This window comes from Uloborus diversus, chromosome 4 (genome assembly GCF_026930045.1).
Source record: "Uloborus diversus isolate 005 chromosome 4, Udiv.v.3.1, whole genome shotgun sequence".
Classification (NCBI taxonomy): domain Eukaryota; kingdom Metazoa; phylum Arthropoda; class Arachnida; order Araneae; family Uloboridae; genus Uloborus; species Uloborus diversus.
Genome location: NC_072734.1, coordinates 167,726,546 through 167,834,879, shown reverse-complemented (window position 1 = coordinate 167,834,879; position 108,334 = coordinate 167,726,546). Strand labels below are relative to the sequence as shown.

General features: G+C 33.6%; 2 protein-coding genes across 2 annotated transcripts; both read right to left on the bottom strand.

The window, feature by feature from the left end:
* Positions 1 to 8,788: 8,788 nt before the first annotated feature.
* On the bottom strand, positions 8,789 to 41,636 carry LOC129221121 (uncharacterized). The gene is made up of 3 exons (XM_054855565.1): positions 41,491 to 41,636; positions 11,472 to 11,603; positions 8,789 to 9,798 (listed from the first exon to the last, which is right to left on the bottom strand). Exons 1-3 carry the CDS (start codon positions 41,597 to 41,599, stop codon positions 9,428 to 9,430), a joined length of 612 nt encoding a protein of 203 aa, XP_054711540.1. The 5' UTR covers positions 41,600 to 41,636; the 3' UTR covers positions 8,789 to 9,427.
* A 12,055-nt stretch (positions 41,637 to 53,691) lies between these two features.
* On the bottom strand, positions 53,692 to 93,793 carry LOC129221276 (uncharacterized). The gene is made up of 6 exons (XM_054855732.1): positions 93,708 to 93,793; positions 85,366 to 85,429; positions 60,511 to 60,696; positions 58,195 to 58,354; positions 55,149 to 55,293; positions 53,692 to 54,078 (listed from the first exon to the last, which is right to left on the bottom strand). Exons 1-6 carry the CDS (start codon positions 93,708 to 93,710, stop codon positions 53,833 to 53,835), a joined length of 804 nt encoding a protein of 267 aa, XP_054711707.1. The 5' UTR covers positions 93,711 to 93,793; the 3' UTR covers positions 53,692 to 53,832.
* Between the last annotated feature and the right edge of the window lie 14,541 nt (positions 93,794 to 108,334).

The window sequence follows — 108,334 nt, the reverse complement described above, 5'->3', positions numbered from 1 at the left end:
TTAAAATTAAGCATTACAAAATTTAGTATTTTTCCCCTTCCTTTTTAAAATGCTTAAATGAATACTTCTTTTTTTTTTTTTTTTTTTTTTGCGATTAGTTTTAATGTTCATTTATTTGAAATCCAGCAAGTTTCTACAGTCAATGAGAAATTAACCTGTTCTTGATATTTTTAACACTAGAATTACGGCGGTCTTTGTATACCTAGAAATACTGTTGGGGGTCATTTCGACCCTTGCAAAACAAACTAAAACAGTTTTCTACATAATGTCATATATTTTTAAAAATAAAGTTAAAATAAACTAATTTATAAAATTACTCTTTATTTTAAAGGATAGAGAAGCTTTAATTTTTTTAAATTGAAGTATTTAAAAAACATTATATTTTTTAAAATTGAGATCGAAATATCTAGCGTTGTTTCAGTTTCATTAAATTAGATTTTAGAAATCTACAATAAAATAAATATTTTCTGGAAGTTGCAGTTTTTGAACACAAATATTTAAATATATTAATGATAACTTTTGTTTACTAAGAATGAAAGTAAAAAATAAATGTACTTACAAGATTATTTATTTGCACAACCAATTTTTGCACTAGATAATCTTTCTAATTTTTCTGTGCACAAAACAGATTCAGATATTTTAGTGTGCGAGCATTAAGTTTTTTTACTGTTTCATTCCTTTAATTGACATTCTTTCTTTTTTTTTTCATTCCTTTAATTGACATTCATTTTTTTTTTTTTTTGGAGAACAAGTTTGTTATTACTCTATATGTATTCCTCTCTGAGTTCAGCTAAACGTTATTGAAAATCCCTTCTGCTAATACTTTCTTTATTAACTTGTTTGAACAAAATTCAGGCATTTATAGTTGCTGAATCCAAAATATTGTAGAAGTTAAATATTGGCCAGTGGCCTGAGGGAATTTCATGGAGTATTTCCTTCCTATTTGATCTAGAGCCTCTAATTCTTGCTTCAATTTTACAATTTCATCTTAACTTAGCCCTCCTTTGTGAGCCATTAATATGCTTTTGCAAAAAATTCGCGTAAATAAACGAAACTGTTGTAGCAATTCATCTAGCAAAAACCTGTATTCATCAGTTATGCTTAATATGTTTTTACTGTTCTCTTTCCTTTAGAAAAATATATTACAAGCATTACAAATCACGTGACAGGCAAGTGTGATATTATGCAGGGCAACCTTGTATTATAATTTTGTCCTCTCTTTAGTTGGCACAAACATAGTTAACAGAAGGAATATATATCACGATGAAACACATTAACATTTCTTTTTCTCAAAGGGGTGAAAATGACACCTCCCGTAATTCTAGGTATAACCTTTCAATTTGGGTTCAAAAAACGTTTTTTTTTTTTTTTTTTGTCTTCAAAACTATACATTATCACACTGCACAATGGTTTAGGAAAAGTCAAGAGAGGATTGAGATATTGATAAAAGAAGTATGCTTGGGTTCAAAATGACCCCTTCCGTAATTCTAGCGTTAATATAAAGCTATCTTTAATTGAAAAAGTAAAATTAATTTGAGCTCATTCTTGTGATTTGACTTGGAACTGTCTTGTACAAAGAGAAGTACTTCTTGATGTTTTAATGCAATGCATCTCTTACTAATATTTCAGTGCTAATTTTCGTTATTTTTATTTGATCAGCTTCTGTTACTTGAAATTTTAAAACTACTAATGATAAACCTTTTTTACTTAATTCAGAAATATTTGAGAGAAGAAAGATTTTATAAGTGCCAAGTCCAAAACTGTTAGATTGATCTTTCTGAGACAATTATGCTCTTTTTAGAGTTTTGACTGAGTGCTAAAGCACTGGTATTTAACATCTGCAAATGAATGTCAACTATTTAATTAAAACATTTGGCTATATTGGGGCAGCCATATATGAACTCAAGGCATTACAATGTCCTGATAATGCTGCACTCATATAACCCTGCTGTTTTGGTATTTTTCTAAAGAAAAAGACAGTTTAATGGCACTGTATTTGAAGAAATTCATTAAATCTTTTTTAGCAAAAGTTTTTTTTTCATCAGCTATAAGTATTCATTAAGAGTATATAAAAAAGTCTCAAGTCATTTGTGTATGAAATTTTTGAAAGTAAGAATTTGAAACTAAGTTTGTAAGTTCAATTGTTTAAAAACTAATCTATAACTTGATGATACACACTAAAAACAGAGTAGGTTAGAGACATCTCAACACCTTAGTATATTAGGATTTAATTTCACTATGTACAATAGTGTGACTACCATTAAATTCTGAAATAAAACATTTCATCCTTAACATGTGCATGCCTTTTGGTTTCAAATAATATTAGTAAACTTAGGTCCAAGTCAAAATTCCCTATTGAAAATATTCAATGATTGTTTGAACATGAAATAAATGGGGTAGTAAGTACATAAATAATATTTGCATGCAATTACAATTAATTTTTACGTATTGAGGTTAAGTTCAACTCATTAAAAACACTTTCAGCTTTTACATTGTATAATGCAATTTTTGACTTTCTTTTTCAGCTGAATAATTTTGGAAGTCGTCTTTGTCACCTAGGCCCCACCCCCTTTTGTTTATGTATAACATATGAAAAATACCTGTTTTTGCTAAGAGCCCTGTTCAAATGTTTTAAATTCCAGACTTTTATAAATATCACCTGCATAAAAAGAAGCCCGTCTTAAGATTAGCAAAAGAACAATCACCTCAAGTGCTTACATTTCCTATCCATTTTTATGTACACTCTAATTTTGATCATTATTTTCCCATTACCTACTATGTAATATTTATGTATTACCCCTTCCCCCTCCTTCAAAAAAAAAAAAAAAAAAGCACCCTCTGTAAACACATTGAAATAATACCCTAAATGTGAAATTTCAATCAAATTCTTAAGTGGTGTCCATTGGCATTATTATGATACTGTTTTTCATACACGAAAAAGGATTAGAATTGTAGGTATCTAGACAAACACGGTGGTTTCATTAACGGCATGCAAAGAAAATGAATTATTGAAAAAATATTTGTGTAAATCAAAGTAATAAGTTCTCAAAAATAAAAATTGAGAGTTGGTAAAATATAAATTCTACTTTCTATCATTCTGCCATGAAAATTCCATCTGAAAATGGATTTTTATACTTGCAAAATCTACCTATTTTTTGATTAACCTGATTTTTTGAGTTCACATTATTCTTATGTTTGCCATTATTTTTGTTCTCCAAAACATGTTTATTTCTGTGGGTTAAGTTTTTCAGGAACTATTGTAATTTGCCTATTCCTTGAAAAGCAAACCTTAAAATTAAAACAATATTGGAAATGACATGTGAATGTGAAAGCTAATTTAAATTTTGAGCTCAGTGCTAAGGAATCTTGTTTTTGTTTTGAATTTTATGTATGTTTGGAACATTTTCTGCTTCATTTGCTAAATGTTAAAATTTTTTTGCATAAAGACAATAAGTAGTGGGAATGCCATTCCCATAAATATTTTAGTTGATATAATTAATTAAAAGAAATTAGGACATTTTTGGCTAAACAGTTCATTACTATAAAACCATTTAATGTCTTTTTGAAGTAAAAGCTTGACTACGTAGAATGTGTGTAGAGTCTCGATGAGTCGCAAATTATGTACAGTGAAACCTGTGTAAGTTGACCACTTGCGGTGCACTTCTTTAGTGGTCAACTTACAAAGGTTAATTTATACTAGCTGCGTCGCCCGGCTTTGCACGGTCCACCTCGAAAATAAAAGTTATGTCAAGTGACTTGAGTTAAACACTGAAGCTTAAACCAAAAAAAAAAAAAAAGTCGGTGAAATTTTGCGGCAGATTGCGGAAAACCCATAAAAAGTAAACATTTTAAATCCTCTGATTACAGGAAAAGCCTCAACAAAAACAAGAATTTTACCTGTTCATATTCGAGAAAAAAAAATTGCAACAGATCTTTCATCTCAATGATTTTCTTCACCGCTATACATTTTAATAAAAGCGTTGTTGCGGAAAGTTGAGATGAAGCACTGAATAATAATTTGAATGGAGGAAAGCCTTCGAAAAATAGGGATTTTATATCAAAATCCAAGCTTCATAATTAATAGTTTTTAATTGATATCTCCGCTAATTATTATTGGAGGATTATGTTAAATAGCCAAACATGAAGACGGGAAGATTACAAATCCATCGATACCTGGTTCGATGGTCAGTTCACTGTCGTTTGGGAGAAGAAGCTTGGACATACATAGATACGCTCAGTTTTTAATTATATAAGAGATAAGGACTAATTTCGTGCCTAAAAAAAGTGGTTAACTTAGACAGGTGATCAGCTTACAAGGATGGTCAACTTCACAGGTTTTACTGTATTTGCTAATTTTCTGGATAGTTGGAGGTCCTGAACAAGCTAAATTAAGGTTATTGAGTATGAAAAATCTCAGAATTTAAGGTTGTTGCTGAGAAATAGGAGCAACAATAACAAAAATTGTTATAGGGGGGAAAAAGTAAAAATCCTAATTGCCATAATGGATCATTCTCATGTACAAGCAGAAAAATCATACAGTTCCTATTTAAATAAGGTTATTACATTTTCTTTTAATTCTTTTCAAAATGTGCATTATCAGATCATGCATTATAATTGCCTTCTATAATGTGATTTTTTTTCTTCTCCCTCTTGTTTGCCTTTTCTGATTCAAAAGATAAATATGTGAAGGGAGAGAAAAACTACAGCTGGGTGTTTATGGGGGGGTGGGGGAAATTATGCTGCCTTTTTCTTTCTTTTTGAAGGAATGTGAAATTTAGAGTTTGAGGGGGGAGGTAGAAATTCTGGTTATTGAGCTTTCTGGTTATTTGAGTGCTGGATATACTGGCTTATAACTTGAACTTGAAATTTATTCACATTCACAAATGTATACATTATTGAAATTAACATAGTGTAACCTTTCCACCTGCAGCTAAATCATTGGTGCTATGATGCCAAGTGCTGTCCTACTTTTAAGTCACTAAAACCCTAAAACATGTGAACGCCTTTATTAGTTTTCATAGGACCATACAAAATATGCAAGCAAACAAGTGGAAATATGCAAAACTTTTGATCATAGATGCCTTTCCAAAAATATTTTCCCCCAGGTCATTGTGTGAAAGCAAATATTAATAAAAGGTAAACTGTTTAGGACCCTTATTTAATTTAATTATTTTAAACTCTAAAATTTACAGAAGTCTGTTACATTTGTGCTTCTATTCTAGTTGAAATAAGTGAATTTTTCAACAAAAACCGCATCCTTTTTACCTTAAAATATCTGATCTGAAATTATGTTGACACTTCTACTGGATTTTAACTGCTACACAAACGTTAGCTTCATACTTTTTGTTATGTTTTTTTCTTCCTTCAAAAGGTCAACCTTGTGCAATTAAACTTTGAAATAATTCACTTTTCTCAAAAAATTGACAAAATTAGATGCGTGAAGTATTGGGGGAAGGGAGGGGGGGCAGAGGCTGCTATTAAACAAATTTTACTGTTTTTATGCATTTAACTGCATTTTTTTATTTAACTTTTAAGATTTTTGTATAATTTATTTATTTATTTCAATTAGCACCTAAGAGTATTGTTAGTGTGCTTCAGTGGAAGTATGTTTTCTTGATTTTTTATTCAAGTTTCATCATAGAATCTGTAAAAAGAAAATATATTTTAGTCAAAGATGTTTTATTATTTCTCAAATATAACTCATGTATTTTGAATAGGATAAAAGTTCAAGTAAAATTGCTCTTTAATTTTTTTCACCTTTTATTGTCATTATTCTTGTTTTCATGAACCAGAGTTTTGCATTTAATCGGAAATGTTGATTAAGATATTTTATGCACTTTAATTAAATGACTATTTAATTATGAAGCACACCTGATCATTTTGTTACGTGTATGGGTTGTTTATATTGATAAGTCTTGTTGACCATTTGAAATATATTAATTTTTTCTTTTCTGAAATAATATTTTTTTATCAGGAGATGATTTTTGACCCCTTTTCAGGGTAGTTAACAAAGTGTTCTAGTACAAATTTTAAGAAAGATTGTTATTGATTATTACCTCCAATACCTTCTAGTCTTTTCAGTTATTTTCCCAGTGTGTATATTCATAATTATAAAACACAATGTTTAAAGTATTGTAAGCTTTCTGTTTTATTCTTTTTTTAATTTAAGAAAACCATTTTTGTATATTAACAACTTCATAAAATTTAGGACAATATGTTATGACTTATTAATGTTGTTGTAGTGTTTGGCTTGCCGCATGTCTGAGAAGTTGCTCATAGATAATTTTCACACGATTGGCAATTAAATATTTTCGTAAATGTGTTTCCCTCCCATTTGAATCAGATGAATTTCTTACATGTGTTCTATAAGTAAGAGCACTCCCCATAATAGTATTAGAGTATATTTTTAATTATAGAAACTTGTTGCTCTATTTTGTGCATTGTGCACAAGTTTTTCATTTTTCTTGCAAAAGCAACTTTTAAAAATGATCTGAATCTGAAATTTAACCACCGTTCTATGAAAATGATGTTGCTACAAATGTTAAAAATTTTATGAATTACATAGCAATAATCATAAACACTATTGTATACAATTTAACCTCTATATCCATACTCTGGGACAACTTAATTTTACAATTGAACTTTTTTGACATTAACACATTTACATTGACCTACTACGAAGTTTTTGTTCTTTGTTTTTTTTTTTTTTTTGTTCTATATAATTTTTTCATCCTCGTATTTAAATGATAAAAAAAGGAGAGTGGGAGAGAATTATAATTTGAAGTAAGAACTGTGTACGAAGAACCCACTGATGATTTTAAGTTTTTAAATTCTGCCATAATTTAGTTTTATTATTTTACATTTTATAAGCAACAGTTAGTTGTGTTTATTCTATTGAGCATTTTGAGGAATTCAATGCTATAACTTTTTTTTCTTTTGACACGAAGATATGTGTAGTGAGAAAATATATTTTTATTCATAGAATTTAAAGATAATTGATTTTAATGGTTTCTTTTAAAATCCAATAGTGCATTTTTAAAAACTTTTAATTTCACAAATTTTGTACTGTTTGGAGGAAGAAAAGTTACTGAAACATAATTTTGTTCATTTTCTCTATCTTGAGAATGAGCTGAACAATTAAGGCGGTCAGAAACAAATGGTTGTAAAACCTCTTGTCTGTTTTTGAACAAGAGGGTGTAATTGTAGCCTTGGTAGGGTGCTGTTATACAGTATCACTTAGGAAAAAAATTTAATGAAACTTTAAAAGTGTTTTACTCAAAACGTTAAAATGTCCACTTACATACCTTTGCTTCTCAATGATTGATTAGTAAAGAAACAACACATTTGTTATCCAATACATTTTTTAAACAGTTTCAAACATGTCTCAAAAATATTGCTACTGGATTGAATTCATACTTAAAATTTGTGGGTTTTATTCCCAGTAGTCAGTGTTGTAGTGCAAATTTTTTTCTCAACGGAATGCAAAAATGGAGGGGGGGGGGGCAGAAAATTCGAGATTCTCTAGAAAAATAATTGAATCATTATGCAATTTAATGAAACTTCCTATGTATCAACAATACTGTAAAAATTTTTTAAAAAAATGCATTTCATTGGTTACTAAAGGGTACTGAAATAAAAAAAGCCAATTACCGAACAGATTTTAAAAAGTTGCTAAATGTGGCATCTTTTCTTTCTCAATGCACTAATTTTGGCATACGCATTTTAAAACAACATTAACTAATTTTACGGTAAAAATATGGCTTGATTTGAGAAAAAAAATAAAAACGTCCATTTGAAGTAGATTTTATATTTGAACAGAGTCACTATTATTTTTGAAGAAAAAAAATGAATAAATGTGACTTGGAATAAGTATGTTGGAACGGCGTTCTGGCCACTGCTTGTAATGCATCTGTGCTTTTTATGTGACAAAACTAAGTCGGAGCACACATCACAGTAAACTAGTGATCCTTTTTTTTTCTTTTCACTTAATCATTTGTCCTTTAATGTAAATAAAGCAATAAGCAGAAATTCCATTGCAAGCTTTCTAGAAAAACACATACCTTCAAATTAATGTTAGGGAGATGGCACTATGTATTGAGAATGTTAATATTCAAGTTTTTCTTTCAAATTGAAAGTTATGATGAAAAACAAGTTTAAGGGAGACAGGTTAAACTTAGTTAGTGGCAGGGGAAAAAAACCCTGCTAATAATTATTATTACATCTCTATAGCATCCTTTAAAAAAAAAATCCATATAACTTTCCGGTAATTACGTTGTCTCAAAGTATGGAGTACATGATCTTTTGAAGTTTAAAAATTTTAACGGAAGTGTTCGAGTTATAAAATAAATTTGATGGGTTGTTAAAATGATTTTTACTAAAGACTATTTCGTTCAACTAGCGTTGTTACTGATAAACTATGCTTGAAATAAAACTATGAAAGCTTGTTTTTATATGAAACATTTAGCACCCCCTTTATGTTAAAAAATAAAAACTCTTGTTGAAGTGTTTCATACTTTGTACAATGCATCTATGTATAAATTTATTGCTCATTCTTTATATAGTTCTTGTAAAGTCATGGATATAATTATTTATGCATATGTGTTTGTGCTTTTCGTTAAGAATTTAAATTTTAATAAAAGTATAAAGATATTGTAGCTTTGTGTTTTGTAGACTGAGCCAACGAACCAGCACACACACACACACACACACACACACAAAAGAATGAAATCAAACAACAGGGTATGTGAGGCAGCCTGTTGGACCGTTAAACACCAAACAAACACTAACATGGATGAAACCACATGGTTTATTTAACAGATGTTAATACATTTTATGAGTGAAAATAAGTTCAAAAATGTTGCTGATTCTCAAAATTTTAGACATGTATACAGGAGAATTTTCATTTTCTAAATTTGTTGATGAAGGAAATGTGTGTCAAATGGTAATGGATGAATTGTCTTTCAGTTAACGGGTAACAGCGGGTCGTTTTCAAAATATGTTATCCTGTATCCACGTGCCATTTATAAGATTGTTACATTGTAACTGTGTTTAAAAACCCATGGTAATGCGTTAAACTTTAAAAATTCTAAAGTGTTCATTTAAAAATTGATAATTTAGAAGTAATGTAATAAGGAATGGATCTCGAAACATGACAGGAATACAGATTGAACTTTTGTTTGCAAATATACAGGATGTAGTCACACGATCGAGGGGTTTTGCAACATGAGGTGCAAAACATTATTTTCCTACTCTGTAGGGGACAAGTCAAGCATCTGATTACCCTTTACTTCATAAGTCGCTGAAAGCTTAACGTTTCTAAAAATATCTTTAATATGTTGTCAGAAGTGTGTGATAAGTTATTAGAATGTCACACAAACAACTCTAAACCTTTAGTAATTAGCTCGGAAATAATAAGTTCAGAATCAGCTCATACACCTATGAAATTATGATCCACTTGCAAATGTTTCGCCAACTTGATCCTTTTCATCTTCATTTCGTACCTCTTCCTTTGTATGCTGTCAAAATGCGGTTTGTTCCTTCGATCTATGGCAGAGAGGTGGCAACATTTATGGAATACGATCCTCCTGGTGGCAACACATTGTTCGAATGTTCGCATCAACTTGGTACCGTAGTACGGACTGCTGTACCTTCCGTGGAAGCCAAGCTTTGTGTTGTGTGCCCTGTTTTGGTTTCTGAGTAGAATTCGAGCTGCGTAGAACTTGGCGAAACAGTGGTATCCTTTATCGCCTGCTAACTGCCCCAGAGAACAGCATGTGACGTCTTTGCTTTGCTTCAGACCTGTTTGTAAAAGAAATTGATTACAGGCATTCTATTTTAATTATCTTTAATTCTGAACGTTTCTGGGAGCTAATATTAGATGGAACAAGATATACCTTGATTATGCCTACTTGATTTGAAAGACAGTTGCTAGAATTTCATTTCGCAGAAGGTTGACTAATGTTTCCTTCTTTGTAATTTTCTGCAAACAAGTTGGCATGTGATCCTTTCTCAACACTTAATAAATTAAACCGCATGCTGCGCATATGCTTAGCTATAGCTACAGCCATGCTAATCCTGATTGGTTTCCAGTCTCTAAGTATTTAAAACTTCACTCTCGCAATACAGTAAACTTACGATTATCCGCGGAATTGGGTGGCACAAGTGCCGCGGATCTACCGCAAAAAGCTAAAATGAGGGACAAATAAGGTAAAAATTGACCTTCTCCAAAAACTTAGCTAAACAGTGAAAATATGTACAGTACAGTAAAAATGTTTGTATTTTTGTTCAACAGTACTTAACATCAATGAAGAACAAGTGTATGTGCCAAGAAAAAAGCACACAAAAAAATAAATGAATAAATAAATAAAAATAATAAAATAAAATAAAGCAAAAACAACTGATTTGTAATTTACAAACTTTCTACAAAAAAAAAAAAGCCATTGCTATTTGATTTTTACTGTGAAAATGCATGTTCCAGATTGTTAATGAACTCGCGTATAATCGGGAGTTACTGTCGTTGTAGGTACTGATGGAGGGAGCGATTGCTATTGAAAACGGTCTGCCCGTTCATAATATTTTAGCAAATATTTCCTGTTTTTGCAAAATTTACCAGTGCAGTCGTCTGATATTCAGAAATGACAAAACATTAGATTGTTTTATTGTTATGTATTTAATTTTCCTTTAACCATCCATCAAATGCCACATAAATTTAAAATAATAGATTTAGTGCAAAAATAAAATGCAGCAGCCAGAAATCAGTTTTTCCCCCTTTTAATTAAATATTATGTTTCGCGCTTGCGTAGTTTGCGGTTCTCATTTCTTAGGCCCTTTTCCCATCAAATAACTCTTTTTCAATGGATATATTTTGCCTTTTGAAACAAATAATTGTTAAATTTTAACTTTCAAACAGTCTTTAGAACTAAAAAAAATTTGTACGTTCTATCGGAGAAAATAATATGCTTCTATGGAAGAGCAAACGGGCTTTCAATGCATCTGTCCAGTGGTAGATACAAGGGAAGGACCATGACCCCCCCCCCCCCCCCCTAAGCCGTCCTTATTGTGTTCAAACACTGTATGAATAAAATAAACGATTTCAGTAGTATTTTCAATTCATTAACTATTTTTGAAAGTAAATGTTCGAAAAACTACTTTTTTCATTGCTTATGAAATTTGTAACGTTTATGCCAATAAAGAACCTTATTCTTGGCCAATTTAGTACTGTTTATTCACACCCAAGCAATTTCAGAAATTTTTCATACTCAAAGCAGTAGGTTTGTTTATGGGGCATTCTTTAGCATGCCCCCCCCCCCAAACCGGTAGTCTGTATCCGCCCCTACATCGTTCTCTTGAACGGAATGTCGAACTTGAATTAATGGGTGGTCGTTCTCAAGAATGTTCACTGCGGAGTGTTAATTCTTTGAAATAAGCTGAAGATCGCCAGGTCGAATAAATTAAACTTTGATGTCACTTACCAGTTCTAATCGGCATCGTGAACCTAGTCACTTCAGGTGGTTCTGCCTCATCCTCGCCTCCACTTCCTTCTATGATTCTAGATTCTCTGGTAAAAGCTGCTTGCTGGTCTTCGTCTAGGCTGCTTAGATAATCTGCAGGAAAGAAATGATTGCTTTAGCACATCAGGGCTGCATTTAGACTTAACGAGGCCCTAAGCACAGCTATTTCTGGTATGAGGGCCCTTTTTGAAATTTGGACTATTGTCCGTTTTCCACGAGAAGGCACTTGACTCCGCCTTCGTCACGTAGTATCCGATGATTCTATTTCGCTGTTTTCGGCAGAAAGTATATTCGGATCAATACATTTTATTGTAAAAGCAGCAGTTTTTAAAATGTAAAAATGACCAAAATAGCAACAGACAAGTGAAGCAAGTGATGTAAAGAACACTAAGACTTTTTTTGCTCATTAAAATGCACGCCCAAGTTAAGGCTGTCTGGTTGCTTCATTTATAGTACAGTAAAAATAAGGGTCGGACCCAAACATCCAAAAAAAAAAAAAAAGCTAAACCTGGTGCAAATTGTTTATTACCCTCCCAATAAGAACAGGTAAAGAGTCCCACCCCATAGTGCGTCGGGTTTTGGAATAGGGGGCATCTAAAAATTGCCGTTTTGGGTATTCCAGAATTTTTAGAGTAAATTTAAAGTGAGAATATTATGTTATACTAAATTTAAAAGCATGAAATTAAAGGTGTTTGACCCCCAAGAGGGATGACATAACTCGCCAATGCTACAGAGCCCCCCTATCTTCGTAAAACGAAGCAGTACCCCCCCGAAACCCCCTCCATAAATTTCATATGGAAACATTTTATGCTAAGTTAAAGTTAGAAATCGAGTGTGTCCATTCTCCAAGATCGATGGTGCACCTCCTCTCAAAGCTACAGCATCTCCCCTCCGCCAAATAAAATAAATCCTCACCCCCCCCCCCTTTATTTCAAGTAGAAGTCATGCAAATCTAAAATGCATTAAATCAGGACTGTCCACCCCATAAGAACAGTAGTTCACCTCCCAAAACGAAATTATATACTAAAATATTATCCTCCCCCCCCCCCACCCTCTCTGATGGTGCACATTTGATTAAATGGCCAGAAAAATTACGCCGAACTGTGTTTTGCTTTCAAATGATTTCTTCTAAGCTTGTAACAAAAAGTTTTCGTTATCAAGATGTTTTTTGGAATCTAGATCCTCAGCAAAATCGTTATTGTTGCAGATATGTCTAACACAGTTTGTGCGTCTAATTGAGCATTTCAGTCCACTTTCAGACTTTTCAAACATTCACTATATCCAATGAACCCCTCAGAGCAAGCACAAGATTTGAGACGCAGAAAGTCTTTTAGAGCAGAAGGCTTGGCTGTTGTAATAGGACGCACATTATATTTCTGTGATGCTTTCTTTGCACCATCAAAAATGACACTAGCTTTCCCATACTTACAAGTTACTTAACCCGGCACTGCTGGCATATTTCCTTGAAGCTTACAGATCATTACCAAAAATATGATCAAGCAGGTATCTTCCATCTATTACATATGAGGCAGTGAGAATCAAAGGGATGTAAGTGGCAAAATTAAAAATTTGGAGATAACCAGTACAAATGGTTGGTGAACCTCTCCTCTATCTTGGGGCCAGAGATGGTACTAGTAGACCTGGTAGTTGCTTCTATACAGCAGGATTTAGAAAGGAAAATCAATGAAAGCCTACCTAGGGTTTTATCTTTAAACGCGTTTTATTCAAAACTTGAAAATGACCACTTACATCCCTTTGCTTCTCGCTGCCTCATATATGACACCAACTGCTCGTTCTGTGATGGTGGATGAACCTTTTGCTTCAGATAATAGCACTTTAACGATACAAGATTTCTTTCCTTCTGAAACCAGATTCATCAAATACTGGTGGAGGTGCATAACTCGCACCAGAAGTTTTTAGCAATTTGTTATTCCGTCTTTACTGTTCATACCATTCGGTGTAAAAGATGGTTTGGGCTTACACATCTTTACAGATAGTAACTACTCTCGTAACAGAAGCTAAAGACATAACTGCTTACCTCCTTTACAAAGAGATGCCACAAAATTGTTTGCCTTCAATATCATTTGATGTTACTACCTGAACGTTAAAGTTCTCATCGCAACTCACCTTATCATCAGCGAGCAATACCACTACCAACTTGAGAGGTAGGAAAGTTCTGGGGGCTTTAGAAACGGATTGTGATTTCCAAACTGAGAGACAAAAAGGTGTAAATATTTAGCATTCTATTGTTGTATTGCTCATTGCTCTCATCAAGACTTGTTCTATCGTTGAATCACTACAGGTTCTAGACCACCTGAATTTGTCACTGCGTTATATCGTTGGATAGCTGATGTTTGATGTGATCAATTTTTTTTTATCGCATAATGTACTCAAAAGTTTGAGATAGTGTTGCAAGTATGTCCGCATATTTAGCATAATTCACATTACCAGCTGCGTAAAAGGGAGGTAGCTCGGTGTTTGCAAATGAGAACCCCCACCGACTTAGAGGATGCAGAATTGCAGCATTGCCCGTCTCACTGTTGGCAATTTCGGTTTGTCCCCCCCTTACGATGATGGCAAAAGATTTTAGAAAAGTTGAAGTAAGTTAATCAAGAAGAAGTAGGGAAACTTTGGTCAGTTTGGACTTTTTTTATGCTGCACAGGAATTTTGTTTTCCAGCGCTCTGAACAGTTTAATAACTCCAATCACAAATAATTTGGTTACTGAGCTCGCTTAGATCTTTTTGAATTATCATTCTGACATTACCATATCATTGTGTGGCATTTTGTACTTCGGAAAAGTTTAAATCAGAGAAATTTTTTTCGTGAACTTCACTGAAATAGTTGATTTTAGAATGTAAATTCAGGGTCCCCCCCCCCGAAAAGCGATGACGCACCCTTAAGTGTGACAAAGTATCCATCCAGAATAAAAACCCTCAAAAAAGAAATAAATACCCCTTGAAAAAACTGCCTTAAAAATTCCAATGACGCAAAGCTGCTCCATAACCCCCCACTCCCCCCCCACCGCCTGTGCACCCCTGTTAATTGGAATTTTTTTTCTGTGAGAGTTTATTATTTTACTATTATAGAGTGGTTTCTGCGAGGTTGGAGAATTTTTTTTTAAGTAATAGAAATTATTTTTATTTAAATAGCGGATTATTTCGTCTCCCCCTTTCCCCCAAAACCCGACGCGCAAAGTGCTGGGACTTTTTACCCCTTCTTGCTGGAAGGGTAAGAAGTAATTTGCAACAGGTTTCACCTTTTTTTTTTGGATGTTTAGGTTTGGTCATTTTTTGGCCTAATTTTACTGTACTATTAGAAGCGCGTGGATTGCTTACCGATCACTCCCACGCCTTCTCCTGAAGTGTCTTCTCCTGCGAAACGGACAATACTTTTTGTCAGTGGCAAAACAGGTCGTTTGAAAAGTTTTTTTCCCTAGAGTGTGTCTTTACACTCAGAGAGATGAGTTTTTTTTAAAAATAAATATATTTTTAATGCATGCTATTTTTTTTTTTTTTTTTATAAATTGACCTTGGAGGTGGAGGGATATCAGGAGGGTAATGCAGGGACCCATTTTAAATTCTATATTTTGAGGCCTTATAAGAGATAATTGGAAGTTTAAAAATACCAGGAAAAATATGTGCAACCAAAGATGTTTAAAAGTTATACTCTTTTGCAAATCGAGACAAATTTGTTTAAATGAAAAACGTTTTTGGTTCGACAAATCGTTGATGTATATCGACAGAGGAAAGAAGCTAACGCATCGTCACTTTTCTCACCTCAGCTTTCGGCTAATTATTTTTTGTTCATCCCCCCCAACCCAGTGGTGAATCCAGGAGGGTGACTATGAGGCTGCAGCCTCTCCCAGACCAGAACTTAATTCCTTCTTTCGGATTTTTTAAAAAATGTCTGTGTATCTTTATGTTAAAAAAGTGATATAATTTTAATCTTTTAATTTGTTTTCGTTCTTCTTAAGGTTGATACACAAATCTACAATTGTCACTGAAGTGTTACTTTTCCGAAATTTCTTTTGAAATTTCGGAAATTTTGCCCTACCTTTCCAAAGATTTATTCATTTACTCTCTTTAAGAAGGAAGGAAGAAACAAAGTGAAGATATCATAGCTACTTTTTGTTTTTCTAACTCTCTCTCTCTCTTTAATTATGGCGCTTAGTATCAATCAAGTTTACCTTCTTTTTTGCTGTTTTTAACTATTAGTTTACGATCTATCAGCTTTTATTTCGTTTACATCACCTTGCCATGCATAATTGTTTTTGCATCTTAAACAAGAATTGAAAATTTTGCCTTAAAATTGTTTAGCAATGGTGTTTAAAATGCGTGAATTATTTTAAAATATGCATATACATTTAAATTTAAAAAATTTAACACTGAATACCAAATTTTAGATAGTTTCTAATGTAAATATGAAAGTTTCATTAGTCATTAATACCCCCTTACATAGCAGATTTTGATACAGAATGTTATCGTTTACATCATTGAACTTTGGTGATGACAAGGAGACATAAAATTTAATGACCTCAGCCGCCCAAAAAAAAAAATCCTCGATTCGCCACTGCCGCAATACCACCGGCAAATGCCTTTTTTGAACATTTCTCACCCTCCCCCCCCCCCCCCTTCTTCTTCACCTGTGGTCCTTGGAAGTTCGTTGTTACCGGATTTCAATGCATTTCTTAAATTCTAAAAAAATTCTTCAATATATTTTGAATTATATTCAATCATGGCTCCACTAAATTCCGCTACGGTTCTATCAAACTTTGATATGCGTTTAATACATTTGTCTTTCAGTGTAAATCAGATAACTTAAACTTTCGCTGCACAACATCAATAACAAGAAGTTGTTTCTGAAAATTGTACGACCTTCACGTTTACATGCAATATTAAAAGTTTTTTTCGATAGCAAGGGGGTGACACTGCAAAGTATCATCCCTGGTGGCACAACACTGCATAAAAATATTGTGATTTAAAAAAATATTTATTTCAACCAAAATGTGTGATATCACACTTCCTGTTCCCCCTCCCTCCACTTTGTCACAATTTTCAAGACGAACTCTCACCTCAAAGCGCGACATCGTTAATGTACGAAAACCATTGTAAAAAAAAAATGGACTCGATAGGACGTGAAGCAATTATTCTTGCTTACAAGGTTATGCAAAGCAAACAATTGAATACTAGAAAATAGCTACTGCGAATACGAGCTAATTGACCCTGGGGTCCTTCTTTGGCCCAAACGGAGAAAGAAAAAAAAAAGGGGGGGGGGGGGGAGGAACCAACGTTCTGTGATAACCTCCAGGAAGCAGTTTTTAAATTAATTTTTAGTTTCGCACGGGAGCAGCATCAAGCACGCAGTTATAGTTTTTACCAAGCAGTTTGATTGTTCTCCACAAGGAGCAACACTACTGGTTTTTTGTAGTAAGTTACCGCCCTAAAGAAGGGCTAAGGCAGAAATACATGAAATACACCGCCAGTTCAGTTATTCCATCCGAGGACTGCAGTTTCGTGCTTTCTAGCACTCATCAACCCGGAATAGGAATCACGTGAGCTGGAGGCGAAAAATCTCTTACTACAAAATACCTTGGCTTTACCATCAATCTTTGAGTTGAACCGCACCATTGCTGCGGCTGCTCATCTGTTTGCTGATTCTACATTAGCTACCAGTTTGTTTGGCTCTCTTGGCTCCCTTAAGAGATTTTTCGCCTCCAGCTCATGTGATTCCTATTCCGGGCTGATGAGTGCTAAAAAGCACGAAACTGCAGTCCTCGGATGGAATAACTGAGCTGGCGGTGTATTTTAAGTACTACTGGTTTTGTTTACTTTGTGCTAACAATTGTCTTTATAACCTCCTAAACTTTTACATGTAGGAATAGTTCTACATCTGCTAAGAGTTTGTTAAGTACCTATTTATGAACAATATTTGATACTTTATGTTGTGTAGATGACTATTTATCGTTTCCTTTAGGAATTTTATTTTAAAATTTCACAATGACAACACATCTTCTAACCTAAGAATCACGGCCTACTTTAGCTCAGCAAAAAAGCTTCAAAAAATTCGTCAGAGGGATTTGAAAAAGAAAAGAAAAACTAAAAGTAACATTCTGAACATCAGAAATACAAGAAAAACTCGGAACCCTCATGAACGGATAAAGAGAGTGATCACAGCCTCAATGCATCAAGCCACAGTGACATGGTTTTTACTTCGGAAGATGAAGATGAACTGGAAGATATATGAGATTCGGAAAAAGTTGACCCAGTTGAAAATTTTGGGAAATTAGTAGGAAAGTTTAGGCAGGGTTCGCCGGTGTACATCAGTCGATATACAGGGTGTCTCAAAAGGTCGTTTACAAACTTAACATGCTGGTCTGTCATATCATGATGAACAAGATTTACATAGGAACATGTGTTCGCAAACGCAAAGCTGGTGCACTCCATGCACACAAAGTCAGACACTAACGGATGGACAACATGTCACATATCTATTATACAAAGACGGTTTTATACAACATTTTAGTCTTTTAGGAAAGCTTAAAGCAGTTGCTAAAATTTGAGTCCTGCCAGCTTTCATAATCACGTTGCAACGACAACGCAGCGATCAGAGAAATCTTGTCAGAATGGATCGTTATTACGACGGTCGGTACTTCGTTCGTTGCGACGGTGTCTGACAGTTAAAGGCAGCAAATTTCAACAACAGCTATAAGCCTTCCTTGAAAACTAAAATGTTGTGTAAAATCGTCTTTGTGTAATAAATATGCGACATGTTCTGCATCCGTTAGTGCCTGACTTGGTGTGCGTAGTGCGCCAGCATTGGGCTTGCGAACGTATGTTACTATGTAAATCTTGTTCATCATGATATGGCAGACCAGCATGTTAAGTTTGTAAACGACCTTTTGGGACACCCTGTATATCACGATATGTATCCAATATTTATTTTAAAAATATCATGATATTTTGATATTTCCGAATTATTTTTATTATTTATTTTTTCAACTACCGTATGTTCAACACAAAAATTATTAATCATAGTAATTTTCTTTATTTTTTATTAAAAATATAAACAAAAAGTTATATATATTTTTATGATGTATTAATACATGATGAATATAACAAAGTAATATAATCCTTTTTATTTTATGTTCATAAATATATTAGCAATGTAACAATTGTAATTCATATTAAAAGTGCCTAATTAAATGTTAAACATTGGTCAGAAAAAAAAAAAGAAAATGTCTTATGACTGTGCACCGAATAATGAATACTTTTTATTTCTGAACCATACAACTGTGTAAAGAAGAAAAATGAATAAAACAGCTAATGCTAAATCAACTCCACTTAAAAATTGGTGAAAATTTAAAATGAAATATTAGATATAAGTAATGAAAGAAAGCTCAATTTTAAGTCTACATATTATAATAATAATATAAGAAAATAAAGAGTAATTTGAGGATGCGATTACTTTTTTGAAGACTAGTGTGTGCCGATTGAAAATATCGGATATAAATCAAAATATCGGATATTTTCGAATATCATGATATTTTTCCCAATCCTGAGTTTAGGCAATTTTGTTGTTGTAGAATGGAATGGGCTCAGGTTTCCAGGGATCTTGATGTGAGATAGGAAGGAGATATTGTTGAGTGCATGGAACGCACCCAAAAGTTTTGGAATTTTCCAACAATTAAGGATCCTTTGTTTTACAAATGAGGCAGTTGGAAGCAAAGGGATGTAAATGGACAGTTTAAAGTTTTGAGTAAAACGCGTTTAAAGATAAGGTCCTCGGTAGGCTTTCATCGAAAATTTTTTCTAAATCATGCTGTATAACAGAAATTACCAGGTCTACTAGTACTGTCTCTTGGCCCAAGACAGAGGAGAGGTTCACCTACCATTTACTCTGGTTTTCTCAAAATTTTTAATTTTGCCACTTACATCCCTTTGCTTCTCATTGCCTCAAAACATGTCCAATTAATAAATTTATCCCTCCTCCAAAACTAATGAAAAGATGAGACTGTTCGCTGTCGGCGATTTGTAACAGTAACTATGCCTACACAAACATTAAAAAAAAAGATAAAATGAATAAATTTTCTAAAACATATATGTGTAACCCAAACTTCATATAAAATGCATTTTTTTCTTTCAAAAAAAAAAAAAAAGATTTTCGTGCGAACACAAGTCCTTTTTTGACAAAAAAAAGCTCTCAAACAAAGAACAATTAAAAAGGGTATTTACACTTTGAAACGAAATGATAATTATTCAAAAATTAATTTAAGAGTATACTCTAGACGTGTAAAAAAGGTTACCATAACTTAGAAATAGAAATGAAAAGAAAATTAAAAAAATTAATTTGAATTTTGACACCAATTATTCTTTTCGCAATCACGAGTGTGTGTTTGGAGACGCATGTGTGTATATGTAGGCGCGTATGTATATGTAGATATACGTGTGTGTGTGTGTGTGCAGGCATGTGTATTTCAAGAATATTCGGCGTTTAGCTTAACTCAATGAAAAATAATGCATAATGAATTTCTCGCCAATTTGTCATGTTAATTTGCTCATCCATGTAACGGTAATTTGCCGGTCCATGTTATGGTAATTTGCTCGGTATTGCTGCGGAGGAAGCCGGTCCAAAACTAAAATTAAAGGACATTAAAGCAGTCAAATGAGAACAATAAGCAATTCGTGATGGCTAAAAAACAAAATTATTTTAAAAAGACGAAAAAAATTCCAAAATGTGTTCCGCCAGCAAATCAGTCAAACGAACTCTTTACATCTATTGATAACAATGACTGAATTTTCGGAGCTTTAAAAGAATCCAAAAAGGTCTGAATTTTAATTTTGAGTCATGAAATTGCTCTTTTCTACACGTTTAGGGGAAATTTTACACTATTTTCTTTTTCTATATTTAGCCCTGATTGTTGAACATGCGTCGCTTGGCACAACTTTTATTTTCGAGGTAGACCGTGCAACGTCGGACAACGCAGCTAGTTATTTAAAAAAAAAAAAAAAAAGCGAAAAATTCTTTTCTGAGGTTGCTTTGAGCCTGTGACGAACCTTTCATCTTTCAGCAGTGCACCTTACCAGAGAAATAGCCATTTATATAAAAACTACTGTTTGATAGAACACGAAATGTGTTCACGTGTTTCGAGGTTACAAGGAGCCCCCTTTGCACTGAAAAAGATTTCTTTGACCCCTAAATATACCTTTATATCTATGAAATATATTTTGTAATTTGTTTGTCAAAACGTACATTCAGGAGTCTTGGAATTATTTTACATTTTCACGACAAGGTTTCTAAACACAGATTTTTTCTACATTAAAACTAAATAAGCAAGTTACCCATCTTCTGTATCTGCTCCGTAACATAAACATAAACGTCATGGCACTGGCAGAATTTATCCTCATGCATTTTTCTGCGCATTGAAATAGTTTCCAACTATCGGAGGAAGAAATTTGAAGGAATAGCTGATTGATTTAATGACGCTATCTGTTTTGATGAAGAAGAGAACAAAATCCAGCAAAAACCGGTTTTCTTTTGCGATTTTCTTTACTTGGAATGATGAACTATAGATCTTGATCGGTTCTAGTTTTTTTAAATAAAAAAAGAAAACATTTTCGTAATATGAAAAATACTGATCACGTTTCAAGCTTAGAATAAACAACGGAATGTTTTATTTCATTCTTTAAAAAAAAAAAGATTATTTTGTTTTTTTTAAAATGAAAACCTACTCCGAAGATACTCAAACTTAGCGACTTTATATTCGAAATAGAAAGATGAACTGAACTGAAGAAATTTTGTAAGTATAAGCAAATGGTCAGTAATGGAAATTCGCAACTCCAATAAAATATAGGGGGAGCTGCAGCCACTGTCCAATGGCGGACGAAAAAGGTAAAACAAACGCACGCCGTAACTTATAACTTGCTTTGCCGCTTAGTGAACGACAGTAATTTTTCATCGTGTTTGTGGGAAGTTTTTTTTCTCTTCTTCTGAAATTACATTACACCATAAACTGTCTGAAGCCTGTAATTTACACAAAAGAAAACACGTGGAATGGAATGTTTTACCTTTTTCTTTAGTATTGTTAATCACCGCAAGGTAGCGTATTCGAGCTTTGGAGTTGCGAATATTGACTAAAATATAATGTATTTAATGACATTCGATTGACTGAGGAGAGCAAGTTTTAAATGTTTAGTTAAATTTCAGTACTGAATGAATGTTTGGTTTCAGATATGAATAAAAATAAATAAACTAATGAAGCAAAAAACAAACGAATAGTTAAAAAAAAAACGCTTTGCAGCAATAGCAACTAAAAAGTACAAAATAATTTTTCAATGTAAAATACGTTCAACAGTGAGAGGATGTCCCACAACCACAACTAAGAATAACTTGATGTTTTGAATAAGCTTGCAATATAGGAATAAAATAACACTGGTAAACAAAGGTTTTGTTGCAGAAAATATTTATAGCGTTTCTAAGGTAATTTTTGGCGCTGATTTCAAATATCCAATTGAAAGTTTTCCATCACCTACAGTTTTTGTGTAATCATAGGTTTTGAGTGATTGATTTTTCCTGCGTTTTCCTATATCACGTAATGTCAAAAACTCATAATTACCAATTAAAATCTTGTCATAAAAACAAGAAATGTGGAGATAGAAAGTCAAGTTTCTTGGTACTGCAATGGTAAGATGGTGGTCAGTCTTAATAGAACCTATTTTCGTGATATATGCTACCTGAATTGAACCATTTTCTGTGTTTGTATATTTTAATGCAAACATAAAGAATTTTAGATTTTTTTGCTCGAAAGAAAAATGCTTTAGTATACTATAATATAGTATTGTCTCTGTAATGGATAGTTTGTATTTTAATATCAAACAAATGATACTTGGTATTAACTCTTTCGAAACTAGTTTAAAAGCTATAACTATTGCATGATTGAAAACCGTTGCCTTCCGCATCTTCAGTATCACTAGCACATTCAGTCAAAATGAAGGAAACATATGGAGATTTGTACGTTTTTTTAGATAAAATTTAGTACCTCAAATAACATGGGACAATTATTTCTGGCCTAAAACTAAATTAAACAAATTTTATCAACTGCTTGGGTTTTACATAAAGCTGTTTTCTCCTCTGCGAATAGGATAGCAATAGCAAGAAAAATTTTTGGAAAAAAAAAAAGAAAAGACTAGACTTGTTAGTCTACTGGTCTTTCCTACTTAATTAGGACTTTTCAGAAACTTTGTAAAGACTTTGTAACACTGGTGCTGAATTTGAATACTTAAAATCAGAATTTCTACGTATTATTGATGCTAAAAAATCGCATTTTTGCAGGGTCCCTCATTGTCCAGGTGAATAAACTCTTGCTGACTAATGCTAGACACTTAAGAGGGATGTTCTTAATGATAAATACAGAAAGAAATGAAAATTAGCTATGTTTTTTGTATTTATTTTTGAACTAATTATGCATGGGGATATGCGCATTTCTTTCTAACTGTAGTCTAGTGTTACAAAAAATCTGTGGGTGATGGAGGAAAACAGTTTACATATTTGAAATCAGGGCATCATTTTACACGAAGATCAGGTATTTTAGTCCATGTAACAGAAAAAAAAGTTTTGTTTTTTGTAGACTATGGTAATTCAGCAAACAATTAGCTTTAATGTAAAAAACAGCGTGGAGTGCTCACTATTTACATTTTTGCAAAAATTCTGCATTAACGATTAGCTAGCGATTTGAAATTTAAAGATAACTGATACTAAGCCCTCCCCTCCCCCGTTGCTTTTTTTTTTTGCAATAACGCCATTTGAGGCTGTTAGAAGCAAAGGGATGTAAGTGGCAAAATTAAAAATTTGGAGAAAACCAATACAAATAGTAGGGGTACCTCTCCTCTGTCTTAGGGCAAGAGCTAGTACTAGTAGCCCTGATAGCTGTTGCTGTACAGCATGATTTAGAAAAAAAAAAAATGAAAGGCTACCTAGGACGTTATCTTTAAACGTGTTTTACTCAAAACTTGAAAATATCCTCTCGAAATGGATATCATTTTGGAAGGGTTTCAATATTTTGTCTTCTCAAATTCGAGTTTTCTACAACTAGTAAAATTATGTGGGAAAAAAACAAATATTTTCAGTTTTGAATTTTAATACATTTTGGGGAGGATTCAAGCCTCCTTTTGGCAACACCACTACATAGCTGCCAACATTGAAAAATGGAAATTGGGGAGACTTATGCGTGAAATTAGGGATACTTCGCGAATAAATTGAGTGACAAAAAATTTGAGAGCAAAAAGGATTTTTTAAAATATAAGTAGGGGATTTCTTAAGTTGAGTAGGGTCTGGTGGGGTAAAGTGGTCATAAAATCGTAGTTTTTCAACTTAGGTGGATAATAAATACAATAAATTTTTTAAACACTTCAACTTTTTCTATTGTTATTTTACATTGCAATAGTAAAGAACACGGTCGATTGAATTTTTGGAAGAAAAATATTAATTTTAGTAGTTTTATAGAACTTTCTTTTCCGTATGTTTTTATGACCACTTTACCCCATGGGGTGGGGGAAAGTGGTCATAGCATGGGGTAAAGTGGTCATAGTTAAAAATAGATGCAAAACCATTATAAATAACCCTAATACTTGTATATTTTGGTTGTTTTTGTAGTTACATGTGTATTCACGAGTAAATACGTGCATACACGAAGATATACGTGTTGTGTTATACACGAGTAAGCACGTTCCTATATGAGTAGATACATGTGTACATCAGATACATGCATGCACGTGCCCACTCAAGTATATACGTGTATATACGAGTATATAAGCATGTATACGTAATTACCTACAGGAGTGTATACGTGTCTACACGAGTACATACGTGTCACATGTATATACGTGTCACGTGTATATACGAGTATATACGCGTATAAACGAAAATCTTATGCGCGTATGCACTTTGTATCACGAGACAATATGTGCATGCCTGGGTATATACGTGTATAGTCGACGTATATACGCATATATGAGTGTACATACATACATATACGAGTATACACAAGTTAATTCGTAGATACATCCAGTGAGTCTTTGTGTCTTTGTACGTGCCTACTCTCGCATATATAATAAGGAAGGACGAGCGTATACGCATGTATACGTGTGAACACGATTATATACCTGTATAGACGTATATACGTACATTTACGTGTATACACCAGTATGTATACACGAGAATATAAGCTTATATACATGTTGGCCTACAGAGTGAATCTAAGCTCTTGGGAAAAAATCAGAGGAGTGTGAAAAGGGAGGATAAGAAGCAAAGATTCATAAGGAAGTTATAATCATTGACGCGCTACATGCACACAAAGCCAGAAACTGATGGATGCAAAACAGGGCACAAATTTGTTGCACAAAGATGATTTTACCCAACATTTTAGTTTTGAGGAACTATCTAGAGCAGTTGTTAAAAGTTACGGCCTGTAGTAGCTCTAATACACGCATCGCAACAAAGGAGCAGCGGCTGATGAAAGTTTTTCAAAAGTCTCGTTATTGCAACAGAGAGTGATCTGTGAATGCGACGCATATATTACAGCTGCAGGCCGTAAATTTCATCAATCGCTTCAAAACTTACTTAAGACCTAAAATGTTGTGTATAATTGTCTTCGAGTAATGAATTTGTGACCTTATTTGCATCCATCAGTTTCTGGCATTGCGTGTATGTAGTGCGTCAGCATTGTGTTTGTTACCGTATGTTCCTTATGATTTTTGCTTTTTTATCCTCCCCTCGAACACCTTTTAATAATTTGCTCAAGAGTTTAAACTCGCCCTGTAGACCTGCATTTCTTATGCTTGTATGTATTGTTTACTCGAGTACGTACGCGTATATACGTGTCTACCTGAGTATATAATTGTGTGTTTATATAAGTATAAGCAAGTATATACGTATATAGTAAAATGCATAGCTGTATGGATAAAAATTACTTGCAGATACCCATATACGTATTTATTGGTGCATTTATGTGAATACGTCTACGTAAATGCCGACACAAGTATATATGCGTATAAATACGCATACACTCGTTTATTTAACCCCGTTTACTGTAAAAACAATACATATTAAGTAAAATTAATATTTAATGTGTATCTGCCTTATACGTAAAGATTAAGTAACATTATAAGAACAAGATTTGTTAAGCCTAATATTATGACCACTTTACCCCATCTTACTTAAATTGTTCTAAAAAATTATCTAAAATAGATTCAGCTAACTGCTAATGAGTAAGAGTTCTTGAGACATGTAGGAAGCTTCCTGTGTAGTCAATCTATTCATAATTCTAACAAACAAAATTTCCCAAGGAAGTTAAAGGAGGTGTTTAGATTTTAAAGTTTTTCATATTCACGCAAAATATTTTTTTTACTAAATAAAATTTTGCCAGTTGTAAAATTTTGTATTCAAAATGTAGTTTCTAACTGTCCTACTCTAAAATAAAATGTTCACATTCATTCCAAAATATATTTTTCCAAACCATAGCCATTTATTTGAAGTATGACCACTTTACCCCATTGACCACTTTCCCCCACCAGACCCTATATATGAGATTTGAAATTCAGAAAATAAAATTACTGTTTTTACTTTTTGAAGTTAAAAAAAATTGCTTCAACTTTTAGGTTGGAAAAAAAATATTTCGTTTATTTTTTCCAAAAGTGATAATAAACGTTCCCTGCAGCAGTTAAAAATTTAGGAAGATAAAAACAAAAGAGAAAAAAAAGGTTATATTACACTGCATTTTTTTTTTCAGAAATAAAAGTTTTGAAAAGAAGGAAAATTAAACAAACAGATCTCAAAACTAATCAGACACATATAATTTTCATACTCGTGTATGAAAAGGATTATTTTTTGCGACAGCAATCAATTTACCGTAGATATTTTTCTTCAAATTCTTTTCACTCAAACATCACTTCTTTGGTGAATATTTCGTTGTTTTGGTGAAAATTCGGGAGATATGACTTCACATTGGGGAGTTCGGGAGAAGGCCTCAAAATTCGGGAATCTCCAGAACGAATCCGGAGAGTTGGCAGCTATATGGCTGAAGGACTCGGCCAATATTAGAACTGAGATCTCTTCAAATCTAGAAAGAAGAATTTTACCCCTTGAGGTTTAACAGTGAAACTCTATGAGAAAAACGTGCAACTGCGTGGATAAACCGCCTGGCGAGCATTTATTGCCAAAATCCAGTTGAAGCTTGTTGTAGGCCCCTTGTTATTCAGGAAAGAATGTAAAATGATAGTTAGATGCTACCTTGCAAACGCTAAAGAAATTATTTATTTCTTAAGCGGATCTTTTAATTTAGTAGCATTATTTCAATCTTTACCAACTGCCCAAAATGATGCACGCACCATCCATTTGCTCGACGATTTTTTTGCTTCGCCTTCTTTTCACAGTACATTTTCTCTGAAACTTTTTTTCTTTTTCAGCTAAAGATAACTTGCTAATTGCTACTACATATCAGAGATCTTCAGGTAAGATTTTGCAGCAGAAAGATCAATCTCACACATGAAATGATGAAGTTGTGAGTCGGAAAAGTTTATCGTTCAAACTGCAGAAAATTAAGTACATGTTTTAATTGAAAAAAGAAAAAAAAAAAAAACTTGTCATGGAATTGGTTAAATCAATATTTATTTCTTTTTTTTCGATTTCGTTCACAAGTTGTACATGTTCAGCAGAATGTTCGTTTTTCGTCCTGAAAAGACAGCTAACTTACGCTGAGGTTGTCACTTTCGCAATGTTACTGTGAGGGGATTGACCTCATGTTATTTTATATTCACATTGGAGTCGCTATAGGGGCCTTAACTCACATGTTACACAAAATCAAGTGAGACTTTAAAATTTTTCTTTTTATACACTCTTAAAATTTGACCCTCGCCCCCTAAATGGCTTGCCTCCTAGGTTGAGAATCGCTGTATTAGACCTTGGCTGTATAAGCACAAGTTAAAAAAAATATTTTTTCCTTATACATTAACGCGCTTTTGTAACATTAAAAAAAAGCAAAGAACATACAAAAAATCCTCTTCGAAATTTTTTAAAGCAGACAAAGAATAAAAAAGAAAAACGCAATAAAACATAAGTAAGTTATTTGCTAGTTAAATACGTTTTGTTTTAGAAATTCTTAAATTAAACATGATTTAAAGAATGAGCCTTCATAATTAGCCTATCTATCGCATCTAAGGACCGTAGGTAAGGAACACGATACGACATCGTACATAGCTAAGGTCAACTCGCCGCAAGAAGCAACGAATCATGCGACTCGCTATCTACCTATCACAAAGCAAACGATGTATCAGGTGACTCAATACTTACTAATCACAAAGGGATAAAAAACATTTAGCCGCAGCAAAGTAAAAGCGATAAACATTTTTGATTGCTCAAAAAAAAAAAAAAAAAAAAAAAAAAAAAAAAAAAAAAAAAAATCTAGATTTTTAGCTTGTGAATAAAATCGGAGAAAAATTAAATGGGGTCTGTTCCAAAATTTTAAAAGTATTTTTTTCTAAAAGAGCATGCTTAAAAACATAGAATCTGACCATTTTTTAAGTAATTTGTTTGAGTTTAATATTAAAAAAAAAAAAAAAAAAATACTTAAATCGGAGCGCTTTCATTGTTTACGGCTTCTGCCGATGACATCACAAATGATGAAATGCCATTCTGTGTTGCCATTCACAGTGCAAAATACTTAATTCGCATCTTTACTCACGTGTATTGGCAACGATAGGGTTGATAGCAAGCGTAGAGCGCTACATTTAATTCGCTGCTTGATTATCATAACGTGGCAAAGTGCATCATTTGTGACGTCAAGATCACGCCTTGTTTGAAAAATCGGACATTTAAAAAAAATTAATTAAAAAAAAAAAAAAAAAAAAAACTGTTGAGAAAATGAAAGTATTTTCTGGGTCCATGTTATTTTTTTTTTTTTTTTTTGCTCATTCTATCCATTTCAGTGACTAAAAGTAGTACTTTTGACTGCAGGAAACCACCCCATTGTCGGATTTGTTGATCTCAAATCTATTATCAAAGTATGTCCTTATGAATAGCTTTAGACTTTCACGAACATTTTTTTAAGTTTATCTTGTTGCGATAGTCGTTTCGCGATTAGAGATTGTAACACATTCAGTTCAAGCTTTGGTGTATGCATTCCAAATATTGATTGACCTTGATTAGAAAAAAAAAAAGAAAAAAGGAAAGCACCAGAAATGAGCATGAAGTGATTTGTTGAATGATACATTAGGGTAAAAGATTGTTTTCTTCAATTCCACGTGAACATAAGACGTTTTTTCCCCCCTTTTATAAGTCAAAAAAATGTTGAAATATAAACATTATACTTTTCTGATTTTTTTCCCCTGCCTGAAAAATGTGAAAACTGGGTTTAAAACGCGAAGGAGCTCCGCTTCCATGCAAATTAAAACGCCTATGTACATGAATTGTACACAGGAGTGTGCACAAAAATGTTAGGGCTCGTCACAAATGACTTTTACGGGCCTCCCTCCATGTTGTTTACCACTACGTCCCTACATAAATTTCACCCCTCATTTTAAAAATCTCGGATGCCCTTCAGGCTCGGACTCGGACCAACAGATGAACCTTCTCTCCCCCCCCCCCGTGCACGCTCCTGATTGTATGCATTCGCAAATGTACCCAAGAGGACATTTATAAATTGTGACCATTAAAAGCACTAATTTTATCGAGCAGTAAATTTAGCGAAAAGAAAGATATCAGTGATTTTGCTAGCTGAAAATTTCGCAAATGTTTTATGAACAGGACCGAAAGTTAAAAAATACCCCAGGGAAAAAAAATCTTTTGTGCGAGGCTTAAATTTCGCAATTAGGACGGGTTCGCGAAAATCACGAAAATTCAAGTCTCTCGAATCAGAGTGCTTTTAAAGTATTTTAATGCAAATAATGAAATTCCCCACAAGTTACAATTTTTTTTCAAACATTTTCTGCAAAGGTAGTAAGGAAACAGACAGGGTCTGATTCCTGAATAGGCCAACTAGGCCATGGCCTATGGCCCCCGCTCTTTAGGGGCCCCGAATTGCTAAAATTGAATTTATGCAATAGCTAAAATTGCAAGGTTTAACTACATTCACCCTTCCCCCCCCCCACACACAAGAAAAAAACCGTTTGGCCCAGGGCCCCCTGACATACTAACCGAGCCCTAGAAGCAGAGTAATAAAATCCAAGCTTCTGCTCCGATGGCGACAATGACATCGCAATCTGCAATGCCCATAGTGCAGCTTGAATTTCATGCTTTTTTGTATAAAAAGTGTCTTATTTTCTCAGAAATCGACTTCGTTCTTCCTATCATAGGACAGGACGCATGAATTGTCAAAACATAGAGGAAAATAGGTACAATGGCTCCCAAAAGTGTTGGTACACCTACGACTTTCAATGAAATAGGCCCTTATGCATTGGTTAGAATTAATATTTCGGAATAGGTATTTAATTATAAGATTTATGATCTACTAGCTTACTACCCGGCGTTGCCCGGGTGCTTCTCAATGCAACATATTTTTTGGATAGTTAAATGGATGAAATCTATCTAAATGACAGTAAAAAACTGCATTCACGCCAGGATCAAATCTTCAAAAGACTGTAAATAGCACAAAGTCGAGCATTTGCAGAAAAAATAGCATCAAGTAAAAACGAAAAAGCATGAGGCATGTTATCGGGGTTCTGTCAACGATATTCTTTGGTTCTGTCGTGTCCACTGGCACGTTGACTGCGGTTGAATCAGACGGGCGGTACATCCAATGTCTTAATACAGAGACAAATGATTGTCTTGCACATCTTTTGGTAGAACCTTTTACGTGATGCTTCGAATGCGAAAATCACTGTACAGCCTTTGAAGGTTTTGTTTACCGCAAGACATCAAAGCATGCTATAGTACTCTTCACATACATTTTATTCTGGAAAAAAAATCATGGAAAGTCTTCCTTGAAAGAGTCGTGAGTAAAATTCAATGACTTTTATTAGTTACAAATATATGCAAAATATGACACCGTTACAATATTTTCAGATATGAAAATCATCCTCAATGGTCCAAAAGCAAAACAGATAGTCCACTGTACAGAAAATAAGAAATTCAGTCATTGTTATTAATTGGCATTAACATTCCGTTTTACTGATTTTCTGGTGGTGTTTTTACTTTCAAGGTTTCACTTGTTAGGTAGACTCATTTTATAAGTTTTTGTAAGTGTTCAGGTATGCAAGCACATTCCGTAAAAAACGTTCACTTAATATAAATAACTTCACAAAATGTGTCTGTTTGCCCCTTCCATGGCGATTTAGTGGCATGCCATGGAGTAAAATTAGATAAGTGTAAGTTGCATAAAAAGACATACCGCAGCCACATTTTATTTTCTTATATTTATGTCAAATTTCTATTTTCGTAGGTAAAATTGACAGTTAGACATTAATATTGGTGTCTTGCGACGATTTAAAATTTGTCTAGATTAAAATTTTATTTAAAATTTTTAAAACCTCACCCTTGCCGTAAATATTGTACATGATAACTCAAAGTGATGCAGGTAGTAAGAGCACTTATTTACGTTTGCTGCTGTAGAGTATTCCTTTGAGAATATCGAAATTTTAATTTACAGAGGCACAGTCGTCATGAGGGGTAGGAATGATTCCACTGAATAATAGTTACCTTAGATATAGTTACAGTTATTATTTTAAGTTACATAAAGCATTAAAAATGGAGTACGTGGACGCGAACTTATGTAACGAACTATATAAGACCCGTCAATCGAACTGAGAAAGAATTAGGCGTGCACATTTTGATCACTATCCGCGTCATTTTTTTTTTTAATTATTTGCACGCCATGAAATTAAAAGAAAGAAGAAAAAAAACCGTCTTGTTTCTACTTACAACTGTATAATAAACAATTATTTTGTTTATGTTTTACAAATGCTTGTTGCACATTATATTCCTCTTATCCGCAGCTTCAAAACGAAGGAAATGTATTTCCACGTTTAGAAACGTAATCCAAGTACTAAAAAGTTAAATTGTTCAACATTTTCTGAATTTTTTTAAATTTAACTCAAATCTTGCTTCTAAATACAATTTTTAGTCCCCCTTCCAGCAGCAAAATGAAATACAATTTTGAGTGAACCCAACCCTTAGCAAGAAACCTAAAGCTATCTATATGGGAAATAGGTAAATTTCACGTGCATTTAAACACTTAATTGCCTGCCCTTCTGACTAATTGATAGTAATACATAACTTAAGTCTCACTGGAGATTTTAATTTCTTGAAGTTTAAAGAATGATGTATTGCGATTAGTGGTTGATTAGTGGTTATACGTGAGATACAAATTGTTCCACCTTATCCCTCCACTTTGAACAGAGTTGCTTCTATTACACTGATACATAGGGTAGGTGAGGGTAAAGCCCCGCGATTTTCAGTTTTTATACCACCATGGTCAATAAAGGGCATATTTTCTCATTTTTTCAAATTAGAGTCATTGCGTGGGTTGTTACCTATAATCCTTCCAAATTATAGCTACATCTGATTAGTAATAATTGAGAAAATTACAATTTAGCGGGAAAGCAAAATTGCGGGGTTTTGCCCCACAAAATGGGGTAAAACCCCGCAATGCGGATCTTTACCCCACTCAAGATGAATGTGATTAAAAAGGGTGACTGCTTGGTAAAAACACTTGAAAAACCTCCTTGAACCATCGGTTTACTGTTATTCAGCAGTACCGAACTTAAATATATCTCACACTTTAAAAGTTTAATCTTTTTTTTTTTTTTTAACTCTGTCACAAAAATAATATTTTCTTCTCCACAAAAGGAGGATTAATTACCCGGGAAAAATGGCAGCCGCATTATAAAAATTAGTTTAATTGACTGAGGCTATAATTTAATCGACTATGTAGTACCCAGTGCTTTAAGTAAACAGTACAATAAGTTGAGTTTTCTAAAAATGTTATTGCGTCGTGAATGGGACCGTGTCCTGCTGAGGTTACGACAATTAATTAATAACGTCTTCATTTCCAATGACTCTTCTTGTGTCTCGGTACGTTTGCAGGCTTGTAGATGTTTTATGTAAAAAAAATCCCTCTACATACCCTCCCTCTTCTTGTCATATTAAAGTTATCTGGGCCACATTGTGCAGGGATAAGCTTCGAGTTATTCTCTTCAGTTTAACTCGAAATGATAGGAAAATCTGTTTCTTCTTTGAAGTCCCACGCTTTTGTTCCATTTTTCAGAGATGTCTTCAATCGATATTTTTGAACCTAACATTAATGTCTACCATACAGAACGAAGAGATGCCTGCAATTAAGTTACGTGCTTCATTAAGCTCGACATTTATCATGGTTCTGAATTGTTTTTCTTCTGAAGGTACTAGAACAAAAAATTAAACGTACGTAAATGTTCAAAAAAAAAAAAAAAAAATTAAAAAAAAAAATAAGAGAAAAAATTATTACATAATGAGAGCACATTTTAATTGAAATGAATAAGATTTTTCCTAACAAATCTTATCAAAATTAAAACTTTATGAGTAAATGTCCACCAACAATTATTTTTTTAAGTTGAATAAGTTGTACAAAACACATGCTAAATAAAAATATACTAATAACATTTCAAAAAAGAGACAATTTTCAGCCGAGTGGAGAGAATCCTTGACCTTTTGGAGATGCGGGGTTTTGCCTCAAAACAACTGCGGGGATTTTCCCCATTTTGTCACTTTCTGAAAAACGCGCCATGTTGCTTTTAAGCAGCCATTAGAATAACTGTTTTCACGCGAAAGTGAAGCTTTAATGTACCAGTATTAACGTGTAATTTATTGATTTTTCTTTTCAAATTCTACATTTTACAATGTTCAAATAATGTATTAGAAAAGTTAGATCAAAGTAGTAAAAAACAGACTTGTCCCCCTTTCTCGTCTCTGGAGTGCCTAGTCAGGACAAAATTTCATTGATCAATGGGTTTCCATATGACAAACCCAGCACCTAGAGGTAAATTTCTTACTCCAAGGAAATCAAGTTAAAATGTCGGTGCGGATTTTTACCCCACTCAGGGCGTTACCCCCACCTACCCTATCCATTTTTATCTTACATCATTTTTTCAATGACAGTTGAATTACTTTGTGGTATTAACGAACTTCCACTTTTTTTTGATTGTTTACAATAAAAGTTATCGAACTGAGAATCTTGTAACTGGAAATGGAGCCTTGCTCAACTAATTTCATGATGAAGACTAAAAAGAAAAAACTTTATAATGTGGCGTAATATTTCATCATGCCCTTTTTTCAGTAGCAATCTCTTCGTGTCAAAAGTTGCCTCATACCCACCAACTGGTTTAAAATTATTTCTAGTCAGCGAATATGCTCCATCAGGTGTACTATTGCTTCGAGCGTTAAAGTAATATAAAATTTTAAACGATTAAGAAATTTGTTTACATAAAAAATGGAGACATTTTATGCATTTTAAAAGCTTAAATTTAAGTTAATATTTCTTTGCATTTTTTTCAAACTTTAAACTTTTACCCTTCGAAAACTATATGAATTCCACCGTATTAAATTTTCGTGTGGTTTTGCGGGTCTAAAGGTGCACATCCTTTTCTTTTACCACACATTACCAATCCTAGTATGGTAGTTTATGTATATGTAATGAACCCCGTGACTATCCCCCCCCCCCTAGAAAGATAAATTCAATCTACGATACCATGCACAAAAATGATTATTCTGCAATTCATTAGCCATATTAGTATTTTTACCCCTGATTCTTTGATAATCTGGAGCGATTTCTGTTAAACGTAGGTGAACCGAATTAGGTAAATCGTGGAATAGTATAAATAACATACACATATTGATTTTTTTAAGGATAATACAATATTAAATTAAATTTCTGTTGCAAGGATGTCGTTTTAATTAAGTTTAGTATTCAAATGTTAGAACTGTTGAAAATTGTACTTCAATAATGATTGCATTTTTAATACCTATCTCATTTTGGTATTTTCTGTGCTGGTTATATAGAAAATATAGATCAAATTTTCGTTGATTGTTACGGTATTATTACTTGAAAACTTATTAGCGAAATGCGAAAGCAAACTGAAGAAGAACTGACGGTGATTTCAATGCATCTTTGCAGAGCACAACTTAAGAACTATTGAAAGACAGCATTTCTTTTTCGTTCGGCTTTCTTGTCAAACATGCCCTACATTTGTCGCTAAACGACATTGTAAGCCATTGTTGAGGATACTTATTGTTTTGATTGCATCTAAAATACCTCCTGGTGATTATATGTTGCTAAGCATTTTCATTTGCTTTGAACCAAGGTTCACAAATTTAACGATTACAGTTTAATCTTTGAAGAGACTTCATTTCAGGCATTTTTTACAGGCTTTTCCTTCATACCAAATTAATAACTATACGATAATTCGTTCGTGTCGAAAAGAGCAATTTTATGATTAAAAATATAAACTTGAACCTCTTTGGATCTTTTTTAAATTCCAAAAACCAGCCTATATGAATTCCTGAGCAACAATTTAACTCTGTGCCAAATTCGGAAGAAATCCGACTAAAACTGTAGATTTGTATAAGGAACATACACAAACACACACACCCACAAACATATACATCCATTTTTATATATGTAGATACATGTACGGAAAGCCTCGACCACATCCCTCCCCTTTGAAAGATAAATTCCGAATGCGCTATTATGCATTACTATGATTATTTTGCAATTTATTTGCTTTATTAGTACTTTTATCCCTGTTCTTTGACAGCCTGGAGCGGCTTCTATTAAACCGAATTAGGTTATCGGTTATAGTTGAACCGAATTACTTAAAGATTCGGCCTAAATCAAGGAATAGCATAAAGAAAATTTATATATTGCAAATTGGTTTCATAAGGATCATAGAACATTAAATGAAATTTCTGTTGCAGGGATGAAATAGATGTGGTTTTAATAAAAGTAGTCTAATGCTGAAACAGTCGAAGATTGTACGTCAATATTGAATGCAATACTATTACCTTACTCATGTTTGTATTTTCTCTGCAATTAACGGGAAAAATACTGATCAAAAATTACACGCAACAACTTACTGTGGTGGATTTTATAATTTACCAATATTTAAAAATTATAATTTAACAGTAGCATTCAAATTAAGTAGAACCATGAGTTGTATCAATGGACCCCTTGGCTTCATAGGTCGCAATTCAAGAAACGATGCTCAACATCATATCTTATATCTATACGGCTATCTCGCCAAACATGCTTTAACGCTCATCGCTAAACAGCATTGACGGCCATCGTTCAGGATACGTTTTGTGTTGATTGAATTTTAAAAAGCTCCTGGTGGTTATATGTTGAGAACAGTTTGCATTTGCTTTGTACCAGGTTCACAAATTTAACGATTAGTTAATCTTTGAAGAAACTTCATCTAGGGTTGTTTTTTACGGGCTTTTCATTTAGACTAAATTCATAACTATACAAAAAATCGTCCGTGCAGAAAAGAGCAATTTTATTACTCAAAATATGAAATTAGACCTCTTTGGGTCTTTTTAAAAATTCCAAAAACCCGCCTATAAGAATTCCTTAGCAACAATTTACCTTTGTGCCAAATTTGAAAGAAATCCGACGAAAACTGTGGATTTGTGTAAGGAATATACACACATACCCACACACCCACAAACATACATCCATTTTTATATATATAGATTTTTAACAAAACTACGCGAAAATTTTTAATAAAACATTAAAACTTAATTTTTTAAAAATCAAAAACCAAAAAGTGCCGGAAATTTTATCTCACAAAAGTCTTTGTACACTTTGAAAGAATGTCAAAAAATTAGTAAATAATCTAACTTTTTACAAAATTATTATTTAGTAGAATATCATGCAGTATCAACAACAGCTTTTAAACGTCTGGGAATAGATTTCATTGTTTTTTTTTTCTTTTTTTATGCAATTTCTGAGTAAGTGTTCAGCCGCACTTCGAGTCTTACTGTTTCTAGTTCGCTTTTCGTTTCAATGGTGTATTTTCGTAATCTAGCCGCCAGATATCTTCAAATATGTTCCATTAAGTTTAAATCAGGCGATTGAGGAGATATTTCTCAGTTTAAGGACAATTTTTGCGGCACCAAACGCAAAAGTGTACTTTTTATCGTTATTTTGATAAAAAAAAACAAAGCTGTTTCCGATTGCCAAATTTTGGGCTAATAGTTTAAAATTGTTTTTTGAAATATTTAAATTAACAGCATGATTCATTATTTCATCAAAAAATTCCAAATTTCCAAGTCCTGGTGCTGTTATGCACCCTCACACAAGAACACTTTCACCGTCCCGATTAACTGATCCAGCTAAGTTCATAAGATTAAATTCCTCCTTTTTTCTTCTATTGACAATTATACAACAATTTAACCCAAAATATTGAATTTATTTTCATCTATAAGTAAGACGTTGTTCTAAAACGTTTTGAGCTTATTTATCATTGATTTTACGACGGAAAGCGTAAGCTTACTGTTTTTCGCACGAACAAGAAAATTTCTCCGGGAAGAGGTCCATTTTAATCCAGCTAATCAGAGAACTTGGCGAACAATTTTAGGTGAAAATTAAACGTAAAATGTTTCATTCAATTCTGCAGAAACTTTTTCAGCGCTCAAATGTGTATTTTTCTTAATTTTTTTAACTGTAATCCTCCGATCACGCTTTGTTAACTTTGCCAGTTGACCTTTTCTTTCCTTGTTTTCGATTCGATTCTTGTCTTTAAAGCATTTTATCAAGCACTTCACTATAGAATGTATAAATTAACTAATTTAGAAACATTTCAAACCAATTTATGGCTACAGTGAGGGAAAAAATTCAAATTTCGAATCGTGTTTGTGGTTTTTTACGCATACCAGCCATTTTAAAATAATAAGCAGAATATTAGGGAATAAATAAACAAAAAAAAATAAATAAATAAATAAAAAAAAAATAAAAAAAATAAAGGCAAATGACTTTACAGTGTCATTACAATGCAAAAATAATAAAAAACCACATATAATATTTTTATTCATGAATTAATTCGAAAATATTCGAGTGTACGATGACTTTTGTGGCGCATTTTTTCTGTCTCTTCGTTTTTTGACAAATTTCAAAAATAAAATCTGGCAATATTTTGAAAAAAAAAAAAAAAAAAAAAAACTACTGGGTTTTATTCAGAATGGCATAGGATTGGTGTGGAAAAAAAAATGGATTTCATACTTGAATTCAATTTTGCGTTATTTTGCGTTTTACTACAAAATTTCAAGGTGTATGAACACTTTTGGGAGCCACTGTTGGTTTGATCTGTAGGAGACTTGACCCATGGGGACTTTTTCCATGAAAACGATAATGGAGAAAAATGTTGTTAAATTATTGGTTGACCCATCACACAACAGTATTTTGCAGGGACAAGCCATTTCAGAACTATCAGTGGTTTTCAACAAATTCAATGTAAAATGATACAGCACATTTTAAGTATATTTTGCGGATTTTGGAATTTGTTAAGTTTTAATCTCTAGTTCAGAGGAAAATGAATTTTAAAAATATACATGTTTTAGTCACTTTTCTAGCCATGCCGTAATTTTATATAACTTTAATCTAAGTTGCTAAGATATTAAGGTAAACAAAGGAGTGCTGCCTAGGGAGCTTTGACCCAAGCTAGCTAGGCAGAATTGACCCAAAGACTAAACAATAAAGACAGAGATGAGGGTAAAAATAATAATTTTTGGGCACCTTTTAGCTCCTGAAAACCCGAAAAAAGTAGACAATAAAGTTCAGCGTTTCATATACAACTTTTACTCTTTATTTATGTTAACAATTTTTGGAAACTTGATGAGTGTAAATTACTTACTTTTGGGCACTTTGAAGCCCCTGGCAATCCTGTTTAGGGACCGCAAAAATGTAGACAACCTAGCTTTAGCGTTTTATTTTCAACTTTTACTCTTCATTTAAGATAACATTTTTTGGAAACTGGAGGAAGGTAAATTAGTCATTTTTTGGGCACTTTTTAGCCCTTATGCAGAGCCCTAGCCCCAGCCCCTGCTCTGATTAGGAACCGGGAAAAGGTAGACAACCTTACTTGAGCGTTATTCCACATTTATGAAAACAATTGCTGGAAACTCGATGAGAGAGGATAAATTACTCATTTTTGGGCACCTTTATCCCTGACAACCCTGATTAGTTCACTCGAAAAAGGTGAAGACTCTTACTTTAGCTCTCTATTTACAACTTTTATAGTCTTAACTTATGATGAACAATTTTTGGAAATTCGATGAGGGTAGGTCAAACTTAGAGGGATCTTGCTCTATTAACTGCATGGTTGTTCAATCTGTTCTGAAACAGCAACTATTTCTTGACGTTCTGTAGAACATCTTCTATCCGAAAGCTGCTGAACGAGGTGAAATAGATATACCGCAAATAAATTTCATTTTGCATAGTTTGCCTTGAGAAGGTAAAGCGCAGCATCTCGCAGAAAGGATATTTTGAGATATTTGAAGAAACGCGTTTTGGAATCTCTACAATCGGTAGAGAAATGCAACCTGACGCTGTTTTAGTGCTTCGTTTTCATGCGAAACCAAATAAGTAAGCTTGTACAACAAAGCGGAAGTACAATAGATGACAAAAATAAAAAAATTTAAAAGTGAAAGCAAAAGAGAGACTTTTTTAAAATTTAAAACTTTCTCTTAATTGCACATTATGCACATCACGCCCGAGGGCCCCCTGTTCCTACCACTCCCCATTATGCATATTAGTACGATACTGTACTGCATGTTTATTGATATAATTTTTACCTACTGTAATACTGTTTACATACTCTATGTTTACTATTGATTGAATAACCAATATTTTACGCTGCGAAGCACTTCTCGCTTTTCCGTTCATGAGCCATTTTACCCACTTTCTAGCTGTTGTTAAGTAAGGGAGACCGGGGAACAGTGGGACACGTGGCACAGTGGGAAAAATGATATTTTACTACTATACAGGGTGTCCCAAAACGATCACATACACTCTGCAGAGCTAGATTCCTCGTTGGGAGTACATAAAACATTCCCAAAGAAGCGTTCCTGCACGATCCATAGTTTACAAGAAAAATACGACAAAGTATGACGTCACTGCCGGTGCAAGGAAAAAACACTTTGTTGGACATATCAACAGCAGTATTTGCATATCTTTCCAGACGATAATGTTTAAAATGTCATTACTCGCATTTGTTGTTGTTCATGATGTACGTATACTGCTGTTGATACGTTCAATAAAATGTTTTTTTTTGCACCGGCAGTGACGCCATACTTTGTTTTTCGCATTTTTCTCGTAAAGTATGGATCGTACAGGAACGCTTCGTTAGGCACATTTTATATACTGCACTCCCAACGAGGGATCTAGCTGTGCAGAGTTTATGCGGTCGTTTTGGGACACCCTGTATACGAATTCTTACAATTCTGAAAAAAATCCACAATTTAGTTAACTTGTATAGCAACACTGTGGAAACCGGCCAATCGACATTTCATTGTTTACGGAAGCTTCTGCCATCTTTACTTCTATCAGTGCCGTGCAAATCAGGTAAGTTTTACTTTTTGAATTTCAGTTGTAAATTGTTGTTCAGTGTTTAATATCAATGCATTAACTTAAAGCTACAAGTTTCTTAATTATATTATGTTATTTTTTTTTCCTAGAAATAAAATTTGTTCAGATTTTTGAGTCTTGTTTTAAAAATACTGCATTGTGGGTAGTGTGCCATATCGATGGAGGTACAGTGGGACATCGTTCCACTGTTTTCCCGTCAATATAATTCATTGTAAACATGATTTAAGGTAATGCAAAGTAAATACATTTTTCAACATCTAGATCCAACATTAATTGAATTATGGTCATTAGCTTTAATGAGGAATCGTACAAACAGTAGCTTTAATGACATTTAAGCATCTTTTTGAAAATTGCTTCTTACAACCTATACTTTTTGGTACTATTATATTGATATTGTTACGTGTTCCTGTAAACTTTATTGATGCTTTTTTTTTGCGTGTTCGAACGTGTACTAATATTGTACTTATCGAGCATGTAATAATATTGCAATTAATATTTTTATTATCCTGTATATACTACCCTTCCAATTTTCTTTTCTTTTTATATTTTGTTTAATGTTCCATCGGAATTTTCATAGCCTCAGACATTATTTTGGAAGAATATTTCAAATGAGGCTGGGAGAAGCAAAGGGATGTAAGTAGCAAAACTAAAAATTTGGAGTAACCAATACACATGGTAGGTGAACCTCTCATCTGTCTTGGGGCAAGAGATAGTACTAGTAGCCTTGGTAGGTGCAGCTATACAGCATGATTTAGAAAAAAATTTCAATGAAAGCCAAACTAGGATCTGATCTTTAAACGCGTTTTGCTCAAAACTTGAATATGTCCACTTACATCCCTGTACTTCTCACTGCCTCAAAATGAGGTTTATAATTACAACTTATTTAAAATCTGTCGCTTAAAAACAATTTTAATATCTTATGTTTACTGTATTTTCAATCTGAATTTAGTAGTAATAAACATTGTCGGAAAATAGCCGATTCTAAATGTGCATTTTTCGATGTCCCACTGTGCCCCTCTATGCGACACAGTGGGGCACTTTGATACTTTGACAGCCTTTCGAAATTTTATTTTTTTTTAAATACGAAAGAATGAGGATAAATTATGAAACAAATCAGTGATAGCTAAAGAGTTTTGCAATCATATCTAGCATCAAAAATTTATTTAAAACTAGAATTAAAGAAATTACAACAAATCAAAAGAAAACTGCCCGCTGTACCCCGCTCTTTCCTGCTGGGCATGAGAAAAGCATAATATGTTCTGAAATCCGAACGATTTGATAGACACCTCCTGGTTCCAATTAGAACGGATTAAAGAGGTTCTACGTACTGTACTTAAAAAGTGAAAAACATCCGATAAAATCTATGATTTGAACTTACCGTCAAAATAACTATATTTGATTTCTGATGTTGTAGTTGCACTCGCTGAACAAATGGCCCCGATTAAAGCGAATGCTATAGCCCAGGACTTCACACTAGAGATGAACATTTCAGTTATTGCTACCGTCCCTGCCAGCAGAAATGGGAAGAAAGAAGGAAGAAAAAAAGGATCTCAAAGTTTTTAAGCGTCCGGTCAGAGGGCGTTGTGAGTTTCGAAACGATCTAACATTCCATTTCTATCTATCACTAATACACTTGCAGCTGTTTACGACAGATCGAGTTGATTTCTCAAATGGATTTTTGGGGCTTTTTTTTTCCTCCAACGAGATATTCTGTGTGTATTTATCCTATTAAAATCAACATTGACGAATTTTCTCTTCAGTGCGTATTAGAGTTTTAAAGCAAAATAATCTGTACACAGGCACGCGCCAAACTGTAATTTTTGGGTGGAAATTTCTCAATTGTCCGAATGGACCGGAAATTTTGCAGAGTGATAAAATACGGGTATGCACACAATAATGATAAAGGGCTTTCGGACATTTTAATATTGCAATTATGTCATCAAATTTGCTGAACCGTCAGACAAATTTGCCAAATGAGGACTTTTTTGGGAGGTCATAGAGACGTCCCGCGACCCCCTGTTCCGGTTTCCCTGTATAAGTGCTGACGGCCTTGTCAGCTCGGAAACTAAATTGCTCGGCCTTACGGAGGGGGGGGGGGGGCGCTTGAAATTGAAGTAGTATAAGTTTTATGGGAAGAGGAGGGCATGACAATCAAGGTGACAAATGGTCCTCCTTTTGGCGGACTGCCTTGAATGTACAAAATAAACATGATAAAGTGTTTCTCCGCTCGATCTTTAAAAGTTAACTTTTTACGTATGTTAACAATAAAATCTCCCCCCCCCTCCCACACTGATGGCTTTGTAGAAGCTGCGGAGTCCGCGGTGCAGGAGACCTATTTATTGATTGGATGGTAGGTTGGTTGGTTCAATTGACTTCAATAGCGCAAGGACCTTAATTGGGTTTTCTACACCAAACGAATGTTTTGAGAAAATTAAAGAGCAGGAAAATGGTACCTAAAGTGAACGTTATAATAAAAAGAATATAACTTCCAGAATTTTACCGAAATAAAAATATATATATATACGACAGTTTTTATTTTTTAATAACTGGCCAAACGAATTAACCGTAGGAAAATTTTGACTAACAATGAACCATTACACCATTACAAAGCAAAAGAAGGAAAACGAAACACTCACACACTAAATTAGTAACACAAAGTCTATGTCCTGAAGGAAAGGGGTCAATTTGGGACGGGCCTATTTTTTAAAGATTGTCTTCTTCAAATATTCAGTGAAGGGACCTCCAAGCTTTTACCGCGACCATTGTCGTTCCCTCGATTTAAAATGAGTAAAGGGAAAGTAGGATAACGACGCTCAGTGAGCAGTCCCGTTCACTCAAATATATCTAAAAAAAATCTTATATATTAACAGTTGTTGTTCGGAACAATGTCATCGCTACTCCTGTGAAGGACAGTGAACTGATAATATAACTGGGTATCGGTTAGATTCGCAATTTTTTGGCTACGTGTTTGACTTGGTTGCACAAATATACGACTTTAATTAGCTGAAATATTAATTAAAAACGTTTTTTTCTTACTTAGGTTCTTCCTCTGAAATACCCCGGTGCTCAAGGGCGCCCATATAGAGGCAAGGGGGGCTCGACCCCCCCCTCTTAGAAATTAGAATTTCCTGGTTTTTAGTTTTTTTTTTGCAAAAATGTAAAAACATTTCTTCTCCAGCCATTAATGAATGAATGATTAAAAATGTCCAATTTTAATGACTCATATCTATTCTGAAATTGGTTTTCATGGGGAAAATAATTTGCTAAACCATGGTTAAAATATCTGACCGCCCCCCCCTTACAATTTTGCATATGGGCGCCCATGCCGATGCTTAGTTTTTCCTTTCTAAATTTCGCTTCTCCCATCATTTCTGTTACCGGCAAGTGGCCAAAGTGGAAGTGACTCGCAGACAGGAAGGTCACGCAGGGAAAACGAACGTTTTTCGAGAAGAGTAATAAGAAGCCCGTTTTTTGATGAGCAAGGAAAAATTATAATTCAAATGGCTAGACGCGCTTCGTAAAGAACGTTTTTTACTGCGATGATTATTTCTTCTTTTCATTTAAAGGAATGTAGTTCCGTCCCAAAAAGTCAATTTAAATTATTTCACTAGTTTAAGCTGTCTCAGGGGGCAAGTACAGAACGAAGCCCTAAAAGTACCCCTGGGGTTCTTCCAGGAAATGGGGCGCTGCACAAACCTGCTGCAGGCGGGTCGAGCGAGCCGCCGTAGGTGGCAAGTTCTATGCTGCGCAGCAGGTAGCTGCTGCAAGAAGGCGCGAAGCCCTCGAAGTACACTGTCGCAGGTGGTGCACACTAACATTTTGCAGGTGGTTTGCACGATCGCCGACTGCAGCGGCTAGTAGAATTAAAAACTCGCGCTTGGTACTACCATACAGCCAACATTATTGTAAATTTATAGTAAACATATAGTAATTGTCGGAAGGACCTCACTATATTATAACACGGAGCTGGTTTTTGCGACCTCACGTAATTAATTTCCGGGTGTTTTGTTATATAATATTACAACATCTGCGTTACTTGATTAGTTACAGGTATTAAATTTTACAGTTTTAGCTGTTCTTCTAATTTTTTTTTAAATTTAATTTTGTAGTATTTTGTTCCCGCGATGAAACTGTGTTCAAGTTCAACTTGGCAATGATGGGTAATGGGGCTCACGTTAGCTGGTGAATCTATGACACTTTTTACAGTGACTGAAACCAGCTCACATTGATGAGTCTCAGCCGTCTTATGATGATAATTTTCGTTTCCAACCGAATACGATACGAAGACAAAAATCTGCTGTTTTTGCGGAGAATTCGGAATAGATAACGAAACGTGATTTCGCTAAACACTGTATGCGGTTACAATTACAACATGTGGAAAGTGGTGGTACACAGTCTCATTTACTGGTCGAACACTTATGCTGTTCGCCTCTGAGAAGTTGAGCTGTGGCCTTGAGCAAGTCCATTTCTTTCAAGGGAGAGCAAACAGTAAGAAGAGGAATTTTCCGCTCAGAGTTGGGTTACCATCAAGCCTTTTAAACTTCAGCCGTTTTTCCTCACCCCTATTTCAGCAAATGGAATCGTTTAATCCGCTGGCCAACGGAGCTCAACTTGCCAGAGGCGGACAGTATAGGAGTGTGAACAGCCCTCACAACTAGATATGTGGCTTTTTTCGTACTTAAGTGTTGAATCCCAGTTTTGAATGCATGAATTGCCCAAAGATGTCGGACATTACCGCTCAATCAATGTTGTAGTTAAATAAACGATTTAAAAAAAAAAAAAAAAAACTGACATTTTAATGCAAATGAGCTGAATGTAAACTGTTCTTAAGGTTTTGCAGCTATATTTTGTTAAAGAAAAAAAAAATTGACTAGCTGTTTAAGTTGTCCCAAAAGTAAGCTGTATTCCTTACTTCCTGGTATGCAGGGCCGTCGACAGGCGACAGGATTCATGGGCCCCTATGCAACTTTCTTCAGGGCCCCTAACTTTTTACTTAATCTTTAACCTCCTCTTTCTAGTATCCGTTTTCACATAAGTATTTAAAATTGATTTAAGATTTCAGGTATGGGGGACCCTTTTTGTAGCTCGGACAACTTTATGTCGATAGCAAAACAGGCCATTTTATATTTTTTTCCCTCACAATGTGTCTTTTCCTACGCTCGCGCGCGCGCGTGTGTGTGTCTGTACTTAACAGAAATGAAAAAATAAATAAATAAAAAACATTTCTGCTGTCTGTCTTTTTTTACCTCCTTGGAGGAGGAGGGATATCAGGAGAGTGATGCAGGGATCTCCTTTGGGTTGAGGGTAGAATATCTCCAATTGTCCGGGGTATCTCCAATTTGTCCGGGGGTTTTTCAAAAACCCCCGGACAAAGAATTTTTTGGGAAATTTTTTGAAAAATACACTAAAAAATTCTGCATTTTGAGGCCTTATACGGGATAATAGGAAGTACACAAACATGAGGAAAGAAAAAAGGAAAACAAAAAATTTCTTAAACTTTACACTCTTCTGCAAACTAAAACAATACAAAATACAAACTGCTCGTGGTTCGACAAATCGTTGATATTAATCGACAGCGAGGAAGAGCAACGAGGGAGAAACGATGACGCATTGCCACTTGCTCATATCGACTCTCGGTATAATTATAGTGCCTAGAAAGAGTAGTGTGCCGATCGGCGCTTTTTTCCTCGCGATTCTTGAAGACAAATTGTATGAAAACCGCTAGATGGCAGTGCGGTCGAGGTTTACGTTCAATTTCGCGGTATTTACATTAGTAGACGCGGGATTTTGTTACAATTTAGTTCTGCGTTTCTCTTTTTTACCGTTATTTCGTGAATATTTCATGAAACAGCTTTTAAGGCTTTTAATGGAGGCATCAAAGTTGAACACTGGAAGAAATAAAGCTTCATTTTGTTTCGTACCAGAGTGCAAAAGTGGGTACAAAACATGCAAGGAAAAAGTTACGCTTTTTAAAGCTCCAGCAGATGAAGAAAAACTAAAGTGGAACTCGTTAATTCCCAGGTTAGATAAAGTTTTTGATAAATATTGCTCAATTTGTGCTCTGCATTTCGAAAAACATTTTATTGAAACGCATTTTAAGCATATTATAAATGGTGAGGAAGTTTTGATTCCTCGGGGGAAAAACTTTTTTGAAAGATGAGGCAATTCCGAAATTTTCCCAAATCTGCCCACATACTTTACTAAAAATTTACCAAAGAAAAGGTCCATCAGGAATTATGCAGTTAAGAAAAATGTTCCCTGTTTGAAAAAAATAAAACTTGATCTTTCCGCAGATGAAACTGAAATAACCACGTATAAATCTATTATGAATGAAATTGTTCATATTAATTTGCCTAACGAATATTGGGTATATTTGGAGATTTTAAAAAAATCTCCAAATATTGTAGTTTTTGTATATAATGAAAATTATGTGGAAAATAATATTGACGATAAAAAGATCATTATTGAAGTAGACACAAAGACAAGGATGTTTTCAAAACAAAATTTTACACAATTGACTCTGAAAATTTGATACTTATATTTTAAGGCAAATGTATTATCAATCGAGATGGCTTAAAGCGCAGTTTGTTGTTGTTTTTAATGCCACTTGGGAGACCCAAGCCCCATTCATGTAGCCAGCATGAGTTTAAAGCAGAAAGGAGCGACTCCTGAGTCAATGAGGCCCCTAAATGAGAAAGAGCCCGACTTGGGCACGGTATATGGTAGCACCACCTCTACAGTTTATAGGTCTGGAGAATAGGTTGGAAATCTCCAGCAACGCTACGGCTGGTAACTGTTAGCGACCGACCATAAGACTTTCGGACAAACGGAATCAACGAGCACGTAAGTTATATTAAATATATATATATATATATATATTGAATTTCAGCCTTTTAAAATCCTGTACGAAATTTATAATTAGTATTGTTATCGTCCCTCGTTATCGAGATAAAAGGTATTTAAGTCTCTCGAAAGTTTAAGAAAAGTGGCAAATTAAAACACTTGGCGAGGGATTGAAGGTACCAATTTCTCACAGACGATTTCCTCGTCCGCATGTGGCAGGACATCCATATCTACAGAGCGTGAGAAAGATGTCTGTCCCCATCGAAACTCGCTAAATTTGGAACAACGAGACTCGCTTTTCTTAAAATTCCCATATTCTTTAAAATCTCATATAGCGACAACGGGAAAATATTTTTTGCGTCCAAAAACATGTTCTTTTGATCGCTACTTATTTAGATTTTTTAATTGTAACACTGTCATGTTGTTTCCTGTTTAAGGGTAGGGAGATTCAGAAGCTGCACTTTCTTTTAAAAGAACATTTTAAAGCTATCATAAGCAATGTTAGACAAAGGAGAGGGACGAGAAGGTTCCTCATTTGTTTTTAGTTTTTAAGGATACATTTCTTTCGCTATTTTACACATGAGATAAAAGATAAAAATACATAAATACTTTTTTTTGACAATGATAACGTCAGATTCAAAAACACTTCTATTCGATAATTATCGACAACAAAACCGTTTGCTGACTGGTTCTAAAGAACGTTATAAAAATAAGCAAACTAGCAGTTTGCCGTTGATAAGTATTACCGAAAATTCAACAAATAATCAAGCCAGCTGTTTGCCAATTGCAGTTATTTGCAAATTAGTATGTAGTTATATATGTGATCGGAGCAGTGGCCCTAGTAATTTTTTTAATGTAAGGAAAGTCCTTGAAAATTTAAAAAAAAAAAAAAAACAGGTCGGAGTCGGTTGGTTTTCAAGCGACTCCTACTCTTCGACTGAGAAGTCCAGATAATTTTAATTAACTTAAGAATTTAGAAGCAGTTTTATTTTGAAACTAGCGGTACCCGCAGGACTTAGCCCGGAATAGAAAATTAAAAGGTCATTTGATTAACTTGTATATTTACAAATAATGGATGATGAATTTCTCGCCAATTGGCTATGTTCATTCGCTCTTCCCATGTTACGGTTCCACGTCATGATAATTTCGTAATTTACTCGTCCATCTTATGATAATTTTGCTCCGGAAACTGTTCTTAAAATTGAAATAAAAAAAGAACAAAATTGAATTTTCGAAAAATCGCTTCGAGGTGCACACCCCCATGCTACAAACTAACTTTGTATCAAATTTCATGAAAATCGGCCGAACGGTCTAGGCGCTGTCCGCGTCACAGAGATCCAGACAGAGAGACTTTCAGCTTTATTATTAGTAGAGAAATAATTGACGCGCAGTTATTGAATACTTAGGGGTCATTCATTAATTACGTAAGGATGATTTTGGCAATTTTTGATCCCCCTCGCCCCATGTAAGGGTACGTAAGATCCCCCCCTCCTATTCTTACGTAAGATTCCATTTCGTTTTTCAAAATGATAAAATAACAAATCTTGGAATCGTTACATCACTGGAATCGTTATTAAATTCACATTATTAAATTAAACCTTTTGCGTAAAGAAATAGTTACTGAAAAGTTAGAATCTAAACTGAATGTTTTTTCGACTTTTTTTTTGTTTTGATGTAATATTAATCAAAAATAAAACATGCCATACATAATGTGACTCTTTTATTATATTTTACACTATTCATTCTTTGTAAAACAAATAAAAAAACATCTTAATCTTAAAACACGTTTCTTACCTTCCAGACGCAAATGGAACATAATCTCTGCCAAATCACCTGTTGACCGCGCAATTTCTAATGTGAAATACCGACTTGGAAAATATTACGTAAGAATGAGTTTGACCCCCCCCCCCCAAGGTACGTAGAGGCTTTTCCAACCCCCCCCCTCCCCCTCGGGATCTTTACGTATTTAATGAATGGCCCCTTATAGTCTACTATTTTCATTGAAGTTAAATTAGCATAAGGTAATTTTATATTCTTCAAAAAATAAATGAACACCCATGTAACAAATAGCACTTATTACAGAATTTGTCTTTTGCGCATAAATAAGTTCAATCCGAAAAACGGGTCTTTTAAACTGCGAAATCAGCATGCAATCGCTGATTTAAAACGAGTCTGATTGAGGAGCATAACGTTCTCCTCGAGCGCAGCGCCATCTGGATTTTCCTCAGATCTGACCTCACTTTTCCCCCCTCGTCGGCACACTATTCTTTCTAGGCACTATAGTATAATTAGGTTTCTTTCTCTCTCTCTCTCTCTCTCTCATCCCTTATATCAACTCACCAACAAACGGAGCTCTGAATGAACTGAAAAACGATCAAGATTAAAATATGCCTTAAAAGAAATGGTGGAAATAACAGCCTAACCATTCGAACAAATCATACTTTAAACAACTGATAGGAAATGAAATTGAAGCACTTTTCAAGCAGTATCAGAAACTTTTTAAATTATTTTCAAGGCCTTTAGAACAATTAAAATTATTCAAAGCAGTTCATTTGTGCTTTCAAATCTCTGATATTTTAATACTTGATCGCATAGTTTTACATTCTAACTTAGTAAGAAACCCCTGTTATTCTGCACTACTTGTATTTTTAAATAACAAGTAGTGCAGAAAATGATAAGGAATAGAGGTAGTGTAGTAATTTTTCTTATGCGAAACAGATTGACAGTATTCACTAGAAGCAATATAAAAGCAGGCAATAACAAAATAACTTTCAAAATACGGAATTCAGGTTTAAATAAATAGCAAAATGTGAACATGCTCAGTCACGAAAATGTATCTCAAGCAAGCAGTATGTTGCAATAACGTCATAACCATACTTTTTTACATTTTTGATGCAGAATGTAGCGAGGAGCTGAATTTGGCACATTTTGGCATCACTTCCCCCCTCTTCGCATTTGAAGAAGTTTAAAATGTCCCAAGTTCTTTAGGTTTTTAAGCACGTGAAAGTGAAATTCATTTTTAAAAGTATTTTTCCTTTTTTTTTTAGATCGAATCATGCAATTTTTTCGAGAGTTGGGGGCCCCAAAAAAGCGGGGGACCTAAGTTATTATAGTTTGTTTAACTTATAGGTAAATCCAGCACTGATTCTAATTAATGGTGACATAACTGTGCCCTTTTTAGACATGTAAGGGCGTTTTATGCACTTTGATGAGGAAACATCTTTCAAAGTGCCCCCCAATCGCCCCCTCCCCGTTTTTACTCTAGAAACAACACTAGAACTAGTTTCAATTTGTATCACTGTACTCAAAACTAAATCAACTCATATTTTAAATCTTTTCATCGAACTGCGTCGCTTGCCTATGTTTTGAGTTTCAAACGCTGAAAATGCAAGCGCTTGTATATTTCTAAGTGCTTTTTTTTTTTTAAATTTCTTTGCCCCTTTTTTATTTTACTAAAATTCTTTTTAGCTTTCAAAAAGAAGCAAATTTTTTTTAGCCTTGGAATTCACGCAAAAAAAAAAAAAAAAAAAAGTCACATTTATTATTGGTTCAAGGCGTCGATAGTGGGCTATGAAGATAAGGACAAGTAGAATTTCTCATTTCGAGCCTGATCACTTTCACTGAATTCACTTCGATTGAAAACTAATAATCTTATTTATTAATCTTAACTATTAATCGTAACTCTAGGAGAAAGACTTCCTTCAAACTAAGAAGTTTTTTTTAAGGGGGGGGGGGGGTATCTTTATCTTAGGCCCGCTTCGCGGGCCCCTCAATCTCTTACGGGCCCCTGTGCAATGCATAGGCTTGCCCCCCTCTCTCAACGGCCCTGCTGGTATGTGTTATCATCTAAGTCAGGGGTTCCCAAACTCTCAAATATTGCTCGCCTCTATGTAGACTCAATCTAAAAGTATCCCTTTTATTCCAGGAGCATGAAGTTTTTGAGACATACTTGACTCGCTACTAGATGGAAATTTTTTTGTTTTTAAATTTTACATTCCTTTTAACTCTATAACAAACAGTTTCAGTGAAAAACTGATTATTCGTAGTTCGAAGACGCAAAAAATCTCATGAACTTGAGTGCGACTGCTTAACTACGCTTGTAAATGGGCATGAACAATCGAATTTGACATTTTTAATCATCTTCTCAACGGTTTGGTAATTTTTTTTATTTCAGTAACTTTGCAATGCAGTTTAGTTTGCTTTAAAAAAAACTAGGCCCCCTTGCCACTAACCAACCCCCGAAGATTGTTTCACAACCTTGTTTTCAATTTAAATCGTCCATTATAAAGAATCAGATTAAAAAAACGCTCTACGAATTCCATTTCGAACAAAACGAAAATCTCCCTCTCACTCCCGTAGGAAAAAAAATTTGTGTAAAGAGCTCATAATTAGAACACAATTCTGATCCCACCCGAAGATAAAAAGAATTTGATATAATTAGGCACAACAGAGATATTAGAAAAAAAAAATTAGTTCTTCGAAGACCACCCCTCTTGGGCATTGCATAACGGCAGTTTTTTATGTTTGAAAAGTCGTTTTCAAATTCGTACTCTTATCTTTAGATCCGAGCTTCAATTGAATTGAGCCTAACACTTATCGCTCTTATATCTGCTGTTCCGATTAATTGAGAAAATTGGAACAAGCTTTACTTGATGCAGAAAAAAAATCTCTTTCGAACGACATGAAATGTTAAGGGATGTAGGAAATCTTTCATGCCTTTAATAGACAATTTACGCAACACGTTTTTGCTTAAAAAATATTTACAAAAAAACCAATTCGAAATTTAAAACAAAAACTTTTAAAAATAATTATCCCTGGTGACAACTGTATCCTGAGGAGACGGTATTTCCTGAAACAGACTTAACCAAATCTTTTAAATTGGATTTAATTCACTCGTTCTTCCATAACTAGGGGGCTCCGCCCCTGTTCGCTTCGTTCGCCACTTGCAATGTCGCCTGCGGCGGGTGACAATTGATCATCTTAATATTTTTTATCTCTGGATGTCCGGCCCTTTAAGATTTAGAAGGGTGAGACCGGGTGGAATGTCTTCCTCTGGATGTCCTGCATCTAACAGTACCAGTACCGACGTGGTAAACATCAGGGGCGGATCTAGAGGGGGGGGCATGGGGGCCATGGCCCCTCCCAAAGCCTTCTGATTGTAGGAATTTTTTAAGGGGAAAAAAAGAAAAAATATTATGAGAAGAGAACAAAATTTAACACACATTTCTTGATTTCAACTACAGACACTTGGACGATCTCTAAATGCTGCGGTTCTCAGAGTCTTGTTCACAAGACAAAAGAGAGCCTAAATTTTCGTTTTTCTGGCTTTAATTTCGAAAGTAGGGGGGAGAATTCCCTTTTCCCATGCCCTTTCAGAAATGCCTTGAAATGTAGCAAAAAATTGCATTTTAAGTCTTTTATTTGGAAAAAATGTCAACGGAAACTAGCTTATCCAGCCCTTATCACTTAACTTGCTTAAAAGCAACTTAAATGAATTCTTTTGGGACTTCAATTACAAACGAGTTTTGATGGGATACCCTCCCTAGTTTATATCGTGATGATAGAATTAAAAGGAGGTTTTTTGAAGGAGCTCACGAATCTTCCATCCCTTTCTAAAATATGTATAAATATAGTTAAAAATCGAATTTTTAGAGCTTCAAAGGCAAAATATTTCCAAGAAGGAAGGATTCTAAGCACCTTCACACTTCCTTAAATGTAAGCAAACATTACCTAAAGGTGCATTTTTAGGCTGGACAGCTAAAGAGCTAGAAGAGCACCCCTCCCCCTCTTCTAACTTCTCAATGTATAATGACAGAATATTTTGTTTTCTAAGCTTTATTTTCAAAAAGTATATTGGGGTCAGCGCCCGAAACCTTACCTTTCACCGTACATCATCAAAAATAGACAAAATGTGTTTTTAATTTCCTAATTTTCAAAAATTACTCGGAAATTTAAATTTTGAAACATTTTCGAGGGAGATTCCTAAATTCACCCCCTCACCTAATGTCTCGATACCCCGGAAATTGAGTTTTTAAAACTTCATTTTGATAAAATTTCTGGGGAGTTATCAGGGCCCAATTTCCCATTAGGCAGAGTAGGTAGCTGCGTAGGGCGGCTACCTTTTCAGGGGCTGCAAATTTGCTATTATAATACACATTTTAGAATTAAATTGTTATTCTTGAAAGTAAAATATTAGCATTCTTTCATTTTCCACAGAGATAATTTTTTCTTGAAATTTAATAATGATTACTTTTACACATCTTATGAAAGTCAAATGTTTTTCAATCACGGTATTTGCCGAATCGTCCGCAAAATTTGTCGAATAAAATTTTTTTGGGAGATCACTGTGATCATTTCATCGGGGCGCCTCAGAATGTGAAACGCCATCATTTCTTCATAAGTTGGACAGTTTGAATCTGGGGAACACTTTTTTACGTTTTTTTGAGTCAAGGATATTTTGCTTCATTTAGGGGGGAGAGGGTGGCGGATTTCAAATTTGCCTAGGGGTGGCATGGAGCTAAATTCGGCCCCGGAGTGTTTGTTAAAAAAATTCGGATGGCCCCTCCCAAAACAATCGGCTGGATCCGTCACTGGTAGACATTGCCAGTCCGGAGTTATAGGCTCACATACTCACATACAGACTGACGCCCACGGAAATTAGTAATATAGATGATAATAACTCATAATGAAGATTAATGTTATTGTGATTTATAATAACACGTGAGCTTAGAAACAGCTTTTATTCGATATAACACTTTATAAAAGTAACAATATAGAAGTACAGTTTTGTACATTTTGTATCAACAGTCTTTTTTAAATAGCTCAGAATTATAATCTATCACCATAGTTGTAAACATCCTCAACATTCAAATCTCTTTCAGTCGCTAATATCCTGATCTGATGATTCAGATGTTTTTATCGTCTTGGAAGAAACGGAGGAGGTCTTCGTGGGACTCTGGTCACCTTCCTCCGACCCCAAATCTAAGTTGTCCATGACATTGCTGACCACTCTCGCGTGGACGCGATAGAACTCGTCTGTTTTGGGATCGAACCAGGAATCATTCTGCTGATGCAAACGATCGATCCAGGAAGGTCTTCTGTTGGACGTTCCTTCTAGCTCTTGCTGCAAAAGAAAGCAAATCATTCATTACAAGCATGTACATACATCCCTGTTATCCCATCCAGAGACCGCAGTTTTGTTATGGACTGGATTTATCAGTCTCGTATTTAATAATATTTAAATTAATTATTATTTAATAGCCAATAACCAGGGTTCGTTGATTTAAATAAACTGATTAAAAAAATCATTGATTTAAATCAATTGATTTGAATCAAGTGATTTTTTTTAACAAAATCATTCATTAAAATCAGTTGATTTTATTTTTATGAATTAATTTTGCATTATTAGACTGTATTGCTCTAAGTTTAACTACACTGCATTATACTATCTCAACTTCAACAGGCAAAACTACATAGGTAATTCACTCTTTCTGTGTACGTAACCGATTTTCACTCTTGCAATATTGCTTTTACTTCAAAATTATAGTTTAGGACAAAATAAAAATATGCGGTTTATCCCACACACCATGATTAATATAGTTAAGAAAAGTAATTGTTCAACATATTATTTCACACTCACAAGTCAGGTCGTGTAATTTATCAAAAGGGAACAGATTCACTTTTTAGAAAAATTCATTTTATGACATTTTCTAAACCTTTCTGATGACCTTTATCAAATCACTTACTCTCAAGAAGTCCAAACGTGGAAAATCCTATTTCATTTAAGGGTAAAGTGTAGCTTTTTGATCAAAAGGTAACAAATCCGTCCTCTGCACGTTTCATTTTGAACAAAAGGGGACACATCCTGAAAGAATCTGTAGTACGAAGACTTTTAGATTCAACGGAACACATGTCAAAATCCACACATTTTAATCCCCCACTTTTAGGTTCATGTACTTCGATAAGTGAATATGAGAAGGCGAAATATTAGAGTTTTGGTGAAATTAAAATTTTCAACCTTCAGGTTTTCGTTCAAAAGGGCACATATCCAAAATTAAGATGGCAATATCTCATTGTTTTTTTTACTCAAACATTGCTTACTTTGGGCCATGATTTACTGTGATTTTGTGCTCAATTCTGTACTCAGAGAAGTTGATAAAACTATTTTGTCCTTACTCTAACTCTCACGCTCACCTGCTCAATTTTTTTGGCTTGCAGTTCAAGGATCTGTTCCAACGAAGTTTGTCTCGATAAGGCAAGGCTCCTTTTTAACTTATTTTCTGCGTATTTTTCCAGTGCCATCTGCAACTCTGATTTCGGGTTCACTCCTCTTTTGCCACTAGAACAACATTCGAAAAAGCCATTAAGAAAAAGGAAGTAATAATTTCGGTCATTTGAAAAACGGGTAAATTACGAAGGCAGAAATTTGATTAAAATTTCTGTCTGTCAAATGTCTCAGCAGCAAACGACCTGTTTACTTTTAAATTTCTCATTAAATATCCATTGGTAGGTAAACGTTTTTCAAAACATGTAGAAGATGAAGTCGGAAGTAACAGCGTTCAAATACTGTTTGAACCTGTATTCAATCTTAGATGACATTACGAATTGCTTACATTTAATTTAAGTATAAAATTATGCATGAAATTGTTTAATGATGCGTGTGCTGTTTACTAATTAATTTTACTGACTTTTGAAAGTTATTTTGTTTTTTCAATCTATATTCATTTTACCCGTCACTGTACGATAAAATGGTCGTACTAACAAGAGTAAAAGTAGCAATTATTAAACATTTTTTCTGCACAAAAGAAACACATAAAAATCACAGCTAGTCTCAAATAATGTCATGTTAGATATCTGTCCCAAAAATGCAAGTATTTTAACTGGTTTTAGAAATGTGGCATGGCAAAATTGGGAAATAACTAAATTTACGGCCATTTTACCCTACCTGATCCAGCATTTCCCTCGAACTATGTCATTCTTTAAATGTCCATGAATCGCAATTTCACTTTAACTGATTTATGTGGTACTTATACTGTTAAAAATAAAATTCAATGCTTTTCCAAGAAATTGTTTAAATCTAGCAAAATTTAGTTGCAACCATCTTCTTGGTGGTAAGTTTTCCCAATGGTAATGCTGCTTTTATCAGGGTGCCCAACTAAGAGGAGGGGGTCATGACGCAGACTGTTCCATTGAAGTTTTTAGTCGGGTGTTTAAGGGGTCTTTTCTCTTTTCTTGAAGGGGCGGGGGTGCACCGTTGTTTCTGAGGGGGTTGAACACCTCTGCTTTCACAAACAGGATGTTTGTGAAAACACCACTACACTGGTAAGACTTATGACAAAAAGCTGTTCGCAGCTATATTTTGAAAGATTCAAACAATTTCTTAGTGAAACATTGAACTTTTTAACAGTGTTAGCTTTAAGGAAGCATGCTGACTATGAATACAAGTTCTTTAAATTTGGGTGACTACGCACGCCCCACAAGGTAGGGGATTAAAAACTCTTAGTTAAAGACCTAATGCGTAAAAATTTTAGTTAAAGACCTAATGCGTATATTTTTCAAACTAATCTTATTCTGAGAAATAAAACGGCCTTATTTAAGGTTCAGGAAGGGGTGTTTCAATGAGAAGCCACCGTAATCTCCCAAAAAAATTCCTTATTCGGCAAAGTTTTCCTGACGATTCGGCAGATTTGGAGACGTAATAACATGGGCATCCCTTGTATAACACGGTTAATTCGTTCCGTGTAGTATCGAAACCGTGCTAGACTTCTTTAAAAAAAAAAAAAAAAAAAAAAAACTTTTACACTAATTAATCATGTACATAGTAAAAATTATGTCAATGTGCATCGTGTTGTACCGAAACCGTGTTTTCTGAGACTTAGAAATAATGTGAATCAAAAAATGCGTACCGTGTTATATCAAAACCGAGTTTCATAAAAACAAAGTAAAAACTTTTTAGTGTTATTATCAAACATTAACAGAATGTATTAAACAAAAATGAAATTTCATTTTTTTTAAAGATATATCAAAACCATGAAGTATTAAATTCAAGTTTCGTACCGTGTAGTATCGAAACCATGTTATAATAATCGCAAATTTGGTACCGTGTAATATCGGAACTGCGTAGTACAAGTACCGTGTTATACGAGGGACGCCCGTATTGGATTTTTTAAATGTCAAATGATCCTTTTCCCATATTTTATCATTCGGATAAATTTGGAGTTCCATTCGGCAAATTAAGAATTTCTGCCCTCCCAGAAATTTACGTTCGGGGCGCCGCACAGTGGGGCGGAATCGCCAAAAAGCGCTTGAAAATGTATTCCTCCCCATATTCAACCAATTTAGGACTAATAAATTTGCACAGGCCTACCTCTTAGGCAATCAGAACAAGATTTTTCGAGCCCTTCGTCCACTACAAAGATAAAGGGAGCCTTTAGACGGTGAAGAACCATGAGTGTGGGAATTAAAAAAAAATTGCTTTTAAGCAGTCTATAATTTTTTTTTCTTATAAAAGGAGGGCATATTTAATTTTTCTCGTCTCCAACGATAGTAATAAGACGAAAAAAAAAAAAAAATCCAGTATTCAAACCGAAAACCGATTTTGAACATCACCGAAAACTAGGGAATTCAAAGTTACTTTTTTTCAAAACACTCTACCAAAAAAAAGGTACCCTTTGAAATTAATATTAATTAGTCATCAATGGTCTATATAAAGACCCCAAAATGGAATTTGCTGCTTAAACCTGCGAACTTTGGACCCTGGTTACAAACAAACCGAAAAAACTCGCTAATTACATGCCTGTGCAAACAAACAAATCCGAGTTAAAAAAAAAAAAAAAATTAAGCGCTTTTTGGCGTTTTCGCCCCACTGTGCGCCGCTAGGTTCAGGTAGGCAATGGCCACACGAAGTGACGGAATAACAAAGTGCAATTTTTGATTGATTTTAAAGCTACAATATCTTTGTGATCATAAATACATTTTTTGGTGTCTAAGTTGTGTTCTGCTTTACTAAAGGGACGGAAGAGTAAAAAGGAAAATACAATGAAATCCTTTCACAACGAATACCAATACAACGAAACATCAGTTTCAAGGAAATACATTTTCAGTACCGATTTAATAATCATTACATTGCTCGAATTTCATTACAACGAGATCCCCGTTACCGCGAACAAAATTTCGCTTTAGTGGTATTTCACTGTAGTAAACATTCAATTCAAGTAATAGTTTGAATGAACACACTTACTATTTTTGACTAAATTTGAGTTCTTTATGGAGTTTCAATCTTTCTGAGGATTCTAAATATGGATTGAAAGGCTTTTTGGGTTTGATGAGATCATCTTCTAAGGATGGTGATGACTTCTGCGGTCGGTGGAAGGAAGTAGAAGCTTTGTAGAGGTCTTCATCTAAAACAAACTCAAGTTAGGAAAAGGAATAAAATACTTTTCTTCGAGATTTTGCGAAGAATACGAAAAGCATTTTGTAATGCTTTGTTTCGTAAGCATTTCTTGCACTGTGTGTATAGAATAATAATTATTTTTTTGATCGAGCTTTTCTTTAATAAAATATAAGAAGTATGAATCTCATGGTTTTTCCCCCTTTCTAATGGGGTTACATTGGAGGAACAGCCTTTTTGCAGACTTAGTGCGATAACCGATATTTCATCAATTCTTTCATGTAGCATCATGTAGACGGATACCATTAGCACGATAATTTTGACGCACAGTTTTCCCACCAGATGGAGGTACCTGTGTTCTAATGCGAAAGTGCACTAGGATTTAAATTTTGCCGAGAACATTCAAAGCCAAACGAGTTCTCGAGGGATCTTCTACATGCCGCATAATCATACGACATGGAAGCTATCGATTTTCTACATCTTGAAAATCAACTGACTGGAGTCGGGTTCTAACCTGCGTCTTTGGAAGTAAGAGACGAGCGTCTAACCACTGCACCACTCTGGCGGCCTGTTTCTCATGTAGTAGCTGTAAAAAACACTTAAAATTTTGCGTCAGCTTTAAAGATTCAATAAACTGAAAACGATAAGCTTTGTGCTTGAACATGTTCCGAGATTCTCTTGCAAAAATTAGTAAATGAATAGAAGTACAGTGAAACCTGTGTACAACAAGACTGTCTGGAAAAAAAAAAACCTGTCTATAATGGTATTTTCCGTGGTCCCAGCAAAATGTTACCATAAATAATCAAACTGTCTGTAACGATAACCTGTCTATAACACTATTTTTTTAGGTCCTAACAGTATCGTTGTAGACAGGTTTCACTATATGTCAGGGTTGGCCGGATTGGACCAAAATGGGTTGGACCCAATGGTTTTTTTTTGTTGAAAAAACTCATTTTAAAAAACCCATTATTTAGCCCACTTTTGGGTTTTTTTACATTTTCGTAATAGTTTTTAAAAAGATTAATTAGTTTAAAGGCTTTCACAATATAAACTTCTTTTTTATTTGTTCTTACCACAGACAATGCACATAAAAAATGAATTTTGAACTTTAATAGTATTTCTTAACTCTTAATGACATTAAAAAAATATTTCAAAGATTTTAAATAAATATGTATTTAACTTTTTTCTTTAACTGGTCAATGAGTAACTCAAATTATCGTGACTAAGTCATGTCACGTCTGATTTTCTCAATATTTGTAGTTTGTACAGAGGAAACTACTCTAGCTAAAAGGCTTTCATGTGAATTATTTTCTGTAAACCAACACGTCACAAATCTCGAATAAACAAGGTATATTTTTTTAGAAATTAGCAGGTTTTACAAACCGCCGGACAGAAAACAGAATAGGATGTACAGTATTTTCATTATCTTACGAAAAAGTTTAATATTACTTACTCTGTGCACAGCAATAGAAAAACAGGCAACATAAAATTCAAAGAAATGTCTTGATTAAGCTGGAATTCAGTAAAAAGGGATTTAAACTACTTGAGGTTCTACAGCAGTTTTGCATGACAAAATGAAATACAATAAAGTAAAATGCAAAAACAAAAAAAAAAAAAAAAAAAAAAATGCTGTAATTAAAAACGAACAACAGATTTTATCACTCGAGAAGTAACTTTGCCCTAACTGTCGGTAATCATAGAAACTAAAAAATCTGAAACTTCACCATTCTTGGGTTTTGTCGTCTTTTTTACTTTTCTTCAGAAAACGCTGAATTTTCCATCTTTTTTTATCCCAAGACAATTTTTGTTCTTTGTTCATATACTTACGCTACAATATGCTGCAAGCACCCCACATTTTTCCTAAAAAAGACAAAAAAACCCACATTTCTTTTAAAAAAACCCAGCTTTAGTTAGGTTTTTTTTTGGGTTTTATTTAAAAAAACCCAAAAAACCCTGGGTCCATGGGCTTTTTTTAAAAAAACCCCGGGTTTTTGCCAACCCTGCTGTATGTCCTAGTTGTTTTGATTATTGCGCCTGAAATATAATTAACAACTTTTTATAATACGAACGCCCTACCCATAACATTACTTTAGACTACAAAAACGTTTCTGAATATGCTTTCTGAAACCATTGCAAGATGTGATTGTAGAAACAGTTATCCTTTACCTGACTTGTGACGTAGCGAAGCTGTTCTCCTCTTCAGTTCTTCCTCCTTCTCGTCTTCTTCTTCCAGGTCTCGCAACCTCTCGACAGCAGCGTCTGAATCAGAACTGGCGTTCTCTTCTTCCGAAGAGATCTCTTCAGACGACTCGCTGTAATCGGGCTCCGGAATCATTTCTGGATAGAAATAATCTGCGGCACAGAAAGAGCACAATAAGCTGAGATTCAGTCAGGGCCGCAGAGAGCCAAGGCGGGCCCCTTGTCAGTTATGTCACCGGGTCCCTCCCGCCCCCCAAAAAAAGAAAAGGGGAAAAGAAGATAAAAGGGGGTAAGAAGGAAAAAGGGGGGAAAAGAAAAGGAAGAAGGGGGGAGGAGGCAGAAAAAAAATCAAATCTTTACGTTTTCTCTTGTTCGGAGTCCCCCCCCCCCTTTTCTTTCTTTTCTTTCTTTCTTTTTTTTTTCTTTCCCTTTCTTTTTTTTGCGTCAGTGTCACCGCCCCCCCCCCCTTCCAGGGCCTGGGTCCCTACTTTCCGACTAGGCTGACATGGCCTCTCGTCGGGCCTGAATACAATTTGCATCCCGACAAAACAATCACCTATCAGGGCCATGTCCGTCACGCATGATTTTCATTTCAAGAAGTAATTGTAATAGAATAAGATCCCACTGCAAAATTCTGAATTTATCTGATTTTTAAACAAAACGCACTTTTATACATAAGTATGATCAGGGTCGATAAGAGGCTATGTCAGCCTAGTCGGAAACTAGGGGTTCGTCTCTTGATGAGGGGGCCCGACTCGAAATCGGATTTGAATAAATCTGGCAAGTTTTAGGGGTGGAGGGGGGGAGGCCTGTTAACCAAACTGACAAGGGTCCCGCCTTGCCTCTTGGCGGCCCTGAGAATGGTAAGAGGAATAAGTTTCTGCTGGGTCCTTCCTCTTGAACAAAGGTATCCAATACGCGCTGCATTTAAGTTGAAGAAAACTAGGGGTGGATTTTAGGATCACGGAACTCTTGGTTAGAAACCAGACTTCTTGGTTTCGCCTATGTTACTAACAGTAATATTCTGGTAATATGTTTAGATATGTGGATTTTTAGAAACCAATCCTCTTATTCTAGATAAATTTTGGCTGCTCCATTGAAAGGAATGTTTTTTTTTTTTCAAAGCTGTGTTGATTCCCATCTATTCACATATCTATGTGCTCCAATCGCATTTCTATTCCCCAAGAGCTAGCATCCACTCTTTTATGCGGTACCACTCTTCTTGTAAAGCTTTTCTGAAGCTTTTTGAGGTGGCAAACCAATTATAAATCGAGTTATGTTGCAAATTCGATGTCGAGGCAAAAGTCGCCAAGACTTCTCTCTTCTTTTTTTTAATAGCTGAGGAGGTTCAATGGGCTATGCAGCTCTATATCAAGGGAAGGTTTCAATAATTGGGAAATTGGCGATCTTGATTCATTGGCGTCGAACTTTTACCTTAGTTAATGCACGAGAAATGTTTTTCTTTTGCACGGGGGTAGCTGGTTGCACGGGGTAGGGTGCTTGTGCAAGCAAAGGGTAGGGGAAAATCTGTTTGCAAAAGGTTACCATAAAGCAACATGTTACCAAAATAAAATTATTTGCGCCAATTTCCAAAATGTCCTTCGAATCAAGTTTACCTCAATGCATTCCGTCCTAGAGAATATCTGAGGGTAAATGCCTAGTGCATTTGCGTGTTAAATATGACCCCCCCTCCCCAGCAAAACTTTTGTTTGGGGCACATTATTTGTTGACATCGCTCAAGAACTGAGGTTCTCGTTTCACAGAACATAAAAATGGGGTTAGTTAAGTATTTTATCTCAGGGTGCCAATTTGTGTTAAATCAATGTAATTTTTTGATGCTATCAAGATTAGCATTTCACAGCAAACAATATGAAAGCATTATACAATACTTCTACTCACAATTGCTAATGATTCATCTTACTACGAAATTTGTGCAGAAATTTTGAAACAATTTATTTTCTAGTTTGACTGATGGAGCAGAAAAACAAAACCTTTTCCGAGCTATTGATGCCAAAAACGTAGTCTTTAATTTAAACAATAAAACAGGTCAATAACTGTCTTTGGGGAAAATCAAGGCTTAGCTTCCTCAGTAACTCAAGGTAGCTTGGCAGGGTGGCTATCGCTCAGCCCCCGGGAACTGCAAGCAGATCCATCGGATCACTTCACGATCCAAACAAACACCATCGAGAAGTGATGTCCAAACATACCGCTCTCGTTTAACACATTACTACCCTATTAAAGTCCAGCAGGGGTGAGTTCGAAAATATGCTCATAAAAACAATATATTCCAGACACTAAATATTTTCGGCCTCGATATCTTGACGGAAAGTAAAGGCAATTGCTCAAAATATACAAATGGGCCAAAATCTCAAGTGTCAGAATATTACATATTGAGTGCCTAATCTAACTTAAATGATTTTGCTTGACAAATGCTAGGTCAGAGGTTCCCAAACTTCAGACCTCTGCGGACCCCCTCCGAAAAAATCACGAACCCCCCTTCGCGGACTCCCCCCCCCCCCTCTCCTTTTGCACGCGTGCGCGCAAAAAAAAACAGTTAAATCCTTTTTTTCCCCCCAATATATTTTTCCGCTTTTTTTCCCTTTAAATTTATTTATTAATTATTCTGTATATTTTTCAGCTGTATATTTTATTGCTCTTCATTCTTGCATTGTTATTTTGAGTGATAGAAGTAAAATTCTATGTGAAATTCAGTCGGGAATAAAAAGTGTTTTATTTGAAGCATAATATTCCAACTGCAAAATGAGCATCAATGTTTGCATTTTACTTAATATAGTTTTCTAACAATATGAACTTCGTCATCTATAGATAATTGGTTAATGTATAGTGTGTTTACTTTCGAGAGTTCCGAGGGGGGGGGGCGCTGCTTCCTGCTTGCATTTAAGCATTTCCTCATAAAAGTGCTTTCTTTTTGAATTAAAATATCATTACTCGTCCTTTAATTTCAATAATATTTAACGTTTAGCTGGATAGCACCGCGAACCCCCTGGCATGGACTCGTGGACCCCCGGGGGTCCACGGACCACACTTTAGGAAAATCTGTGCTAAGTCATTATGCAACTAATGTGTGCACCAATGTTTTAATATATTGGCAAACTTTAGCATTTGATCTGTTTCAACCTTTGCTTAAAATTTTAAACGCCGATTATATGAAATAGAAATTTGTCCCGACGTTTCTAACTCGATAATTATTCTAAGACTGGGTGAAAATTGCTTCTACATTTGAACGGAGCAATTGCCTGTTTGGTGATATTTTGATGCTTGAAATTTTAACCCTCACTCCAGTGGATGAACCCTAAACTCCAGTAGATAGCATTCATTGTTGCCCACTTTTCGTTTCTTTATTCTCCTAAAATGAAAGTCTTACCAGTAAAATAGTTAAGTGACTGGATCCAGCTGAGCCTTGTCAAAATAAAGCATTTCCCTGCATGTCAAGCATTGGCAAAAAAGATTATCAAACTATTCGGAACTCCAGCACTCGAATACGCTACCTTGCGGTGATTTATAAAACTGCGTCTGCACCTAAAACATTGCCACGTTGCGCATCACGTGTGTCTGTTGACGTAAACACAGGCAGTTTGTTCTGAGTATTTATTAACGCAATCGATGTGTCTTAGTTTGCTTTCAGCTACAGAAATTAATTCGTCCCTTAGTAGTATTCTCGAGCTTCTCAAAATAATGTTAGTTTTTCTTATTTCTTTCAAAAAAGTATTAAATGGTGGAAGCGTAAACAAGAAAAGTCTGGATTAACAAAATTGGATAACGTAATACCAGGTAAAATTTTTTATTGTTTTGTATGAATTTGTAAGAATATGAGTTTTTTTTAATCTTAAATTAATTTAACTAATCATATTTTACAGCAGCATTTAGTTGGAATGGACAGTATGCAAAATATTTTCTTGAATTTATTATCGTAGAACAAAATGAAAAATGTTTAACCGAGAAAGAATTTACTTTATTCCTTTTATTCTCAGCTGAAAGGTTTCGCCAAATTTGTTTAGGGTTATAGTAGTTTTAGTATTGTGCAAGCAAAGTAGCCTTGGCGAGTTTTCGCATTTTTAGTTAAACCATTTTTAATTTTTATCATGAGTGGAATAAAATGATAGTAAGATTACAGAATTCGATAAGCAAAAAGAAATAATGGTCAATCAACTGAAAAGAAAACTACCACCATATATAAACTGTGAGTACACATTTTATTTATTTTGTTCTGAGTGAATTTGAATCAGTTTTTCAATTCGATGAAAAAAAAAACGAACTTAACAACATTGACTGGACAATTTTCCTTAACCTAATTCCACATAAATGATTTAAATAACCTTTGTTACTACAGTATCCTACTAAAATAGACAGTATAGAAATAAATTTTCTTGAAAATATTTATCGCTGAACAGATTGAAAGATCCATAAAGAACGTTAAGAATTTGAACAATAAAAAATAAAAGTTCGCCAAAAATCTGTTTATAGGGTTATGGTTTTAAAATTGTGTGAAAGAATAGTGTATCTTGACAAGATTTCGCATATCAGGTAAATCATTTCCATGACGAATGAATTAAATGCATGATTTCTTTGGATATCCAATCATATAGTCATAGAAATAAATTATCTAGTGTTAAACGTTACTCTTGACAGTCTGCCACGTATGTGCACTATGTGACAAAAATGTCAACAAATGCTGGAAATGTCACGAAACTGAACTTAATATGTACTAATGTATAGAAAAAACGGTACAAAATGAAAATGCCGTTCGAAGCGAACCAAAAATTTATGAATTCCGAATTCAACATCGTGAAAATGGCTGCTTCAGAACAACTTACTGTGTGTTCTGCATTAATTGTTTACTTTCGTAATACTTTTTGGTTTCTAATCTCTTTCTATATGGGTCAGAATAACCAAAAGACTTTGAAAAATCTTTTCAAATGAATAAAGCGAAAAAATCATACATACGAACAAAAATCACAACACTTTTAGCATTTTCTTCGTTACCACATGCGTTTGTTTTAGTTTTCAATTCCGCCATTAGACAGTGACTGCAGTGCCCCCTATAGTTCGTTGGAGTTGCGAATGAATAACTTACTGGATTTTTGGTGCTTCAACAATGAACAAATGCCGTCACGCAAAACATGGCGAGAGTTTCATTGTTGATGACGTCGGAGCTCGATCATTCGTTATTATTATTCTATATATATAAAAATGGATGTTGGTAAATTTGTTCCCTAAGATCTCAGAAACTACCCAGCAGATTTGACTGAAACTTTCACCGTTTGTTCTTTTTGGTACTGGGAAGGTTTATAGACCAGTTCGAAAAAAATCCGATTGATAGTTCCTTTTTTATTATAATTTAAGTCCCAATTTTAGCATAAATGCCCCAATATGGGGACGAAAAATTACGTGCACATATCAAAATTATGTGTCCATCGAAAGCACTAATTTTTCTGCTGAAGATGGCATCTGCTAGAAAGTTCCAAGTTGTATTCGAAGGCTTTCATCAACCCGATTGATTATTTAATGTATCATCTCAACTCCCAGTTGATAGCTGGAATTGTTGTATTGTTGAATATTTTTGCGTTTCGTCTGACTGTTCAAGGCTTTTCTCAAGTTAAATCTTAAAGTACTGTCTAACCACGGATTGTATGGAAAGGTAAATATCCGGTTTACACGCGGAAATGGAAGCATCTATTAGTTTTCAGGGATGTCAGATTTTGCAGATGTATGTTAGCCTCTAAATCAAGCAGAGGTCACATTCAAATAAGCGGAATACGCGCATAAAATTTTTATTTTTCCCCTCATTCACATGGAGTCGCCTTAACTGGATGTTCGCAAATTCCATACAATCTGTGGTCAAACAGTAACGTTTTTTCACAAAATTGGCTAATAATGAATGGATTTGGCTGATCATTTTCCATTTAAACGGAACTTTAATGTAATTAATGGTTTTTATTTATGCTGATTGAACACTTATTCATTGTCCAATCAATCAGCAGAAATATCGCCAAAATTTTTGCATTTGGCAATTTTTTCAACGTCGCTGTTTTTGAAGCCGAAGACTGCGTCATAATGTTCCTCAGCTTTCACCATGTAAACAAAATATCGCCAATTAAAGAATCTTCAAAAACTTTTTTTACTGTGTTAAATAATCCAGCAACTAAATTAGGCAAATCCATAAACGGTACAAAAAGTTCCATTAATTTTCCTTTTTGCACAATTTCAAACAATCGCCAAATTTTACTACTTATTTTGGGAGCATTTCGGATGAAACTCTTTAGCGCCATTTTATGGTGACCAAAAGTACCATTTTAGAATTAGAGTCATTTAAGTCAATAAAGAGACATTTGGCGACAATATCTCTGTAACGACAATTAATATCATATCGTTTTACAAAATAAGGAAAGGAGGGGGAGCATCATCGAAGGTATCCCAAAACGATTCCCGCAAATTCGGTAAAATCGCACCAAGAGCCTACAATGATTGAAATTTCCCAAAATAACTAAAGCAAGTATAAGAGGGGATTACGAGCACGGCTACATTTTTTTTTAACAGTTCGTACTTCAATAGCCATACAGAGAAGGTTTTAGACTCCATGTTCATATTGTGGAAATTTGTATACGCTTAAATATCGTGTTTTCGTTTTTAAATCAATACTTATTTCGTTCTTTATACTTATTGCTATTTTAGTTTTATGGGTAAGGAAGAAACTCGATTTTTAATCACGTCAAAAAGATGTGTTTTAAATTCTTTCACTTAAAACAGAAAACAAAAGCAAGTAACGATTTTTTCTCATATTAATACTGACTCAGGCAACGCCGGGTATTTTTGCTAGTATTATATAGTATATGAGAGTATATGAGGGTTTTAATAGAATCTTTCAATACAATTTCCACGCAATTGGAAGTTTATAATTTCGTAAGATTAGACTGAATCCGGACTACTATTAACGAAAGAAAATAATTTTTGAAGATCATATCAGGGCTGCTCACGAGTTAGGGGCGGTGGGGGGGGGGGGATTGCTTTTACAGGCGTTTTGGCCTCATTTGGGGGAAAGGAGTCGGTCTCGTTCTCTGCTCAGTTGGATATGAGAGGTGAGTGACATCACCTTTGGAGGGGGGTTGGCACCCTTAACACAGCACTTGATTTGTTAGAAATTAAGTCCTGCACATAATTTGCTTCATGAATAAAATTAATAGCATCCTGTTGATACATCTTACCTTCATACCTCAAAAATGGCACAGATAGTACTGAAAACAATAATTATCGTAAAAAAGCAAGTATTTCAAATTACTTCTCTTACTCGAGAATAGATGGCGCACTTGTCTGATCCGCGTGCTGTTCTAAGAGATTGATTTTAATGATAAAATAGCGAAAAAAATAAAATAAAGCAAAACAATTATGTATTAAGTTTTTTGTTAGGAGCATGCACGATTTCAAAAACATTCAAAGAACGAAAGATTATTCACTTAATTTTTATCTAATGAGTTTAAAAACGTAAACTATCGACATGGATGAGGGACTGTTTGAAAAAATTCTTATAATTGCAAAAAAAATAAAAAATAATAAATATATGTTTTGTAAATATAATGTGTGAAACCGAAGACACTATCAGTTTATTTCTGAAGTTTAGTATCCAAAATATTTTCAGACATCATTATTTTTCGCTTTTTTTTTTTTTACTTTCCTTTTACAACACATGTAGTAAAAAAAATATTTGAAGAAAAAAAAAAAAAGAACAGATCTCAAAACTGCAGAAATTGCTCTCAAAAGTGAAAATAATTTCCCCTTTGAGCCCCATCGATTCTATTTTTAAACCATTTTTAAGTCGGGGGAAAAACAATAGGTAAAGTTATGTTTAGCCATATTTCTCTTACATTTTTGAAAAAAAATCTCAAAACGAAACATTTATACCGTTACACAAATATGTTGTTACCAATGTAATATACGTATCGATGAATGTACGCGAGTGCTTTTGAAGAAACTGGGTTCATTAAAATTTTAAAAATTTGTAATTTATTACGTAAGATTCTATGAATTATTTTTCCCCGACTTAAAAAAAAAAACAAAAAATGTGGAAAGAGCTAAAATAATTTTTAACTCGATTTTTGCGGTTTTGAAGTCATTTTTTCCGAAAATATTTTATTTGCATTCATTTCAGTGATTGTCACTAAAAACTAACCGTTGTTCGAATCTGGGATTAATTTGTGTAGTATTTTAATTCCAACCATTTAAATATTAACGGTTATCTATTATTGGCATACATGAAGATAAAAATGCCACTAGAGCAATGATAGTGAATGGATTTTATGTTTGCTTCAGAGAAGCCATCATTAAATACCAATTTCTGTTTCAACGTAGAGTTTCATATTTAACCATTTAATAGCGAAATTTGAGGCATTTGTTGTTTTTTAATTAAAAAATTTTAGTCATACAGATTAAAATGACAGTTGATATCTCATAAATAGATGCACTTACAAAAAAAAAAAACATTGATATTAATCAAGTAAGACCCACTTTCACCCTTTTTACTTTCTTCTATATCTAATATATAGAAGAAAGTATTGGATTCGTGCAAATTTTCGAATTTCGAATTTTGACGGATTCGAACGTTTTGAGGTGTGCTGAGTCCATTTCGACTATTTTTGGAAAATGTCTGTCTGTCTGTGTGTGTGTATGTATGTGTGTGTGTATGTATGTGTGTATGTGTGTGTGTCACGTCTGTGTGTGACCAGTTTTTTGTGGCCGCTCTACAGCAAAAACTACCGCATGAAATCGAACGAAATTTAGTACACATATGTGCCCCTATGTGAACTTATGCCCATTGGTTTTTGGCGCGAATTCCTCCAAGGGGGGTGGAGCAATGGGACGTTTTTTGAGTTACGCGTGCTTGCTATTCCTCAGGAAGTAACTGGCGGAATCAAACAAAATTTGGTCCATATGTTGGTATTAACAGGAACAGGTGCTGATTCAATTTTGGTGTCAATAACTCAAACGGGGGTTGAGCTATAGAACGTTTTTTGTCGTCAATTGTGATTGCTGTATCTCAAGAAATAATGAACGGAATGAAAGAAAAATTTATCGGCAAGTAGCCCTTAGTGGGTATAAAAACTGATTTTATTTTTGTGTCAACAGCTAAAAAGGGGGGTAGCGCAATCACCCGTTCTTTTTTTCCATTTTGAGTGCCCTATCTCAAGAAGTAATGCTACGTTCTGGTTGAAATTTGGAATATATGTGAATCCATATGTAAACAGGCTTTGGTTCAATTTTGAAGCCAATCGCTCCAAGAGGTGTTGATTTTTTTTTTTTTTTTTTTTTGCGAATAAAAATAGCTTTATTAATGCAACAATAAGAAAGATAAATCGTAATAGATTGTCGTCTGCGTATTTCTCGTGATTTTAATTGTATGGAAATGATCGGAAATATTATCTCAATGATTTAAAATTTTTAACTGTTGCCATCTTATGTTTGTTAACAAATAAAATATTTGTAATTCATTCAAGCAAGGCTTTTAAAATAACTTTCAATTTTCGCTCTTTGCTTTGCTTTTGCAATAATTCAGACATTGGGATAGTCGTCAAGTTTTTGCATGTGTAATTTTGTTTTTGTTGGGAATATTGCTTCCTCGTCAAGCATGGGGAGGGATCAGAAAAAAAAAAAAAAATATAGAAGAAAGTTTCGTGATGGCCACAACATACTAGTTAGATATCTTGCTTTAAACTTATGGGAGACCGGGGCTAATAGTGACATTTTTCGCTATTTTTTATATTACCGCGAGATTTGAACTCATCAATTGAGAAATTCAGTGTATGCAGGGGCGCACAGAAGGGGAGGGTCCAGGGGATCTGTTTTTTTGGATTGACCATAACTCTATTCAAGTAGTAAGTAAAATAATTTCAAGCAAAGGTAAAAATAATTTCAGATTTAATAAATGAAAACATAAACTTTGTTTTCTCTCATCCTTCCCCTGAAAAATGGAACTGTATGTGAACATAAATTGATCTATAATGATGTTTTTGCTTCGCTGTTTCCATTTTTAATTATGAGAAAAGTAAATACATTCATTCTTGAACTTTTCGGTACTTAGGGCAATTAAATAATCGATATCAAGGAGGGGAAATTAATTCATTTATAATATTCTTTTCGCAGTAAAAACACTTTTATGTTTTTCAATAATACTGTAAACGAAAGGAAAATAAAAAAGTATTCATTTTGATTTGTGAAATTCATTTTAATATGAGATCAACAATCAGGGTCGGGGTGTTTAAGTTCTTAAAATTTAATATTAGCTCTTGCTGGTAGGTTATTGCTTTTCACAAAGACCTGCTAGAAAACCACCCGTCAAGGCATGACGGGTGAAAATTGCTTCTACATTTGAACAAAGCAATCACCTGTTTGGTGATATTTTTAAAGTTGAAATTTTAACCAACACTCCATTGAATTGACCCTCAACTCCAATCGGCAGCGTTCATTGTCGAACACTTTTTTGTTTCTTCATTCCCCTGAATTGTCAGCTTTACCAGTAGAACAGTTACGTTTCCGGATCCAGTTCAGCCCTGTCAAACTAAAGCATTTCCCTGTAGGAACTTTGCCAGAAAATATTATCAAACTATCATGCTATGGAGCGAGTTTCATTGTTGATGACGTCAGCGTTACTCGATCACCAAATTCGCTATGATGAGGATAATAAAAGCAAGTGTATACAGTGACTCCCAAAAGTGTTCGTACACTTTGAAATTCTTTAGTAAAATCGAAATAACGCAAAACCGAATTCGAATATGAAGTCCAATATTTTTTCACATCATTCCTATGTCATTCTAAATAAAACCCTGTATTTTTTCAAAATATTGACGGATCTCCGTTTTGAAATGGATCAAAAAACGAAGAGACAGAGAAATAATTATTAATTTAGTTAATTTATTCCATTCTATAGTAAAGAGCTTGATAAAATGCTTTAAAGAAAAGAATCGGATCGAAAACAAGGAAAGAAAAGGTCAACCGGCGAAGTTGACAAAGCGTGATCGAAGATTTACAGTCAAAAATTTTATGAAAAATACACTTTTGATTGCTGTAAAGGTTTCTGCAGAGTAAAATGAAAATTTTTACACTCAATTTTTACCTAAAATTGTCCGCCAAGTTCTCTGATTAGCTGGATTAAATGGGACCTCTTCCCGCAGAAATTTTCTTGGCTCAGCGAAAAACAGAAAACTTTCACTTTTCGTCGCAAAATCAATGATAAATAAGCTCAAAACGTTTTGGAATCACGTCTACTTACAGATAGAAATGAAGTCAAGATTTTTGGTTAAATTGTTGTATAAATGTAAATAGAAGAAAAAATTAGGAACTTAATCTTAAGAACTTAGTTGGAGCAGTTAACCAGGACGGTGAAGGTGTTTTTGTGTGAGGGTGCATATCGGCACCAAGACATTAATAGTTTGGATTTTTTTGATGAGATAATGAATCATGCTGTTCATTTAAATATTTTAAAAACGAATTTTGAACTCGTAGCCGTAAAATTTGGTTATCGGAAACAACTTTGTCTTTTTATCAAGATAACGATAAGAAGCACACGGTTTTCAACGCTTGCGTCTAGTGCCACAAACATTGTCCTAAAAAGTTTAGAAAATACCTCTTCAATCTCTAGATTTGAACTTAATGCAACATATTAGAGATATCTGGAAGTAGGGGAAAAAGGACAGTTCTGCGACAGCCGGCGCAGCCCGCAGCCAGCTGCGCCGTCCATCTCCCCGATTGCGCCTCCCACTCCCCCTCCGACCTTGGGGATGACCTTGGGCTGCCCCTCCACCCCCTGCCGACCTTGGGGTTGACCTTGGGGTTGCGCCTCGAACTTGAAGAAGGTGACGAGGGTTTTTTCCCGTGATTTCGCTCTTCCTCGTTTTCGCTCTTCCTCGCTTTTGCTCGGCTACGTTTTCGCCCTTCCTCGCTTTTGCTCGGCTACGTTTTCGCTCGAGTTTTTGCTCTTCCTCGTTTTTGCTCGCGTTTTTACCGTGAAAGGTTACAGGGATATTTTTAACGCGCTTTTTTTTAGTTTCGGTTTTCGGTTGGCAACACTTGTTGCTATGCTTTAACTTTTGGATGGCAACTTTTAAGAACGTTCGTGGCGCCATCTATCGGAACTTTGAATATTTTTTTTCGGACTTTGAATAATTTCGACGAATGGTTGTCAAGACAACCAAAGTTTCGCGAATTTAATTATTTTTATTTTACAGAGTGTCGGGAATCGAACACCCAAACTTTGAGTTAGCAAAAACGTATGCTAACCACTATGCTATATTTTCCATTACACTTTCAGTCTTAATGTGAATCTGTACCATGACAACGAATATTACAATTAAATTAATTTTAAAACCATCAGTTAATTCACTCTTTAGTACTAATCATGGCATATCATTAACTGTATTTCAGCTCATAATTGAAACTATCATCATTATTATTATTTTTCATAATAACAAAGTTTTCACTTAAGTAAAGATTTATTTAAATACAACCCATTCGAGATTTTAGATTTGGTTCAATGCTTTGTGGACTTGAAATATATTTTAAACTTTGATTTTCTTTTTCATGCATTTCAAACTTTATCATTTTTATTTTTTCTAACTTGTTAAATTTTCTTAACTAATTTCTTTTTTCTTTGTCAAATTGACAAATATTTTTTCTAACTTGTAAAAATTTCGAAGAAATAATTTTCTTAACTAATTTTTTTTTGACTTTCATACAACAAAATATTTTTTCTTACTTGTTAAATTGTCGAAGAAATAATTAACTTAAATATTCTTTCACACATTTTGAACTTTAACGTTTTTTCCTGTCATTTAGCACTTTGATTTTTTTTTCGCTATTTTAGCGTTTTTCAATTATTTTCAGTCTTTAACTATTTTCTTAACTTTTTAGTCTTTAACTAATTTCAAGCATTTCAGACTTAGATTATTTTTTCGTGATTTCGATTTTTTTAGTATATTTTTGAGTTTGATCATTTTCTCGCTTGTTTTTACTTTATCGTTTTTTTCCCGATATTTTTAAACTTAGAAATTTTTCACAAGTAGTGACAGGAATCGAACCTTCAAATTTTTCAAAACGTTATCATGTCTTCAATTTTTGCAATCATGTCAAACTTGCAATCAATTTACTCGTAGTAGTAATTAACACTTATCATTAACAAATTTTCTCAGATTTAAAAAAATCAACTTAATTAATTTTTTCCAGTAAGCAAATTGCGCACTCAAGTTACATTCCAACACTGCATATACGTTTCAAGAGTTTCATTGAATTTATCACATTCCATTTAATTAACTCTAATAATTACTTTTTCATTAATACTTAACTCAATCATTTTATCATACATTTATTCCAGTTACAAAATTATGCTTAAAAGTTATTTATTTTTCTTAGCACAAGAGATTTTAACATGTTCCTACTAAAATGCTTTTCACTCTAGTTTGAGTTTACTAAAATAGCAACTCATTTACGATTTAGATTCATTTAATCGTCTTTGATTCTTTTTCATTGTTAATATTTTAAATTATCACATACGTTATTATTTTTATACATTTACCCATTTAATTTTCCAAAATCTACAATCAATTTACTCTTCGTATTAATTAACACTTATCACTATCAAATATTTTCATGAATTTTAAAAATTATCTTCTTAAATAATTTTTTACTGTAACCAAATTTCCCACTCAAGTTATATTTTATCACTACATATGCTTTTCATGAGTTTCATTTAATTTATCGCATTTTATTTAATTAACTCTAATAATTATTTTTTATCATCGATATTTAAGTTAATCATATTTTCCTTTATTTTTTTTTTCATGCAAACACTCTTGATGGAATAAAACAAAATTTTCAACTTTCATGAATTAAATCCCCTCTGACTATTTTATTTTACTTTACTATACTTTACTATTTTACTTACTGCGTTTTACTATTTATCATTCATTACAGCTTTTCCAAAATATTACTTTACAACCAACTAATTTCATTAACAGAATTTTCATTACAATTTATAAATTTCACTTTTATTTAATTATTTTTACCTACGCTAAAATAAAACACATCACATAAAAAAGTTAAACATCAATGAAGAACCCGAGAAATGTTAAAATTATAAGTCGAGTATCAAAACTTCATGTCAGCAAATTTTAAAAATAGACTTACCGAAAAATAACTTCTACTGAAATTCATTTCAAAACTTGGAATCAATTTACTCTTAGCATTAATAAACACTTATCATTAAGAAATTTTCATGGATTTTAAAAATCAACTTATTTAATTTTTTCCAGTAAGCAAATTTCGCACTCAAGTTACACTTTATCACTACATATGCTTTTCAAGAGTTTTATTGAATTTATCACATTTTATTTAATTATTTTTTGATTAGTATTAAACTTAGTCATTTTATCGCTTAGTATTTAACTTAATCATTTTCTTGCTTGTTTTTACTTTATCGGTTTTTTTTTCCCGTTATTTTTAAACTTAGAAATTTTTCACAATTAGTAACAGGAATCGAACCCACAAATTTTTCGAAACATTATCAGGTCTACAATTTTCATCCAACTAATTTATTTTAAAAACTTGCAATCAATTTACTCTTAGTAGTAATTAACACTTATCATTAATAAATTTTCACGATTTTAAAAAAATCAACTTATTTAATTTTTTTTTGCAGTAAGCAAATTTCGCACTCAAGTTGCATTTCATCACTTTATATGCTTTTCAAGAGTTTCATTTAATTTATCACATTTTATTTAATCAACTCTATTAATTATTTTTTTGATTAGTATTTAACTTAGTCATTTTATCGCATAGTGTTTTACTTTATTATTATTATTATTTTTTTTTTCATACAAGCACTCTTGTTAGAATAAAACAAAATTTTCAACCTTCATGAATTAGAATCACTTTGGCTATTTCATTTTCCCAATAATATTTTACTTTAACAACTAATTTCTTTAACAAAATCGATATCATTTATTTTAGTCTTTATCCTTTTCGAACGATACATTCAAATGGACAGCTATACGTTAAATTAAGAAACTTAATCTAAATTTTGACAAATTAAGTTATAGCTAAATACTGACTGAAATTAAGTACAAAAGACTAACCTTTTTGGGGTGAAATCCCTCAAGTACCAGCTATCGCGAAGTTATTTAAAAACAGTGAATGAAATTGTAATAAGTGGATTGTTAATTATAACTCAATCTCACAAAATTACAATTACACGCATGTTTTATTTGAAATCGCTGCATACGGCTGGCTGCCCATCGTCGATTTGCAGAACGCATGCCGTGATATCGCAAATCAACTCGGCTGTTGAAAAACACTACCGTAATCCTACAGCACTTCGGATCGTCCACACACACACCGAGGCGAATTGAGAAAATGACTTTATCAATATTGCTATCTACCCCTTTACCGATAACAGATAACAAACCCCACGTGCTAGTATTATTCACCACCTGGCCTACGTCTTTCAAGTGATGTCACTGTTTCTGACCAATTAAAATTAGTTCACGTTTCTCAAATATCAAGCACATAGATCGACAATAGCCTGATGTCAGGTTTTCCAAACAAAATTTTAGATTTTAATTCGTAGTTTCGAATTAATTTCTTTTTCATTTCAAACTTATAAAAAAAATTTCCAGCTTGTAAGAATATTTCTTTCAAAAACAGATTTTTGATTCAAAACAGTATTTTTTCAAACTTGTAATATTTTTCTACTTAGAAAATGAAATCAAAAATTTTTGTTTTCTTTAATTATATAAAATGTTTTTAAGAAATAATTTCTCAAACTTGTAATATTTTTCCACTAATTAAAAAAAATCAATTTTTTTTTTCAATCATATAAAAATAAATTTTTAATCTTACAACAGTTAATTTTTCCGCAAAAATATTTTTTTCAAATCAAAATAATAATAATAATAATATTTTTGTAACATATTGTTTTTTTTCCTTTCAATCTTTTTTTTCAAAAATTTTCAAACTTACAAAATAAAATTTTTTCAACTGAATCTTCAAACGAAATGATTTAATTAAATTTAAAACTCAATATCACTTTACTCTTAGTATTAATAACCAATAGCACTTAACCATTTACTCTTTGCACTCTAAGTATTAATTAACACACACGCATTACAAATAATAATAATAATGTTTAAGATACTTACAAATCATATACTCAAGCTTTCAAATATCCATCTAGCATGTTATTGTTCATTCGTGTGAGGGAACTTGTAATAAAACTTTACTTATCAACCGAAATTATAAGCGAAAATATCGCATTTTTTAGCACTTAATATAATCCTACAATTAACAAATTGGTTTTAACTTTGAATTTAAGAAAAATAAAAACTATTACACACTTAGTAACATATCTATCGATGTATATTATTTCATGACAAATCACAAATAGGTGAGGATCTTTTATCGATCATGTGACCAACTAAGTTAAGAAAGAGCGTTCTTATCTCATATGAGAATTTATAAGTCTTTAATATTTCTCTTTAATGTAAGTGTATTGATACGTACGAGTTTGTGTATGTGAATATAACTGTGTATTGTTTTCAAACCATTGTCATGTTTAAGCTTTACGGTTCTAATTTTGACTTTCCACTTAGCATTATTTGAAGTCCTTCGCATGTATTAAACTATAGAAATATCACAAAAATTATATTTTCATTCAGTCTTAATTACAAAACCATACAATAAGATGAAGACAACACCGATAGTATAAAGATTACTTACAAGAAAGTGCATATAAAAAATATATGTAAGAGTGATTTCAAAGTATAATCCATCAACCATATTCAACAACTCAATAAAAACACAAGTCTCTTTTAAAATGATAAACACAATTTATTCACACACACAGTAAAAGACAATTAAATAAACTTACATCTTTAAGTAAAACTCTTCAAAACTTTCAAGCATATTTTTAACATCGATTACATCAAATAAATCAGACACATGACATTTTAAACATGGACTATCAACATTCAAAGTAATGAAGTCACGAGTCAAGTTTTCCCAATTAACATTAAAAAGAGCCTGTTCGAAAAAAGTGTCGAACTTTCGACCCCTTGTTAATGATTCACATTCATGCACTCTCATGTAAAAAATGAATCCATTTTTACAACCCACACATTCTTTTTAGAAAGGTACTTTATGTTGCATATGAGCTCATCAAATAGTCACTTACGTAGAGAATCAGCCAGTTTACCAACTTCTTGTGATGTATATGTGCTGATTTTATCACATCGACAATCACAGGGATATTTTTTCTCAATTTCCGAAAGGATGTACTCTTTTAGAGTATAAGTCATAAGTTTGTCTTTGACACTACGTGAGATACAAGGGGACGCGTAACACAATTTGTCAATCTGGCTTTTCCAAAAGTAGAACTCTATCAGGCATCAACTGGAACACTTCTCGTTTCAGTTTGAACAATCTTTGCACACTAACACAGATGTTACCATTCGCACTCGACTCTCCTTTTTTATAACAAAAGCGAAATCACGGTCTTCGATTAATTTTTTATTTATATTTTTACGTAGGCTTGAAATAAGTGATCTCCACACATCTGGTTCTAAGGAAATACCATCTCGCGCATGACATGGTCAATCACGTGTAATTGATCATGTCAATTTGCATGAGATGCGAAAACGTCATCGGCATTCGATGTGATGTGAAAACCTGCTACCATCTTAAAATTACTCGTAGTAGGTCAGGGTGAAGTTGGAAGTCAAAGTGTTGGCATTTCTAAAAATCTGAATACTGAGGAAAACAACTCAACTCTGCTCAAAAGTTCGTGTGATATTCTATGACGTCAGTAGCAAGAGACTTATGTACACTTCTCATTGGTTAAAGTGAATATTCATTCGTTTATAGTGGATGTTTGGAGAATCATTTTCAGGGTGATTCTGAGCTTTGAAAGAGATCGTGAAATTTTATTCTATGTACTTAGGATTTTTCTTCACCAGCTAGTGTCAAAACCTAGTTTGATTTATTTTTTAAGTTCACAGGAAGTTGTTTTAGTATTGTGACTCCTAATCCTATGAGAGTTAAGAATGACTAACGCTGGTGAAAATCATTCTGAAACTTTGAAGCCTGAAGATGAACAGATGGGATGCAACGAACATGAAAATGAACATTGAGGCTTCTCCACAGCCTGATGATATGATACACTTGGGTGATTGTATTTTCACTTTTGGTGAATACTTTTCGGAAACGTACACGCGTGCATATTAGAAGATATACGTGTGGGAAAGATGGTATTTTTCGACCAACTATGGATGGTATTTCCTTAGAACCAGATGTGTGGAGATCACTTATTTCAAGCCTACGTAAAAATATAAATAAAAAATTAATCGAAGACCGTGATTTCGCTTTTGTTATAAAAAAGGAGAGTCGAGTGCGAATGGTAACATCTGTGTTAGTGTGCAAAGATTGTTCAAACTGAATCGAGAAGTGTTCCAGTTGATGCCTGATAGAGTTCTACTTTTGGAAAAGCCAGATTGACAAATTGTGTTACGCGTCCCCTTGTATCTCACGTAGTGTCAAAGACAAACTTATGACTTATACTCTAAAAGAGTACATCCTTTCGGAAATTGAGAAAAAAAATATCCCTGTGATTGTCGATGTGATAAAATCAGCACATATACATCACAAGAAGTTGGTAAACTGGCTGATTCTCTACGTAAGTGACTATTTGATGAGCTCATATGCAACATAAAGTACCTTTCTAAAAAGAATGTGTGGGTTGTAAAAATGGATTCATTTTTTACATGAGAGTGCATGAATGTGAATCATTAACAAGGGGTCGAAAGTTCGACACTTTTTTCGAACAGGCTCTTTTTAATGTTAATTGGGAAAACTTGACTCGTGACTTCGTTACTTTGAATGTTGATAGTCCATGTTTAAAATGTCATGTGTCTGATTTATTTGATGCAATCGATGTTAAAAATATGCTTGAAAGTTTTGAAGAGTTTTACTTAAAGATGTAAGTTTATTTAATTGTCTTTTACTGTGTGTGTGAATAAATTGTGTTTATTATTTTAAAAGAGACTTGTGTTTTTATTGAGTTGTTGAATATGGTTGATGGATTATACTTTGAAATCACTCTTACATATATTTTTTATATGCACTTTCTTGTAAGTAATCTTTATACTATCGGTGTTGTCTTCATCTTATTGTATGGTTTTGTAATTAAGACTGAATGAAAATATAATTTTTGTGATATTTCTATAGTTTAATACATGCGAAGGACTTCAAATAATGCTAAGTGGAAAGTCAAAATTAGAACCGTAAAGCTTAAACATGACAATGGTTTGAAAACAATACACAGTTATATTCACATACACAAACTCGTACGTATCAATACACTTACATTAAAGAGAAATATTAAAGACTTATAAATTCTCATATGAGATAAGAACGCTCTTTCTTAACTTAGTTGGTCACATGATCGATAAAAGATCCTCACCTATTTGTGATTTGTCATGAAATAATATACATCGATAGATATGTTACTAAGTGTGTAATAGTTTTTATTTTTCTTAAATTCAAAGTTAAAACCAATTTGTTAATTGTAGGATTATATTAAGTGCTAAAAAATGCGATATTTTCGCTTATAATTTCGGTTGATAAGTAAAGTTTTATTACAAGTTCCCTCACACGAATGAACAATAACATGCTAGATGGATATTTGAAAGCTTGAGTAGATGATTTGTAAGTATCTTAAACATTATTATTATTATTTGTAATGCGTGTGTGTTAATTAATACTTAGAGTGCAAAGAGTAAATGGTTAAGTGCTATTGGTTATTAATACTAAGAGTAAAGTGATATTGAGTTTTAAATTTAATTAAATCATTTCGTTTGAAGATTCAGTTGAAAAAATTTTATTTTGTAAGTTTGAAAATTTTTGAAAAAAAGGATTGAAAGGAAAAAAAACAATATGTTACAAAAATATTATTATTATTATTATTTTGATTTGAAAAAAATATTTTTGCGGAAAAATTAACTGTTGTAAGATTAAAAATTTATTTTTATATGATTGAAAAAAAAAATTGATTTTTTTTAATTAGTGGAAAAATATTACAAGTTTGAGAAATTATTTCTTAAAAACATTTTATATGATTAAAGAAAACAAAAATTTTTGATTTCATTTTCTAAGTAGAAAAATATTACAAGTTTGAAAAAATACTGTTTTGAATCAAAAATCTGTTTTTGAAAGAAATATTCTTACAAGCTGGAAATTTTTTTTTATAAGTTTGAAATGAAAAAGAAATTAATTCGAAACTACGAATTAAAATCTAAAATTTTGTTTGGAAAACCTGACATCAGGCTATTGTCGATCTATGTGCTTGATATTTGAGAAACGTGAACTAATTTTAATTGGTCAGAAACAGTGACATCACTTGAAAGACGTAGGCCAGGTGGTGAATAATACTAGCACGTGGGGTTTGTTATCTGTTATCGGTAAAGGGGTAGATAGCAATATTGATAAAGTCATTTTCTCAATTCGCCTCGGTGTGTGTGTGGACGATCCGAAGTGCTGTAGGATTACGGTAGTTTTTTTCAACAGCCGAGTTGATTTGCGATATCACGGCATGCGTTCTGCAAATCGACGATGGGCAGCCAGCCGTATGCAGCGATTTCAAATAAAACATGCGTGTAATTGTAATTTTGTGAGATTGAGTTATAATTAACAATCCACTTATTACAATTTCATTCACTGTTTTTAAATAACTTCGCGATAGCTGGTACTTGAGGGATTTCACCCCAAAAAGGTTAGTCTTTTGTACTTAATTTTAGTCAGTATTTAGCTATAACTTAATTTGTCAAAATTTAGATTAAGTTTCTTAATTTAACGTATAGCTGTCCATTTGAATGTATCGTTCGAAAAGGATAAAGACTAAAATAAATGATATCGATTTTGTTAAAGAAATTAGTTGTTAAAGTAAAATATTATTGGGAAAATGAAATAGCCAAAGTGATTCTAATTCATGAAGGTTGAAAATTTTGTTTTATTCTAACAAGAGTGCTTGTATGAAAAAAAAAAAAATAATAATAAAGTAAAACACTATGCGATAAAATGACTAAGTTAAATACTAATCAAAAAAATAATTAATAGAGTTGATTAAATAAAATGTGATAAATTAAATGAAACTCTTGAAAAGCATATAAAGTGATGAAATGTAACTTGAGTGCGAAATTTGCTTACTGGAAAAAAATTAAATAAGTTGATTTTTTTAAAATCGTGAAAATTTATTAATGATAAGTGTTAATTACTACTAAGAGTAAATTGATTGCAAGTTTTTAAAATAAATTAGTTGGATGAAAATTGTAGACCTGATAATGTTTCGAAAAATTTGTGGGTTCGATTCCTGTTACTAATTGTGAAAAATTTCTAAGTTTAAAAATAACGGGAAAAAAAAACCGATAAAGTAAAAACAAGCAAGAAAATGATTAAGTTAAATACTAAGCGATAAAATGACTAAGTTTAATACTAATCAAAAAATAATTAAATAAAATGTGATAAATTCAATAAAACTCTTGAAAAGCATATGTAGTGATAAAATGTAACTTGAGTGCGAAATTTGCTTACTGGAAAAAATTAAATAAGTTGATTTTTAAAATCCATGAAAATTTCTTAATGATAAGTGTTTATTAATGCTAAGAGTAAATTGATTCCAAGTTTTGAAATGAATTTCAGTAGAAGTTATTTTTCGGTAAGTCTATTTTTAAAATTTGCTGACATGAAGTTTTGATACTCGACTTATAATTTTAACATTTCTCGGGTTCTTCATTGATGTTTAACTTTTTTATGTGATGTGTTTTATTTTAGCGTAGGTAAAAATAATTAAATAAAAGTGAAATTTATAAATTGTAATGAAAATTCTGTTAATGAAATTAGTTGGTTGTAAAGTAATATTTTGGAAAAGCTGTAATGAATGATAAAGAGTAAAACGCAGTAAGTAAAATAGTAAAGTATGGTAAAGTAAAATAAAATAGTCAAAGGGGATTTAATTCATGAAAGTTGAAAATTTTGTTTTATTCCATCAAGAGTGTTTGCATGAAAAAAAAAAATAAAGGAAAATATGATTAACTTAAATATCGATGATAAAAAATAATTATTAGAGTTAATTAAATGAAATGCGATAAATTAAATGAAACTCATGAAAAGCATATGTAGTGATAAAATATAACTTGAGTGGGAAATTTGGTTACAGTAAAAAATTATTTAAGAAGATAATTTTTAAAATTCATGAAAATATTTGATAGTGATAAGTGTTAATTAATACGAAGAGTAAATTGATTGTAGATTTTGGAAAATTAAATGGGTAAATGTATAAAAATAATAACGTATGTGATAATTTAAAATATTAACAATGAAAAAGAATCAAAGACGATTAAATGAATCTAAATCGTAAATGAGTTGCTATTTTAGTAAACTCAAACTAGAGTGAAAAGCATTTTAGTAGGAACATGTTAAAATCTCTTGTGCTAAGAAAAATAAATAACTTTTAAGCATAATTTTGTAACTGGAATAAATGTATGATAAAATGATTAAGTTAAGTATTAATGAAAAAGTAATTATTAGAGTTAATTAAATTGAATGTGATAAATTCAATGAAACTCTTGAAACGTATATGCAGTGTTGGAATGTAACTTGAGTGCGCAATTTGCTTACTGGAAAAAATTAATTAAGTTGATTTTTTAAAATCTGAGAAAATTTGTTAATGATAAGTGTTAATTACTACTACGAGTAAATTGATTGCAAGTTTGACATGATTGCAAAAATTGAAGACATGATAACGTTTTGAAAAATTTGAAGGTTCGATTCCTGTCACTACTTGTGAAAAATTTCTAAGTTTAAAAATATCGGAAAAAAAAACGATAAAGTAAAAACAAGCGAGAAAATGATCAAACTCAAAAATATACTAAAAAAAATCGAAATCACGAAAAAATAATCTAAGTCTGAAATGCTTGAAATTAGTTAAAGACTAAAAAGTTAAGAAAATAGTTAAAGACTGAAAATAATTGAAAAACGCTAAAATAGTGAAAAAAAAAATCAAAGTGCTAAATGACAGGAAAAAACGTTAAAGTTCAAAATGTGTGAAAGAATATTTAAGTTAATTATTTCTTCGAAAATTTAACAAGTAAGAAAAAATATTTTGTTGTATGAAAGTCAAAAAAAAAAATTAGTTAAGAAAATTATTTCTTCGAAATTTTTACAAGTTAGAAAAAATATTTGTCAATTTGACAAAGAAAAAAGAAATTAGTTAAGAAAATTTAACAAGTTAGAAAAAATAAAAATGATAAAGTTTGAAATGCATGAAAAAGAAAATCAAAGTTTAAAATATATTTCAAGTCCACAAAGCATTGAACCAAATCTAAAATCTCGAATGGGTTGTATTTAAATAAATCTTTACTTAAGTGAAAACTTTGTTATTATGAAAAATAATAATAATGATGATAGTTTCAATTATGAGCTGAAATACAGTTAATGATATGCCATGATTAGTACTAAAGAGTGAATTAACTGATGGTTTTAAAATTAATTTAATTGTAATATTCGTTGTCATGGTACAGATTCACATTAAGACTGAAAGTGTAATGGAAAATATAGCATAGTGGTTAGCATACGTTTTTGCTAACTCAAAGTTTGGGTGTTCGATTCCCGACACTCTGTAAAATAAAAATAATTAAATTCGCGAAACTTTGGTTGTCTTGACAACCATTCGTCGAAATTATTCAAAGTCCGAAAAAAAATATTCAAAGTTCCGATAGATGGCGCCACGAACGTTCTTAAAAGTTGCCATCCAAAAGTTAAAGCATAGCAACAAGTGTTGCCAACCGAAAACCGAAACTAAAAAAAAGCGCGTTAAAAATATCCCTGTAACCTTTCACGGTAAAAACGCGAGCAAAAACGAGGAAGAGCAAAAACTCGAGCGAAAACGTAGCCGAGCAAAAGCGAGGAAGGGCGAAAACGTAGCCGAGCAAAAGCGAGGAAGAGCGAAAACGAGGAAGAGCGAAATCACGGGAAAAAACCCTCGTCACCTTCTTCAAGTTCGAGGCGCAACCCCAAGGTCAACCCCAAGGTCGGCAGGGGGTGGAGGGGCAGCCCAAGGTCATCCCTAAGGTCGGAGGGGGAGTGGGAGGCGCAATCGGGGAGATGGACGGCTGTCGCAGAACTGTCCTTTTTCCCCTACTTCTGGAGGTTAGATTAGGAAAATACGGCTTTGAAACGAAAATAGAGCTGGAAACAGTAAGACTCGAAGTGTGGTTGAACACTTACTCAGAAATTACGCAAAAAAAAAAAAAAAAAAAAAAAAAAAGAATGAAATCTATTCTCAGACGTTTAAAAGATGTTGTTGATACTGCATGGTATTCTACTAAACAATAATTTAATAAAAGGTTAGATGATTCAATAATATATAGACATTTTTTAAAGTGTACGAAGACTTTTGTGAGATAAAATTTTCGGCACTTTTTGGTTTTTCATTTTTAAAAAAATTAAGTTTAAATATTTTCAAAAAAAAATTCATGTAGTTTTGTTGAAAACTGATCATAGATTTTATAATTAAATACCTATTCCAAAATATTAATTATAACCAATGGATAGAGTCCTATTTCATTGAAAGTAATAGGTGTATGAGCATTTTTGGGAGCCACTGTATATTAATTCAGGGAGAAAAATGCGCGGAATGTAAAATAATAGAAAATATCAAAATTAAAAATAGAATTAGAGTAAAATATTAAAAATCGAAAATATCAAATAGAAACTTACCGGAGCGTCTCCAAACTGTCCATCTCGTATTAACGGGAGTGATTGGCAGATGACGCATATTTTGCTGAAAAAAAAAGGAAGAAAAGATGCTGTTAGAAAACAAATTACGCAGTTATACCAACAAGTGAAATGATACTTTAGAACGTTAACTTTTCTTGTCTCACTCAGAAATTTCATAAAGTTAATTTTTTTAAAGTTAAACTAATTTTTTTTCTACTTGTTGAGAGTTTTGCTCTGGTGATGCCAAGAGTAAAATAACAAAGTATGAGATGAAACTTATAGATAAGATATTGCTTCCTATATTGAAAATTATGATGTTTATCTCTAAACCTCAATGTCTGTTTGTACTTGTTTTTTTGAACTCTATACAAATCCGTACGGATACAATATGCTGTACAATCGTTAATTCCATTGAAAAATAATTCCAACACAAAACGTTTGAAATTAATACGACCAATCTTCACCGAGATATGTCGTCGACTCGCTGTCAATGATACTTTTTGGGGGAAAATATAGTGGTTAACAAGTGTTTAAAATTACATGTGTGCATTGAGTGTAATTTTTCAAATTATTCGAGGTTTTGTTGTGTGTTTTTGCGTATCACGTCATAACATTTGCATTTATTTTTGAATAGCAATGAAAAATGTAAATACTTTCTTTTTCTTACATTGACGACATGTCTTTCTTCTGAAAGAACGACAAGTTCCAATCTCATCTTCTGTATGGTCCCTTAAAACTTTAAACTGAATTTCTCCTTGCGTTTTGGTCGCACAAATGTCAAGTTTTTTGTGTTAGTAATAGTTTTTAATGAAGACTATTTTTCTAAATATTAGTTAGGGCACCTAAGACTCGTATAAAAAGTTAAATTTTTTTAATTTTTGACTCATTTTTAATTTTGCTTCAAACTTTCAATATCTTAACTCTACACCTGATTTTGAACATTTTTTGCAATTGGAAGTATACATCTAGGACTAATGGTTGGGAAAATAAAGGTCTTGCAGGTTAAAACGGAACACCCTGTATATATATACTAGCTGCGTGCCCGGCGTTGCACGGGCTACGTAAAAAACGAAAGAAATGTCCAATTGATGTTTTTGCATTACTCTGACATCAGTTTCTAAAGCGCTAAGGAGTAAATAAATGTACGCGTAATGCAAGGTTTGCAAAACACCAGTAGAGCATATTTTTGGCAAAAATCTCTTTAAAGTTAATCATAGTTATCAATGATACAAGTTATGAGTATTTTCAATTAGCACAAAAGATGAAAATATATGCATTATCAACTATAATCTGTGCTCACGTTAAAATGAATTACATCTGATAGACTATATCTGAACTATTTATGTACAATTACAATCAGCTTTTTACATAGAATGACACATACTTTTTGGTTGATTACGTGAGACTAAAGCACCAAGGCTAAATAACTACCAATAAGCATTAATTTAATACCAAGTCATCAGATTCCAATTTAGCTTTAGTTAAAATCCTTAAAAACAATATTTTTGTTCAACTCTGTTTCACTTAAAGAAATTCAAACAATCTTAATTTAACATGTTCTTTTAACGATACAAACTGTATTTCAAAAATAGAAACAGGAAGGAAAAAGAGAGTTATTACAATTCGAAAACTCACCCATGTAAAGGGAAAAAGTCCAACAAAATAAACATAATTAGTCGCACATCCTAAATGTAACAAAATATGAGGCCGGTGAATGATAAACTTACACTACAATCAATAAACATTACTAAAGAAACATTTTTCATATGCTGAAAAGAGTTAAGAACGTTGAATGTAAAAAATAAAAAAAGGACAGACGATAAAATAAAGGCTATGCCCGAATAGGGCAACCAATTTTAAACTAATTTAAAATGAAATTCTAGATGGAAACGTTGTTTTAAGATTTGGACAGCAGCCAAAAAATCTCTTTTAAAACAATTATTAGAATTTTACTTGCTCGCGCATATGCAAAATGGCAACAGGAAAGAAATAAAATTTCCTGAAGAAATTAACGTTTTAATTAATATCTCTGCTAATTAAAGTCGCACAATTACGAGTTTGGTCCTATTGTTTTCTTTGGAAAATTTCGAATTGATCGGTATCTCGTTTGACTCCCGATTCGCAGTGGTTCTAGAGAAGATGGATCTTCAGACAGACAGACAGACAGACGGACGCGAACAGATTTTAATATATATATATATATATATATATATATATATATATATATATATATATATATATATACATACAAAATCCTACTATCACTTGAAGGAATTATTGTCTAAGTCCCATCTGAAACTGCAAATCATTATTATTATTTAGATTTTACACTGATTTTAAGAAGAATATAGAAAATAGAGAATATACGAAGGCCTTCAATCTTTTGAAGTTTTAGGTTACTTTAAGCAGGAAAAAAAAAAGATACTATGATGAAACTTACTCGAAATTCATTGAACATTTACAATTTCTGAATTTCTGTAATACCAATTAAACATCTGTTTTAGTTTCTGATCAACAAAACGCTAAACCATTTTTTTTTTGGCCTCGTTCGCTTGTTTCTTCCATGATTGAAACCATGAAAAATCGAGCAGTAACCACTGCCTTTACTATTTTCTTGCATTTTAAAGATAGACAGTTAATGTGTATTTTTTTCGAACAAATGATGGTGAAGATAAACCGGATCGTTCAACTTAAGTTTTTGAAAAAAATAATTTGAATGTTTTCAGATCTGATTGTAACTTGATTGGCGAAATTCTCCTCTGTTTTCCTATGTAAATGTATGTCTTTTCAATGTCAGACTTTCAAGAATACAATTAAAAATAATCTTTTGAACATACTGCATTCTTTAAAACTTGTTAATGAACTGTAAGTGAAATACAGTGCTTCATTATTGTTGCAAACGGAAGTTTCAATAACTGTGTGTATCCCATTGGATGGAGTTTTGGGGCGATTAGCCTCAGAAATCGTTACTGAGCATTTTTTTTTCATACCAGTAAACACAAATTCTTTATGATCAAAGTAATGCATGAAAAATGAAACTCATTACGTTTTTAGTTTTAAATCCTAAACATTAAAAGTCATGCAAATGAGGGTGCCTCGTTTCGCACTTTTTTTCCGAAGCAAATGTAATACTTCCCAGAAGTGTCCAATCCTCATTGGACGTCACAAACATAAAATCTTTTTCGAATCAAATAATATCTTCTGTGAGAAGGATGGTTTCAAAACTTCAAAATTTTGAGCACCAAAATGCCTTTCAATTTTTAATGCATAAAAAGATCATATTTTTGATTTGATAGATGTCAACTGTAAAGAAATTTGTTTGCTCAAGCCTCAAAAGGTCAGCTAAGTAATTTTAGAAAGAGAAAATATTCCTTCTTTTTGGTGCTTGGAATGGGGCGTAAACTCACTACAATAAGCAGATTTTTCAGGTTTACGATACAAAAATGTGAATTCCTTTCTTGTATGAATTTTGTTTGTAATTGGATCACATTTCACTGCAACTTGATTTTGAGAAAAACTATGTGGCTCTTTTCAGTAAGTTACCGCCTTATAGCCAGGGCTAAGGCATGAAATACACCGCCAGCTCAGTCATTCCAGCCGAGGACTGCAGTTTCGTGTTTATTAGCACTCATCAGCCCGGCATAGGAACTGAGCTGGAGGTGGAAAACCTCTTAAGGAAGTCAAGAATGCCAAACAAACTGCGCAGCTAATATAGAATTAGCACTAGCCCTGTCTATAAGGCGGTAACTTACTGAAAATACCATGCCTTGCCTTCAATCTTCGAGTTGAACCGAACCATTGCTTCGATCACTGTCTGGTCAGTGCTAATTCTATATTAGCTACTAGTTTGTTTGGCACTCTTGGCTTCCTTATGAGGTTTTCCATCTCTCGCTCAGTCACTTCTTATGCCGGACTGATGAGCGCTAATAAGCACGAAACTGCAGTCCTCGGCTGGAATTGACTGCATTGGCGGTGTATTTCATGTATGTGACTCTTTTTTAATTGGCAAGAGAGCTTATTTTCAAGGCATGTTGTCAGAGGAATTTTTCTATCATGAGGGGAGAAAAGGTTTTTTATGCTTAACTGCAGAGGTGCTTATTCGCTTATTCCCTCCAATGCCGATGGCAAACCACCTCAAATGATATGCCGTGTCTCTTAGGACTATGCGACCATATAAAATAAGATCAAAATCCTTCTAAAATGAAACCTGCTAAAAATTGAAATGGAACAGTCTGTGCTATGGACCATCCCCTCTGGTATGTGAGCCTTCCTTTCCAGGCATGCAAAGTTTTTTTTTTTATAAGTCAAAAAAAAACAAAAAATCCTTTCTATTTTTACTTCATTCCATTAAATAATGAACTGAAATTTCCGTATTAAAAAGAAAGGAAGTAGTAATATCTTTTTCTCATTTCAACATCATGCTAACTTTAAAATCGTCGATCATTCGGTGCGTTTATCAAAAAAGAAATCTTCTTGGAAGGAAACATGTTATTATCTTGTACTGTTTACACTTGCAACAAATATAACATACCAAATAAGATCAACAATCAGCTTCCTGCGAATGAGCCTTTATAGCCCTCGCGGAGACTAAATTTCACCGGCACTGAAAACTTCCTTTATAGAGCCGGAGAAGAAAAGCGGGTGCTATCTCTTGCGGAAAGAGAACATTCGTGTTAGAGGCCCGCGGAGAACAATTAACAAGCCACGAAGCAAATTTGGATATTGGTTGCGGAGAGTAATTAGTTGGTGGCGAAGCTCTCTGGCGCTTCGGTGAGGCTCATTAGTGTAATGCGTATTCGCTGCACTTGTACTAGGAAAATACGACAGTTAAGTGTCGGGGATTTTTCGTGGGTTCAGAATTCGTTGAGAAGTTTTGTGTTTAAACGAGTCTGTGAACATTTTGTACTGTCAATTGAACGCTGAGCGTAGATTAAACCAAGGCAGGTATTACCAAAACGTAATTATAAAATATTTTCCAACTTTTAGTATATGATAATTAACAGGGGTATGCATGGGGGACACCTGGGCTCAGGCCCGAGCCTAAAGGGGGCCCGAGATTTTTAAAATGAGTGAGAAATATATGTAGGGACGTAGGGGGACGTAAGGGTCATTTGTGACGGGCCCCAAAATTTTTGTGCACGCCTCTGATAATTAGGCTAGTTAGGTTTATATCAAGAGTGGAGTAGCACATTGATTAAGCACCCCCCCCCCCCTTCAGGCAGACCGACAGACCCACATTTTCCTCATCTAAAAACCCTACTTTCGATTTTTTTTTTTTTTGAGCAATCACGATTGCTTATTGTTCTCACTTGATTGTTTTTGGCGTTACGCAGATTTCCCCCCGCCTCCCTCTGCAGCATCGCCGTCGACCGGACTCACGATGCTGCTCCTCTAGCGAAAACAGTCTCCAGGTTGCGTCGATATCCTACACGCATACACACACACGCATGCCTACACACACATATCCACACACTCATGCCTGCACACAGACACAAACACACGCCTAGACGCACACACACGCCTGCACACAGACACAAGCACACACACCTACACACACTCACACACATACCCACACACATACACATATATACACACACATGCCTGCACACACGCAAAAAAACACGTGATTGCGAAAAACATAATTTGGATTCAAAATGTCAAAATTCAAATTATTATTATTATTATTATTTATATATTTACCTCATGACTATAAAGTCTCCCATCAAGGTAGGACGGGTAAAAATTGCTTCTCTTCTACATTTTAACGAAGCAATTGCTTGTGTAATGGTATCTTGATCCTTGAAATTTTAACCCTAACTTCAGTGGATGAACCCTAAACTCCAGTAGTTAGCGTTCATAGTTGACCGCCTGTTTTGTTTCTTCATTCCTCTGAAATGGCACAGTCTGACCAGTAAAACAGTAAAGTAACCGGATCGAGTTCAGCATTGTCACAGTAAAGCCTTTCCCTGTATGTTAAGCATTACCAAAACATATTATCAAATTGTCATGCCGTGGCGCGAGTTTCATTGTTGAAATTCGCGGGTTACTTGATCATCGGCTATTATGTATATGAGGATTTTATTTATATTTGCCTTTTTTTTGTTTTCGGCGATATTTTAAAAAAATATTGCAATCCTTCTCTTATTCTTTTATTTATTTCTTTTATTTTTACGGAAAAGTGCGCGAAAAAACATGAGTCGCTCTAAATGTACGAGCATATACTTTTTTCTGTTTATTCTACCATTGCTTTGAGACAAAATTAGATTAGGTTCCCATTTTTGAGTCAACTTTCAAGTTGTTCATCCCAGAGTCTGAATTCTAAACACAATACTGAAGTGGAGTAGGACCTGCAATTTATAAGTAGGGTTTTCAGTGTGATAACTTATGCGAGATATAGATTTGTTTCAGCAGCCCAACCGTATCTATACGTTTCATGATCAACGGCATCTTATAGGGCATCCCATTGGTTCAAAACCAGTGTTTTAGGTATGGAGACTTTGCGAACTACTCACCAGTTCGTCTTTGATAAAAGGACATTTGTGGCAGTGAGAAGCAAAGGGATGTAAGTGGACATTTTCAAGTTTTGAGTAAAACGCGTTTAAAGACAACTTCCTAGGTATTCATTGATTTTTTTTTCTAAATCCTGCTACATAGCAGCAACTATCAGGACTACTAGTACCATCTCTCGCCCTATGACAGAGGAGAGGTTCACCTACCATGTAGACTGGTTATCTCTAAATTTTTAATTTTGCCACTGACGTCCCTTTGCTTCTCACTGCCTCATTTGTTGTAGACGATGTGCTTGCTATCAGTGAAAACATGATTATGGAATTCCCTTAAATAACATTTTTCATCTTACTTTTTCCAAAGTTATTCCTAGACAAACATTGGATACATGCTTTAGGTCTCTCCACGAATAAAAGCGAAAATAACCACACAGAATTCATTCTAAAGAAATACGAAATGGATAGACTCATTTTAGTTTTCAAAAAATTTTAATGTTCAAACAAAAAGTGTCATAAAGAGGTGACTCGATGATATTCATGATGAATTCTGAGGAAATGATGAGTAATGAATAAAATTCCTTTTTTTCTCTCCAAAATGTGTAAAAGTTTTTTATTTTTAGGTCTAAGACCTTATTAATTTCAAATGAACAAGAAACACCGGCAGACCTTGTGGTGGTTGTTCATCACCTCTACAGCTGCCTTGTAAATACCAACTGGCTCATAAAATTCACTCAGATAACACTAGATGGTTGCATCGTATTCATGAGCCACATCAACATCAGTTTTATCCGCCTAAAATTCCTATTATTTAAATCCAAACTTGCAACTGTCTGTTACTGGACCCTTGTCTGTTACTCTCTCTCTGGTGCCGTTACCCTATACTTTTCTAATTTTTTGCTTTCTTAATTATCTCTGATCTTCTGATTTTAAAAACACTTCCCTGTCAAAGTGACAAAACGGAGTAAATTACGTAATAATTTTTACGAGGAGCATTAATTGTAATGTTGTACAAAAAATTAATTGCCGGGATCCCAGAATATTTCTTTTCCCGAATATAGTTTCGTTGTTAATATAAGGGTTGCCCAAATGAAAAGTGAACGCGTGCGATTACGTCATTATGAATGATTCGATTACAACACCACTTTGCAAGTATATAAAGAGTGGTATGAGGTATAGCATCTCAGATGCCGTTCAGCGATGATGAATGGAACAAAATGGTACAAAAAGAAATGGTACAAAAGGAAAGTCTTGCTATCCATGGATGCGTCCGGATCGACATGGGATCTGGCGAGCCGAGCCATGCAAACATCGCGATCACCAACGATTCCATTGTCTTCGATAATGAAATGATCCGAGCTAATTGAAAGATTAAGACCCGTGAAACCAGTGACGAACTTAACCTGAGTAAAGGAACGGTTTACACTATCATCCGCAAGCAACCCACCAACACGTCTCCCAGGAAACCCAAACGACAAAACCAAATTCGGTCGGGGAGTATTGGAGCACCCCGCCCCCGTATAGTCCGGACTTGTCACCCAGTGACTTCCACATCTTTGGGCCACTTAAGAGAGCATTACAAAGGGAAACTTTTCCATTCGGACGATGAAGTGAAGGAAGCCATGCAGGACTTCCTCAGGAATCAGCTCCGATCTTTCCACAGCAAAGCCATCGACCTGCTGCCGCAACGAAGGGACTTGTGTTTCAATGTTCAAGGCGATTTCTTTTGATTTACATTAAAAGTATTATTTTTATTCTATTCGTTCACTTTTCATTTGGGCTGCCCTTATAAATGTAAAAAAATTTTTTTTTTTGCAAATACAGTTTTTAATTACTTACCATTCAACCATCTTGACAGAGAGTTTGAAAGTGCAAACGGCACTAGTTCAGCCCTGTTTATTCCTTCGGCATTGCTAATTAAGTAGATTAGATTTCAACGAGTCGCACATGAAAACCATAAATGGAGACCATAAAAGGAGATTTAAAATCAGTTGTTTATTCAGTGGAGGCGTTTATTCCGCGTGAACACAGTGAATGGAAGTAATTAAACTTGCAAGTGAGTTTTGGGAAGAACTATACTCATTTAAAGAGACTATCTAAACCTAAAACTGTAATAAAATTGAAATAGAATTAAATTCGCCGCGGAATCAGAACAAATACGACGTCGTTATGTTCGCTTAAACGCTTTTCTGAATTCGGCGGTGTGTTGGTGACAGCTGTTATGTGTTTATTTCTTCCATTCCATGAGGAGCAGGAATTGCAGGGAAAGGAAAAACTGTGAAATGGTTAAAAAATAAGCAGGAATAATATTTCAAGTCATTATAAATGGTAATGTGTTTGAATAAATTTAAAATTAATCTGATACTCCTCTGATGTACACTATGCTGCTTCTTGTTCCTTTCCATTTCCTGTTTTTAGAATGCTTAGTTTATTTGTTTTTTGTTTCAGTTGAAAAACGCTGTTTAACGATTTTTAAAACATAAGTTTTATATTAACTTATATTTTGACTTGCTCATAGTTTAAATTAATAAATCTTTAGTTTTGAAATTTTAAGAAAGTTAAGATACGAAGCGAGTTGATATTAACTATAAATACTATTTTGCTCATGTAAATTATTTGTTTATTTACGGCAATATGAATATGGTAATACGAAGTTTTTGAGAAGAACATATTTTGGCAGGTGGTGGTTTAGCGATATTCGTTTCTAATAAAAAGAATTTTTAATTGAAAATCCCTAGAAATAAATCCCTTAAGTCAAAATAATAACTAAATTTAACTTTTTAAGCACTGATGCAAATAATTTATGAAATACGTTGTAAAAGACGAACGCATGGAAGTATTTTTGAATTTTATGTATAAAGAAAACGACTTGATAAATTGAATAAAAACTAGATGAATCTCGCGATTGGGAATTACAAATGATGAGATGGGCTTTTTTTGATCGGATGAAACTTTGTAAGTTAATTATAAGTAAGAGGGAAAAAGAAAAACGAAATAAATAAATAAATAAATAAATAAATAAATAAAAAAATAAATAAATAAAAATAAAAGATAATTAATTTGAATTCTAAAATTTTGAATTCAAATTATGTTTTTCGCAATCACGAGTTGCGACCTACTCATTAGGGGCTATTGTTTCTAGAAACAGCTCCTGTCCCCCCAAGCCTACCCCTCCTCCTGGGCGGTTACGTGTGCATAGTTGTGTGTGTGTGCAGGCGTGTGTGTATGTGTTGGCGCGTGCGTGCGTGCATGTGTAGGTTTGTGTGTGTGCGTAGACCTGTGTGTATGCACGTAGGCGTTGTGTATATGTGTAAAGGCTTGTGTGTATGAGCGTGTGTGTGTGTATGTATGAGTGTGTGTGTGTGTGTGTGTGTGTGTATGTATGAGCGTGCGTGTGTGTAGGACATGGTCGCCATCGACCAGGAGAAACGGATTCCAGGAGGCAGTGCTCGGAGCCGTGCCAGCAGAGGCCGGTGGACGGTGGTGCTGGTGTCCCTGGTCCAAATTGAAAAAGGAACCACAACATCAAGGACGATCAAATGAAAGCAATAAGCAATCGTGATTGCTCAAAAAGCGAACTAGGTTGTAGATGATCTTAGGAAAATCGGTTTAACCAACTGAAAATGAAGACGCTTGGTAACTAAAACCTAGATAAAAATAAGTGACCAGATCAGAGAGATAGCTAGGGTTGTTTTTCCAGGCTTGAGAATGCTTCTTGAAGTTTTTAGAGAACTGTGAAGACTGTAATAGTAATAATTCAAAATAAATAAATAAAATAAATAATAAAAAAAATAATTTGAATTTTGTCATCTTGAATTCAAATTATGTTTTTCGCAATCACGAGTGTGTGTTTGTATGTGTGTGGGGGGGGGGGGGGTATGTGTATGTGTGTAGGCATGTGTGTTTGTGTCTGTGTGCAGTCATGAGTGTGTGGGTGGTTGTGTGTATGAGTGTTTGTGTGCGAGGGGTATGTGTATGTGTGTGTAAGCATATGTGTTTGTGTCTGTGTGCAGGCATGAATGTGTAGGCAGTTGTGTGCATTTGTGTGTATGTGTAGGTGTCTGTATGTGTGTTTGTGTATGTGTGTGTATGTGTTTGTGTGTGCGTGTGTGTTGGTGCGTGTATGCATGCCTGTGTGTGTAGGATATGGAGGCAACCTGGAGACGGTTTTCGCTAGAGGAGCAGCATCGTGAGGCCGGCCGACGCGACGGGTGGTGCTGGTAGAGGGTGGCGCCGCGCCGGTGGGAAAAATGATAGCACGCCAAAAACAGTCAAATGAAAGCAATAAGCAATCGTGATTGCTCAAAAATAAATAAATAAAAAATCGAAGTATGAAATGAAAAATGGAAGAAGGAATGTATACTTTATATTTTGAATTTTTAACATTAATGACGTTTGAGTTTGCGTTAAAAGCATTCAAATCTACTATTTTAAAAGTTTCAATTGCTCCCCTCCCTTAAAGATGCTAAATTTTATTTTAACTACAAATAATAACAATTTGAATGATTAAATTCAATTTTCGAGTTCAAGTGCTTCAAGTAAATTTTTTTTGCCAATGAATATTTGGTTTTTAGATTGAACTGATTGATATGAAAACGCAAGGTAAGAAAGGTGTTCATTAATTTTAAGTTTGTTAGATTAAAAGTGCGACAGTGGTTGTAGAACCTTTTTAAAATGCAATTTCATTTAAAGATTTAAAATATAATTTTATTTAAAGATTAAAAATATGGCCATGTAACTAGTGAACACGCATACGATAAAATACAGTGGCTCCCAAAAGTGTTCGTACACTTTGAAATTTTTTAGTAAAACCAAAATAACGCGAAACTGAATTCGAATATGAAGTCCAATATTTTTTCACATCATTCCTATATCATTCTAAATACAACCTATTGGTTTTTTCAAAATATTGACGCATCTTCTTTTTGAAATGAGTCAGAAAACGAAGATACAGAGAAATAACACGCCACAAAAATCATCGTACACTCAAATATTTTCGAATAAATTCATGATTAAAATTATCATATGCCGTTTTATTAATATTTTTGCATTGTGTTGATCCTTTTAAGTCATTTGGCTTTAATTTTTTGTTTATTTATTCCTTAATATTGTGCTTATTAGTGTAAAATGGCTGGTATTCGTAAAAAACCGCAAACGCCATTCAAAATTTGATTTTTTTTCCCCACAGTAGGGGTAAATTGATTTGAAATGTCTCTAAATTAGTTAATTTATTTGTTTGTATAGTAAAGTGCTTGATAAAATGCTTTAAAGAAAGGAATCGGACCGAAAACAAGGTAAGAATAGGTCAACCGGCAAAGTTAACAAAACGTGATCGGAGATTTAAAGTTAAAAAAATTATGAAAAATACGCATTTGAGTGCTGTAAACGTTTCTGCAGAGTTAAATGAAACATATTACACTTAATTTTCACCTAAAATTGTTCGCCAAGTTCTCTGATTAGCTGGATTAAATGGGACCTCTTCCCGCAGAAATTTTCTTGATCGTACGAAAAACAGAAAGCTTACGCTTTTCGTCGCAAAATCAATTATAAATAAGCTAAAAACGTTTTAGAATCACGTCTTACTTCAGATAAAAATTAAGTTAACATTTTTTGTTAAATTGTTGCATAACTGTAAGTAGAAGAAAAAATTAGGCACTTAATCTTAAGAACTTATTTGGATCAGTTAATCAGGACGGTCTAGGTGTTCTAGTGTGAGGGTGCATATCAGCATCAGGACTTGGTAGTTTGTAATTTTTTGATGAAATAATGAATCATGCTGCTCCTTTAAATATTTTAAAAACCAATTTTAAACTCTTAGCCAAAAATTTGGTTATTGGAAACAACTTTGTTTTTTTATCAAAACAACGATAAGAAGCACACGGTTTTCAACATTTGCATCTGGTGCCACGAAAATTGTCTTAAAGTTTAGAAAATACCCCCTAAATCTCCAGATTTTAACTTAATGTAACGTATTTAGAGATATCTGGAGGCTAGATTACGAAAATAGGGCTTTAAAACGAAAATAGAGCTAGAAACAGTAAGACTCAAAGTGTGGTAGAACACTTACTCAGAAATTACGCAAAAAAAAGAAAGAAAAAGAATGAAATGTATTTGCAGACGTTTAAAAGGTGTTATGAATATTGTATGATATTCTACTAATTAATAACTGAATCAAAAGTTAGATTATTCAATAATATACAGACATTTTATAAAGTGTACGAAGACTTTTGTGAGATAAAATTTCCGGCACTTTTTGATTTTTGATTTTTAAAAAATTAAGTTTCAATATTTTTTAAAAACTTTTCATGTAGTTTTGTTAAAAATTGATCATAGATCTTATAATTAAATACCTATTCCGAAATATTAATTCTAACCAATTGATTGGGGCCTATTTCGTTGAAAGTCGTAGGTGTATGAAGACTTTTGGGAGCCACTGTATGTATATGAAAAACTTAACATCTGGCAGTGTAAGACTTGCTCGAAGAAAAATAAAATGAAGAGTTTTATTTTGCAGGTAGGCGTTATTGCTTCTATTTAAGCATCTTTTCTGTTGAACCTTCAGAATTGTGTATGTACTACGCCTAAAAAAGCTCTTTAATTTTCATAACGTTTGACGAAAATAACATTTTAAAAATAGCAGATTTCGGTGTAATTTCTATTGCTCTAACAATTAGAAAGGCTATGTAGAACAAAGAACTCTGCAAATAACATAAGAATTTTCATAAATTACATTATGATTTTGAGAAGTGCTCTACAAATTGCAATTCAGTTCTCTTTGATGATTACGTTGCTTCTAAGCTAAACTTCATCATTGTTCTTTTCGTGCCGATCAACAGGTTTTTCTCGTCGACTATTAGCAACTCCAGTGCAAATGGCGAAATAAGGAAAATAAAGAATTTCGTTACCCTCTATGAGAATTCTTTAACGAAAAAAATATAGTAAAATTCGCAGTCGGCTTTCAAGAATAATAAATCAAACAGTAATATAAGACACCTATCAAGAAGACAGAGATACCGTCAGCCCCTCTTAATCGGGTAACGAATAAGCGAATACCCCGCATATACGAATAATACCTCCCAGAACCGAATATTTCTCCAACGACGCAATGCTAAAAATCCCGGCTTAATCGAATAATTTCCCCGGATAACTGAATAATAATGATCAGATTTCGCAAATGTATTTGCTGAGAAATTATTTGAATAAATTAAAGAAAAATTAAGTAAGAATAATTACCTATTGACGTAAAAACATAAAATCATATTTTTCGGACGAGAAAGAAAACATTCATAATATTTCCACTGTTCTAATTTCTTTTATCGTAGCCAATACAAAAAAAAAAAAAAAAAGCGCAGTCTGTAATTTAGTTAAACTGGGGGGATCTGCCCCCTGCTCGTTAACGCTCACTAACCCCCGAAGATTGCTTCTCAATCTTGTTTGATTCTCAAAGAATTAAAGCGTCAGTTAAAAAGAAACAGATTAAAAACACATTATGAGCTCCCTAATGTACTATAAAATTGATATAAAATTTGAACAAAAAGAATTCGAATGAAAATATATTTTTATAGTGAATTTACTGAAAGGTAAAAAAATTCAAAATTAAACATTAATAAATTTAAATGCAATAAATGTAAATAATAACGTAATAAAATTAACTGACTCTTTACAAAAACAATTGACACAACACTTTTCCGACAAATTACAACGAAAGCGCAAAATATTTCCCCAATTAATAAATTTATTAAACACAAACAAAGATATTTTTTATAGTACATGTATGCTCAATAGTTTTAAATAAATTTATTATGAAGTAGAAAGGAAATACGATGCTTCTATGAAATAATTCTATTTATTTATTACTTGATATAAATATAAATTCTTATCAATGACGCTTTGATATTAAATAAAACAGACATCGAGAATTTTGAATAACGCTTAATTATTCCTTCTTCAAGTTTAATATTCAACTTCAAAGTTAAACAGAGTTTAAAAGATCATTCAATTTTAATTTCTTTTCCAAATCCTATTCAAAAAGAATTAGTTGAAACGTGGTTGCAATATCCGAAGCCATTTCGCTCGCCAGTTGTTTCCTTCTTGCAGTAATTCTAATAAAATATTCAACACCTAGATCTGCTTTTAATATTGGATCGTGTTCAGTAAGAAATTTATGTGTTTCTTCCCTTAAAAGTACTAGTGCTTGATTTCCAGAATAACGGAGAGTTTATAATTTATTCAAACTGCACAAACATTTTTTTGACCAAATAGAGCATTTTGTTGTTTTTACTTCCTTTTACTAAAAAGGAAGTATTGCATTCGCGAAAAAATTTTCACTCAAAAATCGACCTTAATGTCCATTTTACTCACCCCTGAATGAACATTGAGTTTTTTTTTTCGACTCGACCACACGTGGATAAGTGCCTAAGAACGTATAGAGACGCGAAATATCCATTCTGAAGGTTCCCGAGTTAACTACAACGAGTTTTCTCGTGTCGTCTGTATGTACGTATGTATGTCGCATAACTCAAGAACGGCATTTCTTAGAAAGTTGAAATTTGGTACGTAGACTCCTAGTGGGGTCTAGTTGTGCACCTCCTTTTTTGGTTGCATTCGGATGTACCAAAAGGGGTCTTTTACACCTTTTTTGGGGGAAATCATTGTTAATGTCGATGTAAACTCAAGTGGTGTTATAATTTGGCTGACACTTGGCGATATATCGCCAGTCATTTGGTCGCCAAGTTTTGTCACCAACTTGGCGACAAATTTGGCATTTTTTTTTTTAAATCTGATTTTTATTTAGCCACTGTTGGTGATATTTAGAGAGTAAATATTGAATCACATCAAAATTGCCAGTAATGGGGAAATGACATTAAATTGGAGTAAAAGGAAGTCATTTGATGCACACATCAGCTCGTTTTATACTGTTCTGTTGTTGGGGTTTTAAGTAAACAATTTAGATAGAAAGTGATACTGGCAGAAGTCTTCCTCAAAATGGAAAAAATCAGGGAAACATATAGTTGAAATATAAGTAAACCGAATATTAATTTTTTAAATTTAAAAAGTTTTATTTTTAGATAGTTAGCCGGCAAACGTTTTGAAGTGAAAGATTAATCAGGTGTTTTCGAATGCGCAACAACGTACAGTGCTAGTTCTTGCGTAGTATTGAAATATTGAGTACGCTTCTAAGCAGTTCAAGTTATTATTTAACCAATCATCATGGCCACTGCTTACAGTTCTAAATCATTTAACTGTATGAACCACTTTGCTCAATTGAAATAATAGAAACAAGCAGCAAAAAATAGTACAAAAATTTTGTCAAATCCTTGTACAAATAATAGCCAATGATCGAGTAACCCGCATGTTTCAACAATGAAACTTGCGCCACGGCTTGATAATATGTTTTGGTAGTGTATAACATGCATGGAAAGGGTATACATTGTGACAAGGCTGAACTCTATCTGGTAATTTAACTGTTTTACTGGTAAGACTGTGTCATTTCAGGGGAATGAAAAATAAAAAAAGTGGTTGAAAATTAACGCTATCCACTGGAGTTTAGGGTTAATCCACTAGAGTTAGGGTTGAAATTTCAAGTACCAAAATATTACCAAACAGGCATTGCTTCGTTCAAATGTAGAAGAGTAGAAGCAATTTTCACTCGTCATACCTTGACGGGCGGCATTCTAATCCTCTTATATATAAAAGTCGATGATCGAGTAACCCGCGTGTTTCAACAACGAAACTCGCGCCACGGCATGATAGTTTGATAATGTGTTTTGGTAATGTTTAACATGCAGGGAAAGGCTTTATCGTGACAAGGCTGAACTCGATCCGGTAACTGAACTGATTTACTGGTAAGACTGTGTCATTTCAGGGGAATGAAGAAACGAAAAAGTGGTCAGCAATGAACGTTACCTACTGGAATTTAGATTTCATCCACTGGTGCGAGGGCTAAAATTTCAACTATCAAATAATCACCAAACAGGCAATGGCTTCTTTCAAATGTAGAAGCAATTTTCACCTGTCATACCAGGATGGGCGACTTTCTCGTATAATAATAATGTCGAAAACATAGAGAACCGCCCCAGCTCTGTGGTATGTAAAACTAAAATAAGAAATAGTTGCGAGGAACGGTAATATCGTGTCTGATTTTTTTTTTTTTTTTTTGGTATATTGTATTGTATTTGAAGCACAACTAACCTGTAAGAATATTTCTATAGGTTCATATGAGGATAAAGTTTTGTAAAAAATGAATTTTGTAAAAAAAGAGTAATCAAGGAATCTTCCTCTCCCACTGAAACACAAACTTACGGCAAGTTGTGACTTGCAGCAACTCCTTAATTATTTTATGAGTTTTATTTTGAAGATACGGCTGTAAGAACACATTTCCATATCATTCGTTTTGCTTAACGATATTTATAAGAAATACGTACATGTTAAGCGTTATTTTGCAAGCTGAAGTTATAGTTTTTTGGCTGGTGATAACGTCATTAATGTTGAAGCAGCAAGTCTAATTCACGCATAATGCTGATTAGTAAATCCTTCAAATCAGATTAAGAGACAACAGACAAACTTTAGTATTAGTGTATCAAAATAATTAGAACTAATTATGCGTAAGCCAAATAATCGATTCCAGCAGCTAGTTTAGTGTTACGTGTTGCTGTTTAGATGACTGAAAGGATAACATAATTCGAGTTTTTGTGCATTAACGTCATTTTCGGGAGCGTCTTTTGTTCCAAGTTTGTTCAGTTTTGTACACTTCATTTGTAGTCATTCTCTATTCAATTACTGCCGAATATTATAATTCAAGTTGAGACCTGGTTGTAATAGGGTTAACGAGAGCTCGGGACATCCAAAATTTCTGAACAAAATTTAATTACAACACTAATTAACACCACTGGAGCCAAATTGCTTTAAGAATCACATTGGTTCATCAAGGGAAGGAGAAAACTTTTGAGCACCTAAGAAAATTTCTTATGTCAAGGAATCATTTCCTGTCACCGTACACATACTTTACAGTAATGTTTTTCTTCCATTGACTACATGGAGTGCATGCGCTGGTACCTTTCCTAAATAGATTAGAAAATAAGAATGCGATTCTGGGAGGGGAAGGTGCATTGGGTGATAGGCCATACATTCCATCTTGCAAGGTAGTGATTTATTGCAACATTCCTTCTACATTAAACTTCAATAGAATATTTGCACTACAGAGAATGTATAATGCTCATATATATAATAGCGAATGATTGAGTAACGCTTCTGATGTCGTCAACAATGAGACTCGCTCCACGTCGTGATCATTTGATACTATTTTTTGGTAGTGCTTGACATGCAGGGAAAGGCTGTATTTTGACAAGGCTGAACTGGATCCGGTAACTTAACAGTTTTACTGGTAAGACTGTCATTTAGGTCACGCCAAAATACTTCAAACAAAAAATATTTCAATTAAAAAAAAAAAAAAGCCTTTCTACTTTTAGAGTGAGAACTCTTAGGTTTCATTGCGGCACCATTAAGCATCAACGCTTGTACTTCACAAGAAAAAAATTGTGCATTAAAGGATATCTGTCTTGCATTTGATTACCAAATGTATTCCAGCACATGGCAAAATCCAACAGAATATATACTCGCGTACCAGTGCCATTTTAAAGTGTAAAGGAAGAACTTTTGTTAAGCCAAAAAAAGGCCCGCGTTTAGATTACGTGGGTCATTCTACAAAAAAAAAAAAAAAAAAAAAAAAAAAAAAACGCGCTTTTTTAAAGTTTAGGGTGGTTAGTTTCAAAAATATTTATTTTAAACATTTTTTAAAGAGATTTGGAAAAGTATAACAAATTTTGAAAATGATCAATACAAATTAATAATGTTATAAATTTTTTAAAATGTTCTTTTCAGTGAACGGAGGGATACCTGTATGCCTCCGTTACATGTCTCAACGCATTTCCTCCCATGTACTTTTTCATCTATTTACTAAATACAAAAAAATATAACAGATTTAATAGTGGAATTTGAATCACTTGATGTTTTTTTAATAGTTTAAAAGAATTATGTTATAAAATAAAAAGCATTCATAATCTTTTAAATCACTGCCACAGTCTTTCTTGTATCCTCCCCGTTCAGGATCTAATTAAATATTAGAATTTCCAATAGACGGCAATACTGGCAGCTCATCACAGGTTTAGAATCACAAGTAGCCCCTTTCAACCCTGGGTCTTCATAGTGAAGCTAAACAACTTAATGTGAAAGAATTTCAGCATTATTCTCTTTGAAGCCAAATAGGTCCTTAACTTTGTATATCCTCCGTTCTTGAGTTAAAAAGGAAAGAATGGTTTGTGTACTAATTTTTTTTAATAGTTAAAATTGAATCACTTTTTTAATAAATTCTAAATAACATGTTGCGTTAACCCTAAATCAACACATTGTGCATAGCAACACATAAGAATTTGTATCCTCCGTATATGAATCCTCCGTTACAGTATAGGTGTAATGGAGGATATACAATGAAAAATGAAACTGACAACTTTTTTAAAAAATCCATTTTAAGAAAGATGTGTAAATTTTAATCAGTTCAAATCATGTTCCTCAAACAAGATGCAAGTGTATTTAAATGAAAAGTTAAAAAATAATATATTAAATATATATTTGCTATCCGGTATCCTCCGTTCCAGGTGCAAAATTTTAACTACAAGAAAAAATTTCAAAATAATTAACGAAGAATGACTAACTATGTGAGAGTAAAAAGGGGCCTAAAAGGACCAATATAAATTAACTTTAAAAAAAAATTGAAGATTTTTTTTTTATTTTTACATGAATTTCAACTTCAAAAACCTACGTTTTTTGGTATAACGACCCACGTATACCTGCTTTAATTCAAAAAGCATATGTATATTTTATTGAAAAAAGGTGATTTAACGCCAATTTACTTCAAATTTGCATTACTTGTACAATAATACCTAAGCTAAATATTTCGGAGAACGGAGTTCCGTCGCTGCCCCCTCCTCCCCTAATTGCAGCATTGCTGTAAACTCATCAAACATTCACATTTACAAATTTTCTTTGGTCAAAAATAACATGAAACTGCGTAAAAATTCATTTTTTGCGAAAGAATTTTCCGCTTAAATTCTAGAAGCAATAATTTCATTTCATAAAAAGAATGTCTCGCGTAATATCCTTCATTCTGTTTTTCAGTCACGAAAATTTATGCAACAGCTAGTTTAGTACGACTTGTCTTCAGACAAATTCTGTGTTCGTTGAAAACATAATACGACGGTCATCAGACCGGACACGGTAGCTACCCCAGCCCACGTAACGATCCTCGGGTCTCGATGTTGTGCATACCAACGAAGTGAGGTTCGCAGTCACCTGTGGCAAGGTCGTTGCCATTCATCGAATTAAAATTCGTGCACACGATAGTTATTTTTGTCACGTCTTCTCGGAGGGTGATTGGAGGCAGGGTTAACCACGAATCCTTCGTGATTGCTCTTCGTCGAGAATCGGCGTGTGGTCTGAATGTCAAGCAACGGACTTCTTTCGGAAGTCTGTTGTGAGTTTATATCCTTTTTAAATCCGCGATCTTTTTTGAAGAATAACTTTGTATTATGGACAAACATTGACTATGGAGTACGTTTTCATCATTTATTGATAATTAAAAAAAAGAAAAAAAAAATCAAATATGCGTTGCATAACATGTGAGGCTATGAGAAGAATAGAGACGTAAGTGCCAAAAAAAAATCAATTTAAATTCTGAAATTTTGAATTCAAATTACGTTTTTCGCAATCACGAGTTGCGAGACCCTATTCTTTGGAGTTATTGTTTCTAGAAACGACTCCTGTCACCCCAAGCCTACCTCTCCACCTGGGCGGTTACGTGTATTTAGTTGTGTGTGTATTCACGTAAACGTGTGTGTATGTGTGTATGAGCGTGTGTGTGTGTATGAGCGTGTGTGTGTGTATGAGCGTGTGTGTGTGTGTATGAGCGTGTGTGTGTATGTATGAGCGTGTGTGTGTGTATGAGCGTGTGTGTGTGTATGAGCGTGCGTGTGTGTAGGACATGGACGCCACCAACTAGGAGAAGCGGATTCCGGGGGACAGTGCTCGGAGCCGCGCCTGCAGAGGACGGTGGGGTTGTGAAAGGAACCAGACATCAAAGACGGTAAGTGAGAACTATAAGCAATCGTGATTGCTCAAAAAAAAAAAAAAAAAAAAGGACATCACTAGTACAAAATGGTAGGAAAATATCATTTATTTGGAGTAAAAGATGGTACCGTACAAATATCCATACAGCATGATTCAGGAAAAAAAAAGAAAAACAATGAAATCCTATCAAGTGCTTTGGACACGTTTCACTAACACCCTTTTGTTTTTTGTACTTCATATCGTCGACTCAAAGCAACAGTAGGATAACTTAACAGTTATTCCTGGGATTAGATGTTCTACTGTTGCTCTGAGGTGACGATATGTTTGGTAACAGAATACGTGTGCTATTCTAGATGCGTAAGTTGGAACTAACCATTGCTTCAAAATATGAGTATGTAGCAACATTTATCTGCTGATATTAAATGCAGAAAAATCAAATTATGTAGGTAATTTAAATAAATTCTACATCAGTGCTGGTTATTTACTGGTATTGCAGCCGGGAGGGATTTTCGCTGTGCAAAGATTATTTATACCCTGTTAGTGAGAATAACGTGTAAAATTTGGGAAAACTGGTTAACTCTCAGGAAAACCTGGTAAATACTGCGAAAATTTTCAAAAAATTTGGAAAAAGAAAAAAAAAACCTGACTTCTATGATCAGCTTAAAGTCGATGGTTAGCACGCACTTCTTGTTTAACAGCCACTTTCTTATTGATTGTAGCCACTTTATCTGGAACTTGTAATCCTAATAATTTAAATAAATATTGGCACATACCGTCTTCTTCAACAATTTCAAGCATGCATATTTAAATAGCAAAACTAGAATGTACCCCAACTATGCACAAGTTTGGAACCGTGGTGACCTGATCGGTGAGGTATCTGTGTTGTAACTGGAGGTTTCCGGCTTTCGATGCCAGCCGGTCGAAGATCCTCCTTGCTTGCCGATGATGACTGGGGCACGTTAAATATGTCTTGGTCACAAAGTCCTCCAAATGAAGCAGTGCCTTTGGTGGTTCTGAACCAGGAGTTGTTCGGCTTCTAGTTTGGAACAAGATCATCGAAATGTTGGTGTTTCCCGTCCATCGTGTTCTGTCTGAGCTTAATCAGACTTCCACCTTAGTGGTGCTCTGTGAACGGAAGCCGCTCCTATCTATCTTAAACCTGGTAGCATTGTCTACTCGGGCTTGGATACCCGAGTGTTCAAGCAACAACTATAACAGAAGTTTGTTCAATGTCATATGTTTCCGTACTTAATTTAGTTCATAATTAAAATGCAAGATGTTTTTAAAGTCTTTCACATCCTTACTTAAAAAAACTATTTAAGATATACACAAATTTTTTTTTTTATATTTTGATCCTATCTCATCGAGGATTTTTTTTAACCTATTGGTACAATATTGGCTATAATGATGTAGGTGGCGCTAACATCGAAAATTGAAAATGGCGTCTATGAAAGAAAATAGCCATTAATCTTTTATCTGTGGGTTTTTGCTAATGACAAATTATTTGCTCATTGGCTCCCAGAATTGACATATTATAAAATGCAAAATCGGACCTGATGTCGTGAGTCACAACAAATATACCAGCTAGTACTCTTCGCCAGGGAGGCTCGACAAGGGAAAATTTTGCCTGCGCCAGTGCCTAGTCCAAAGTTGAAAAATGTCTAAATCATTTAAGAACCACGAAAGTTGCACACCTAGAAGTGTATGAACAGAATGGAAAAAAAATGAGATAGGGGTCAAAAGAAAAAAAAAATTAGGTTCAAATCTAAAGCCGTATTTTAAAAATGAATTTTTTTCATCTGTATAAAAATTTATAAACACCCTGCGTAAATATGATCATTGAGTATAGAGACATGCAGATAAGAAACTAGTGCACGAACAGCCATAAAGTAAAAAGCAAGCGAGAATGGAAATTGAATAAATGTAAATTGATTTTTAAAAGATAACAATTCTTTCGAACTTCATTTAAGTATAAATTAAATAACATGGTGTGGCAGTAAAAATTGTAAACCAATGCTTTATTTAACATCATTAAGTACATCCTGACTAAAGATATTAGCCTTTTAAAGAGTAATGGGATATTACTGCCCCGACAGAATCAATTATTCGACTGAGTTGTAAAGGTATGTTGTTATTTGTGCATAGCTATAAATTTTCGATGCTGTGCTTTTGAGGTAAAATGATTACTTATTTTATGATGTGAGGTATCCCATTGATTAGTGGCCAAAATGCGTGCAGATCACGAATAAAAAATCAGAGCTGGGGTAGCATTGATATGTTTGGATATATGATTTTCAGGTGACGTTGAAAAAGCTAATGTACTTATTTTATCGGTTTCCCTTGAT

Coding starts and splice junctions, on each gene's coding strand:
- LOC129221121 (XM_054855565.1), bottom strand. CDS start 41,599: ATGTTCATCTCTAGTGTGAAGTCCTGGGCTATAGCATTCGCTTTAATC. Junction 11,604..41,490: donor CAAATATAGTTATTTTGACG/GTAAGTTCAAAT, acceptor TCTTTCCTGCAG/ATTATCTAAGCAGCCTAGAC. Junction 9,799..11,471: donor CACGATGCCGATTAGAACTG/GTAAGTGACATC, acceptor TTTTACAAACAG/GTCTGAAGCAAAGCAAAGAC.
- LOC129221276 (XM_054855732.1), bottom strand. Junction 58,355..60,510: donor TTCGCTACGTCACAAGTCAG/GTAAAGGATAAC, acceptor AGTTTGTTTTAG/ATGAAGACCTCTACAAAGCT. Junction 54,079..55,148: donor AAGCCAAAAAAATTGAGCAG/GTGAGCGTGAGA, acceptor TTTCTTTTGCAG/CAAGAGCTAGAAGGAACGTC.